Raw genomic sequence first — 121,896 nt, 5'->3', positions numbered from 1 at the left:
ATAAGCTGTTTTTCTATGTTTTCTTGTTGCTAATTCCTTCGTTGAATTCACTTGTTGAATTTTTCCATTGGAAATGACAAAAATTACTGCATTTTCTGAGTAAATTGCGGGCCCCCTAATTTGCGGGCCCTGTGCGATCGCACGGTTCGCACACCTCAAAGACCGGCACTGCCAATCAGCAATGCATTGGTTGAGCGAGCCTTTTCGAGAGTTTCTGCAATCAAAACCAAACTGCGAAATCGTATGGGACTTCAACTTTTGTCAGCGATTTTGAGGATCAGAACTCTGCTGCAACAATTGGAAAAATGCTGTTTGATCCCCGGTCTTCAGTGCTGAAGTATAACAGCTCTATTTATGAAAATGAAGCTTCAGCAGTTGATGATAGAATTTTGTCGGGTCTTGGTTCTTAGTAGTTCGTCTGAGTTGACAGGCTTATGCTATGCGTTAGCATCTACTATAGAACCATTTGTATCTTGAATTTGAAAATAGGAATTTGTAGGAAGTCTGTATAGCATTGTCCCGTCTAAGTTTTTTTCTATTGAACAATGCTTGATTCAATATTGAACATTCTACTTCTTGTATGTTGTAACTGTGTATGCATTTTGTATCTACACAATCAGCATGATGGACAAAGATGTTGCTTTATCCATGACTCTTGGGGGCATGCCCCAAAACCCCCTTAGAAAGCTTGCGCCTTCGTCGCTCGATCGTCGACGTCGCGACGGCAAATTGGGCTACTGTTAAATCGCTTTGGCGCATTTTTGGGCTCTTTTTTTTCAAAAAATCTGGCAACACTGCTGCTCATTAACATCAATCACGCTCAATTTAGGTGAAATGTTTGAGGTGACTTTAAAATATTGGGATTTTTGCTTGGCCTCCACAGTGGTTACTCTTGCGTTTTTGTGCTTGTGGAGTAGTGGGACTGACGGTGAGCAAGATGAGAAAATTTATTTGCCAACACAGAAAAACTAACTCCAGAAATGCACGTTACTAGGGAGCCTATTCTAAGCAGGGGAAAACATTTACTGCAATCACTTCATATCAACTGAGGTCTGGTGAAACAGTTTGTCAAAGCTTTCGATTTTCAGACAAGTTTTTCAAGAAATCGGCTGAATGTTGCTCAGACTATCAGTTGGCCAAATAAAAGGAGGAATATTTGTGGGTTTCCAGATAAGCATAATGCCAGAGCTTGGAAGAAAGAATGAATGAAACAGAAACAGAAGAGTGGCAAGTATCTCAAAGCGTGGTTGACGGAGTTTTGATAAATAAAAGGGACCGAAATACAAAGAGTTGGTGGAAAAATTAGTTTAATGATGCCAGAACATGGGTTGTCTCAATTGTTTCATGTCTGAAAGACTTTTTTATGTTCTCATCTGCATGTTTTTCAAGAGAATTTTGGTGACTTCAGTGAGAAGCATGGTGAGAGATTTCACCAAGATATTGAGTCAATGAATAAACGATATTATAAAAGTTGCTGGGACGATGCAATGCTGGGACGATGCAATGCTGGGACACCACATTTTGTCTTTGATAAAGCCAAACAGGAGCAGTCATACAAGAAAAACTCGCTCAAAAGTAAATTTTTGAATGACACTCACTATTTGCAAAACTATGTTTTTGTTCTATAAACTAAACGGACTTTGATGTCGAGTTGAAATTTACTGCAAGAGTCTAACACAATTTCCTACTTACAGCTACATCAGATGAAACAAAAGTCGAATATTTTAAAAAGTATCGATGGTGTGAACAAAATAACTAGACTTTTGAACTCAGCACCCAAAAATACATAAAGGAGCATCAAAAAAGTAGCTAAACAAAAATTGTGTTTAATAGTGTTACTGACGACAAACACGGTTCTTTCAAAAACTTCTAGTTTGCTTTGGTTGGTAGTTTACTTAAGTGTACTCAGTGCAAAAGAAGATTTCTGTTTCAGCTCATTTTAACATGTTGAAAGAACATTTAGAAAATGTGGACTCGTTGTGTAATTCGGACCACATCAAGCTAAATGGAATAAGTAAATTTTTGATCGTTTTGATTAATTTTTTCAAAACAAAATTTTCCCTGTGTATGCATATTTGTTGTGTTCTCATAAATGCCAAAAAAAGAAATGATTGGACATGTCGTTTTAAAGTTATCAAGTTTTTTTTCTTCAGTGGTTTAAGTTACATAGGTCAACCATGGCCACCTGGAGATGCGGCCTGATTTGTCAGATTTTGATTACAGCTACTGCTAGTGTTTGACTGACATATTCTGAGATTGTTTTACTTTTTGCTGTCTCCTAATGATATACAAGCTTTTTGTTGCCTTGGGGAAGCAGTTAGTAGCAAATGAGAAAAAGTAAGTTGAAAAACGCTGAATCAGACTGTTATTGAGAAATTAACAGTCTGACTGAAATCTTCGAAATCAAATTTTCATTGTTTTTTAACATCTGAGAATGTTAAAACCTATTGTGTCATCTGGGAAAAACAGTAAAGAAAGCGTAAAAATATAATTTTTAGAAAAATTCATTTAAACATTCGCCAAAAGTTAGCAAAATCTAGAAATTTCTGCAAAATGTGACAAATTAGGCCGTATCTTTAGGTAGCCATGGGTCAACCTAGCTTAACATTATAAAATTAACTTTGTCTGTGTCCGCTGTGCAGCCTTGCTTACGTCACAAACAACATCTTTCGGATTTGGTCGTCATCGTATTCACAAATCATTCACTTGTTTGAAATGGTAGTTTTAAGTTAAGCTCGTTTCACATTTGAAAATGTAAATAAAATATTCTATAGCTTCGAATCATGAAACCTTCTATGCAGCTGACTAATTACAACGCCATGCAATTGTAAAAACTATCTGGAATATTTCAAATGTCGGTCACTTCAGCTCAAGACGAAAATATTAAATCCTTCTTGGAAAAACTGAAACTAGCGGATAAATACACGGAAGTATTCGTATCAAACGGATACCTTACTGTTGAGGATTGTTACGGAATTACAGAAGAAACGTTGAAAGGAATTGGCATAACTTTGCCAGGTGATATATTCCAACGATTTAATGATTTGTCATTTTAAATACCTGCATTGGAAGGAAAAAATATTTCTTAATTAAAATCACACACCATTAACTATTAGACACACCACTAAGGTTCTAAGTCTAATATTTAGGGCTGTATTTGCAAGTGAATAAAGTAGCCTAGTTCATAAAAACAATCCACTGTTACTTTTCGTGAATCGTGATAGTTCGAGATTAGTTTTTCAATTTTCTATCTTTTCAGGTCATTACAGACGTATCCTCAGCAAACTTCCAGGATGCAAAGTGAAAAAGCCACCCAGAGCTCAAAGGAACTCCAGCATTGACAACGACGGTTCGGTAGAAACTCTCGTGAAATCTGTAGATCCTCTTCATGTTGACGTCTTCGAAGCTGAAGATGCTTACGCAATTGAGTCTCCTCTTCCGGTAGTTCAGAAGAAGAAAGAGTTTCGAGAAGAGATCGGAGACAATCGTGTTCACAGTGTATCTTCTCAGCAATTTCTCTCTCGAAGTGTCACAAGTACAGAGGCGTTAGTGAAGGCCTCTCGATCCTCTGATTACAACGAAGAGGACAGAATTTCCCCTTCTCTACAAGTTGAGATTACAAACCATTTAGATAAAACTGAGCCTATTGATTATGACGACATAACCAAGGCCATGCCAACGTGTCACTCTCCAAACTCTATCAGCAAAGCATTGAATTTAATTCTCAAAGAATCATCGGGAGTAAGTTCAAGCAACGATGACAGCGAAGTGTATGAAGACGCCTTAGAAAACAACACTTCAATTACATCTGAAATCAGTGCCAAAAACTTACCTCTCCCATCTCCTCCAACTCTTGTTCTTCATGGAAATGATGATGAAGAAGCGTTCCCCTCTCCTCCCCCCCACCCAAGCACAGGATTCTGGGATGATGAACCTTCCGCTGTAGATGTGAGTGACTACGATCGTCTCAGCATCTCGAGAAGTGGAGCGACAAACTTTACAAGCAAGGAGATGTTAAGCAAGACCTCAGCTGCTGACGACCCATATGACACATTGGCCACTTCGTCTTCCCGACAACAGGTTATTCCTCGACGTGAAATTCCCTCTGAAGATCCGTGTCCAAACCTTCAGGTGGCGCCACAGAGAATGCCTGCCTACGAAGAGATCGAACTGGCCTCCCGCAAAGAAGATGTGTATGACGTTCCCACGCATCACAACGCGATTGCAGCAACAACAGACAGCAGCGGTTTTGAGGTGCAGGCGTTGGTGAAAGCTAGTCTGACGTCAGCAGGAAATTTACCCATGGTCATTAAAGCAGCGGATTGTAACACGGTGACGTCACAAACGGATCATGTTAGCTACAAAGTTTCGACACCCCCTGGCGCCAGTGCAAGCACGTCATCAGAAATCTACGATGTAGCAGTGAACGTTGGTAAGCGACGCTTAGCGTATCTATTTGTTACATACTCGCTGAAGCACATTGCTCGTCGCTTTGTGACATGGTGGATAAGCAAAGTAACATGTATTGCATTCAGGGGCGTACGCAAGGAGGGGCATTGCGCCGTGCCTCCTTTAAAAAATATTGTTTTTTAAACATTGTTGTATTTGTGCAGTGCAAACATGTTATTGTTTGAGAGTGGACTAAGGTAGGAGGATGGTATAAACTCCCTCCCGTATCCTCGGGCCGGAGGGAGGGCTGTCTAGGAGCCCACTCATTTCGGTTGGATAAAGGTTTTTTGGCTATTTAAAGTGAAAAAATGGCAGAAGCTCGATTTTCAATTGCAATATTCATTAATACATCACGCAGTAAGGTCGTAGCCTGTTTGCCGCTTCCTGTACCTCCTGTTAGGAGGTCTACCTCTGTTTATGAGCTCACCCATAGGCTATTTATATTTAGCTGGTATAGCGTTTTCAGCTCTTTGAAATAATTAATGTGACAATACTGCTACAAGAACTCGACATTTTATAGCTTAGGTTGCATCAATAGGTTTTTTATTGTTGATCATCATTTGGAATGACTGTTTTAAATCAGCGAAACCAGTAAATCGATACTATTTTGTTGGAGTTTACACAAAAAATGTCTGGTTGGGTTTAAATCTGTTTTCTCGGATTGACAAAGCCTCTGATAGGTTATTCCTGGTAGTTTCGCATACTTGTAGAGCAGGGGTCGGCAAACTTTCTGTACTACTGGGCCAAATCTACAAACTTCCGGTAACGTGCGGGCCGCATAAATTTCAACCTATAAACAATCGCCACATTATCCTTAAAATCATGGCGCACCTGCAACTCTCATTCTGATTTCTGAATAGTGCATTCTGAAAAGTGCTCATCCCAACTGAATACTGTGGAAAGTTACTGCATAAATCAGTTTCGCTTCTCTTACGTCATAATTACCAGAGCCGGATTAACTATAGTAGCAGATGTAGCACCTGCTACGGGACCCGCGCTTCACAAGGCCCCACGCTTCACAAGGCCCCGCGCTTGGTAAGCAAACATCTTTTTAGCAAAAAAACTGTCGAACATGGTTGGTAAGTAATTTTTGGCTTGCAAACTGGAATGGCATGGGAGAATATTATAGTTGTAGGATTAAATTACTTAGTCCCAACGTCTTATCCCTTCCTAATTATTGTAAACTTTAAAAGCCAGTAATTTCCGCTGGAGGCAACTGCCTGATCAAGTGCCACGAGCCCACGATACTAAGATTATTCGACTGTACTGTACAGTGTACACCAGTGAGAAGAGTATCAATCTTGCCGATTGCCTTGGACAAGATCCCTACAGACTTTTAGAGAACAATTCGCTAAGTTTGAGTCAGTGGCGCAGAAGCTGACTCAAGTGCTGGATTACCGACCAACAAGCACAAGAAGAATTCTCCAAAATCGAACGCACGATGAGAATGTAGGCAGTGGCCGGTCAGTTGTAGATGCAATGGATATCAACTAAAGACAGATTCCCGGTGGAAGATTTCCTTGCAGCATTGGACAGCCTACAATCTGCGCTGGAGCCACCTCGCAAGGCATACACCAATTCCTAAAGCACATTGCTATTAATTGCTCCTCTCCAGAACTCAACTAGTTCACTTCGATTGAAGAAAACAATATTGACACCACGTTTTCTAACATTGACAATTTGTTACGCATTTATCTATGTGTGATGGTAAGTTGGTAACTAATTGTAGTGGAGAGAGATCATTTTCATAAATTGAAGTTGATTAAAAGCTAGCCTATCTGCGAAACACGATGGGGCAAGAGCGGCTACACTATAATAAAAAAATATCAAATCTATAAAATATTCAATTACTTCCCAGTCATTATCTGTAGGCTACATCAAATCAATCTGCTACAGGCCGCGCACTTGGTTAATCCGGCACTGATAATTACACATAATCAATGAGTGCTTTCGCTTGCGTCATTCCTCGACAGTGCGGTAGCCTACATAATTTTGAGTAACGTCAGACCATAATTTTGAGAGATTTTGTAGCGTACATGGGAGTTACCGAGTAAATGTCGGGACACATGTTAATAGAGCTTTTTGTTATGATATAAAATAAATTCATGCGTAGATAATGATGAAACTTTAGTTTATGCACTAAAAGTAAGATCGTTCGAGGGCCGCAAAAAGTTTGTCCGCGGGCCGCAGTTTGCCGACCCCTGTTGTAGAGGAATGAACCACTGACGCAGGGACGGTCACCGAGTTTGACAAAGTGAAGTTTGTTTATTGTTCTCGGGGAATTATTATATCTACTAGGTTCCGCTGCATGGAGAGCAGTCCTAAAGTGCGTTGCTCAAGTGCACACCCCGAGAGTCGGGCGCTTCACTGAGTTATTATAACTCAAAATTATAATTCAATCCGTAAATACAGAGTCAGACGCAAAGACCTTTAGAGTTTATATTTGACCAACAGATAGTCTAGGTTGCTTTAAATCTTGGTCAAACTGTAAAGTGGCATTAGGCTACTCTTAATGAATAAATGTTAAATTATATTGAACGCTCCCCACCCCGAGTAACAAAATCCTATGCACGCCACCAAACATACCCGCATCACGAGTGGTTCACTGTGTAAGCTAACTACGTCGTCTACGTAGATCATTGTATGCGACGTCAAGAGTTTTACGTCATATTGTTGGTTTTCAATACAAAATCCATCCAAATTGGTAATCTTGCTGCTAAAAGCTGAACAATTATCGTGAATGTAAGCTGAGTATATTAAGCTAATCTTATACAATATAACTTACTAGCAGAGATGGGCGTGATCTTGATCTTCAAGATCACTTTTTTTTTGGTGACCTTGATCTAAGATCACTTTTTTTGCGTGATTTTGATCTTGAAGAACAATAAGATCAAGATTACTTAAAAATTGAATTTTACTTCCTAGATAGAGGCATTTTTTTAGAACTCGTACTGTACAAAGTAGTTAGTGGCAACTACTAACATTAAGCCACTGTTAATATGATATGTGTCCAACAAAAGACGATTTAAAGTCTCCATCAAATCTGGTCAGTGTTGCCATTTCAAAATTGAAAAAGTTTTCTGTGTTGGTCATAATAAAGAAGTCAACTTCCGTGTACTTTCTGTTGACGTATAATAAAAAATGATTTAACTTTTTTCACAATTTCCATGTGTGAATTTTAAAGAAATGTTTGCTTTCATTGACCCAATTTTAGATGTTTTAAAAGTCTAGAATGGCGGTGTTAAAAAATCTGGACTCTAGCCGACTTTGGTCATGTAAAGTGGTTTATTGCAGCAAATCAACCAGACCAAGACTTGTTTAGGGTCTGAGTATGGAGCGGTTTGTCTGACCGCAAACCTCTGAACTTGTTTGATAGCAGACAACAGTATCAAGATTGCCAGATAGGTAAATGGTGCAATAAACACTGACATAATACAGTGAAAGTTAATACTACTTGATAACACGTATAAAAACTCCCACAGGAACCAGACAAAAATTTGGTAAAAAATGATGCAGTTCAAAGTTTATTTTTATTTATTTATTATAAATAAAAAGTATAAAACTAGTTGCAAATTTTGCGACTTTTTCAGTAGGCCTGTATATACTGTAATTAACCTCAGCCTTGGGTGTGACGTTGCGATTCTACGCAAACTACGTCAGCAATTGATAGGCCTAATAGCAACAGTCACTAACTTATTACAATTCTTAGGCCAGTGATCGAGTAGTTAAAGGTAAAAGTTAGCAATAGGCTACCATCTATATACCTTTACCCAGGTTGCTTATAATAATTATTTTTTGCAACATCATTGATCAAAAACTTTATTTTTTTTCAAGTAGGCCTACACTAAAAGTGATCTTGAAAGTGATCTTGATCTTCAAGATCACGCATTCTTGGTGATCTTGCCCATCTCTGCTTACAAGTAAATTATCATTTGCAAATGGGCGTTTTTTAATTCGTTTCGATTCAAAAAGTATTACGAATTGTGTCCTCCTTGAGAAAATCCTGCGTACGCCGTTGATTGCCTCAATGCTTTTTCATGTTTATTGTTTTAACTGACAATAGCCTAACATGCTTTGTAGAAGCTGCTGTGGATGATTCAGGAGAAAACGTTTATGACGTGTGCACAAACGACGAAAAGGCGGGGAAAGGGTCGGATTGTTCGACTGAAATACTCTCCAATCAACCAAATCTGTCGATTCTGCAACGTTCGTCTGGATCCTTGCCTGGGAACAGCATCAATCCCAGACTGAATCGAACACAAATTCTCGCTCGTCGTCGAGAACGCGATTCTTCGATACAATCGTGCGACTCCAATTTGTCGGATCACTCGTCGGAAGCAGACACTCACGTGACAGGCGACGATCTCGAAGCCAAGGACGAGGTTGTCCAGCAATCCACTAGGCTAGATAATGCCAAGGATATTATGACGGAACAAAGAAATAAGCGAACCAACACAAGCGGCAATTTCATGTTGAAAAAGACCAGATTAAGGCTAGGAGGAAACAAAAAAACGACACGGCCTTTCTCTGCGATTGTGGATAGCTCTAGATTGGGTCTAAACAAGGTAAGTTTTCTTGGTCTGTAACTGAAGCAATAACTCCCCCCCTCCCCCCGATAGCTCAGTTGGTTAGCTCGTGACTTCGTTAAAGTTGCTTCAAGATTAAGCTGGCGCGACTCTCGGGGTGTGCGCTTGAGCAACGCATTCTAAGGACTGCTCTCCATTTAGCGGCACCTAATGGATGGAATATTTTCCAGGCAACAACACTTCAACAATTGGAAACTTCACTTTGTCAATCTCGGTAACCGGCCCTATGTGTCAAGAGCCTCTACATTCTACAAGTATGCGAAACAACCAGGAATAACCTATCAAGGCTTTGTCGGTCCGAGGATATACATTCAAAAACCAAACCATATTTTTGCGAAAGAGAAATGTCTTATTTGTCTTCAAGCACGAAACAGAAATGAGTACAAATACACAAATAGAGTTGCAATTACAGAAAAACTCAACTGGCTAAGCTATGCGCTACCTAAGGTTTAATGTCAGATGGTCTAACGCTAACAATGATTAGGCGCAATACCGCAATACTTATTCAAATAGCGGAAGAATTACACATATATTGCAGGAATAACCTTGCAGTTTACTAGTCTATTGGTGCCGCCTGTTATCGTTACAGCAATATATAATTTTATATCAAATTGAATAATAGTTATCACATCAGTACATTTGGCTGCACGAAATGTGAACATGAGTAAACAAACCGGCACTTAAGTTTTTATGCGACTACATCATCAATCACGCAAACGTCATCATATGTGAAATGACGTCATCATATGATTCCTGTGAAAGTTCACAAATTTCGATAAAAGAAATTAAACAGCTGATTGCTTAGGAGCCTTAGGACTATTTCGCAAACATAGAATCTTGGAGTCATTGTAAATCATCATCATCATTACGTTCCTTCCTCGTATTGAGGGTTGGATACAATGCGTCATTGTTCTCGACCATGAGCTGTTCGTACTGCATTTTCATAAGTTAATTTAGTTTAATTTAGTGACGTTTGATGTCCAAATCATTCTTGGTCTACCTTTGTTTCTTTTACCGTTTATCTTCCCTTCTACTAATGATCTTTGTAACGAGTTTTGCCTTGTGTGTCCAAAATACTTTAATTTTCTTCTTTTGACTATTTGTAAGAGATTTTTGCTTGAATTAAATTTGGATAACACTTCATCATTAGTGATCTTTTGTTTCCATGAAATTTTTAACATTTGCCTGTATGACCAGAGCTCGAAGGCATCGATCCGTTTTTTTATTTTTTGTGATAGGCTACTGTCCAAGTTTCAGAGTTGTATAAAAGAGTTGACCAGACATAGCATTTTAATATTCTTTGACGAATTGATAAATTTAAACTTTGCTTGATTAAAACATTTTTCATTTTTCCAAATATAGTTCTTGCAATTTTTATCCGCCTTAGAATTTTATGTTCACACCTCCCATCTTCAGTTATTAAATGTCTAAGATAAGAAAAAAGATTTAACTTTTTATATATTTTGATTGTCAATTATAATTTGGAGTACTGAAGTGTCTGGTGATTTTGAGATTATCATTAATTTAGTCTTTTTAGCGTTAATTTTCATATTAAATTCTTTTCCAATTGAGTTAACATTGTCCAATATTTCTTGAAGACCTTCTTGTGATTCAGCCAAAAGAACAGTATCATCAGCATAGCGTAAGTTTGTTATGTTCAAGCCGCCAACATATACCCCTTTCATATCATCAATGCGTCGAAAAATTATTTCTGTATACAGATTAAAAAGACATGGAGAGAGTACACATCCTTGGCGTACTCCACGCTTGATATCAATTTCTTTAGACAAATCTTTTTCCATGCAAATAAATGCTTTTTGATTCCAGTATAAATTGATAATAAAACGTAAGTCTTTGCCATTCATACCAATATTGGCCAAACAGTGAATCAGTTTCTCATGGTTAACTCTATCAAATGCTTTCTCATAATCAATGAAACATGCATATTGCATATACATCTTTATTTACTGCATTGTAAATCTCACAAATCGTTCTGAAATTAAGTATACCCTTTCGTGTTCCTTTACCAGTCATAAATCCACTTGGAGTCATGCTAACCTCATTCTCAATAGTTTTACGATTTCTTAACAAAATTATTTTCAACAAAATTTTCAATACATGACTGATCAAACTCAATGTTCTAAAGTCACTGCAGTTCTTTGCTTTGGATTTCTTTGGTAGTCTGACAAAAACAGTTTCATTCATTTCTTCAGGTATAAATCCAGTCATATAAATTTCATTACATAATTTGTGTATACGTTTGACACTTGCGCCATTGAGTGCTTTTAGCATTTTTGGATAAATGTTATCTTTTCCTGCAGCTTTATTCCATTTCAGATCTTGAATGGCTTTCTCAACTTCAGACACCAATATTTCTTCTACTTCATTGTTGGTAATTTCAGGCATACATGTTCTATCATCATCATATAATTCTGTTACATACTCTTCCCATCTACTCTTTATTTCCTCTTCCTCAAATAATAATTTTCCTCCTCTATCCATGATGCAACTGTTTGCTTGTTCAGCTTTCTTCAAACATGTTAGCTGTTTAACTTTGTTGTGTAATTCAAGTGACTTATGAGATGTTTCTAGTTGTTCTATTTCACTGCATTGATTTTCCCACCACCTTTGTTTAGCATCTTTGCATAATTGGGATATTTCCTTATTTAAAGCTTTATATTTCTTGTGATTAACTAATTTGTTTTTCTTTCTCTGTTGCATTAAGTCAAGTATCTTTTCCGTAATCCAAGGCTGCCTAATCGATCACTGGGTAGAGGCAATTATCGTAAAGTTTCTTGCCCAGAGAAACACAGCAAGTGCGGGTGGCTGGAGTCGAACATGCAGGCTCTCGACTGCAAGCCCAACGCGCTAACAACGCCCTAACCAATATTTTTCCTCTTTGATGGTAGAATGTCAGTAGCTGCATCATTTAAGGTTTCTTTAATTTCATTCCAACTTCTATCAATAGTTTCTTGTGTAATTACTGGAGGAATTTCTGTTTGCTGTAATAATTCAAACTTATTGTCTACTGTAATACTGAATTTCTCTCGATATTGTTCATTTTTAAGCATGTTCATGTCCATATGTTCTGACATATTTGTTCTTTTCACTCTTTTTAACTTTATTTGGATTTTCATAACAACTGGATTGTGGTCAGACATTATGTCACATCCTGGATACCTTTTAACTTGTTTTACTGCATTTCTGAACCTCTGGTTAATCATAACATAGTCCAGTCATAGTATCATTGTAAAACCAGTGTTTATATATTGCAGTATATCTTCAAAAATATTCAATGGTTTGTTTAAAATATTTATATGTTGTCTATAAAAATTTTTAAAGCAAGCTTGATCGATTTGCTTCTTACATCTACCATCTATGACTTTGTGTGTTGCATCTTTATTGCCTTGTGTTGCGATATCCTATGACTACCTCTGTCAGCTACATTTGGGCTGATTGTTTGCAACGTCGCATTCTAGCAAACCTGTTAGATGAGCAGTAGCACGCTACTGGCGCCGCTACATTTTTGTAAGAGTAGCAGCGCTACTTTTTGTCAATGTAGCGTTAATGGAGAGGCGCTCCATTTCTTTCAGTCACATTCCCACTACCCGCTACTTTCCAATTAAAGTCACAAAAATGACTCGTTTTTGGAGATTTTTTATGGAAACAATGCGTGAAAAAATCAAAACAGAAATCATCCGACTATTGCGGGAAACATCAAGCCACGTTGATACCGACAAGAGTGACACCAACACCAGTCACGAGTCCGAGGATGAAATTTTTAGTGTGTTGGTGCCATCGCATGAAACGTCGTACGAAAAGTAAGGTCAATCGTGGAGCCTTATTTTTCAGACAGAAGCAAGTCCTTGAGCTGCCGTGATTTGGCAGAACCTAGTATCCGCCGTTTTCGAGATAAACGACTTTTTGTATTTATAGCTGTAAAATTACCAAGGTAAAGCACTCGAAGTTGACTTTTATAAGGCTGGAACGGACAACCAAACAAATTTTTAAGAAGAAAATTTGAGCCAGGTTTTTGTTTGTTTATTAAAACATGGCGTATATTTGGTTTTGCCAGATAACTAGTTATAAAAAAATGTATTAGGTTTGTATGATAAAATCTAATATATACTCTCCAGGTTGACTTTAACCGCCTTATTGGCTTATTTAATGTTATGCTTTTGTATGATAAAACCTAATATAAGCTAAATGTTGGCTTTGTAGCCTAAGCATAAATCAAACCTAAAGTACCGGTAAGCCTCTGGATTTCTCCCAAAACTGTGTATCATTTTTTTTGTATCAACTGTAATCTGTAGATAACTTTGCTGATATCACAGAACCTTGCTAGGTTAAAGGCTATCGCCGATTTAAAATCAGTTGCTGATAGCCTACTTGATAACCATGCCTTCATTTAAGGCTACCGTACTACATTGACTACACAGCTTCTGGTACGGTTGATTAAAAATGACCAAACACACCGAGTAGCGTACTCCCGGGCCTCTGCTTTAAAATCTTAATCGTGTGCAAGCTAAGTTATTTAGCGTATCGTAAAGTCAACTAAGCCATCAGTACACCAGTAGGCTACGAAAAATCAAACTGATCGGCAAGACCTAAATGATACGGCATTTAATGAAAAGAAAAGCTAGTGTGTTCGGACGGACATTTTTAGGCTAGCCTACATAATTAAGCTTACTTAGTGCTTAACAACATTTTAGCCCAGTCTACTTTATCGAACGCTTTTAAATCCGCTTCATGCAACTCAAGAGATGTAAGATGTGGTGAAGTAGCCTGTTGCAATGTTGTTAAAGGCATATTAAATGAAATTTTTAAACAGGAATTAAGCATTAAAATGCGTAAACTGAACATTCAAGAATATATTTCCAAAAAAATTACCGAAAAAAACTTGTTTTCAATGGCACAGGCAAGGCCCAAAGTTCAATGTTTCATTTATTTTTAATTTTTTTCAAAATGATCAAAAAGTGCATACACTGCTCGAGAATACGTCACTATCGACAGCAATAACAAAAGGCACGTTAACACTAACATCAGATCTGATGTTTTGAGCAAACTGTCTGATATTTTGATGTTGAAATCTGATGTTTTGATGTACATACATACATAGCCTACATCAGTTAAATCGCCCGCAGTAATAATTATTGCTCGATCAGCTAATTGCTTGTCCATAGTGACGTAGAATGTACAGTCGCACGCTTCGCTGTTCAAGCCCATTCTCGTTTTGAAAGCTCTGACAAAAGCACGCTCGGAATGCTGATCAGACCGCAATGGGGCAAAATTTTATTGAAAATTGTCAGGTTTTTCCTTTAGTATCCCTTGAAGAATCGAACAACGCAAAACTGCTGAAACAAAACGTTTTAATTGAGTGAAAGAATTTTATGGTAGCATGTTAAACACAAAGAACGTGTATAATCGCCAAGTCAGGTTTTTCCTTTAGTATCCCTTTAAAATTTTGCCTGTCACGTGACGATATCCTGTTACTTGATTGGAGTAGATGAATATATTAGGTTTCAGAAAATTATTCTTGCACAGATTAGAATATGTTAGATTTTACTCACCAATTATTTCGAAAACCATACTACATTGGGGCACAATGTTTTGTCAGGAGATGCATAAAGTCTTCAAAAGTAGAAAAATGCAAAAAAGTCATTTTTGGCAAAATGGCGGATATTAGGTTTACCAAAATCACGGCAGACTGCTTCCCTGGTACGGATTTGTAACGTCGCTTTATTAAATTCAACATCCCAGTCCTTCCAGCACCGCGGTGGAGTGATTTTCTCCGCTGGAAAAGACGAGCTGAAGCTAAAGTGGACAGGACAGCAACTCGCATTTTAAATTGCTCGTGTTGTTGAAAGATGCGTAACAATAAATTTCACCTAGAACGAGTTTTTTTTAGCGACTTTGAAATTGCAGTTTAAACGAATGATATCATTCATTTTGACGTCACAAAGTACTTCCTGTGTCAGCTTAAGTTAAGATAAAAGTAGCCGGAGCAGTAGCGGTAACTTTAGCCCGACGAGTAGCAGTAGAGCAGGGGTTTGGCAGTCACTTTGTTTTTAGCGCGTACCCTTTAAAAAAAATTTTTGTTTGCATGGACCCTCTTTATGGCCTAGTCCGAGAAACTTTTTTGATCAGCATGAATTGGACATAAATTAAAATGAATTGGTAACAAAATTTATTTCTATTTGAATAAGGACCTTCTGATGATCCTCCTTTTACGGTGAAACAAGCTGTCAAGGGTTTAGAGAGTAGTAGGCCTAACTCTATTTGATTTCAGGTAGAAAAATTTATGTTTTATTAAATTTAAGAAATAGCGAATGCAGATTGTTTTTCAATATCTTCGATTTAATTTCATTAATGTGAAGAATGCTTCTGTTTGTCTTCAATAAAAACATGAAATTGTGGCTTCGTCTTTGATAGGGCAACAGTGGCAACACGCTTGTCATCCTTTGCACGAAACCGCTTTTAACTCTTTGTTTTGATAGTTACCATAAGGATGAAAATCCTGACTCACATAAATATGTAGTCGCAAAAGGGATTATAGCAGCCATGGCTCTCTTTACCAAAAGGGGATATGCATAAACCTTTCACAATCCCTAACCTAGCTGACGTCTAGCTTAGCTGCAACTAATAAATTTTTTACAATGTTCAAAAAGCGGCAAAATCAAAAATGTGGAAAGTGACATAGCCTAATAAACGTAGGCTACGTAACAAAAAACAGTAGCCTAGGTCAGTGTTTCTTAAACAGGTGAATGGTTCACCCCAGGGTGAATAAAATTTTTGAAGGGGTGAACCAACCAAAAGGGGTGAATAAGGGTGAACCGTCAGAAATAGATGATAGCTTGCGAACAGGAGAGATATTCCGGGTATTCAACCTGTTCAGTGAACAATTTTCTGCAGTAAATCGACTACTGAACTTGTTTTTTGGTGTGTTTTTGGTTATTGTAAAAGTCAAGTTGGTTTGCATTGAGTGTATAAGTACAAAAATTTGGTGACTGTGTTTTGTAGCTTTATATCTCTGGACTCCAGAAATTGTAGATTTGCAATGGTAAAAGTTAGCTTGAGTTGATTCTAACAAAAATCGAAACAACCTAAGTCATTTTGTGCTGTTAGAGATAGTTTTGTCATATCATGAGACAAGGGTGAATGAAATCTGGAGATAGATGCTAGGGGTGAACAAAACTAAAAACGTTTAAGAAGCACTGGCCTAGGTTACAATGCGATAACAATTATATGGAAACCCCAAACTGGAAATCATCAGCGCTATTTGAACTGAATCTCTTTTCTTTTGAAAAATTTATTCCATTTTTGAAATTATACACTAAGATTTCCATTGGGCCTTCATGGACCCCATAAAACTAGTCCGCGGACCCCTTGGGGATCCACGGACCCCAGTTTAAGAACCCCTGCAGTAGAGGATAGCGCGCTACTTTTATCGATTGGTAGCGGGTAGTGCGCTAATTTTAAAGTAGCGGATGCCCACCTCTGCCTGTCATTCATCTGAGAAGGTGTTCTTGACAAACAGAACAAATGCTTGAGAGTTGGTGGCCAGTTCCTTTTTCTCGGCCGCCCTTCCGTCAGAAAATCCGCCTACTTAATTTATTACACCCTAGATAGAGTTGAACTGTGTTTTTCAACAACTAGAAGCTGAGATTTAAACGAGAATCGTATGATCTTAAATCGCCTTATTCGCTGAGCCCCAGAAAGCAACTATAAGGTCTCAGACTTGAAAGATTATTTTCTCAAAACGTGGATAAATCAATTCCTGCAATGCCTTAACGAGCCCTCATTTTCAGCCAACCATAAAAAAGACGAAAATATACAGTATTTGTGTCGTGTAGGTTGCATGGCGGAACAATCCGTTAGAAGGTTTGTTGTCAACCTGTTTATATTGTTGGCCTGGAGAGTCAAAAATGTTGTAATCCTAGTATTCGTCTGATCATACAAGGTATCAAATGAGTGAAGATATTCACCTCTCAAACCTTTTTGCGACTACAAACAGAGTATTATTCCAAATCGTTAGCGAGCAACGGTTAGCAGCTAACATTACCTTAGGCTACCACCTTAGGCTACCACGTTTTTACTTTTTTATATTACGCTTCCTTGTCTGGAATTTATATATAGTGCAGGCTACACGGTACAGACTGGCCGGTTGTTTAACTCAACTACGTCTTTCAACTGATTCTCATAATTTCGCAAATTTTATAATGCGGAAAGTTTATTTTTATCAACAAAACTATTCTTGTAGCAACTAGGGGACTTTAAGAGTCTGGTAAATTATCTTTGGTTCTTTAGAGACGTTTTCTCTTTATTTCTTGAAAACTTGCTTTTTATGATACAAAATGTTTAAGCTCACAACATCCGGACCATAGCTTGAGATGTTATTGGGAAGGTGGCCAACATTATGACGTGAAAACTTCAACGAAATCGTTAATCGGTTAATTTTCGACGTTTTATCGAAAATTAACAAAACAACCTCACTAAGAGCTTAGATATCACCTTAATACAATCAATTGCACTGACAAACGAAGCCGCATAAGTTAGCCGTGTTGTTGCTTTCGACTTTTATTATAGGCGTGCTGCGATGATGGAATGAATACACAATAAATATTACAGATTCATAGCTCTAGTGAGGAGAGTCTTGAAGCAATTGGCTCTGACGCGTATAAGCATCACAAGAGAGCGACGTCGATCAGTGACAATAAGATCACTAGCAGTGGCTCGTTTGGGTCAGCTGACCTAGTCGACGCACAGCTATTGGATGACCAATCAGTCAGTTCCACCAATGAAATGCAAACACCTTTCAACATAACAACCGTAAGTGCAAAAGTTTGAAATTTGTAGCCTACAGGGTTCGTGATACGGAATATTGAAAATTGTTAAACACCAAGCATTTGTACTTCACGAAGTAGCTTTGTATGTTAGTCAATGTGATGTGAACAATGAACACTTGTTTAGCCGACGTTTGAATAAAGTAACCTTATGACTTTCGAGAAGTGTTTACACAACGAAACGCTTTCTTTAGTTTCTTCGCCGAAACGAATCATTAAGTTTAAAAATCAAGAAAACTCTTTCTTGCTGTTGGCCAAGCCTTCTGTGATTTCAAGTTGGTTTGCAATTTTTTAGAACCCAGGAAAGGTGAATTTGCAGTTTTCAGATGTCAAATAACTGACCAATTACCGACTTGTTGTTCCTGCATGGTGGACTCTGGATGATAGCGCCATAACTTATCTGATTATTTGGTGCATGCATTTTTGTTCCTCATATAATATTCAGGAATAGTGTTTTAATATTTAAGGTGAGATGTCGAGGTCAAGCGATTGAATATTTGACTTTACCCCAATGTCTGTAGATGTTGATTCAACGCAACTTAGAGTTTTGTGCTGCAGAGCAGGTGGAATAACACAGTTTGGGTAAAGAAGTTCCTTTTTCAACAATAAACAATCAAAAGCAAGCAACAACATGGCAATTAACAGGATGAAGGAATAAAATAATGTAAACATTTTCAGCTACACATCTCGTCTTTGTCAAGCGTTAGAAAAACTGATTTGCATTCAGAACTAGGCATGATCTTGATCCAAGATCATTATGTTTTGTGTGATCTTGATCTTGAAGAACAGTAAGATCAAGATCTCTTTAAAATTGAAGTTTACTTACAAGATACTGCAGAGGCATTTTTAGATTAGTGGCATAGTGGTAAATAGTGTCGGGTCCATGTCATTTAGGTGCAGACAGTTGGAAGAATTTACGAACTGAGCATCTAGTTCAGTGTTTCCCAAACTTTTTTTTACTAGCGCCCCCCTGGACAACGAACAGAGCATCAAACGCCCCCTTTGACAAAAAAAAGTCAAACCAAAGTTATTCTCCATTCATTACAACTTAAAGACCAATTCTAATGAGACGGATGAGGTTGGTGCAGATCAGCCTCTTGATATCAGGTTTCACTTTGGATAGGAACAATCTTAAGTCTCCCCGTCTGACTATGCCAAGACGGTTTCTTTTGTTATCCAGAAGCGTTGTTACGGCACTGAAAGCACGCTCCAAGAAGTATGAGCTGGGAAAGGCAATGATAAAAACTTTGACCCGATTCCGCACGTGAGGGTATTTCTCTTTGATTTGGTTCTGTTGCCAGAACGATTGATACGAGATATTGAACTTCGGTTTGAGTGCAAAAACGCTTTGCAATTTTATCAGTTCCTCCTCAAGAATTCCATATTCGGAAATATCACAGAATGGGTCGATTATCCAGTCATGGATTTCTAACTGGAATACATCCTGGAATCGAACTCCCATGCCTTTGTGGACTTCTTCAAGATGATTGCTGTACGTCTCTACATCAACATCGGGTATGCCTTTGTCACTGGTATCAAGTTGATGCAAGCTTGAGCATTGGAAAAATTCTCGTCTGGCTAAATTTCGCTGATACAACACGAGCTTATTTCGTTACCCTGAAGGGATAATTTTGATTCATTAAATTTGGAAAATATGTCTGACAAGTAGGCGATATTATTTCTCACAACCAGGACGTCATTCGCAAGGCCAGGGTCACAACTATTTAGAAATTTCACAATAGTTTCAATCAGGGAATAAAATCGTGCAAGGCAATTTCTCTTGGAAAGCCATCGTACTTCGGTGTGGAGTAGTAAGCGCTCAAAAGCTTCATCGTTCTCATTGCACAATCGTTTGAATAAAGCGTGTATTCACAGCGTGCGCTTTAATTTTATTCACTGATTTGATGACAGTCTTCAAAGATAAATTAAGACGAATGCTAGATCAAAATACTCTCGGAGTGTAAGATCGGATTTGCGTAATCGCAGTGCTTGCAGCGCACTGCAGCGCACTTGCAGCGCAGTGCTTCGCAGTGCTTCAAATTATCATGCGTTATGCGTTACGTTACGACCTCAACTAACTTGTAAGGCAATGCGAAGCGAGGTTGCCCACATAATTACCACAATATTTGCCACGGAGCTCTTATAGTCACCGTCTTCTTTTGTATTTCTTTGAAGCGAAACATGACAAAAATGCTTTGCAATCCTCTTCTTGTAACTGCCCCGATTTACTCTCAGCGCCCCCCAATCGCCCACTTTATAACCAGCGCCCCCTTCATGGTCGCCAACGCCCCCAGGGGGGCGCTGGCGCCCACTTTGGGAACCACTGATCTAGTTCATCAAAGGCCGCATCGGCTATGATAGTGCAGAAAAGAAGTTATAGATGCCTGCCAAATAGGTGAGCGCGCTGAGGAGTCGGGATATTTAGGTGCTGCACACTGTGCAGCCCAGTCATTTAGGTGCTATTCGGGAAATACTAAATTTTTTACCGGCGTTAAGGTAGGCTATGTTTTATCGTTTTTAAACCTATTCCGGGTGTTTGACGAAAGACTAAGTTACTCTTCACTCAAGCTTACCACCCGCTTGAATACACGGTATGTTTTTACTGATGTTTGGCGTAGTTAGGCTATTAGTTAACTTAATAGAAGTAAACTCAGCCATGTTCGGAAGCTTGAATAATTTATTGATAAAGCTTTTGCCGATACAAACCTGAACTAACAACAAATGAATGCAGGATACTCGCATTAACAAAACTACATATTTTTCTGTTCAATATAATGAATAGACTTTACTGGGAATAGCACCTAAATGACCAGGAGCTGCACCTAAATATCTTGACTCCACAGAGTGCCCACCTTATTCGGCAGGGACCTAACTGTCTGCACATAAACGACGTGCTCCACCAATGACCAACATTCCACTGTTAATATAATATGTGTCCAAGAAAAATCGATTCAAAGTTTCAATCTAATTTGGTCAAGGTTGCCTTTTCAAAATTTAAAAAGTTTTCTGTGTTTGTCATAATTAATAAGTCAACTTAATTACGTATATACCTTATGTTGAAGTATGATAAAAAAAACTTTTTTCACAAATATGTTATGTATATTTAAAAAAAATCTTTGTTTTCTTTGATGCAATTTTAGATGTTTAGGCGGTTTTAAAAAATGAACTTTATAGCCGACTTTGGTCATGTAAAGCGGTTTATTGCAGTAAATCAAGCAAAGCAAGAATTGGTTAGGGTCTGAGTAGAAACAAATCTATTCAATGTGAAAACATATGCGGCCTCTTTTCTGTATAGCTTTGTATTTTTGTTTGAAACGGCTTATGTGGCCGCAGAACATTTTAATAATGCAGACAACAGTATCAAGGTTGCCAGATGGGTAAATGGTGCAATAAACATTGATATAATCTGGTGAAAGTTGAAAATACTCAGCAACACAAATAAAAGCTTTCAATATGAACCTGACAAAAATGTGGTGAAAAATGATGCAGTTCAAAGGTGTTTTTTTAAAAACAAAAGTCATAAAACTAATTGCAAATTTTGTGACTTTCAGTACCAGGAGGCCTACTGTAATTACCCTCGGCCTTGGGTGTGACATTGTGATGCTATGCGAACTACGACATAGATTTTTTTGCTATATTGTTGATCAAAAACTTCATTTTTTGAAGTAGGCTACATAAGAGTGATCTTGAAAATGATCTTGATCTTCAAGATCACGTATTCTTGATGATCTTGATCTTCAAGATCACCAAAATCGGTGATCTTGCCCATCTCTGTTAACGTTAAATAAGAAATCCCAGAGAATGTCCGTTTTTTTGGGCAATAATGTATTTTCACTGTCATGTCGTATTTAATCTCAGCCAGTTTTTTAAAGGCTTAGCAAAGGTTAGATATATAGCCGAAAAATGTTTGCAGTTTAAGTTTCTTATCATGTTAAATGCCAAGTTTAAGTTAAATATGGATTTTTGTCAGCTGCAGACAACCGAGGAAGTGTGGCAAAGTTAAACAACTATTTGATAACTGGATAATAGCAAATCTATGAACTTTAGTACATCTCCGTCAAGTCGACAAGATTGTGATAATGTTAGAAATTGCCACGCTGGGTCGTGGGTCAATGAAGCATTTGACTATTCATTGAACCAGTCCAGCGTCTGTGCACAACTGTCCACCCCCACTTCAGCGACGCCTTAAGGAGAACACTCAGTAAAGGTTTGAACAGTTTCTTGGATGAAAACTTGAAGTCACCATTACGGTTAGCTTGCCAAGTTGCTTGACGTCGTCTTACGTATTTTCTGCGTAATTGCGTTGGTCGTCACGTCAGTGCGTCGCACGAAAAGAACCAGGCGAACACTTTTGTGTGAATTCATGCAGAAGAGGAATTGAAGAGAAATATTGTTCCAACATGGAAGTACAAATGTTTTTTGATGTATTTTATAACATTACTTAATTCAACAATAATTCAAGACCTTCCAAGCAGACAGTTGTTGTTTTTGTTTCAGTTTCAGAAGAAGACAAAGCGGGGTTGGCTCCACAAGCAAGGAGGGTGAGTACATGAATGACGTCATGGTGACACAGGGCTGCCACTTTAAACCAAACAAATATAACTCTTCAATAAGTTTCTTCACAAACCATTTCCTGTCGCGCCCAACAAACGCTGAATGCGATAACTTTCCACTATGAGTCACAATCACCGGTTACCTTGTGAAACCATAAAGGTGAATTCTATCAAAACGGGGAAAAGGGAGCAAAATAGCTCCATAACTTTATATTTTTTATTTTGATAAACTAATAATTTTGCCACCACTAAAGCAACTTTGTCAATAATCTTTTCACTTATTAGGCTATCAACAGTTATGGGATTTTTTACTCGGTTGCCTCAACCGTCTATTACAGAAATATACCGCTGAGATTTGTAGAAGTACTTTTTTAATTTCTCTGGGATAGCATAAAAAACTCTCATTTTATTATCTGTTATAGCTTGTGAAATTATGCAATTGGAGAGCATGGTACTTGATTATCTTTGCTTTGGCGAGACTCGAGCAACGTTGTAGTACATTACATGTAGAAGCGGGTTAATGAGCCTCACCTTGTGTGGCGTGGAGTCATTGCACTTTGTCCACCTTTGATACGAAGAGCTTATTTATTTAGACTCCAGAACAGTATATCCTCTTGTTTACCTCAGGGCTCACCCGTAAAGGTGATTCCCATACTTGAATCTAAGTATCGGGGCGATGAGAGATAAGATTCTCATTACACTAAGCCTTCGTCATTAACGAGAGTAGGGTGGCCAGTTCCGTGCACGGACATTTTGCCGAAAGGACATTTTGCCGAAAGACATTTTGCCGAAAGACATTTTGCCGAAAGGACATTTTGCCGAAAGACATTTTGCCGATGGACAAATTGCCGAAAGGACTAAAGTTGTGAACGATAGACTAAAAGTCATTGTGGAGAATATCGATACATATAACACAAAAATGAGTTTCGGCAAAATGTCCATTTAGCAAAATGGCTTTCGGCAAAATGTCCTTTCGGCAAAATGTCTTTCGGCAAAATGTCTTTCGGCAAAATGTCCTTTCGGCAAAATGTCCGGGTACCGGCCAGTTCCTTTCACTCAGCCGCCTTTCCTTTAGCAACTAGGTCCACCCAAATTATTCAACCCTGGGTAGAGGTGAGTGGTGTTTGTCAACAAGCAGCTTAAGCCAGGAGTCGAACCAGGATTGCATAATTGGAAAGCGAGCGCCTTATATCCGCTGCGCCATCTCATGGCTCACTTGTAGACATCTGAAAACGTGGTGGCGCACAGGGAAACAAAGCGAGCGCAAATTGTTTGAGCATCATTCCGATATTTCTCTTAAATTGCAAGTTTTGATGACATAGGCCACATAGCAGCCTTATTAAAGTACTGCATGCTCAATGAAGCCAAAATAGAAAGAAAAAACATTTCTTTCATTGATTTAACGTCTGCGGATGTAAAAAAACAGTTCATTTTCTGTCTGTGCGGTTTTATTTATTGTCGCTCTACAGTCTACAAGAGCTGCTAAGGTCTTTCAGCGACATGGCTCATTTTTAATTTTGTATCAGGTTTACAATGTCATCACATTATTACCCGACTTAGTCTCACTGTGTTATGCAAGAAAGAACACAATCAGTAGCCTACCGTTTTAAAGTCCTCAGTTCGACCCGAACTGGAATCGATCTCAGATCTATCAGTGCCAGAGTCGAAGGGAAACCACTCGGCCACTGAGCTGGTTCAGTCCATCAGTGATAAATCACGTAAATGTGACTTGAAAACGAAATAAGATCGGCTACATACTGAATCCTATTTTTGGATTCGAATTTATTCAAATAATTTAGGATTCGAACCCACTATTCCAAATTGCCCATCTCTAGTCCAACACCAGTCACGACTCCGAGAACGAATTTTTGGTTTGTTGATGCCATCGAGTCAAACTTCGGTGCGGAAAGACAACTCTATTGTGGAGGACGTTTTTCAGACAAACGCAAGCCCTTGAGCTTTCCCTGTGACGATTTAAAACGTAGTTTCATTAAATGCAACTCCCCATTCCCTTCAGTGTTACGGTGGAGATACCTTTCTCTTCAGGACGTGCTGAAGCCCAAGCGGGAAGGGCTCAGCGACTTGCATTTCTAAATGCTCCTGTTTTTGAAATATGCGTAGCAATAAATTTCACCTAGAACGTGTTTTCTATAACACTTTGAAATGGCAGTTTAAACGAATGATATTATTAGCGAGTGCTACTTTGGCCCGAGTAGCGGTTGTGGGTAGCGCGCTACTTTTAATGTAGCGGATGTGCACCTCTAAAAACAGGTTACGCTCAGAATGCACCAAAATGTAAGTTTTATTTTTTCCTGAAGAGGCCCCCCAAAACCTCCACGCTTTCATCGTCTTCAACGAAGCTGCGGCCCCTCTTTCACAACTGACCAGCCGCTAGTAGCCTACATGTTAGTTGTAAGTTAAGGGTTAAAGCATTATGTGGCTCTAAAAATTTAGGCTAATTATCAGGAATTCTTGGTATTTCGAAACAAAAATATTAAATCAACTTTTTTTATGAAAAGATTTCTTTTGTTTTTACCAAATAAAAATGTTTTCTACCAGCACCGTTGTAATCATATCAATACAACAGGCACGAAGGACGGGGGGCGCTTCGCAAGCGTTGGGCGGTGTTCGATGGCGACGAGTTGACTTACTACGAGAGCGACATGAAGGTTGGTGCATCAGTTTATTAACTAGCAAAACACTTTTGATGGGTTGTTGATGGGAAGCATTATTTTCGGTCTGACAAAGTCTATTGTAGTTATTCCTGGCACTTTACTTGTAGAGGCTTTGAACCATTAGCTCGGATAGCTTAGGGTTAACCCATCCGCCCCGATAGCTCAGTGGTTACGCGCCCGGCTCAAAATCACGCGGCGCTGGTTCGACTCTCGGGGTGTGCGCTTGAGCAACGCATTCTAAGGACTGCTGTCCATTCAGCGGCATCTAATGGATGGAATAATTCCCCGGCAACAAGACTTGACAAGATGACAAGAGAAGACTAACTCTGTCAATCTAATCGGCCCTGCGTCAAGAGCCTCTACAAGTATGCGAAACTACCAGGAATAACCAATCAAGGCTTTGTCAGTCCGAGGATAAAAATTCAAAACCAACCAACCACTGACGAAGACTTGGTTATCGAGTTTGACAGAGTGAAATATTCTTTTGTTGAAGTGTTGTTGTTGGGGAATTATTTCATCCATTAGACGCTGCTGGTTAGAGAGCAGCCTGACATGTCACGTTTCCACTCCTTAGTCAAACCCCCGTTGCTTGGTTTTGCCGTTTTTGTTTGGAGAACCGTATACTTATTCTCTGAGATACTGGAGGGATTTTAAAATGTTTTGTTGTTTGTTGAATCGCTCTCTCATTGTGATTCTTCATCACATTCTCATAGATGGAAATCAGCAAAGGAATCATTCCAGTCGACGTCATGCTCCGCATCCAAGTGCTGCAGAGTGACTCCAAGGTCTTCCACATCCAAACCAAAGGAGGGAGGAAGTACATTTTCCACGCGGACAGTTCAGAAGAACAAACTCTCTGGTCGTCTACACTTGTAGCATCAAAGATGATTCACGAGGTTAATTTAATTTAAGTAGAACGAAATTTCCGTTTGGTTAAAGCAAGGTTGCGCAATATCTGGCCAGGCTAGCTAAAGTCACAAAGCTCTGCTTCTTTTTTTGATATTAATACTCAGCTCAAAAAGCAAGAAAGCGGCCGGACATGGGTTCATTCTGTTTTCACCATAAAAACCTTGTGATCTAACAGTAGATCACCACTACCAGCTGCTGAGTCTGTCAAGTCAACCATGCTTTATGCGCATGACCTTAAACAATACTCGTCAACTGACTTGCTTTCTGTGAGAAAACAAAGTAGTGACGTAGTTTCCAAGATAGCGATTTATTCATGATGTCACAAAGGCTCAGTTGCCGAGGCTCAGCACACTGCATCTCCAACACAGCTTTTCTCATGATGTTGATCGTCTGGGTTCGTGCCAGTGTTCCAACGACCGAGAGGAAGCTCGCTGCGCTCTTAGGATCGAAAAAGAGGGCGAGGTTGTTGTTGGTTGCCCAAGCGGCCAGACTTTCTCCGTTGTTGTTGATGATGGAGTTGTAGCCCCAGTCAGTGTGGTGGCAGTTAAAGTCGCCAGCGTAGAGGCTGGGGTGGGGGAACACTAGGATGGCTGTTGATGTAAGATAATCTCGATAATCAATAGCTTAACCAATACAAGACCGTATTTACTGCTTTCCAAACGTTCGACATGGGGCTTACCTCTACCTAGGGACCCACTCATATTTAGTTTGTGCAGCGGTTTTCGACTTGTAATTTTACATTTTTAATAAATTTTCTCGCCGCTTTGCTCGCTCAACCACAATTTGTTCATCTCGGCGATATTGGGCAAGCATAGATGGAGGGAGTGAAAAGTTTTTTGTGTTTAAAAAAAAAAACTAACAAAATGATACAATATGCCGAAGAACACTGCTCACTCAAATAGCCTGGTTTTTTAGTAATTAGATTGATAAATTCTAATGTGAATCGAGATAAGTTATGAAGTGAAAATACTATCGCTAAAGGTCGAGACACCTCATGCAAATTTTCGAAATTCTAGCCTGTTAAAAGGCTACACCACACTAGGCTATACAAACTTTCAAGAAATAAATTATTATTGAATTCCTTCTGTGGCGGTGAATACAATTGTTTTGAAGTGGTAAGCCAATTTAAATTTTAAACAAACCTTTTACCCCTATCCAATTTTAGTTTGATGAATTTGGTTACATACTAAGTGTGCATCTTGATAAAAAATATTACTCCTAAAAATCAAAATGAATAAACGAGATGGTATTCACACGGCCCTGACAACAACAAAATATATTCAGATATTGCACTGAAAAAATTAATATAAACAGAGTTGATTGCTTTGCTGCGACACAATTTTATCTTTTGAGTTTTGTTTCGTGTTTTGTGTGTGTTTGTAAAGCGCAAAAGTGTTCTATGACACAACAATACTGGGCTAAATAGGCTAAATAGGTTAGTAGGCTGGCGCAATATGTTTTTAACAATACGCAGATTTACTCCCGATGTTAGTGATATAATGCATCGCTGATTTGAAGCGATATGTTTGATGCTTGTGCTAAATTTGGCCTTCTTCAATCGCCTCTAGCCTTGCATCAGCCTCAATACATTTTCCTTTTCTTGTTTTTGCGTCATCTTGATCAATTTCAACAATCAAAAGCAATTGATTTTTTTGTCGGCCATAGTAACTGACCATTGCCAGGTCAGTGGCCGAGTAGTTGCGCCTCTGGCTTGGGTGATGGACTGCTGCTCGATCTAAGATCGATTCCTGGTCTGGTCAAACCGAAGACTTTAAAAACGGTACCGATTGCTATATTTCTTTCATATCGCAGTGAGAATAAGTCGGGTGATAATGTGAGTCGAGTACAGTAATACAAGACCTTAGCTGTTGTAGAGCGACAATAAATAAAACCATAACATTATTATTATGGTTTCTAGCACTAGTTGCAACGTTCATCTGATGAAATTGAAAGTAAAATTAACAACAAACTAGATGGTTTATTCAGTGGCGTAACAACGCAATATACCGCCTTTGGATTTTTGCACGAAACGCCGCCCCTACCTCCCCTTGACACCGTTGTAAAAGCTGATTAAAATTCCACACAATAGAAGAATTAAAGAAGTTTTGTTTAATTTTATTGAAAGTTCAAAATAAAACCACTTCTTACACAGGCAGCTGAAGGATTCTTTGTCTTCTTTAATTACTGTAATCGCGGGCTTGAAATTTGAATGGCCCTTCTTTATTTTGAAACCTTTCGGGCCCTAATTTGATCATCTCAACTCTCATGTTATGAGTTAATGTTTCTAGCCAAGTAGCCAGCACATCGTTATGAGAATAATAGATAGCATCTGTTTTATCTTTATCTGACAGTGTTTCATTCACAGGCTGACTTCTTTCAATGATCAGTTTGTTATTGTTTTGTTCGAGGTAGCCTACACTTCTTCTTCCGTCTCAACTTGAGGTAGAGATTTAATGTGCTAATCTCTTCTGTTTTTTTAGCAGAGGCAATTTTTACGAACTTCAAAATGGCTCCTTCATTCTTTTTAGTTCCTCTTCTCTAGCTTTCTTTTTCTTTCTAAAAAATTTTTCGCTTTCTTTTAGTCTCTTCATAGGCAAAAAATAATTTAAAAAAATTGCAGCCTAAATCTTGTTCTGGAATCTGCAGCACATTAGTTAAAAACAATAACCATAATTGCAAATTTGTTGAGTTAAGCTAAGCGATCTATTTCAGACCTGAAACTTTAAACCTTTCACAAACCTAACCGATCTTCACACATGAAGATGGAGGAATCCCGTCTACCACAGACAGATGGTAAAGGTGGCCATTGACTCGATGAACTCACAGTCCATTCCTGTCTCCTCCCGAAAGTGAAATAAACTTAAAACTAATCTGAACTTAACTACCAAAGCTAAATTGATTGAACAATGCTATGGCTTACAAGTTACAACCGAAATTCTATCATTACTTCAACAGCATGAGTATCATTAAACCGTCACAAATACCACATGGTGAGGCACAACCTAAAAAAGTTGCAAATTAGTTTATAGACATAACTTGTTTAATTTTTTTGCTTCACTTAGATCAGTGTTAACTTAGGTCGTTTAAGTCTCTCCGAGAATAAATTAATGCGATTGTCTTTGTTCGTTTAAACTTTAAAACGTTATCATATTTTTCCGCCCTCTAGCAACGTGCCGCCCCTGGATTTATCCACAAGATCCAATGGGTAGTTACGCCACTGGGTTTATTGCTTCACTGACGTTTCGCGCATCATGACAATGCGCATCCTCAGAGCGAATAACATACAATTGTCCTGATGAACACCCAAACTTTTCAGTATTCAATTATTATTGTTATTATGATTGAGCAATCATGGTGCTGCAACAATGAAGCCTACACTACGCGAAAATGACTAAAATAGCGGTTGACAAAATTCAATGAAATAAAAGTCAGAATCAGAAAATGTTTTCTTAAAGTGTCATTACGTGATAACTTGCGAAGCAACTCGTAGTTTTGTGTTTAAAGAACCAAACCTTTTTTCAACGGTTTTTGATTGGTTGTTACTTCATTTGATTGACAGCATGTGGTTACGTCATGATCTTGCCGTTGGCGATTTGGCCAAAGTTTGGCTCAGCAGTGATGTTGACTGCTGAGAGTTTGCCTTGGTGTCGCATAGCTGCGTTGGCTCTGCGTGTTACAACGTAATTGAGATAGAAAGTGCGTGTTTGAAGAAGTGATGTCTTGGAAAAGGGGGGAGGGGGAGATCTTGTGTAATTGTTTTGTAAACTAAGCACAGACAGCAAATATAGTTCTATTTTCCAGAAAAGAATGCTACATCACTGTCGTTCTTGGTGCAGTTGTAGCAATGTTAGTTTGACGTATCGGTGCCTGAGTTGTGAGGAAGTAGCGAGTAGCGAGTTTATAAACAAATTGTATTCACTTTGTCGTTTAATGTTTTGTCGCAGTTGTGTCGCACATGACGTCAACATGAGAGTTCACGCTATCTGCTTCTTAATGCCAACGCAACAGGGCAGCTCTGTCTTGAGTTAAAACCAGTCTTGCTTTGCAAAACGCATCACCAAAATGCTTGTTTTGATTCCTTGTAGTGGTGAGCTCATTTGAGAAGTTTCATTGAAGTAAAACTTTAAGATTTTGAAACCTGGTAAAGATATTTCTCAAACTTAATAGAATTTTTTTATTAAATGGATACCAGTCACCTGTTGCCGGTTGCCTGTTGGCTTCATGGCGACAGCAGTTTACAACGGGTAGTTCCAACTTATTTTCTATACATGTCTCGTTTGCTTTTAAGCCTTGACTACTCAAGGCGGACTTTCTTCCCGTCCACTCAACCCAAACCAAATACCAGTCGCAAGTCCGTATACCACGGGAAAAGAGAAAAAAATAAGAATTTGAAATTTGGTCAAAGAAAGAAAACTTGTTAATGCTTCTTTACAGTTTTATATGACATCATAAAGGGTCGATGAAACAACTTTTCGCTTCTATCAACAGTTAACAAGCATTGTATTTTTGCGTTTGGTTGCACAGTTTGCACGCTAACGAACTGCTCTAATGCTCACATTGCATTCCCAAAGGTTTAATGAGACAGCATTGATTACGTCACAATCGAGAAGCACTGGTTCATGCAGTTGAGGTCAGAAATTTCAATGCTAAAGTTGCCATTGAAATAATTCGTACAATCGTTAGCTCTTACTTGCTAGTTTGCTACACACCGACTACTACAATTTAACTGGTTGCGAATTACATTTTCTTTTTTGAAGGAAGTTTCTTTCTTTTCCAACTAAATGAAGCATTACCTGAGATAAATATGTTTGCCTTGTTTTGTCTTGTTTGCCTTGATGAGATTGTAAGTTGTAGTCTAATCAATCACCTGATGACAGACTGGACACAATTGAGAAAACATAGAAATTCAACAATGAGGCTGAAGATCATTCGCAATTAAACAGTCCTTCCTGCCAGTGCAGGGTACTTGCGGTTGCAGCTCGAAGCTCAATCAGTTGTACAAACATTTTATCTATCTAATGTTTATTACTTTAAATTACTGGTATGGGACGTATTGCCTAGTCGGTCTTTCTCAAGGTTCATTTTCTCGTCGAAACGAAGAATAAGGAGCTTCCCGTATAATTATTTCGTTAAGTACAACAAGGATGTGCCCGAACTGGCGATTATCTGGCTGACGACTCCCAATTCAGTGAAACTTCCATCGGTGTGATTGTTGTTTACATGTGTGTTCATGATGTTGCTAACTGTTACAGTTTCGAGGATTGTTGAAAGTTTTGCAAAGTGTTTGACACTGTTGGTAGTTGCGCGCATCTGCACAATGCAGAGGAAATTCTTTGCCAATACAAAATAGTTAAAGACAATACAAGAACAATGCTGGCGGAAATACGCGAAAGCGCTCCACACACGCTAAACAAGCCTCGAATAGAGCGAAGTAAAACGGTTCCCAGCTTGGGAGTGGAGATACGTCACACAAGGAATGGGTCCTACAATGCTTGTGTAAGTGGAGATACAGCGGTGTAGATAGGATCAAGTTTACAATGCATTGAAGCATGTATGACGTCACAAACGTTTGAGGAAGAAGCTGATCACTTATGAGAGATGGAAATGGCTTGTCTACAACGTTTTGGCAACATCAAATTTCCATCAAAATAGCTCTAAAAGCACAAAAAATGTTTCTTCAGCCCACCCAGTTGCAGCAGATGCAAACATTCGAGTGTTTATTGCATCACAGCAAAGCCTGTAGCAGTAAAAAGCGATGAACAAGTTACTTGCCACCTGAAGTTGCACGTAGAAACAACCGCTTGGAGCAATCTTACTGCAATAGATTATATGCTTAGTGACGTCTAGTGGCTATTTTCTAACGTTGTTTCGGGGACAGTACTTTGCTGATGCTGTCTCAAGTCGTTGTTAGATGAAGAATCAACGCCAGCAAAGTGATGCTGCGCCATCAAGTATCATTGTGCTTCACTTTGCCACATTCCTCAGTCGCACTCAAATGTGTTTTTTTAGATTTTGCAAGAACTTTTTCCATGCGTGTATTGGAATTTGTTTTTCTTGCCATCCTGTTTGTTGTTTCTTCTGCTCCACCCATGCCCCGTCAACACATTGCGATAGGATGGTAGTTTTCACTGCTAAAAGTTATACGCCACCACCTTCTGGTAGACTCTGTGGGAAAAACTTTGCGGACTCAGTTTCAACCTTTTTAAATTACTCGATATGCTCTAAACTATCTTGTATTTTTTGCAGAAACAAGTCCAGGGCCAGTTCAAACCAGGAGGGTCCATGTACATGCCCTACAAAGAAGGGGCGTTGAAGATGGAAGGGATGCGTCAGAAGGCGTACCTTGCCACCAAAGGAGAGCAGCTTGCTTATTACAAGAGTCAGCATGAGTTCAACTTTGGCCAGCCTGTCACAAGGTTGGAGTCCTGTGAATATGATATGCAGACCTTTATAAAAGTGGGATGCATCGTTTATTAAAAAACTATTGTTTATCCAGATATTTGAGATTTGTAGAAAATGCTACTTTTGCGATGATGATGTTTGCACCTCCACTTTTTCAGGCTCTCGATGAAGATCGCCACAGTGAAAGATGTTGACAAGAAGAGATTCCAAGTTATTTTTCCCTTTCGAACTTTCACGTAAGTGTTGCCTCGTTCTACATAAGGCATTTCCCATAGCAGGACTCATCTCGACTCCGTCAAAGCGTTTGAGCTTTTTATTTGTGACGTAGCCGACCTGCTACAATTAGCGTGTAGTGTCAATGTCTAGATGGCTCAGATTGACGTTGTGGTTGAAACGTAATGTGCAATAAATTACGAGCGTAATGTAAAAACGTTTCATGACTTTCCTTGCTCCCTGCTCCCGCACGTAGTCTGATATTACGTCACCAAGCCTTTGCTTTGTTTCGCTAGAATAAAGCTTGTTTGTTTAGCAACAACATCTGCAAAAACACTTTACTTGCATCCGTCACACATGTAGAGCTATATCTACCACATAGCGGATAACTTTATAGCCGATGTTGGATAAGGCAGTCAACTTAATCGGCCATACATAACCGGATGCATGATTACTCAGAAGACCAATTTTGATTGGTTCTAAGTTCGTCTCTCTGACTATTCCCACTTCAAAGATTGTGCATTGTTGCGTCGCCTGTATTTGTTGCATCACGTGATCAGTTAAATTGATTGGAAGGCAAGTAACTTAATTTTCATGTCCATCTTTAAATATGTCAAAGCCACGCACAGTGAAGTGAAGTGACGTCACACTGGAGCCCTCACCTCTGCCACGCAGACGACAGACAAGCTGCTGCATTATTGTGACGTCACATTGTTGTTCAGATTTACCGCGGAGAACGAAGATGAGAAGAGGTCGTGGATCGAAGCGCTCCAGGACGCGGTGGCAGAAGCCCTCTCCGACTATAAGGTGACTCATCACAATTTGTATTTATCTGCAAACGACCTTTTTCCGTCGACACGACTTGGAAACCTGCTTGGAAATCTCACTAATGAAGAGTTTATGGTTGCTTGTCGATGGCCGCCACGGCATGACGTCATAACTGTGAAATGCCACGAGTGGCATTATGTTGCTTCGATTCCTTCACGTTAGAGCAGTTTACTGCCGGTATTCGTACATAAAAAATTAGACTGGTTTGTCAAAATTGTTTCAACCAATCATCTAACAGCAAGCATAGGATTACAATCAACTGGATAGTTTTTGTTTTTCTTTTCACGTACCCCCTTCCGCCAAATGCCAGTGTATTTTTATGCACTGCTATCTTTTTCCTTCCTTTCCCTCGTTTTTAGATCCAGATTTAATGTATCAAACATAGTTAATTATTTATCTAAAAACCTTAACAGGCTGTGTCACCCCTTATTGAGATCATTAAAAGGTTCATTTATAGAATAATTTTATTCGGATATGAACCACCTTCCGATGACCTCAATAACGGTAAACCAGACTTTTAAGATTGTATTAGCTGTATTCGATATAAATTATTTTGCTTGGCGTTTTTGCTTGGCATTGAGCACTGTTTTGTACAGTAGCATGGGTGGGAGGTATTTATTATTTTATGTTTATTGTATAAAACAATGAAAACTATTGATACAACAAAAAGTGCTCAATGCCAACCAGAGCGACTTACATCAAATATAGTTATTACTTTCTAAAACTATATTTTCTAAATCAAATAATATAAAATAATCAAATAATCTATTTGAATACGATCCTTCTGATGATCCTCCAATTAAGGTGAAGCTGTAGGCTAGAGGTTTTAGAAAGTAATAACTATATTTATTGTATATATTAGGGGAAGGGAAGGTAATTTGATACGGAAGGTAATTTGATACACCCCCCCTACAGAAGTGTACAAATAATATTAGTCAAAAATATTGTTATTAGGTGGAAGATCTGAAAATAATGCCTACAAAAATTGCAACATGCAGCTAACTCGTGCTTTTGTGGCATAAAATTGTAAAAGTGTGTTTTTTGAGTATTTTCATAAAATTTTTAACTCATGATTATTTTCGTCTGGAAAATTAAAGAAAAGTTCCTGAAAGATGAAACCAAACTCATTTGACAGTTCATTGATAAGGCTTCAAGGGCATGTCACGTTTTTTCTACAATGTGCATCCGAGCATACAAAAATCAGAATTTTATAACTTTTTTGGAAAAAGGTAAATTGATACATGTGGAGAAGGTAAATTGATACAGTATATTAAATTCTTTTTTGTGACTGTAGTAAATGTTGTCATTGATCTAGTTGATTTTAATAAGTTATTCTTTATTAACAAGACCTGCTACTTTGAGAAACAGCCATTATATAGGCTTTCGTAAGCCTACACGCTGTCTGCTGTCAAAAAATGAGAAAAGCGCAAAGCTCTCCCCTTAAATAAGAACTCTAGCCAATGATCCTTTCCATGTCCATTCCGCTGCAGAAGCTTCGCCGCACACATGGGCCTCAACAGTCGTCCTTGCACCCAAGCACGCCAACCACATATTAAATTTTCATTTATTGCTTTGCTGTCAAAGGGGATTTCTGTATTAGTTTTACTGCATCAAATTACCTTTCCGGTGTATCAATTTACCTTCCGTGGAAGGTAAATTGATACATTTGAATGACGTTTTTAAAATTTCAATTAAAAAAAAAGTAACAAAAATAGAAAAGTGAAAATGTTTTTAAAAAGTGTATAAGGGATCAGACTTTCATTTCAGCTTAAAATCAATAGTTTGTGTCACGTAATTTTCAGTTAACAGGCAAAAATGTTAAAAGTGTATCAAATTACCTTTCCTTCCCCTATTTTGTATATTTTTTGCATATATGTTTTCATGCAAATGTTTGCATCCCATTGAATGCATCTTCAAAAATAAGTCTTTTAAATTCGATCACCAAGACCACAAAAAATACACTTTAATTAAATGTTATCTTTAAAACACGTTTTTAAGTGATTGTTATGATAACGCAAGAAAAAGTGTGAGCGTTGAGACTTATCGTTTGGTCCATTCCTCAGTTTTGTGACGTTATCGCCTTCCCGGTTTGAAATGTGAAGACAGTAAATGTTGCATTGTACTTTTGACCACGTCATGATGACCTGCTACTTGTCTGATACTTACACTGGGTCGTCTTTGTCGCTAACGAAATGGAACGCATTTAGGGAGCGCAGGTACCAAATAGCCTCTTTGAACTTGGTATCCTCAAATTTCCATCATTTGTTGTCGTGTTTAACATAGACTCCTGTCCTATGCTGCTAGCCACCTTATGTTTATGTATTTTTCACAATCAGTTGGAGGCATGTGTTGTGTCGTATAGCTGAAAAGTTGTCTGAAACACGAGACACGACAGACAAAACAAAGTCGAAATAAAGAAACGCAGCTTTGTTTCGCAATTTCAACTTTCGTTTTTAGCAAGTTTTTAGCAGTTTATCAGCGTTGAAAGTCAAGCTAAATGCATTTTGGCCAATGATTTTATTTCTGAATCCATCACTGGGAAGCCCAAGTTTTTAACTTTTAATGAAAAGTTTGGGTTAGCTAACAAACACACCTCATCTGGCATATTCGCAAACTGTGTTCGATCTTCGTCTTATCTTTTTCATTTTGTGTATATCGCTGTAGGTGAAACACTTTTGCATTTGATGAGTAATGCGACTACTAAGGCTACAAAATCATTCAAACATGTAGGCTGCTGTAGTTTGAAGGTGTGTGATTGTTTGCCTATGTAATCTTGTCTTTTGTCTTGAGAAGCCGTAAAGCGCAAAAAAGGTTTAGAACCTGTTCTTGAGCTTTAGTCTTATGTTGTAAGCTCTTTTTTTTTTATCAATCGTTTTAGCCACTTTTTATTTAATTTAAAAATTCTCTCCTTTTCACCTTGTTTGTAATACAGCATACTCATGGCGTAAATGTATCTCGTTTGTGTAAGATCAGCCGATGTAGCTTATTTGCACGCATTTTATGAAACAATAAACCTGCAAACCTCTAATACAAACTAACAGATAAACTACGTCAAGAAATCGTCACCAGGAAATTGTATTTTTTGCTTCATTATTTTGCAAATAACCTTCGAAAAACTTTTTTCACAAATATAAACAAAATTGTGGATTCTTGCAGTAAAAGGCGTAATTGGTGATACTTCTTAACGATTGTGAGGTATTTTGTCGTGAAAAAGTAGACCGTAAATGAATAGTGTGGCACAGTATATGAAGAAATTCATCATTTCAGTTAGGATGCTCAGACACTACCATTTCAAGAACATGACGCAATAATGACTGCGCGCGAAAGAAATTCAAGATTTTCTTTTTTTGTTAATCAGTGGATCTATTTTTTGTCACTAGGTGGTGAACGAGATTTGGACATCACCTGCAAACCGAAAGTGCGCCGATTGTGGGCGGGACAACCCGGACTGGGCCTCCATCAACTTGGCTATCGTCATCTGTAAACACTGCGCTGGGGTGCACAGGGATTTGGGGGTGCATAATAGCAAAGTAAGGTCTCTGAAGATGGACGTGAAAATATGGAACGAAACCATGAAAAGCGTAAGTTTTAAAGTTTTTTTGTCTGTATCGCGAAATGGTTGAAGTGTTTTTGAAAAATTATATTTCCACCAAAAGTTGTTCTCATCTTTTCAAATCATCATCAAAATTTGCGTTGAGATGGTGCTGAGGTTCATGTATCGATCTCACTTTTTGATCGTAGCCTATATGATTGTAGCTATTCAGTTATGTTTAGTCATTAGGACAAGTTAGGGTTTGATAGCTCCGTTATGCTCGGAAAGGCACTATACACGCAAACATGCTTTGTTGGTGGAATAACGTGATGGGAGATTGTAATGGGAGATCATGTAATTGTCTCGGCAGTGACATCAAGATCACTTCCTGCTTGAAGAGCGTAGTCGGATATCGATGCAATCAAGTAGCAACATCATTATGAAATTTTTTGAGGACATGGTTCCTGTCGCATATAACGTACTGACCCAACACAAAACTCAAAATGACGCAACTTGTAACATGGCCCGATATTTAGAGCAATGGTCTAGTTTGCTCGCTATGCTAGCTAAATCAAAAGATGTGACGTCATGGTCTTGACAAGCATGTTCAATCCTGTATCGAATTTGAATCAATGACAACCCCAAAAGTTGACGACATTAAACTTGAACTGATGGAACTGATGTTTTAAACATCTTTGCATCGGGATTGAAAGATAAAAGATGTTTTCTGATTCACAACAGGAACATGACTGGAGACATTCGATGATATTTCCATATGTTTTTTTATTTGCAACACTTGTCTGGGAATCGAACTGCGTCTATTTCGATGAAATTTTAAGGAGCAACTTTAGTTTCTCATACTTTCCAAACCAACCGCACAAAATTCATTACTTTCGAAGCCTGTCACTAACCAGGAGGTCCGAGTGCAACGTCACTTTGAAGTTGTAGGATTGATAGTTTTACATTGAAAATGAACAAAGCTTTTCATGTTTTGTATATGTCGTTTGTAGTTGCTGTTCATTCTCGGAAATTCTGTTGCCAATTCATTCTGGAAAGCAAAGTTAAAATCAAGTGAAGCAATCAACGAAATGGCTGATAAGTAAGTGACATCATTAGTGACATCATTAGTGACGATGTTGGAAACTTTTAAACTTGTCGTCAACTTTGCATGCTACCAACGTTGAGCTGATAATGTGAAATGAAGAAGCAACGTGGTGCAACATGCCGCTATCTCAGAATCTTTGGCCAGCTCTTGTTTTCGCATAACTTAATATCAAAGATTATCTTCAACTTCAGTCTTGTACTTATAGTTCTAGCTACGGAAGTCTTCGTCTCATGCTGCTCGGGTCGCAAGTACGTAGGTGGTCCTGATGTGTAGGTCTGGTCCTGATGTGTAGGTGTGGTCCTGATGTGTAGGTCTGGTCCTGATGTGTAGGTCTGGTCCTGATGTGTAGGTCTGGTCCTGATGTGTAGGTCTGGTCATGATGTGTAGGTCTGGTCCTGATGTGTAGGTCTGGTCCTGGTGTGTAGGTGTGGTCCTGATGTGTAGGTCTGGTCCTGATGTGTAGGTCTGGTCCTGATGTGTAGGTCTGGTCCTGATGTGTAGGTCTGGTCCTGATGTGTAGGTGTGGTCCTGATGTGTAGGTGTGGTCCTGATGTGTAGGTCTGGTCTTGATGTGTAGGTCTGGTCCTGATGTGTAGGACTGGTCCTGATGTGTAGGTCTGGTCCTGATGTGTAGGTCTGGTCCTGATGTGTAGGTCTGGTCCTGATGTGTAGGTCTGGTCCTGATGTGTAAGTCTGGTCCTGATGTGTAGGTCTGGTCCTGATGTGTAGGTCTGGTCTTGATGTGTAGGTCTGGTCCTGATGTGTAGGTCTGGTCCTGATGTGTAGGTCTGGTCCTGATGTGTAGGTCTGGTCCTGATGTGTAAGTCTGGTCCTGATGTGTAGGTCTGGTCCTGATGTGTAGGTCTGGTCTTGATGTGTAGGTCTGGTCCTGATGTGTAGGTCTGGTCCTGATGTGTAGGTCTGGTCCTGATGTGTAGGTGTGGTCCTGATGTGTAGGTCTGGTCCTGATGTACAACTCCGTGCCCTCGCACGTACAACTCCGTGCCCTGATGTACAACTCCGTGGTACAACTCCGTGCCCTCCAGATACCTTCCGGGTATACTATCCTACAATTCAGATACTTTCTGTAGAGTTGGCTGTGAGTGTAATGACTGGCAGATGATTACGTCACTGATCAGACTGCTAGCCGTTTGTATGCTAACCCAAGAAAACATTATGTCGACTTCTTTTTAGTTAACTTTGTTTCAGCATGTTTTAATATTTGAAGTTTCAAGCTGTAGATTTCAGTTAAAGTGTTGCAAAACGGAAAGTTAACAGATTGATGAAAGCTTCAGTGCCTGATAAATATAAATTGATGTTTTCACAATGAGCATTGTAAAGTTGTGTGTTTACATATTTCAAAAGTTTGTTGCTTCAATATTTTCAACTTCAACAAAGTGACATTTTCCCACTTCATTTACGGCTGCTAGCGACCACACAGTCATAGTTCAATACAAAATAAGTTTCCTCATTTAGGACGTCGTGTTGCTGGAAGAGCGATCGAGCAAACAAGCAACCCAAGCCGAAGCTTATATTTATCTGAGTTTACATCAATTGTTGTTTCACTTTGTTATTATTTGATCATTTCTGTTTGCAGAAACCTCCGGTCCTGGCACATCACCAGCAAGTACATCGAGATGCAGTATTCAGATCTTCACAGACATACTGGTAACCAAGACATGCTAAACCAGGTAAACGATGGTGACTTTCTAATTGTCAGCATAGCTTTTCTGCCAACATAAGCATATTTACAGTTGCTTACAGTGAATGCTGCACAGAACTACAGCAACGGACAAGCTGTTCATCCAATATTGCATTGGTGTCACTTTGGTTGTAACTTCAAACCAACATTAATCAATCTTTCAACATGTTTCTGTTCAAGACTTTGTTTCATGGTCAGAGTTTGACTTCATTTCACTCCATCTGCGAAGTTAAGTGCATGGCAAGAACATTGAGGGCGCTGTTGTATTAACCTGTTGCAGTGACACACCATTAAGTACCAAGCTGCATGGCAATACAGTCCACTGTCCCCCCCTACCTGTACCTTCCCGACATATATGATGAAAAGTTTAATTTTCCCAGCACAACCGTCTGCCAATTCTCCAAGAGTATAGGCTTTATAGCGGCTCAGAAACCTTTAACTTCCACGCTTTTTGATCCTTTTTTTAGAATTTAGCTTGAGCAAGACTTTGATTTTGAAATGCTGTATTTTGAGAAGGGTGACTGCCAGAAAAAAATTAAAACATGAAAGTTGTTGCATTTTCAACAGACTTTTGAAATATGTTTACAAATTTTGTGTATTTTGTTTTTGAAAATACCTTAAATGACTAAAATTTCTGACAAAATACAACAATTTTGCATTTCTTGATTTTTTTTTCGTTTTCGTTTAGATATCTAAAAAAAAATCTTCAAACTGCGGTAAATTTCACCGGTAGATGTCAGGCAAGTGTTACGCTTTCCACACAAAGGTTGTCACGAAGATATTGACGCGTTATGCGAAGAAAGAACCACATAAACTTCACTTTGCACAAAAAATAAAAATTCTCTGTAAATGATTGAAAATTGCAGAAAAAATTCAAATAGCCTAGCAGTTTTTTTCAACTTTTAGAAAGTACAAGTCTTCCTCTTTCTAAAAAAGTAACACCCATGCAGTTTGGCAAGCAAAGACCAGAGTTATGGTGATTGCAAACAGTGTGTATTTTTTTTAAGGCTCCGGCTCTTTTAGAGCCCGTGACAGTTAAAGGGCCCAACCGCTCACACACAGCTGTAATCATGACAGCGCCATCCCGAGTACAGCAGTGGTGGGGATAACCTGAGAACGAGGCCTATATTTCTTGTATAACAATCTATTGCAATAAAAAGGAACGAATCGTCTTCATCAGAAAGTAAAATGAAACTGACCGGTCTGACACCAAAACTAAGCCATGAACGGAACGCAGAGCAAAACTGTAGAACAACGACGTCGACACCAGGAACCAAACTTAAAACTTATAATAGCTTAATAATAAAAGTTACACCCTCACCAAGACATAAGCCTACTGGTACATTGATAGTTGGCGCTGATGTTAGGCGCTGGTCGCTTCAGCTTAAGAGAAACCCGTCTTGATCAAAGACGTGCTTCTCAGAGAATGTAGCCACCACACATCGATTGCAATGTGGCATGTGACAAATTGTGCAAATAAAAAGGACGAAAAACTATGCATATGTATCTATGCCCCTATTGCAAGAACGCAACCAAGCATTTTTTGGAATTGAGGAAACGCAGAAATGACCTATAAAGAGCCGGCATGGGATATATACACTTCAAAACAACAATCATTGGAAGCGACGTCAGGGAACGTAAAAACGATATACAGAAAGCTCGCAGAAGCTACAGCTTCAGTCTGCGCAGATAATCTTTCATTTAAATCAACCAGGCAGTTTGCAATCTGGTTGACATAAACAACAAGATATCCAGATCAGACACTCATTAGAATACACAAGTCATTTTCAGCCGACCGAATTGAGGTGGTACCAATTAAACTTGCAAAAAAGTGGAATTTCCTTAAAGCTGATCACAGCAGGTTTACAAATCGTTGACGTCATTACCAATAATGTTTCAAAACTTGCTTTGGATATCTTGGACGCGTCTTACAAATCAATCTGCATTGTTCCCACTAGTGCATCAACTGTAGCTCAACTACTATTCGCGGTTTCTATTACTACATCACCAGATGACAAAATAATGTGACCAATGATACGACAATGCTCTTGAATGCAACAAGTAGTGAAGAAACTTCAATTCAACGAATGCAAAAGAACTTTCCCATCATCTTTTTGTTAGCAAAAATTTTACCTCACTAAAAATAGTTTTGTATGCTCCTGCTGCTGTATATCTGCTTCTACACTAAACATTTTTAAAAACTAAGGGATAGTAAGCTACATTAGCTTCCGCGTTAGCGCAGTGGTTAAGCACCCGACTCAAGCTCAAGTGGCAGTCGTTCGCTTCTCAGGGTGTGCGCTTGAGCAACGCACTTTAGGACTTCTCTTCATTCATAGGCACCTAGTGAATGGACTAATTCCCCGGTAACAATTATTGGAAATTTCACTCTGTCAATCTCGGTGATCGTGCCTGCGTCAATAGTTCAAAGCCTCTACAATTATGCGAAACTACCAGAAATGACCTATCAGAGGCTTTGTCAGTTCTAGGATAAAGGTTCAAAACCAACCAACTTTATTTTAGCTACAACTCTACAGTAGGCTACTTGCACAGTCGCTTTCAAGATAACTGTTTTACATGATTTCCTGTACTTCATCTGTCACTTACAATGTCGCATATCGCTGTGTAAGTGTTTGGCCCTTCAGTGGTTTTTGTTGGTTGTGATGCCGGTTTCGCATGTGCATTGTGCAGTTGTCATCAAAAGGTAAAGGAAAAACCTGACATAAAATAAAAGGCATCTACAGTGATGTCCATTTTCATAACGTTGTTTTTTTATTTCAAGTCTATTTGAAAAATGACGTGTTACCTTCCGCTCTATTCGCTTTCAGACGCTCATCAACGCGATCCGAAACAACGACATGTCGGATGCTTATCGCCTCATCTTCAGTGGGGCCGATCCTAACTGCTCGACGGGGAAAGACTACGCCAAGACACGTAGGCCACGAATCTAGCGATATCCGATTGACGCAATAATTTCGTTCAATTTCAACCCGAGGTCAACTGCCACACTCAGGGCCGTGTTAACCGCCCCCATTTCCCCGGTCGGGAGAAGACTCACAGCCGATTAGGGGCCCACTCATTGTAGTATGTTTAATGTTTTTTGACTGTTTCAAAAATAAAAAATTACCACAAAAGTTCGATATCCAATAGCTTAAATCATGCAAGGCTGTATTTGCTGCTATCCGAACCCCCGCTTGGGTACTACCCCAGCCTAGGGGCCCAGTCATGTTTTGTTCGTGCAGCGTTTTTTGACTTGTAATTTCACATGTACCGATAACATTTAAAATGTTTTTATTTCATTTTCATAAAACTTTTTCACTCGCTCAACCACATTTTATTCACCTTAGCGATGTGGGACGTGCATAGACGGGATTAAAGCAGTTTAGAGTTTTTTATGTCCCAAAAAATTCACAAAATAATGCAATATTCCAAAGTAAACACTGCTCACTCAAATAGCCTAGTTAATTAACAATTAAATTAATAAATTCCAGCTCTAACCGAGATAAGTCATGAAGTGAAAATGCTATCGGTGAAGGTGGGGACTTTTCAGATACACTTCGAGGTTTTAGCCTGCTGAAAGGCGACACCAAACTAGGTTATACAAAATGTCAAGAAATAAATTATTGAAATCCTTCTGTCGCCGTAAATGATTTTGTGTTTTAAATGCAATTTTGGTAGAGAAGTGATTTTTTTTAATAATTTCTTTATAAATTGTGTTTTTCCTAGGCAATAAAGCGTCTTGTGATTTTGCCTCTCCTCTGCCTTGCCATTTCATTCTTATGCGTTTCCTTTTTGGATATTTGTGTATGTAGATCAGTTTTGTTATTTCAATTTATGAAGAACATCAGTCAGTTGGTTACTTGAAAAGGGCTAACATGAGTATGGCCGAAAACGTTTGTAATTTTTAGTTTATTTTCATGTTATTATGTTAAATGCCGCCTGCTTGTTAGGTATTATTTGTCCTTGTTAAAATAGTAGGCTAACATAAATTTTCAACCAAAATCCTAAGCCAGTTTTGATTTGATGATTTTGCTTCCCATATGAAGTGTGCATCTGAAAAAAATAAAAACACACATCGCTTCTAAAACTTGACCAAAACAGAATTGTATTTCTCAAAATTGTCTGGAGGCAAGTTCCCCATACCTTCTTTCAATTTTATTTTTTCAGACATTTAGTTTTGCTTTGCTCATTTATGTTACAAATTTTGCATTTGTTAAAACTCCGGTCCTTCCTCAACTTTTCTCAAGATCCGCCTGTTAACTTCTTTGTTCTAGAAAATTTTTAGAGTTGTTTATTCTTTCCTGAAATGATGAATGTAATTTTTTCCCACACTGAAAAAGTTTATGGCCCTAAATGCTTTCTTGTTTTATTTTTAAGAGCCATCACTAAACATAGGGGCCCACTAGTGGATTTCGAAGGGGGACAAGATGGTGCTCACACGGCCCTGAAAACACTACATAAGTTATGCTGCATAACGTCAATGCGCTGTTCTCCAACAATAGCCGATTTACTTCCACGATCTTGCGCGTTTTAACATGGAAACCAGAAACACTGTGGAAACATTTTCAATTTCCTTTACCATCGTTTAATGTTTTGGCCTTTCAACATGCGTATGGTTTTGTGTTTCAGCTTTCCTGCTGTCCAAGCATCTGAACTACAAAGTCATGGCGGTAAGTTGTTGTTCTGGAATTGATTGATTAAACAATTAACCTTTTTGATATCAACCAGACGTGTGTCTTTCAACGCTTAATTGCTTGTATTTGTTGGAATTTGCATGAAAAGTGGGAATAGTTATAGATAGGTGGTAGGTGAGTCCCTGTACTTGATTCCAAGCATCGGGGGATGAGAAGATAAGCATCACACCAAGCCTTCGGCCTAACGAGAGTAGAGTGGCCAGTTCCTTTCTCTCGCCTCCTTTCCTACAGCAACTAGGCCCTTCCAATTTATTACACCCTGATGGGTAGAGGTGAGCAGTGTTTTTCAACGACCAGCTGAAGCCGAGAGTCGAACCAGGATTGCATGATTGGAAAACGCACGCCTTATCCATTGCGCCATTCCACAAATTATTATAGTTTTTTGAGAAAATCAATTTAAAGTTGCACGACAAACTTTTATTCCAAGATATTGGGCCAATTAATATTCGGCTATTTGGGCGGACCATGAATGGAACTCTCAATAAAAGTCAAACACCACCAGACTCCATTCGTTCATCCCCGATGCCAACACCCGTCCCATCGGCCTGACACTACCAAGATAGGCGTGGGTGCGCCTTAACCGTTTCCGTGCCGGCGTCGGACTTTTCCACTCAACCATGCACCAATGGGGAATGACCTCTTCCTCCTCCTGTGAATGTGGTGCCGAGGAACAGACCGCAGACCACATAATCAACGATTGTACCATCTTCAAGCCACCTATCGGAGTGGAAGGTCTGCGCGTTTTGGATGACGAAACAAAAGACTGGCTGCTCTTAAGTAACCTTTCAGCTCAATCCGGGAACATCGTAAATCTGGGTGGTAAAAGGATAGACCCCCGGCCCCAGAGGCTTACACGACGATGACGACGAGTGGTTATTTGCTATAAAGCCGATATCTCTGTCATAAGTATTGAGAACCATTGTTTGTACTTAAATAGGCTATAGGACTCACAAGAACAAACTCGATAATTTTGTAAAAATTATAGTGATTCACCAGCACAAGTGTTTTTCCCGTTTCTTTTTAACTGAGGGTGCTCGCTAATCAAATCTATATTGAAAAAAAAGATTGTGGCTTCAAAGTCAATCACGTGACAATGATAGAACCTCTTTGGACAGTTTGTCTTGTTTTACCATATACACGCAAAGCCGAGTGACGTAATTAGATGTAACACATTTAGCCCACGTTTATTTTTAACATTTAGATAAAAATGCATTAAAATAAATTTTAAATCGAACGTTTTCGACCCTACATAGTGTCCTCGTCAGGAATAACAATTATACGATAATTTAATTTACATCTGATGAACTAAATACATTTAAGATTAAATTTATCTAAAAGCAAAACCAGCACAGTGATCAACACACCTGACCAGCTCAACAGACAACACCCAACATCATACACAAGAATGCAAAAAAAAAATGCATATAATGGCGTTAACAGATCACATGATTTGGTAGCCTACATCATGCCTATATGCAGACAGGCGAAGTTTGAAAAAAACTTGAAATACACAGCGCAAGAAAGATGAGCAGCGATCATTGTCTGTCTAATGGTGATAACAAACGTCTATCGAGTAACAATCAATCAGCGAAATTCAGTAAACTTTTTTACAAATATAACGTTAGTTTGACACTTACAGAAAGCAAACAGTTGACGCATTTGTAACCTGTGGCTCGCTGGAGCAGATGGGGTGTTTTGACCAGTAGATACTATAACATGGGACAATGTTCTCTATGAACCAGGTGATTGCAGCATTGCGAGCCTTCCAGCGCTCAGCCAGAGTTGATTCTTGCTTTGAACTTTGGTATTTACAGAAAAAAAGTAATGTCAGGAGTGGGAATCAACCCACGTCAATCCTCAATCGCTCAATCCGCTAGGCTGCCCCGCCGACGGCGAAAGACTTACAGTAATTTACTTTCTAACATGCATGAGTCCAATGACTGCAACCAGCTGATTTAAATTTTGCCTTCTGATTGGCTAATGAACCTCATCTGCTGCAACGACCTGCAGGTTACAAAATACACAGCGGTTGTATTATAAGGCGGCACTCAATGGCATGCCAAACGATAAACACAAATGTTGACTTCCTTACCCCCGTCCACTTTATCCAAACCATCAGTAACCAGATGAAAGATACAAAAGTTAAACCTTGAATTACTTTTAGGAATTTCTTTCCCAAAATGGCGGCACTTCCGACGTCAGTCCCGAAGGTCACGTGACCGACAGAGTAAGTGATTCATCTTCTTTATACGTTAGTAGTGTAACCAACATAATATTAAAGTTGACTAAAAATACTCTCCTGTTTCGCTGTAGTAAGTTAAAAGACTAAAATTGGAATTCTTGACCTTTTGCCGTTTTGTTAAAGTCTAAGTTGATTAACGTTATCTAGAAGAGCAGAGGTTGCTTTGGTTTGTCATTTGCCAAATGTGGTCAATGTTTGTTTCATTTGTGAACTACTATGTACAAGATTCTCATAAGGAATATACAAGCATCGGAGGTGCAATTTGGGCTAAAGCGCTCTCACTAGCAGCAGCGGCCGCTCCCCATTTGTACACCCCAGAGCGGAATGTTTCGGACACTGATCAAAACATGTTGGCGTATTCTTTCAGCTTGCTCAGCGGAAGCCCTTTCATCGAAGAAAATCACTGTCTCTTACAGCTCGCGGTAGATTAAGATGCAAATGATTGCTTGAACGAAAAACCATTGGCCTCTCAACCGATAGAAATAAGTTACCGCGCTGACTTTAGTGAAATGATCATTGACCCACGTGGGATCGAGTGAGTGTAGTAGTGTAGTCCTGAAACATTATGAATCTAGGGTGGTAAATGCATAGACCTTCGGCCACAGAATCACATACGAAGAAAAAGATTGCATTTCCTTACGCAGTAGGTTGAAAAGACAACTACAAAGAGCTTCGATTTTTACAAAGCCCCCAGCTTTTGTGAAGTTGACTACCTTGATAATTAAGTTTAGGACTAGCTTCCAAGCTTCACTGGAGGTAAAACTTTGGACGACAAAGCTTTGCGACGAATAATGCAATGAGTAGGCCTACTAATACTAGGTTTTATTCCTTTCTTCGTATCGTGAATCAAAATTTCAGAGCAAGCGCAATAATAACTCTATCGTCCTATCAGCGGTTCCCAACACTTCCCAAAAGTCGAATGGCAAGAATTAGTGCAGCACATTGAAGCCACTGCAAACCGAAAGAAAATATTCAATATCGTTGTATAGCTCGCGCCCCTCATGAGAAGTGGTTGACGACGCTGAAAGGAGCTCGCCTCCGAGGTCAAGAATCCCTGCTTTATTATCAACGTTAAAATTAATTAAACTAAACAACCAGTAATTGTGCGGTAATAATAAGAGATAAGTGGATGTGGTTGACGTTTCAGAGTAATTGTGTGAAGAGGAAGCATTCTCTTCCGAAGACTCGAGTCAAGCCATCTGCGATGTTGAAGAACCATCTATTCAAGTACGGAGGAGATTTTAAGAACGTCAGTGAGGAACGGAAACAAAGCAGGAGTCTTGACTTCATCATTCGAAAGCAAGGAGGTGATCACTTCAGTAGGCTACAGTTTGAACGAATAAATTATCTAAAATACTTAATAAAATCTTATTAGTGTGTATGGCCTGTTTATACCACTGTACCATGTTAGTTTGACAACCACTAAACGTGAAATTATATCAAAAGTCCGCTCTTGATTGATCACATTTTGTGCCATTTTTACTCGTTTTGATAGAAGTTTTGTTTATGCGTTAACCCTATTTCCTGTGGGGGGGGGGGGGGGGTCGGTGGGGACTTGGTACTTTTCAAAGCAATGTCATTAAAGAACTACGCGATCTACAGCTTTGAAATTTCTTGACTTTTCCTAAAAATTATTCAAGTATTTATTCCACTTTAAATGACGTTGCTCTTGTCTATAGTTTAAAAGATATTACATGATTTTCATAACATACTCTGATATTTTAGCTAGCTACTAGCTAGCCCTTTTGTTTTCAAATTATACGGATTAATAGGATTACTGAGCACCGCAGTGCGTGGTCTGCGACGCAGATATCTCATGAGTTGGCTTTGTTGTAAAGCATTCAACCATAATGATTCCGCCTTTTGTTTGCAAACTCGAGTTTTGAGTTGCTTTGATTAATCTTTTAATTACATCTGAGTTTCTTTGAAATTATAAGAGAGCATCCGATAAGCTATGCTGAAAAAAATGTAATTTTACGTTGTTTTCTATGGCCAATACATTTTGTTTATAAATTATAACAAGAAGCAGTAGGAAAATTCTTGACAAAACTCTGTTTATCTCATAAAACAAACAGACCAATGTGGTATATTTCTTGATTTCTTGTCCGAAAGCAAGGAGTGCGTTCTTGACCCGCCAATAAACTTTTGCATGTACCTGCAGACTTATATTCACATGAATATTTATGGATGTTGTGAAAATGTTTTATGAAAACGAGAGATTGATGGATACTGAAAAAAACTTGACACAGACTATCTAAACTGCTTGGCTTTTGTGGAAAAACACGCGCAGCTAAATTATTGTGCTTTGACAAACATTGTGCATATTGTATTAGCACTGAATCTTTACCTAAATGGTAATTTTGCAGTTGCTTGAGAGATTACAAAATTATTTTTCTCTACGAGGATTTAAAAGTTTTGATATATCTCAGCAGAAACACCATGAGGACGAACTCAATAAATTCAAACTTTTCATTCAAATGTTGGTCTTCAAAAGCTTATTTTCACAAAATGGTGTAGGTGCCTATATCTTTTTCTGCATAAATTTGGACGTTTGTGTCATTTGGAGCAAAGTTGTTTGTTGGGTTGAAAAATCTGAAATCAATGCCTCGTTTTTGTAACGTATTGTAACGCAATCTATCAGTCAGCCGCTTTTGTGACTTTTTGTTTTCAAATACATTTCCGTGACAAAAGATTGGCTTTTGTAATAACGCCTTCAACCATAAAGTTGCATTCTCTGACTGCATCCCAAACGCTATACCATACTCAGCAATTTTGCTAAAGCATTGTTACACAAAATGCATATCTGACAAAAGGAAAATATGTTGAATTGAATTATTTTTTATACGGATCGTTTTCCTTGTCCTTGAAAAAAAGAAAGAACGATTTTTATCGTTTGGCATAAAAATATGTATATTGAGGTTCACCTTGGTTTGCATAATGAAAATCACCCCAAAGAAATGCTTGAAGTGATTTTCGCAGCTATTTGATCCTTCGCGATGATATCAATTATAGTTTCTATCAGATGAAACCTGTTCAAACTATTTTTTTTAAAAACTATGGTTCATTCAAGAATATTTTGCTTTGTAAATATAGCTTACTTCATTTTTGTGTTTTTACTTCGATTTTTTCACAAGCAAGACTTTACACAAAACAAGTTATTTGCAACGTGAGTTGATTGACCATAGTAGCCTAAATGGACCAGAAAGCTGTGGCCAAAACTTGATTACTTTTTATCAAAATGTTTGCACATTGGAAACAGCAATCACTTTGTTTCAAACCAGCAAATCACTTTTTGTCATTGGTTCAACGTCTGCAGACGTCTAAACTAATATACGACAAAATTGGTTTTCTGGGTCTTCGGTTCGGAAAAACATCATTATGATGTATTGTGACGTGGTCTATCAGCCAGCAGTAGTTTATGCGTCTTTTGTTTTTGGATGTGTGTCAATTACAAAAGATGGCTTTTGCAGTAACGCCATCAACCGCAAACTGCATCTAAAATGCTATTTCAAAATTTGAACAGAAAGAAATCTTCTAATGCGTAATAAATAACTTGACACAAAATGCATGTCCAACAAATTAGAAAAAAAATGTAAAAAACGTTATTTTGCAAATCTAGTTAACAACATGAAAAAAAACACTTCAATCATTTTGACACAAACGTGCATTTTTAAAATATCAATAACTTTCAATTTTGCCCAAGGAAAAAGTCAACACTTTAGTGATTTTTTGTTTTTTTACGACAATAGCACTTGGCCTAAAAAAGATTTTTTTTCTATATTTTGTATCGTTATGCCACGACTTTGAGTTTGTCACGCAGAACGGGAGTTCCATTTGGCAAACGACCTCTTCTATGGCCTACCAACACGATTTGACTAAACGATTATTATTATCACTACATTTTGTCACAACTGTTTGCAAAATTGTTTCATTCAAAGTGATCATTGTTGGTAAGTATTGAAACATATCACTTTGGAATGCATCGTGACATAGTTTATCAGTCAGGAGTTTTAGACGCTCTTTGTTTTTGGAGTGCATGATGGCCTAAAATGGAACAAGCTCCTATCGAAGCAAGTCGAACCTTTGGATAGGTTGTTGTTCAAATACCACGTGACACCATTAGGCTACCTTACTTTTCTGTATTCAACCGCTACCCAGACAGCAAATCAGACACCTTTTACATCGATTCAACCTCTTTAGACGTTGAAACAATGCGAATAAATAGCTTCCTGAGATGTGCTGTGAAATACAAAGTGTTTCTTGATCATGCATAACCAAATTCGACAATGTGAATGTGAAAAAAAATTTGCTTGATTTAGTTCCAATATCAAGTAATGACAGTACGTTTGAAAAAGTGTAGAATATAAACATGTGGCTCAAAAAGAAGTTGAAATAGTTTTTTTTGCGGTGATTTTGTCTCATTCTCTGCAAATGTTGAAACAAAGCAATTTTTTTTTACAATGCCTCCGGCAAAACAACAAGCAAACGCGAGTCGGACGCCAATTACGATTTCATTGAAGCGTGGACGACGTCTCCGCGTAAGAGATTAAAATCTACACAATGGAATTAACCCGTCACACTCAATTATAAGTTAATTAAGAAGCAATTTCTCAAGTCAAATAAAAATATATGACCAACCATCAAATTATTTGATTTTTCAAGTTGCGCTGTTGAACAAATTGCAAAAGAGTTTCGATGTTATGTTGTCAGATAAATTATCTACACCATGTGAAAATTTTATTGATCTATCTTGCGTAGTTTTTAAGTTACACGAGCTCAAAGTGATAGTGTCGAACCGACCCCCCCGTCCGCAAGTCAACTGGCCAAAATACGTCACAGGAAAAAGGGTTAAGTTTCACAGCAAGTCTGTTGTGTAGACTTCCAAATGATAATATTTTAGACGGTTTTTTGAACATATTTGAAGTATGTAGTGTATCGGTCACTTTATTTGTGTAAAGTTGATGCTGTAAGAAGCTGAAGCATTGCTTGGTGATGAATTGAAACCTAAGCATGTTTATGCTACTTTTAGGTCTTTCTATTTCAAGATTGATTAAATGTCATTATTTCAAACCCAACTGGCAGCTTTTGAAAAAAGCTGGTGATTTCATTAGCGTTCCACCCATAGAGATGGTTCTATACTTGAATTACTTGATGCCAAGCATGAGAGATAGGCTAAGAGAAGATATTTTGAATAAGTAAGAAATATAGCCTACAGCAAACCAATGGTAATATCCAGAATCACGAAATTTTAGATGATTCTGTATACCCAGTAACAGAATTAATTGAATATCCAACTTTCTTTAAGGAAATGCTTGAAATGTGAAATTAAGTGAAAATTTTTTTTGGGAATAGTTATCACTAAATAATACCATTGAGTGCTCCTACACTAAACGAATATCGTCGTCGGGGATAAAGGAACGCAACCTGTTGGTATTGACTTTCATTCAGATTTCTATTTAAAAATATATATAAATCAAATAAATCAAATATAGTTATTACTATCTGAAGCCTTTACAAATTGTTTCACCTAACGGATCATCAGAAGGTCTTATTCAAATAGAATTTCTTATGAAGAATCAGAAGTTCTTATTCAAATAGAATTATGAATAGAATTATCCTTATTCAAAGGTCCAAACACGCCACCCAGTGTTACATCTCCGTGGCAGAACGAAGTAAACTCTGTGCCAAGGCTCCATCATTCGATACGTAGCGTTACAAATGCTATTGCAAGACCAGTTCATTATATGAAACTGTTTATAGTATTATTGTAAAGCATTCAATTTTGGGCTAGTTTTGAGGAGGTAAGCTTTGAGAGACTCGAACACTATAAAACGAGTTTTCAATTTTTTTTGGAAAAAAAGTGTAAACAAAAAACAATAATCGAACGCTTCGGCTATTCATATACAGCCCTTTTCAAGCCTATAAGAAAAGTATTTTAAAATAAATACTAAAGAATCATACAAACCATATACACAAACAACATGGCAACAAATGAAAAACAAACTCAGAAAAAAATGGAAAAACAAAACATCGAAAATTGGAACATGGAACGTTAGAACACTTTACCAAAAAGGAAAACTTGATAATATCATTGAAGAAATGAAGAGATTGAAGATTGGCATTCTTGGTTTGGCTGAAATGCGTTGGAACGATAGTGGGCAAATAAGGGAGAATGGTTACAATGTAATTTACTCAGGAAATCAAAAACACTCTAATGGAGTTGGAATAATACTTCATCCCAAAGTTTGTGCTAATTTGTCTGGGTTCTGGGCAATTTCAGACCGTGTTCTTCTCGTAAAACTAAAGAACTTACAACATGACATTAGTCTAACACAAGTATATGCGCCAACAAGTACTGCTCGTGATGAAGAAATTATCACATTTTACGGCGACATTAAAAGAGCTCTACAAAACTGTAAACACAACGAAATACCAATTATAATGGGTGACTTCAATGCTAAGGTCGGAAATATTGCTCATGGAAAAACAACTGGAAACAACGGTTTAGGATTCATGAATGAAAGAGGCACAACATTGATTGAATGGTGTCACGAACAAAACTTGTACATTGCCAACACCTGGTTTATGAAAAACCCTGAAAAACTTTGGACTTGGAAGAGTCCTGATAATCACACGAGAAATCAAATTGACTATATTCTGACATTTCAAAAATTTCGAAATACTATCACAGATGCTTCCACAATTCCTACAGCCGACTGCGACAGCGATCACAACCTATTGGTTGCCAAGTTTAGACTCAAACTACAAAAAGTTAAGAAACTTAAAAAGAAACAAAAAATTGATTGGAACTTCTGCAAGGATATTAGCCTAAGAAATGAATATCAACAAAAATTCGAAAATGAAATGATCAGCTCAAAAATCAACAACAAAAACGCAACATCAACAGAGGAAGACTTCAACGTGATTAAACATTCTCTAATCAAAACAGCTGAAATTTTTCCTACGGTTGAAGCCTCAAAGCATAAGAACTGGATGAAACCCGAAATTTTAGATATGATCAAAGAGAGAAGAAAATATAAGAACAAGAATGATTTAGAATATAAACGCTTAAACAACAAAATAAAGAAGGCTTGCAATGAATCAAAAGAAGACTTTCTCAATAACGAATGTGCTACTATTGAAAAAATCTACAATTTCACACCAGGTGAAGCACACCAAAAGATTAAAGCAATAACAAGAAAATTCCAATCAGTACACAAATCTGGATGTTTAAAGTCTAAATCAGGTGAAATACTTTTGGAAGAAGACAAGATCCTTAACAGGTGGAAAGAATACATTGAAGAGTTATATGGGGACCCAGAAAGAACAACAAAACCGTTTAAATTCTCTGAGCCACTTTCAGGACCAACCATCTTAAAAAGTGAAATAACATTTGCTTTAAGTAAAACAAAAACAAGCAAAGCATTAGGCCCAGATGAAATAAGCACCGAAATGATAAAAGTACTAGATGACATTGGCATTGACGTACTCCACGCACTCTTCAACTAAATATATGACACTGGTGAAATTCCAACTGATATGACAAAATCTATTTTCATTACAATCCCGAAGAAACCAGGCACAAGAGAATGCGAAGAACATCGCACAATTAGTCTGATGTCCCATATTATTAAACTACTGCTGAGAGTCATCATGAACAGAGTTAGAAACAAATTACACCCAGAAATAAACGAATGCCAATATGGGTTTATGCCTGATAAAGGAACAAGGAATGCGGTCTTCATTCTGAAAAACCTCGCTCAAAGATCAATCGAAATGCAAAAATCCCTGTACTTGTGCTTCATCGACTATAAAAAAGCTTTTGATAGAGTTCAACACAATGAAATGTTATGCATGCTCGATAGAATTGGAATAGAAGACAAAGATCTAAGAATCATTCAAAATTTATATTACGAACAATCAGCGGCTATCAGGATAAATACTGACTGCAGTGACTACACGCCCATTCAGAAAGGAGTAAGACAAGGTTGTGTGCTATCACCTGACCTTTTCTCATTATACAGCGAAATAATTTTAAGACATATTGAAGATGAAAGAGGTATTAGTATTGGAGGAAACAACATTAACCACATACGATATGCTGACGACACCGTTTTGATAGCCGACTCGGACGTAAAACTGCAGAACATATTAGATATTGTGTGTACGAAAAGCAAGATATTTGGCATGGAATTAAATAAAAAGAAAACAGAAACAATGGTCATAACAAAGAAAAAAGCAACCGAAACTCCTATTTGTAATTTATCAGTTAATGGAACAATTCTTAAACAGGTCCAAAAATTCAAATACCTTGGTACTATGGTAAATTGGGATGCAAGAGACGAAACAGAGCTCAACATAAGAACAGCCCAAGCTAAAGAAAGCTTCCAACAAATGAAACCAATTCTTTGCAATAAAAATATCTCTTTCAAAACAAGATCTAGAGTTTTAAAATGCTATATTTATCCTGTTTTTCATTACAACTCTGAAACCTGGAATATTTCAACAAAAATGGCAGAAAAGATTAATGCTTTTGAAATGTGGTGCTTCCGTAGAATACAACGCATTTCATGGCTGGCAAAGAAAACAAATAAAGAAATTCTACACCAAGTGAACCAAACCAGAACTCTGTTAAAAAGTATGAAAACCAGACAATGTAAATTTCTCGGCCATGTAATAAGAAAGCAAAAACTGGAGCATCTCTCTTTAACTGGTAAAATTTTTGGAAAGCGGGCACCTGGCAGACAAAGACAAACACATCTGGAACAATTTAACGACAAAACAGAAACAATTATCCATGCAACATATAATAGGAACATTTGGTCTAATTATTCATCTGAGGCCGTCGATGCCTGGTTCAGGCAAGGCAATTGAAGAAGAAGAAAGAATCATACACTATCACATCAAAAATATGGTCCAATCCATACATTTGCGAACTGCTTATAACTAGCTCACACAAAATGATAGCTGAAAAATTACCCAGCACAGCGGGTCAAGTACTTGAAAGGTAAAATTAATTGTTAAAAAAATAACTCAAGCAAATTACGCAAGATAGACGCACAACAGGAGATACAAAAAAGCAAAAATACGAGAAGCACAAGACGTGACAAATCAATCAAAAACTGTTAAAAGATAGGAAGCTCCGCCAGCAAATAATTGCCTGTTGAGCCCTGAGTTGATTGTTTGCTTTATAATCTTTCAACCCAGGGCTCAACTATGCAGTAATATAATAATACGATTTAAAAAGCAAAATTACCGGTAAGTTGCTCGTAAGATCTACCCAGGCAACCTGGCAACATGTCTTTTGTCGTTCCTTCCGTTACTGCATAATGCTACGTAGTATTAATGCAGCAATGCTCATTATTTCATTTTCAGATTTTCAAAAACGTGTTTGTGTTCTGGAAAACAACGTCTTTAAATATTACGACCCCGAAAAACCAAACGTTGCCAAAGATGAAGTGGAGTGCTCCGAACTTCTTAGCATCGGGGTGTGCCAACCCGAACAGGCGACAAAAGCGGGGTAAGAGACTGGGGAGAGTCGAGAGATTCCTACTTGAAAAGGCCAATAAAGGTTTTACCTCAGATTTCCAGAACGAACGGTCTAAAATTTTGAAAATTTACCACTAAAATTTCTCAACTTGATTGGAGCAGATCCATACGTTCCGTTGCTGCCTTTTGGAATACGACTCCTATATTAACCTAGTTTCACAAACAGGATTATCTGATTTCAAAAATAGTTTTTGGAACCTGATAGGATTGTGGGTTAAGTGTATATTACAGCAGATTGTTTTATGGGGTGGGCTGTAGCACGCTACTTTTGTAACGCCATTACTTTTTTAGTAGTTCTAGCGGCACTACATTTTTGAGTAGCGGCTACAGTAGCGGCGCTACTTCTTTTTTCAAAGTAGCGGCAGGAGAAAGGCACTACATTTCTTTCAGTCACACTCACACTCCTACTACCCGCTACTTTCCAATTTAAAGTTTAAACAATGACTAGTTTTTAGAGATTTTTATGGCAACATAATGCTTGAAAACATCGAGGCAGAAATCATTTGACTACATAGCGGAAAACATCAAGCCACGTTGACACCGACACTAGTCGCGAGTCCGAGGCAGTGGCGTAGCTAGGGAATGTGCCGGAATGTGCCGCCCGGGGCGGATTCAGATTTTGCCGCCCCTTCAAGAAAAAGCATGTGAAAATAGATTGCGTTTTTTTATCAGATTATAATCAAAATCAAAAATCGTAGTCTGAAAGTGCCGCCCCAGACGTGCTGCCCGGGGCGTTCATCCGCCCCCCGCCCCCTACCTACTCAACTGGTCCGAGGGTGAACTTTTTGTTGTGTTGGTGCCATCGCATGAAACGTCGGTACTGAACAAAACGTCAAGTGTGAAGGACTTTTATCAGACAGAAGAAAGTTCTTGAGCTTTCTCAGTGTCGAATTAAAGCGTCTGTTTATTAAATACAACACCCCCATTCACCCTTCCTTCCAGTATTGCGGTGGAAAAACTTGTCCGTTGGAAAAGACGTGCTGAAGCCAAAGCGGGTAGGACTCAGCTACTCGCATTTTGAAATACTCCGTTTTTGAAAGATGCGATAAATTTGACCTAGAACGCGTTTTCTATATCGGCGTTAAAATGGCCGTGTAAACGAATGATAGACTATCATTCGTTTACAAAGTGATTTTGACGTTACAAAGTGCTGTCCGTTTAAGAGAAAAGGAGAGGGAAAAATAGCGGTAGCGCGCGCTACTTTGGCCCTAGTAGCGGTAGCGGGTACCGCGCAACTTTTACAGTAGCGGATGCCCAGTTGCCCACCTCTGATTGTTTTGTAGGACAGCATCTGATTCTCGAATCTGTAATTTCATAACTGTTGTGAGGTAGCAACCAACCGCCTCCATCCTAACCGTCTCCATGTTGCCAGGTTCGTTCATTGCTTCGATGTCAGTCGCACAACTGGACGGACGTATCTGTTCTGTTCGGACCGTCAGGAGATTGCGGCTGCCTGGACCAGGGGACTGATGCAGGCCATTGTCCCACCGCATGTCCAAAATGCGATGAAGCAAGACTTGGACTACGACAGAATCGGAAAGATGTCGATCAAATCACAACACTTGTCCAAGAAGCCCTCGGTAAGAACACGTCCAAGAAACTGTCGTTCGAAAGATGTTTTGTTTATTTTCAAGCAAATGCTGTCTCTCACTTTACAAAGTTACTTCCTTGCTTGTTGTCAAACTGGTAACCATTGAACTTTTTTATCTGAAAGAACGATTTGTTGGACGGAAACGTCGCTTTATGAAATCAACAAACAGGAAAATAATTATGACTCCTTGAACTTCTTGGTTTTCTGAAACAAACACCACATTTATAACCGAATAACCGGCTCAATGACCTGTGGTTTGTGTTTTTTCGAGGCCTCCTAGTGCGCTGTCTTTTATGTGTGTACGTTTTGCTTGTCTGCTGTTTCGTCTACATTGTTGCTGTTTTTGACCACCAAAATAAATTTTATGACTTCATTCGCACGCAAACCATTATTAATCCCTTGTCGTGTTTGTTTCAAGGAATGGAAGCCAACATGGTGCAAACTCAAAGGAAAAAAACTTCATTATTACCATCAGGATTCAATCACAATGGAATGCATCGATTTAAGAAGACTTGTGCAAATCGGTAACAACCTTCAATCTTGAAAGCACGCTATTAAATTAACCACACAATTTACTTGTGGCACCCACTTTGGCTTAGAGTTAGACTACCACGACAAGGCATTGAAAGCTAGCTTACAGTATATGTAGTTGGCCTAGCTGCGGTTCCGTTTCACTACTCGCCACAAAACACGTTGTTTGCATTCTCTCAGACCACTATCGACCGCCACTACCAAGCCACGAGGTATTCGAACTTCTCACATTTCCTCCCCTGCAATGGTTTCGAATCGGTGATGGTAGTTAGCAAATATACGAAATATGTGAATGCTATTAAAATGTATCCTTTACAGGTTTGGACTTAACCCAGGATGGTTCCCCTAATGCGGGAGCAACCACCAAGGACCCTGGTCCCACGTTCATGCTGGTGTTCCGAGAAAAGTAATAGCTATCGTTTCATTTAAAAACCGTGTCAAGCTTGCAGTACTTGTTAGAAATGAGCTGTTTGTATGGATTGGAACAAAAGAAACATACACAAATATTAAAGTCATTTAAGACATAAAATTCCTTGATGGTGTAATACGCACTCTTGTAACTGCTGCGAATCTTTGAAAAGAATTGTGTATGCACTGCCATCAAGGATTGAATGGCGTTAAATATTTTTCCTATTATGTCATAAGCGTTCATTATCCAGAAGCAATAGAAGAAAGCCCGAGGAGAAATGAATAGCTTTTGTGCTTGTGGCTAGATCGTATTATCTCCGAGCGGATACTAAAGCGGATTCGGAATCTTGGTTGTCAGCTGTGAGGAAAGCGGATAGCGAGTACGGATCGGACTTGACTTGCCAGCAGCTCACAGCGGAAGGTGTACCACTAATTCTCGAGAAGTGCACAACTTACATTGAGCAGTTCGGTGAGTTGACCTCACTGGTTGCTTTGATCAGTGCTGTGCCAAGTCTTCCCAATCCATCCGTTTGTATAAAATCTTTTAATTTTTATTTGTTTGTCACAGAGCATTCAAAAATAATATGGCTCTTGATTTATTCTCAGCCGATGATATGGTCGGAAAGTGAAATCGCTTTTCATTTTTACGTCATAAAACATATACTGTATTTGATATCCTATAGGTTTAACCACAAGAGGGATATATAGACTGAATGGGACCCACAGCAAAACATCTCAGTTGCTCAGCGATTTGCAGCAAAACGCGCGTGACACGCCAATGCGGGATGCAGAGTTAAACATTCATGATGTCTCCAGTGCCCTCAAACGGTGGTTCAAGTCCATTCCAGGTTCGCTGTTGACAGTGGAACTTCACGAGGAATGGGTCGATACATCGCGTACGTTGCTGGTGTATGACGTAACTAATAAGTAGTTTGCACCAACATTTTCACAATCCAACTTGATCAAGAACGCACTTCAAGGAAATCTCTTCTGTTAGCGGCACTTACCAAATGAAGTAATTCACAGACAATACTTCCACAAGCGGAAACTTCACTCGGTCGATCTAGGTGACCCGGCTTGCGTCAGTGATTGAAAACCTCCACAAAAATACAAATTCCAGGATTAAGCCTCGAAAGAAGCTTCCACCAGTCCGATAACGAATATTTTCACAACCACTTAAACTCAGTGAGCTCTCGAAGAATTTGTCTGTTTCCGGGACGCAACTTTCCATATTGTATCAGCAAAATTTCTCCTATCCTGAAATTTTACCAATCAGAGCGGCGCTGTTTAGTGGAGCATGATAGGTTGTAGGTAAATCAATGAAGCGTGATTCCGCACTTTATAAACAAAGCTGAGTCCCATACTTTATTCCAAGCATCCGGAGATGAGAGATAAGGTTCTCATCACGCTAAGCCTTCGGCACTAACGAGAGTAGGGTGGCCAGTTCCATTCTCTCGGCCGCCTTCACTTCAGCAATTATGCCCACCCAATTTATTACACCCTGGGTAGGCTAGAGGTGAGCGGTGTTTTTCAACAACCAGCATAAGCCGGGAGTCGAACCAGGATTGCACAATTAGAAAGCGAACGCCTTATTCGCTGCGCCATTCCATCGCTTTTCATAGTTAATCTAAAAAGTGAGAGAAATAGGCTAATGCTGATCACATCGGTAGCATACTGTGGTATCCTAAACCTCAGCGCCGCTTTGATAGGTCACATTTCAGCCTAGGGGAACTGTTAATGATATCGTTTTCAAAGTTGCTTCCAGGACCTTCCTCTGGTATGTCCAGGTCGTGTAACATAAGTTAGTTGAGAGAACGTGTTCAACGATAATCAGCTTAAAAGGCAAATAGCAGAATATCAGTTCAATAGCTTAGCCCCATTTCTTGATATTCCTAATTCAATATCAATCAAAAAATGAAGCAGATCAAACAAGTTTAACCTGAAGAGGCGTCATATATGACATCATAATGTTGATTGTGTTTTGATGCAGAAATTAATCAAGAGCACCACAACAGCAAGATGCAGTGGTACAAACACTTGATTGAGAAATTACCGGAGATCAACAGGAATGCTCTCAAGGTCTTGCTGGCTCACCTTAAAAAGTAAGATAATCTCAAAATAAAAAACTACAACCAAAAAAAAAACATAAGTAAATCATTCTCTTACTTTGACACCCGACAATGCTTGAAGAAAGTATACTGTTGTAGTAAAGTTTAAAATTGTTTTGTTACTTTTCTTGCAGTGTTGCCAGCCACGAAAAGGAAAATGAAATGTCCATTCATAACCTTGCCATTGTATTCGGCCCCACCATTTTACAGCCCCAAGCTGAGGGCGATAAGAAATACGTTGGCGAAACATCACAAGAGATCGGATGCTTGGAGGATCTGCTACAATATTATGATTGGTTGTTTGACGTGAGTTTGGAATTCTTTGGGATAATTGGAATAGCTTTTTCTCCTTTGCCTGTTTTTTTTGTCACAGCATTGAAATTATTTTTATTTAGAACAAACAAGAGTGGTTTATTTTGTGCATTTGTTTGGTTCATAGCTTGTTTGTAGCCTGCCTAATCGTCCCAGTTCTTGTCTTATAACTGTCTTGTGAGTTACTGTTGTTATTATATTGCACTTCGGCTTTCACCAGCTTTCCTAACCACTTGACGTGTTTGAGGGGGTGATTGCCTTATTGTATCTTAACCCTTTGCTTTTCAACGTTTTTTTGGAAGTTAACTGCTCAAGGGGGGGCCGTTTTTGGATCAAATTCAATCAGCTGTTACGTGTTATCCGCTGATGCTATTTGAACAGAAGTTGCACTGGTGTGAAAGCAAATCATTTGTATATAAGTTTGAAAAGTCATTATTTTAAAATTTTATATGTTAAACTTGATATTTCAATTTTTGCAAAGGTACCCAAAAACGACAATTTTGATTTAACTTGCCGCTATTTAATTACCGTGCTAATCCGATTTCATGCAAACTTCTGAATAACAAAGAGCTCGATCGAACGCACGAAGTGTGTGTGCGGTGTGCCGAATCATTGCATTGATTAGAATTTACGACTTGCGAGCAAATCTTATTGTAAGCTACTCACTGATTCTAAAATAGTTACAATCAAAGTAACATTGTTACACGAATTTGAAAAAAAAACAAAACTGCGTTTGTTGTCTTACATTTTTATCCTAAACTAATGCATTCCCAAACTCATGGCTAGCTTCTAGTTTTATGGAACCAAATTTCTCATAAGTAACACCTTAGCCTGCTTGAATAGCTGTTTACATCTTCGTTTGTGTATTTAGGTCTACAATTGAGTTTGTAGTATGAATATTTTTAGTAGAGAGAAGACAGTTGAACAAGTTGTTGAAATTATCTGAAATTTCTAAGTTCAAATTAGGTGCTTTTGAAATTGTGGATTTGTGTCAAGTCGCATCACAAATATCATGCAGGCCACATCATAAGTCATTTCGCTTACGGGTGTTTATAAACATGACTCATAAATTACATCCACAAAAAATACAGCATTTATATCAACAAAGCTAAGTTCGAAGCTCACTTTTTATTGAAGATTGTGTCAATCAATTCGAAATAATGCAACAGCGAATTGCCGCCAGCGTCGAAATAATGCAACAGCGAATTGAGGAACGTGCGTAAACAAAGGAAATGTGAAATAACCCACAGTCAGCAAATCTACATAAATTTAACGTTTACAAATGTTGAATCAATGTAAAAGGACTGGATTGCTGACTGGGTCCTTATTGTTTGAAGCACTAAAAATACGCGTAATATCGACAACATCAGCAAGGCAGTGATTATGTTTCTGGCCAAAAAAAAAAAAATAACTTTTGACTTCAAAGATAAAAATGATTATAACGAAGCTTCAAAGTTTGTCGTAAAACATTTTACAGAGATACAATAAACATAATCATTTTGTGCCAGATTGTGAGAAGACTTCCTAGATTCTTTCCAACCATTTGCATGATTGCAAATTATTTTCTATAACTCTATATTGCTAAAAAATGGCTTCTTTGTTGAAACAACGTGGCTACAATTCTATAAGAAATTCTTAGGCCTACTACATTGAAGTAATGAAATTTTTTTTGTGATTTTGCTGATGACGTTTTACAATATCCGAGAAGTAAAAAATAATAATGATGAATTATTTTATAAAACCGTGGTTTGCAAGTGCTTCACAAAAAATTGTTGAGGGAAAATTTACTATTAGACGTAAAACGTTTGTAAAAGAAAATTGTCGGTTTACGTATTTATAATGTTTATTGCGCTGTTATCGAATTATAAACTGCCTGTATTGTCTACCTTTGTGGTTGCCGGCCAGCTTAGAGCAGCATGCAAACCATGCGTTTTTGGTATTTGCATCGTGTTATGATTCTCGAAAATCTCCCACAAGGTCTTTATTTTTATCGTGATATTTTTGTGCCTTGTCTGTCCTGAACTTGAAGTCATTGTGCAGCACAATCCACACCGGTTTTTAGACTCAGTCTTCATTGAAAATCTTTTGTGTGGTGCATCATTTCAAGTAGTGTCTTCCCCTAAACTGTTACACAAATCGCCCAGAACCAGAACCATCGTGTTATCTTACAGCAGTTGAGAGCCCGTTATTGTATGTGTGGAATTATTACTGTAGATGTCTGACTAAATTCATGCCAAAGTTGAGCAAATTCTGCTTTCGGGATCCTTGCCGTTATTTACGGTATTTTTTGTTGATAAGTTTGGGCAGCATTTTTCCAAGATAAATGAAGACATCGGTATTGTTCGTCACTTAGATTTAGTTTTCTCAGCATTGTTTATTCATTCTTTGATCCACTAGTTTGTCCCACTTTTGGTATAATCGGATCGTTTATAGCCTAAATGGCGGGTCTTCACAATAGCCGGCCTCTTATACATTGGCGCAACGTATTCAGATGTTGAATCAATGATGAAGAAAGCTGATTTGTTGTTTGTCTTATGTGACGCCTAACTTTATGCCTCGTCTACAGTACAAAATATTTTGTAATGTACATTGTGTACATTGTACATTTTGTTTGTAGGCCTACATTACAAAATATTTTGTAATGTAGATGAAGCATTATCATCTTTATTTTGCGCTCTTTGGAACAAAACACAGTGCACTGTGAAACAAAAATACAGGACATAACAACAAGTAGGCGACATAAATCAGTGAAGGGACGCCATCGAGTTAGCTGCTACGTGTAAATGAAGCCTATCTCATAATTTTGAGTATCTCACAATTACTGTTTGCAAAAACGCTATTTCTCCGGCTTCTCCCAAAAGCATTTGCAGTGATACATTTCCTCAATTGCAAGTTTTGTCAATGAGAGCATTTCCATAGAACGTTTATTTCGAAACCAAGTTTTCGTGTCTTTATCCAAGAGAAGATTTCTTATTGTAACGTTTTTTATTCGTCAATGAATATTATCTGCTTGAAACAACTGTTTTGAATAGTTTGTGGCCTCCATAGTCTACTATTTTGATCGTGGATTGCTATTCTTCTTTGTAGAGCTGATAACGCAAAAAACGTTTGCTATTATTGTTTCTAATTAACAGCTTTGCGATCACTGGCTTTTCTTTGTAGCATAAGAAATAACGCGCTTTGTATTATTGAGGTCAAACCAAACAAAAGAAAGCAAGAGAATGCTTCTCTCTGCTCGCGCATATCGATGCACGAAGCAATTATGAGCTTATGGCTTGTCATCGCAATGTAATCCATTTCACGCTTTGCTGGAAGTTAGCTAGAAATAGCAAAAATTCACCAAAATCTTGAATTTACAAGAAAACTACACAACTTTTAGCATCAAATTTAATATCATCAGATCCGCCTGGCAATTTTAGGAAAAGTCAAGAAAAACCAAGTGCATGGCGTTACTGTGCTTCAAATAATTAAAGGAAATATGAGGGGGGGGCCAAATCCGGCCTCCCTTTGAGGAGCAAAGTGTTAAGGATATCGTTGTGGTTTCTGCACAAGTCTAATTACGTCTTTAATCTTGAAAATAATTGGTTTAGGTTCTCTTAGAGAACTAGCTATTTGTTTGCTGTGAGAGAGAAACCAATCATGATCTTGGTTTGCTGCTAAAAACCAAACAACATTTCATACAAATTTCAATTAGCCTCAGTATTTATTTGAGTTTTCTTAGTTCGCTAATTCACTGGAAACATTTTTTTTTCACATTTTTGTCTCTTCACGGGTGTTTCTTTTAACTTTAGATCACTGACGTTGATAGAGAGAAGGAAAGGCTGATGTTGGAGGCCAAGGAGAAAATCAGCATGGCAACTCAGCAACAGGGAATGGTGAGTGTTAGTTTCCACGACTTAAGTTTGTTTGGGATTTTTAAATGATCCTCTTCTTCGAACTTAGTTGTACTCGCATCATGTCTCTGCATTGGACGATAACTCTTATCGTAACCCCAACATCAATGTAGCATCAACAAGCGCAGAAGTAAATACATTGTTCTTCGCATTTTCTCATTTTAAACCTGGTGAGTTGTTGAGTGGTGCATTTGTTCGATCACTATCCAATCACGATGCTCTTTGTGTGCAGCTAACCACTCTAGATTACGACATGATGGTGCCCATCTACATCGGCAACAAAGATGAAAAGTGCGTCAACTACAAGGTAACCACTATAACGTCAAGCAACAAATTTGTTGCTATTTTAAAGTTACTATTCCAAGAATTTGCCGATAAAGTCGCCATTCATGTTGTTTAACATGTCAGTTTTATGTTGTAATGCAAAAAAGATATTTTTTTTATTGTTACGCGGTTTTCAAGTGGACAATTTGTCAAAACTTTTTTTCTAAATTTGGTTCATTATTGAAATAAAACCAACAAAAGTTTGTGTGACGCCACGTCAAGTAGTTATGGTAACAACAAACAACAACAAAACTAATAAACTTCAATTTTACCTGGAAAGTTTATGTAAACTCTACCGCGAGTTCCACCTACTAACCACTAAATCTTGGTTGAATGAATCTTTATCCTCGGACTGGAAAAGCTTCTTGCAGAGCTCCTAGCAGTTTCGCATACTTGTAGAGGCTTTGAATTACTGGTCACCTGGATTGACAGAGTGAAGTTTCCGATTGTTGAAATCTTGTTACCGGGGAATTATTCCATCCATTAGATGCCGCTGAATGGAGAGCAGTCCTTAACGTGCGTTACTCAAGCGCACATCCCGAGAGTCGAACCAGCGCCGCTTGATCTTGAAGCTTCTTCGTTCCAGAAGTCACGCGCTAACCAACTGAGCTATCGGGGCGGATCTTGAAATACTTCCGACTCTGACTTAATGGAAGACTAAATATAATTATGTCAAGCACCTAGCTCTGTCACATTATACAGTACAGTATATTTATCAAGAAGTGAATTACTATGAGCCCAAGGCATTGTTAGAGAATGTTACTTTCAACCGAATGCATCGGCTTTTTCGGATGCACCTTTAATATCTGAGGCTAGGTTTCCATCATCATCATTATCGGCCATGCCTGAATAAGGCGTCGGCTACCGTGAGTCTCCACAACGATCGATTGTCCATAGTTCTTATTAAGTTTACAAAATCTTGGTTTGTCCATGTCGAAAGATTTTTGAAGCTTTCCAAAAGTGGACGAAAGTTGAAAGTGTCATCTGTTTTTAGGTAAACATGACCGCATGTGAACTTATAGCAAGAATATGTATGACCCACGGTTACCCTCGTAAGACCTGGGGGTTATTCGAGGTTATATCAAATGGAGATGCAGAGCGGCCGCTGCACTACTCGGAGCATGTGCTGTCCGTCATAAAGTCATGGGAAATGCCATCAACTAACTACCTGCTGGCCAAACACGATTACGTTAGAGACAAACTCCGTTGGCTGAAGCGAGTAAGTGATTAGAAACCATTCTCTTACAAGAGCAACCACCATGGATTGCATTGTTTTACTGAATCATGTAGGACTGTCAAAAGTGTTCAGTAAAAGTTCAAAAACTTTCCAACTTAAAAGCAAAGAATTGTATTTTCTGTCCCACATCAACGGACACGACTGACCGTATCATGTTCCCAGCCGACAGGTGAAGCTGTGGATGCTTTGTACGAGGGCAACTTGAAGGTGTACGATCCAAAGAAGAAGTGGGTGAGAATGACCAGCATCTTGAAGGTCGTCGATGGCGAATTAACGTTAAGTTACGTCAAGGTAGGTCAAAAGAACATAACTTCAATGTCAATTTTGCTTCATTATCACGATTTGTTCTATGGAGGCAGCCCCTAAATTGATAATAATGCAGAATTTTAAATTTCCTCCAAATTACTTGCATTTATATTACATATTTACATTTTCTTGACTCAAAATATGTCAAATTGCATGGCAACCTTCCACTTACTTGCTGTGGCTATATTTATGCAGACTACGTTGGCTTTCAAGTTGTATTCTGGTAATCATCTTAACGAATGACGGGCACTACCAATGCTGAAATGAAAACATAATGTTACTATAACCACAATCGAATTACTCATTCAATAAATAATGTAGATATTAACAACCTGCATAAACATGCATGTTTAGCTGATTTACAGCAACATGGTCCTGTGTTTTGCCATGCTAGACAGGTAGTCACTACCTGATCTAGCCCTCTGAAGAATTTAGTCGTGTCTGATTGACGAAACATCGGAATAAAAACAGATTATCACCTTATACATCTTGTGATAGTTTAGCTTAATTTGCACCAGTACAACGTAGGCTATCATCTTATTTGAATAATATGAAAAGTTTATTCTGTGGTAAAATTTACCTTTTTAATAATATACGCGTGGTGCTTTGTAAATGTAAAATTATTTGTTTCATAAAAGCAAAGCCATGATCAGTTTGATAAATCGTTGATGTGGCCTAAGCTGTAGGATAGAATTTGACCAATCCAAAAGCAGGATGTCAGGGCCGCTGGGACGATAATGTTGGTCGATACCAATGACAACGCTGGACCTTTAAGATAACATCTTTCAAAAACAAGAAAGCTATGACGGAAATTAAATGCATTACCTGAAAGAATGAAAGATATAGAAAATTGTTAGAAAAATTATCCAGGAAATAGAAGTGAAATCAAAGCAAACCCGATGTAGCTGTGGCAACAAACGGGGCCGTTGCGAGACTAATTTTGGCCTGCTGCCACCAACAACATTCCCCGACTCTTGTAATAAGACAACGATAAAAAATACTTTAAAAAAAAAAAGAGAAATACGAGTAAAATCAATGAAGGGGTCATTTTTTTCCAAACATCTGCAATCCCCAAAATAAAATTGAGTAGGTACGAATGTCTTATAGAAACCAAACTACATTCTAGTACGTGGTACATTCGTGGTACATTCTTCAACTGTTTGAGTCCCGTAAAGTGGCTTAAGACCCTAAAATCATTTTGAGCCCGATTTAAAGGACTCCCTGAACCCACGTGTTTATACTACTGCGAAAGAATATGTGATTTTCTTTTATAATTCTGTTCCTCTAAAAATCCCAAGCATTGAATCTCTTTGTCAACGCCACCGCAAGGTAATCTCTCGAGGATATGTTTCCCCACAAGAAGTTTTTCGTTCGGATTTTCAAATTCTATCTTATGGCACACAGCGACCTACGATTTGCAACGTCGTTAACAAGAACAGGAGAGTTAAAATAGTGGTTGGGTGGGACATTCAATGAGTTGCAGCCTGTTAAAGGGTGGGACGCACTCCTAGACTGTAGTTTCGAAACAATGGTGCGTTGACAATATAGTTTTTGTTATATAAAATTTCATTTGTGACATCGTAGAGTCAAGACAGCCACGCTTCTGTTCGTGACGTGGCGTCTGGTAATTGGCGGAAACGATCTACCAAACTTCATTCAATCAGCAGGAAAATAGGAGGAAATTTTGACGTAATAGTTTTTTCTTTTACCTGCTTATGATTTACTTTTCTTTTGTTTTTTATGTTGCTGGACTTTAATTTTGCATCTTGTGGCGTTGAAACACTTTTTGTCGCTTGAGTGGCTATCGCTTGCAGCTGCACACTAATATTCAATTTTAACCAAAAATTTAAGTGAGAACTTCAGTGAAACCAATGAAAGCGTTCAGTCATAGAAATTGGTAAATGAAGGCACTTGTGATATAAAACAGAAAACATTATCCGCGTGGCAGAACATTCCCGTTAGCGCCTCTGCGCTCTGCAGCCCTGTTTGTTTTATATTGTTTGAAAGCGAGAGTCGTTTCATAAGCAGCCATGCTGGTTTTATTTTACAATTTGCAGCTACGACAAACATCGTACCCTTCATCATGTGCAATGTATCAATTATTTAATTTCTATTCTCAATGTCACACCAATGTCAACCAGCAAACAGTTTTCCTTCAATCTTCAACAAAGTTTGACCTTATTTGACTTCTTATTTTTTTTTACCAAGCGAGAAGTCATTTTTTTTTTCCATTTGACTGCTACTGGTGACATCGCAACCACACTTATGTTTGTTCTAATGTTAGATGATTTGATCCTTGGCAAGTCTGAATAAAAGTACAGAGCCCAAAGTGTAAGGATTTGCTTTCTTCATTTTCAGTTCTGAAGTTTTACTCAGACTGTTTTATGCTCCTACCAGCAGCTATCAAATGGTTCTCTTTTAGTCTTGTTTCGACGTTTCCTGACGATAAAAAAACGTACAAAGAGAACTATTGCTAGTTGGGTTGCCTTTTTTTTGTTGCATTCTTTTTACTTTCTGAACCTGCATGAAATCGAATTCAGGACAGAGTTGGATTATGTAATTTCATTGCTTTGGAACCCCAAAACAAGAGTTGAGTTTTGCATGGATGCGGTCATGACACGAGTACAACAGCAATTTAATTGTGCTGATCGAATCAGTGACGTAGGTAAGAAGAAACTTTTAGGAGGGCCAAAGCAATTGTTATGTGGCGGTAAACATTTTGATATTTGAAATATTTTTTTTTTAAATATAGCCTAGCTACTGAATGCAGCCAAACGTTTGTGAAACGTCAATCAACATGTAATGCAACGCCATTAAAACGTTGTAGTAATATTGAAAAGCAATATTTTAGGAGGGGCAAGGCAATATTTTAGAAGAGCGATTGCTCAGTTACTTCTATGGTGGCACCTGATTGGCTGTTTGCACTTCATCGACTTGGCTCCAGTATGTGACCTTGCACAAACAATGTGCAATCAGCTGACAAGACGATTGGTCGAATATTAAAATCGATGCCAATTGAAGCTCTTTCCAGGTTATTTCAGCCTTTTAGTGTCGTAGAGTTGATTAAAACCAAGCGTAATGAATGACACAAAGCTTTGGCAAAACTAAACTTTATGGGAATAATCGCACCATCAACTCCGTCTGATTGCAGAAAGAAAAGATATGATTTTTTCCAAACAATTTTAGAAATTGCACAGCTTGATATCGAATACTGGTAGTGAGTTGAAGCAACGTATTCGTACAGTTGGGCGGTGTGCCTGCTGTCCGATCAACCAATCGTCCGTCGACTCATTGTACGCAAAATATTCTTGACCTTGAGTGTCAATTAAGCCAGTGCTTCTCAATCGTTCTTAAATTTCCACTGGTTTGCAAGAAAATTTCCAGAGGTACTTGATGTGGATCAATAATAGCCAAAATATTGTTACAAAGGATTGGTTGTATTCGTAGTCCTGCTACGTGAAATCATTGCAGTTTTAAATCACATGTTAACACTCTTCGCATAATCACTTTGAACGAGAGTCAATATATTTAGTTTATTTGATGCCAGCTTCCGATACATGCTCTCGGGAATACTAAATTGGGAAAAGGTGGAGAACCCCTGAATTAAGAAAATAACATTATTCGTAGAATATCGCATGGCATTGCACAAAAAAGCAGTAATGCAATTTCATCCTTGCGACCTTCCTTCTACCTGTGCTGTATGTCGATCGAATCACTTAAAAACTTGCATGACTGGCTTTCAATAAATTCGCTTCCGTTGTTGTCACATCTAGCTGCTTGTCAGTTCCATGCAAAACTATGACAAGACAAAAGTAAACTCATTGTCTTTAGAGACGGCTAGCTATGTCACATTTGTGAGCAATTTCTGACAGGCCAACTTTTGTTTTCTTGATCTTTTCTAAAGTAAAGAGCTGTAGTGTTTGTTGAGGTTACTAACAGTTTGGGAAACTTAATTGTGGTTGTTTTGACTTGATAATACTGCAAACAAAATGGTAAAACTTTATACACAACCAGCACCCATAGAGCACTGCATGCAGCCGGAGCTCCGTGAACTCAAACAAACTTACAACACTATGATACAAAACAGTCAATTTGTCTTGCCGGATTAAACAAAAATTTCAAAAGGTTTAGACGTAAATTTCAAATGTTTTTACCAAAAGTCTTAAAATGTATTTTAGAATGTATTGCTGTATTCTAAAACCAGGGATAAAGTTGTATTTGACAAAAAGCCGATTATCCCCCCCCCCCCCCCCCCACTGTAAGTGCAGATTTATTAAAGATTGGTGTGTTATATAATTCATTAAAGTGATGTAAAATCAAATTTAAATGATATTTAACAAAATTAAAGCAACTACAAGTTTCCCAAACTGTTACTAACCTCAACAAACACTGCGGTTCTTTACATTTGAAAGGATCAAGAAAACAAAAGTAGGCCTTTTGAAAATAGCTCATAAAATGTGACATAGCCAGCCACTGTTTCATGTGTAGTGTGGTGGCCATGTACAACCACGTAAGGTGCTGTAACAATGTTCATGCTTCATTTAGGCCAAGAGCGCTTCACACATTCCACTTACTCTATACAACATCTACATTGGGGTCGACCGTCGAACCAAGCCACCGACTTCTAAGTATGTATCAGTGTTGGTGAAGTGAAACATTGCTTGGTTTCTATTTATTTCAACAACTTTGTGAAAGTCTCATCTAGATGTTATATAGTCATACCTTTATCTTTTCATTTCAACGTAGCCACAACCCACAACTACAACTCAAACCGCTCAGTGGAAGGTTCTATGAGTAAGTCAAATTCACTTCTCTCACACATTTAAATAACTACCTTACCATTACATTTACACAATATTGTAGTTTCAGTGTAGGTGAATGTGATACTGTTTGTTGATTACCCTAACTGTTTCGTGATGTAGTTCATCTACTATTATACTATAGCCCCCGGAATAGCAGCTTTCATCTTATTGTATCACAGTAAAACGTTAATAAATTGCTCTCAAGTGCTACAAAATATTGTACATTGTTAAAACATTTAAAAAACAAGTTATAAAAGTTAGTTATAAAACAATCGCTTTTTTGCTTTAAATTACTAAAATACCGTGGCAAATGAAGCATTTAAAAAGTGGTTCTCTTTTTAACACAAGATGAGGTTTGCAAGAATAACGTGTGTTTGCTGGTGCCAATGCTGTTCCGTCTATGATGGGTTAAAACACACTCTTAGGACGTTTGTGAAAAAGGACAAAAGGAAATTTTACATTTCTTATCTTTTTCATAGAAAAAATTTGGCAGAAACAGAAACGATAAGGAAGACCTGAGTACAGTCGAAAGAAGCTGTGATTAGGTTATAGCTAGTTATATAGGTTTCCCTAGCCTCGATTGTTTTGAGCGTTGTGGCGGGATGGGTCGGGATAGCATGGACTTCTGTTCCGTTCAAACATCTGTTGGCTATCGCAAGACCACGGCTTGGAGAGAGTAATCTATCCACCTACGCAATGAATTGGATGCTTCTAAAATCATCAGATCCAGAAGCTTGTCTGTAGAGTTAGTGACAGAGTGGATTGCTAAATTGCTTTTTCAGCAGATCCTTATTGAATGTGAAGGGCCTGCACCCTGCATGTCAGAAAAAGAAAAATGTCATGATATGATACTATACATGATACTATATGATACTATATGATATGATACTATACATGATACTATACATGATACTATATAGACATGATACTATACTGCAGTAATAATAAGTTTATTAATGTCTGTAGTGAACGTTGCTCGTTAGCATGCCCGCTTCATTGATTCATTCCAACTTAACAAGCTTGACGTTGAACGACAGAACCCAGGCAACAAGAACACCAAATGAAAAACACTGGAATGACTGACAGTCTCATCATCAGAAATTAACACAACGTTCTGTCGTCCTACATGGCCAACTTGACTTCTAAAATTAAGAGTTCTTCTTGAGTGAGTGAGAAAAAGATCAAAAAAATGAGTCAGAAATCATGATTATAGTTACTTAAAAAGGACCCTTGCCTTGGTTGAAAAAACGCCTCTGTAAGCATGGCAATCGCTGTACACAACAACACAATGTAATATAACGGCAAATCTATGTGCGTATAAGCACTAGCCAGAATGCGATTAGGCATTCTTACAAAAATTCAATGCTTACAATCCCTCTAAATTCAATTCCCTAGATTTCTAAGCGAGACGCGGGATTGCGCTAAAAGCCCGCGGTATTTGTACAAATCAAGTGGATTCCAGCGCGTTTGACATCAGACGTCAGAAAGAGTTCTCGGGCGGTACATATCTAACAAATGTTTTTCTACAGAAGCTTTGGGTTCACTTTGGCAAGTCGCAGCTTTCCTCCGCGCTATTTCATTGCCGACAGTGAGGTGCACCTCTACAAGTGGTATGGCCATATTCTTATGAGCAAGGTGATTGCTTACTTGGAATTTACCTCGACTATCAAAACGTATTGATGAATGTTACAATACCTTGTATGTTACAACATGTATGTGTTTCACTGATAGTCAGTGGCGGATCTAAAAACAAATTTTGGTGACAAGCCAACTTGAAGTGTTCATAAACTATTAAAATATTGTTTTCACGAAACTTAGTTGAAAACAAGATCAAGAGAAAATAAATTGTTCTGCAATAAATATGATTCGAAAAAAAAAATAGCGTAGACACACAAAACCTCGAGGGTTACATGTGAGACGTGACTTGGGAAATGTTGATTTGTTCATTTTTTATTTCAGTTTCCCGAAGGGTTCACTCCAACATCTTCACCAGTATTGAGTCCTGACTTTGAAGCCACTCCTAGAATCCTGTCTGACTCGGGGTGAGCTTACATGAAGTCATCGTTTTAGAAAGTAACCTCAATGCAAATACGTAGTTGCATTAAGGTTCACACACAGTGCGTGTGGTTGTCGCTTTTTCTTTTACTAAGAACATATTATATATAACTTCTGGATTAGCTAGTTAGTTTTTAACATCTTTCTTTGCACAACCATCAACCACACATTATTTACAATCAGGTTGCGTGTACTCACATAAAAAGTTGAAAAGACGACTCCAAAGAGCTACAGTTTTTATGAAGCTCCCCGCTTTTGCAAAGTTGACTACGTTGATAATTTAGTTTGGAGCACTAACGTTCAATAGTTAGCCTATTATTTATTTATAACGAAGCCTATTTAACCGGTAGCGTTGATAGGGGTCCGGGGGTGCTTTTGGATCCGGGCCAAAGATAATTTTAGGGACCCTAAACCTTTTCAAGGGGCCCAGATGCACGAAGAAACCACAACGTATTCTTTGAACACAGTGCGTTTTCCTTATAAATATCTTGATTTGGAGCCCAAGGATCTCATTGGTACCGGCCCAAAATGACCTCTCAGCGGCCCTGTATATAACCCTGGCCTACCTGTCCTACCTGCCCTACCTGTCCTACCTGCCCTACTTGCCCTACCTGTCCTACCTGCCCTACCTGTCCTACCTGCCCTACCTGCCCTACCTGTCCTACCTGCCCTACCTGTCCTACCTGTCCTACCTGCCCTACCTGTCTATTCCAGTTTCCAAACAACTGTGAATTGCAAGAAACAGACCAGGATAATGAAGTTACTGCACACCGCAAAAAGATTAAATGTCGTTGTAGAGCTCGCACTCCCATGAGAAATAGTTGACGCTTATATGGGCGCTCCCCGGTTAAGAATCACGGCTCTAAAAAGATTTAAAACTATGACCCGGTATGATCCATATCTTACAAAAGGGGACAAATTTTGTGCACATTTTGTACATAAAGTGTGAGGTTGACTCTGCTTGAAGGATGATGTCACCACCTACATTTTAGCCATAACTGTATTGTCTTTGTTTTGTAGAGCGACGAAACGATTTGCTTTTCCGGGCATTTCTCAGGGTGACCTCGGTGAGGCTGCCAAGGCGGTCGCCCTGCAGAGAGCTTCATCATCAAGCAGCACCGAGCCGACAACGCAAGATGTCGCTTACGAAACATTTGTGGAGGATGCGGTAGGTGGGAGGAGAGTGTGGCAATACAGTCAATTGTGAAACGATTTTCCGCCAAGCAGAGTATGTTGAAAGTAGTGGAGCTGCCAACCGGATCAGCTGATAAACTCATTTCTCAAATTTTGCTTTAAGTTTCAACCTTTTACTTGCTTTGGTGTACTCCTACTAACAACTGCGCTATACTAATGGATCACTTCATGATCTTAATTCATTGCTCTTCCATGTGGCGTTAAAAGATATTTTTATTTTTGTGCTGTTGAGCCGGATGCACCTGCAGCTGACATGAATGAACAATGCAAGCTTCAACAATCACAGAAACTTTTTGATCTCGTTTTAGTGCGATTCCGACATTTCTGTTATGTTGTTAATAACCTCGTGGCCTCTCTTGTCTTATAATAAACAAACGAATGACGTTTGTATTACTTGTGGAGATATTCACTTACTATCCGTCACGTGACTCTTTGCAAAGCATCCTTAAGACTGCTCGCGTTTCTAAGATGTCTCATTGTTGTGGTTTGTGACGTCGAAAAGCGAAGGGTGAGAATTTCAGGAGAACATTTGCACGCTTACCACTAGATGTCAGCACACAAAAATCTGACTTTCACTGCCTTGCTGTGGGGAGGCACTGGATAATATTTGTGGACATTGTCTGTGATCGACAATGAAGGGAGAGCATGCCAACAAAACAATCAACAAACTTGCCTCGTTGCTTGCTTGACAATCACCGGAAGTTACCATGGTGACCGATTGGCATGCCCTGCTTTGACGTACGAACTTGGTCTCGTTTATTATTTTCATCTTTTTTGTTTGTTTCATAAAATCAACGACAATCACTCTTCAGTTGATGCACCTGGGCGCTGATTGTTCCACTTCAGCGGCACAACCAGCACGTAGATGCAAAATAAATTGAGTCTTGTGATTTTACTGTATGAGTCCAGCGCAAATAACTCAGGTCATGACACGTCACAATAAATAATACCTCACAATTCATTGTCTTAATCGTGACGTCATACAGCCAAGCGACTCCACGACTTCAGTCACCAGGGAGCAGTCGCATAGTGAACGGTCGAACAGCAATCCGGAAGACCGACGGACTTCTTCCTTCTCCATCTCCCCGGTGGACCAGAACGTAAGCTTCATGTTCATATCGGTTGCGAAAAGTGTTGCCCCAAGTCATAGCCTCCAACGTATTAGTCACTGCGGAGTATCAAACTAAGATTTATAATAAACCAAAAAAAAAAAACGCTTCAAGTTTGCCCCAATATTCTTTCGCGTTGATGAATTGTTTTTTGAACGAGCTCTAAACATCAAAGCGCGTGTGATAAGTTGTGCAACGCAGGACGCCGGTGGGTAGCTGACCATCTCCGCTTGCGACATTCTGTGATATTGCATTTCATCTTTTCATATTTTATTTCATCTCGTGTTATCGCGCTGCCATCTCAAAAACAACTTGCACATTTCAGCGAGCGAGCGGCTTCTTCGGCCTGAAGCTGCAGTCGGAGTTGTCATCAGTGTTGCGGAAACGATCAGAGCAATGAACCGCCGATGAAGGTAGTTGTCTGTGGATGTTTGTTCGTTGCCATTTTGTGTTCCTTGGTTTGAAATACGTATTTTTGAGTTGCGAAATTACTTCCCATGACAACACAGCAAAGATTTTCTAGAGATTTTTAAAAAGTGAAATAATGATTGAACTTCTACATCACCTGAGATAGTGCTATTCAGATAATTCTCAATGACGTCGATTGCTTCACACAAAATAGTCTTTAAAACGATAAACGTTTTACAAGCGCACGGTTGGATGTATGCTTGGCATTTCGTTTAGAAATAGTTCACGTTGAATATTTTAAAAAGCTTGATCATGTCTTGTATGATCAGATTTGCACCGATGCCTCCGGTTATACTGGACTTGCCTCATCTTGCCAACATTGTCTTTCGGCATTATAGGGAACCATTATGCCGATCTAACTCGTGAGGAAGCATCGTGTATACTTTGCTAGATGACCACCGGCTGTTGTCGGCTGCTTCTAGATCTACCATGGCATCGTCAACAATGATGCTCTTACTAACTTACATTTCGTTCTAGAAACTTCGCCACAGGAAATCTATCGACTTGATGTCTTTTACCCTACGAGACTTCGAGCGGCTATCAGTCATGCAGCGATGCAGTTGCTGTTGATGTATTACGTCATCAAATCATGACGTCGTTGGTTGATGACGTGCCAAACTCTTCTATAGATGTTGATTTTTATGCACCTGTTTGATTTGAGATGAACAAGGCCGAGATGGTGCTTTCGACCTTGCTCTATGGCGCTTTGTGTGGTTAAGCCAAATTTGATTCTCTCAGAGCGCATGCATCAATTCATATTAATCTCCTCGTACCAGCTTGACCTCTTCGCAAGGATGGTTTCAACGAGTGGTTGGCGTTTGGTTTGTCTTACACAAGTTGACTTGTCGAAGCCTCGAAGGGTTGTGATGAATGTTTTGATTTCTCTGTTATGCGTTTTCCATTTAATTTTATGTTGCATCCCTGCATGATCACGTGACTCATTCTGGTATTCATCCGCGACACGTTTGTTTGTGGAGTACCATCACTCAGTCGCACCGGAAGCAGGTGATCATTCATCTATCGTGTACTGAGGATGAACAAAGATAATCCGCTGTTGCGCCATAATTTAATGACGCGTATTAAAGAATGTTTACATTTTGTTGTTGTTAGGACGATATGTATGCAACGCTTGGGCAAAAAAATTATTGCAAGTTTTATTCATTTATCAAACTTTTCTTTGTTTCTATTTAGCAACATTTGTAAATGTATTAAATCATTAATTTTTTCTTTGTTTACAATAATTGTACCCTAACTAGTTGCTGAAGGTGATACTTTGTTAGCGCATTAAGAAGTGAAGATGTTCAAACTTCAGCCATCGCGTATTGTTATTGCTTCCTCTGCGGTTGTGAAACAACGAGAGGATAAATTGTTTATCGCAAGAAGTCGTTAATCTGAGTTGTGGGCCGATAGAATTGTGAGCTCATCTGAGCGCCACTGGCAGTGACTGCAATCACAGGCTTGCAGGGGTTAGCTTTGAGATTGTGTTGCCATGTCGACATTGCGTTGTAAGATAACACCTGCACAGGCGCTCTAGAGGTGGATAGCCACCACTTAAAGAGGTCCCAGTATGATCCCAATGACAGCAATAACACCGCCAACCAATCAGAACATGTCTAAGTCATTGCTACTCTTCTAGCACTCAGCCAGAGAGTTGATCCTTGCTTTGAACTTTGCTAACTAGAGAAGGAAAAAGGGGTTAGGATCGAACCCACGTCATCGAATTACTCTTTCCCTAACCCTCTAGGCCACGCTGTCGACGGCGAAACGTTCACTTTTCGCTTTTTTTGTTTGTTTTGCCTGTAGCTTCTGATTGGTTCGATGCTTCATTGCTCGTACAGAACGTTTCATGTTCAAGTGCCTAGCCCACCCCTGAAATGATTGCAAGGTGCTGATGGAAGTTATTCTACGTTTTTCAGCTTTATTTGCGACAAAAATCCAAACGGATTTTTGTTTCTCAGCAAGCAACTTTTCTGGTGAAAACGCGGAATTTAATTTACAGTAGAACTCGGTTAATCCGGATTCGATTTGACCGGCGATTCCATCCGGATTAGGCGAAGATCCGGATTAACCGACGACGGTTCTATCAAGCCTGACGTTACCTAGATAGAAGGGTATCGGTAAAAATCACCGAAATTGAACGCATTAGTGTGGTCATCTGCCAATTCCGAGACGCGCGATCACCACATTAGCGATAGAATTCTTTTGAAATGCATGTAAAACGAATGTATTTGTAGACTCTGCGTCTAACGCAAGAACACACTGGCAAAAGTTGTATCTTCAGACATGCGTGTCGGAATAATCTGTAGTCACTCAAAACTTTTGAAAACAGTTACAGAAGACGGGTTTCTATGGAAAACTTTCAAAAAATCACGGTCAAACAAAGTCTTCTATTGGAAAAACGTCACCGACATACCGCCGAAAATTCCACCGACATCTTTTCAAGTTACAGTACGAGTTTGGGCATTTGCGCACGAATTTTGCGTTAGGAGGGATTACTGTTCATGAAAGGAAGAAATCCGAAATAATTTATTGCGTCACATTAACGGAACAATAGATAAGAAATTTCTCGCAATGAGCCACGTCACGTTTTAGCATAGAATGGCAAAACTGTCGGGCAAATCCGGATAAAGCGATAGAGAAAGCGCAACTTTTGTCCGGAATAGGCGAAGATCCGGATTAAATAATCCGGATAATCCGAAGTTGTTTCTCAAGAAAAAGATTACAAATCATTTGTACTACCAGCTTTACCCGGATTAACCGAGTTCTACTGTACATTGATCAGTAGCGCACCCAGAAAAAAATTTAGGGGGGGGCTAATTCAGAAATGTCGGCCGATTGATTTGCGATAATAGTGACAGTAGGCCAATGCCCATCAGTGCCGGTCTTTGGGGTGTGCAAACCGTGCGATCGCACAGGGTCCGCAAATTAGGGGGCCCGCAATCTACTCAGAAAATGCAGTAATTTTGTTATTTCCAATGGAAAAGTTCAACAAATGAATTCAACAAAGGAATTAACAACAAGAAAACATAGAGACTCAACGGGTGCAACCTATTTCATCCCCTGAACATTTCGTATCCTGAAAAGATCGAGAAAAAAAACAACAGAGCCGAAGTCGCTGATCGGAGTTGCCGCAAACATTTCAAAACTTCTCTTGATCTTTTCAAGGGACGAATTAAGTCGAAATTTGATTTTGTTACTCCGATTTCAGGGTACGGAATCGGGGTAAGAATTTTTTAGGGGACGAAATAGGTTGCATCCAAATCAACATAGAGATATAGCTTTATATTTCCGAAAAATGCTGAGGAAAGCATGATCTTATTCTTTTGCTATGCCACCGGACAGCACCATTTTACAATAATATTCATACCCAAATTTTTGTTGAACATGCTCTCAGAATGCCCCAAATTCAAAGTAATTTTTCAAAATTGTCTAGGGGAGGACCCCCAGACCCTCCGCCACAGGGTGGCCTTCGGCGATGACGCCGTCAGGATTCGCCCGCCGACCGTAAGACCACCCCCCTCCCTTTTCAAAATATCTAGCTTCGCTACTGAATTGGATCATTGTCATTGGGGCCAGCAAAGTATATTCCGCACAGGGTCCGAAAGTAGTAGGGAAAGAGGAGATCGATATCCGCTGGCAGTGCTAAAAGCAGTGTTCCGGCAGTGCTCCGGCAGTGCTCTGGCACTGACCTGGCAGATTCAAAAAGCAGTTCTGGCAGAGCCAAAAGCAGTGCTCTGGCACTGTTCTAGTCTGGTTTAGGAGAAATTTATGTCTTGTTTATGTAAAGTTGATATTATTTCTTGTTTGTTTATTTTAGGAGAAAAGCACTGTCCTGATCTTGTTTAGGAGAAATGTCTTGTTTATAAAGGTGTCTTGTACAAAGCTTACCACGATGTCACAACCATTGCATCAGATTTTTTTTTTTTTTTTGATATTATTGCACCATTCTTTTTTTTTTTTTTCTGAGTTGAAGGTTATATATACAGCAGTGGAGTATCATTTGTCCTTAGTTGATGTGATGGAAGTGGAAAGAAACTTTGGTTCTTCAAGTGTTGCAAAAACAAATGAATATGTGGCACTCTCAGGTGGTTTATCTTCCATTGTTTGTCCAGAATCAGCTCCTTCTGCTCCTCATTTGGTGGAAAAAAGAGCTAGAATGACTACCTTTCAAGAGAATAAGGAATATAAAAAGTATTTTTCAAGTTCTCTCCATTATCCTGAGGACATGGCGGACAGTGGTTTCTATTATTATGGTGACAAAGACCGTGTCCGTTGTTTTTGTTGTGGGGGAGGATTAAATCATTGGGCATCCACTGACGTTCCCTGTGTAGAGCACGCGAAGTATTTCCCTCATTGTAAGTTTATCCAAGAAAAAATGGGGTTCGATTTTGTGTTAGATGTCGTGAGGAAGTATCCCTATTTGAATAGACCAGCATCTTTTCGAGTAGGTGGATTCTTACCTGCTGGACTCTTACTTCAAAGAGGTTTAATTTCACCTCGATCACCCTCAACTCAATCACAAACTGTCACAATGGAAAAGTGGAGACATCGGGTTGTGTCGTTTGTTTACGCACCTTCAGATCTGTTTCATGAGAAAGCCTCTCTTGCCAGAGCAGGGTTATGCTACACTGGAGAAGGGAGAAAGGTTGTTTGTTTTTGGTGCGACACCTCCTTTTTCATGGCGGGTTTTCAATGTCCTTGGACAGAACACGCGAAAGTAAATGATCAATGTAACTATATGAAGATGAATAGAACAATCTCTAATCGTAGTGATGAAACGTCTTTATTGCATGAAACGAAAGATACGACGGAAGCAATTACAGATTGTGAAACGTTACAATGTAAAGTGTGCTTGGATTGTACGATCGATGTGGTAATCATTCCTTGTGGGCATTTATGTGCTTGCAGTGGATGTGTAGTACATTTAGAAAATTGTCCTGTATGTCGACATGTGATTGGAACTCTTCAAAAAGTTTACATAACATAAATATTCTACTTTATTCATTCTACTTTGATCGTTGAACATGTGTTTGATATTTATATGTTGTCTTTTCACGAAATAAAAGGGTATGCTATCAATATCGAATGTCATTTTGTGTCTTGTCGAGTAAGATGGATGTTCGTTTTCAGCATCCATTTACTTGTGTTATTGCTGGCCCAACTGGAAGCGGTAAAACTGAGTTTGTGGTCAGGTTTTTAGAACACATTAAAGAGATGATGTCCCCTATCCCGGATAGGGTGTTGTGGTGTTATGGAGAGTGGCAAGAAAGGTTTAAGACGATCGCCAATGTCGAGTTCCTGCAAGGTTTACCATCAAGCGACACTTTCAACTCTTCAGAAAAAACATTGGTTGTTATTGACGATTTAATGAGTGAGACAAACCGCAGTGTGACCGATCTTTTTACTAAAGGCAGTCACCATAAAAACATCAGTGTCATGTATATTGTTCAAAACCTTTTTCACAAAGGCAAGGAACATCGAACGATTAGTCTCAATGCTCATTATCTGGTGGTGTTTAAAAACCCCAGAGACAACTCTCAAATACTCCATTTAGCAAAGCAAGCTTACCCGAGACGTTCTAGCGTCCTCCAGCAAGCATTTACAGACGCGACTGCCAAGCCCTTCGGTTATTTACTCTTGGACTTTAAGCAAAACACCCCGGAAAAGTTTCGTCTGCGGACCGACGTCTTTCCTGGAGAAATAAATTCTGTGTACGTTCCAGTCTTTTAAAATGACTGCTCGTTTGCAACGTCATATCGATACTCTGAAACTTCTTTCTAAAGCGACTCCCAATGTCGCCAAGGGGGTTATAAAATCAGCAGACAACGACTTGATTAAATGTGTTTGTGATTGTTGTTACAACGTACTGAAGGGTAACGTTCCTATTTCTTCAACACACAAAGCAAGATTATATAAGCATAAGAAGTCTTTACGCGAGCTAGCAAAAAAGAAGACTAGTCTCACAAAGAAACGACGACTTATCCAACGTGGTGGTTTTCTAGGAGCACTTTTATCCGCAGTCATTCCGGCGATCGCTGGATTAATTGGTACTCTCACCTCAAAATAAGAAATGGAAAGTGTCAAAAAGATGAGTCTAGTGGAACCGCGTCTTTTAGAAGCAATTCGGGAAAAAAGTATTCAAAAGCCACTGCTAGTAAACGCGATGAGTGACTTGGACTCGAAAATGAATGAAATCCTCAACCGACCCGACCTGCCCACAAGCGAAAAAGTAAGGCTTTACGATCAAGTCCTGCAACAGTACATTGTGTATCGTGACAAATATGCCAACATCCCGACCAAAGTTGTTGTGGAAGAGAAAAAACAATTTACCGAAGACGATATTTTGGTTGGAGTAGCAAAGAGTTACCTTGGAAAAAGTCGCGGTCTCATTGACTTGATAAAAAAGAATTCATCCTTGGGCTGGAACAATTCTGGTGAGATCACAATTCACGGACAGGTGATTCCCAATTCCAATATAAAGCATCTGATATCAGCCGTTGTTCACAAATCCAAAAGCTCCCAACCAGTGGGGTTAACAGAGTTTCAACAAGTTTTGCAAGAGCTCCGCCCTTCTGCGAGCGTTAAAAAGGTGACATGGCGTCAGCATCACTGAGCTACTACGATCCGGGAAATCCTGCAAGTTTTGGAGGTGCTGAAAGACTGCAAAAAGTTGTCAAAAAACCAGTGAAATCATGGCTCATGTCTCAAGATGTCTATACCCTTCACAAACCAGTGCGTCATCAATTTCCGCGTCGTCGTGTGGTGGTCGGCGGTATAGGAGAACAATTTCAAGCTGACTTGGTTGATGTGTCTGCTCTGAAAAAAGAAAACCGCAATTTTAAATATCTCTTGACGTGTATTGATGTGTTTTCGAAATTTGCGTGGGTTGTGCCATTAAAAGATAAAACCGGTAAAACTTTGATCAAGGCTTTCTCTAAAATTATCCGAAAGTCAATACCCAGGACTCTGCAAACAGACAAAGGTACAGAGTTTACAAACAAAATATTTCAAGCATGGTTGAAAAATCATGGTATTCATTTCTTTACAACTCATAACAAGGAGACAAAAGCCAGTATTGTAGAGCGGTTTAATCGCACCTTGAAAAGTCGTATGTGGCGTTATTTCACATACAAGAAAGCGAGACGGTACATTGATATTTTACCCAAGTTGGTTCAATCCTACAATCACTCGTATCACCGAAGCATCAAACGCACTCCGGCTTCTGTGAATCCTGAAAATCAAGAGATTGTTTGGCAAACGCTTTACGGAGGTGTTTCTTTACCTAAAAAACCCAAAGTCGAAGTTGGTTCGTTGGTTCGCATTAGCAAACACAGACGCAATTTTCAAAAAGGATATTTACCAAACTGGACAGAGGAGTTGTTTCTTGTCGACAAAGCTTTACCCGGAGACCCGCAGGTTTATATTTTAAAAGATTTAGACGGGGAAACACTGCAAGGTACCTTTTACGAACAAGAAATTCAAAAAGTTTTTAAAACAAACGACATCTATAAGGTAGAAGCGATTTTGGGAAGGAGGAAAAAAGGTCGAAAGAAACAAATCTTTGTAAAGTGGCTCGGTTACCCGGACAAGTTTAATTGCTGGATTGACGAAGCGAGTGTTGTGCGTTATGGCTGAGTGGAAAATGTGTGGAAAGAACGTTCCCAGAAGTGAAATAGTCTATTTTTTTCAGATGACTGTTATTCTGATTGTGATCTCGTTCAGTTTATACAACCTGATTTTAACGGAGGACCCCCACAGACTTTGGATCGTGTTGCTGTCCAACTGTTTAGGATTGGTTATGCCCCAACCTAAAATAAAATATCCAAAGCGAAATGTTTTACCTAACCCTTCCGAGTAACAGCTCTATGAAGTTCTTCCCAACCAACACATTGACGGATTATGTGGTCAGACTACCAAAAGAAATCAATTTAGAAGGGGAATGGGAGGTTGGCGTCGCCGAAGTTCAATACCCTCACTCCTGGAGAAATGTTAAGAATTCAGTCAATCATTGGGTGCAGTATATTAATGGGACTAATGTGATAATCGTGGTCTTGGATCCTGGTCACTACCCCAGTCCTCAAAGTATCCTTAAAGTTATAGAAACAAAATTGAAGCTCCGATTGGGAAATGAATATTCTTCTCGAATGTATTTCGACCCTTACACGAGGCTTGTGAATTTTACAATTGACAGCGGTGTCCGTCTTATTCTGGGTGTAGGGCTAGCTGAAATGTTAGGATTTAACAGGAAACGTTTTAAAACTGGGGAGTATCAATCGAAACACCGCGTGGATCTACGTCAGGGTTTTTACTCTATCTATTTGTATTGTGACGTGGTCGAACCACGCGTAGTCGGTGACACTTTAGCTCCCTTGTTGGGTGTCATACCGGTGGAGGGGAAGACTGGTGATTACATTTATCGAAGAAGTGAAAAAGTGCACTATCATCTTGTGCAACGAAAAAACTTTAGTACCATACATATATCACTGCGAGACGATCAAGGCAATCCAGTTCTATTTGAAACAGGAAAGGTAGTGGTGACTCTTCATTTTCGAAAAAGACTTCTTCACCAGCTATAATGCCCTACAAGCCAGCGTTTTGTTGCAATGCAAAAGCTTATGAAAATTATTATGTCTCACAAGTTGGGCATGGAACTCCAGGCTTTTTTACCGGCGCTCAATATCAAAACGGTTATGGGTTGGGGAGTATTTTTTTCCAGTCTAGGCAAAGCGGTTTTACCTCTCTTTAAATCAGGAGCCAAAATGGTTGGCAAAGAAGTTTTAAAGACTGGTGCACAGTTCGCCTCTGATGTATTGGGAGGGAAAAGTGTCAAAGATGCGGCCATACAACGGTCTAAACAGGCCGGTATGAACTTGTTAAAAAGAGCTGTAACCCCAACCAAAAGAACTTTCCAACCCCCGCCACAAGAAGCCTTCTTCTCATCTCCTTCAGCTAAAAGACCGAGAAAAAGCAAAAAGTCTACTAGTTTGAAAAAACGCAAACGAAAAGCAGTCGCTCCTAAGGACATCTTCAATGGGTAGTTTGATTCATGAAAAGTCCTGTGAGGGATTGAAAACCGAACTAGATTTGTTTTCTGTTCCGCCAACACAAACCAGTTTAGAACAAGGACATTATGTCGAACATCGTTCCCAATCTACTCTTACCGACAGTGGGCCTGTTGAGTTTTTACTTGTGGAAGAAGGCGACTACTATATTGATTTGGCCAACACCCTACTTTACGTTCGAGCCAAAGTGGTCAAGAACGATGGGGCAAATTTGGATGCAGATCAAGCCGTGGCTCCGGTTTGCAATTGGCTGCATAGCCTATGGTCTCAAGTCGACTTGAGCCTCAACAACACCCAGATTTCTCAGTCTAATCACACGTATCCGTTCCGTGCCTATTTAGAGACACTTCTCAGTTTTGGAAGCCTAGCAAAGACGTCACAGCTATCGGCCAATCTGTGGTACAAAGATTCCCACGGAAAGTTTGATACGCTCGCCGCTACAAATAGCGGCTTTAACCAACGTAGACTATTGACAGCGGAAAGCCGATCATTGGACATGATGGGAAAACTACATCTGGATGTAGCCTTTCAGAATAGGTATTTACTCAACGGAGTTGAGATGAAGCTCAAGCTGACTAGAGCCTCCGACGCGTTTTGTCTCATGGGAGAAGGAAAGGTCAAACTGGAAGAAGTGGTTCTTTTCTGCAGAAAGGTTAAGCCAAGCGATGCAGTCAGGATCGCCCACATCAAGGCCCTCCAATCTGGAACAGCCAAGTATCCGATACGCCGTGTTGAAACAAAGGCCTTTACTGTACCTCAAGGGAATCTTTCTGTCACCAAAGAAAACTTGTTTTTGGGACAGTTACCGAGGAGAGTTGTCATTGGTATGGTGGATAATGCGTCTTTCAATGGTACGGCCACTAGGAATCCTTTCGATTTCAAGCACAACTCTACCAACTTTTTAGCTTTGTACCGCGATGGTAAACAGATCCCGTCACGACCTTTACAACCCGATTTCGCAAATGGAAAGTTTATCCGCAGCTATCTTTCCCTGTTTACTGGGACTAGCCAATATTATGCGGATGAAGGAAATGACATTTCTAGATCGGGTTGTAAAGGTCGTGACGGGATCTGTTTACCATCGCGGTACAAAGCTAAAAAGTTGGTAGAGTTGTGCTTGAAATCGAAAGGATTCCTAGTGGCCGTACCATTGAAAGACGCATTATCCACCATACCAATGACAACTCTCCTCGGTAACTGTCCCAAAAACAAGTTTTCTTTGGTGACAGAAAGATTCCCTTGAGGTACAGTAAAGGCCTTTGTTTCAACACGGCGTATCGGATACTTGGCTGTTCCAGATTGGAGGGCCTTGATGTGGGCGATCCTGACTGCATCGCTTGGCTTAACCTTTCTGCAGAAAAGAACCACTTCTTCCAGTTTGACCTTTCCTTCTCCCATGAGACAAAACGCGTCGGAGGCTCTAGTCAGCTTGAGCTTCATCTCAACTCCGTTGAGCAAATACCTATTCTGAAAGGCTACATCCAGATGTAGTTTTCCCATCATGTCCAATGATCGGCTTTCCGCTGTCAATAGTCTACGTTGGTTAAAGCCGCTATTTGTAGCGGCGAGCGTATCAAACTTTCCGTGGGAATCTTTGTACCACAGATTGGCCGATAGCTGTGACGTCTTTGCTGGGCTTCCAAAACTGAGAAGTGTCTCTAAATAGGCACGGAACGGATACGTGTGATTAGACTGAGAAATCTGGGTGTTGTTGAGGCTCAAGTCGACTTGAGACCATAGGCTATGCAGCCAATTGCAAACCGGAGCCACGGCTTGATCTGCATCCAAATTTGCCCCATCGTTCTTGACCACTTTGGCTCGAACGTAAAGTAGGGTGTTGGCCAAATCAATATAGTAGTCGCCTTCTTCCACAAGTAAAAACTCAACAGGCCCACTGTCGGTAAGAGTAGATTGGGGACGATGTTCGACATAATGTCCTTGTTCTAAACTGGTTTGTGTTGGCGGAACAGAAAACAAATCTAGTTCGGTTTTCAATCCCTCACAGGACTTTTCATGAATCAAACTACCCATTGAAGATGTCCTTAGGAGCGACTGCTTTTCGTTTGCGTTTTTTCAAACTAGTAGACTTTTTGCTTTTTCTCGGTCTTTTAGCTGAAGGAGATGAGAAGAAGGCTTCTTGTGGCGGGGGTTGGAAAGTTCTTTTGGTTGGGGTTACAGCTCTTTTTAACAAGTTCATACCGGCCTGTTTAGACCGTTGTATGGCCGCATCTTTGACACTTTTCCCTCCCAATACATCAGAGGCGAACTGTGCACCAGTCTTTAAAACTTCTTTGCCAACCATTTTGGCTCCTGATTTAAAGAGAGGTAAAACCGCTTTGCCTAGACTGGAAAAAATACTCCCCAACCCATAACCGTTTTGATATTGAGCGCCGGTAAAAAAGCCTGGAGTTCCATGCCCAACTTGTGAGACATAATAATTTTCATAAGCTTTTGCATTGCAACAAAACGCTGGCTTGTAGGGCATTATAGCTGGTGAAGAAGTCTTTTTCGAAAATGAAGAGTCACCACTACCTTTCCTGTTTCAAATAGAACTGGATTGCCTTGATCGTCTCGCAGTGATATATGTATGGTACTAAAGTTTTTTCGTTGCACAAGATGATAGTGCACTTTTTCACTTCTTCGATAAATGTAATCACCAGTCTTCCCCTCCACCGGTATGACACCCAACAAGGGAGCTAAAGTGTCACCGACTACGCGTGGTTCGACCACGTCACAATACAAATAGATAGAGTAAAAACCCTGACGTAGATCCACGCGGTGTTTCGATTGATACTCCCCAGTTTTAAAACGTTTCCTGTTAAATCCTAACATTTCAGCTAGCCCTACACCCAGAATAAGACGGACACCGCTGTCAATTGTAAAATTCACAAGCCTCGTGTAAGGGTCGAAATACATTCGAGAAGAATATTCATTTCCCAATCGGAGCTTCAATTTTGTTTCTATAACTTTAAGGATACTTTGAGGACTGGGGTAGTGACCAGGATCCAAGACCACGATTATCACATTAGTCCCATTAATATACTGCACCCAATGATTGACTGAATTCTTAACATTTCTCCAGGAGTGAGGGTATTGAACTTCGGCGACGCCAACCTCCCATTCCCCTTCTAAATTGATTTCTTTTGGTAGTCTGACCACATAATCCGTCAATGTGTTGGTTGGGAAGAACTTCATAGAGCTGTTACTCGGAAGGGTTAGGTAAAACATTTCGCTTTGGATATTTTATTTTAGGTTGGGGCATAACCAATCCTAAACAGTTGGACAGCAACACGATCCAAAGTCTGTGGGGGTCCTCCGTTAAAATCAGGTTGTATAAACTGAACGAGATCACAATCAGAATAACAGTCATCTGAAAAAAATAGACTATTTCACTTCTGGGAACGTTCTTTCCACACATTTTCCACTCAGCCATAACGCACAACACTCGCTTCGTCAATCCAGCAATTAAACTTGTCCGGGTAACCGAGCCACTTTACAAAGATTTGTTTCTTTCGACCTTTTTTCCTCCTTCCCAAAATCGCTTCTACCTTATAGATGTCGTTTGTTTTAAAAACTTTTTGAATTTCTTGTTCGTAAAAGGTACCTTGCAGTGTTTCCCCGTCTAAATCTTTTAAAATATAAACCTGCGGGTCTCCGGGTAAAGCTTTGTCGACAAGAAACAACTCCTCTGTCCAGTTTGGTAAATATCCTTTTTGAAAATTGCGTCTGTGTTTGCTAATGCGAACCAACGAACCAACTTCGACTTTGGGTTTTTTAGGTAAAGAAACACCTCCGTAAAGCGTTTGCCAAACAATCTCTTGATTTTCAGGATTCACAGAAGCCGGAGTGCGTTTGATGCTTCGGTGATACGAGTGATTGTAGGATTGAACCAACTTGGGTAAAATATCAATGTACCGTCTCGCTTTCTTGTATGTGAAATAACGCCACATACGACTTTTCAAGGTGCGATTAAACCGCTCTACAATACTGGCTTTTGTCTCCTTGTTATGAGTTGTAAAGAAATGAATACCATGATTTTTCAACCATGCTTGAAATATTTTGTTTGTAAACTCTGTACCTTTGTCTGTTTGCAGAGTCCTGGGTATTGACTTTCGGATAATTTTAGAGAAAGCCTTGATCAAAGTTTTACCGGTTTTATCTTTTAATGGCACAACCCACGCAAATTTCGAAAACACATCAATACACGTCAAGAGATATTTAAAATTGCGGTTTTCTTTTTTCAGAGCAGACACATCAACCAAGTCAGCTTGAAATTGTTCTCCTATACCGCCGACCACCACACGACGACGCGGAAATTGATGACGCACTGGTTTGTGAAGGGTATAGACATCTTGAGACATGAGCCATGATTTCACTGGTTTTTTGACAACTTTTTGCAGTCTTTCAGCACCTCCAAAACTTGCAGGATTTCCCGGATCGTAGTAGCTCAGTGATGCTGACGCCATGTCACCTTTTTAACGCTCGCAGAAGGGCGGAGCTCTTGCAAAACTTGTTGAAACTCTGTTAACCCCACTGGTTGGGAGCTTTTGGATTTGTGAACAACGGCTGATATCAGATGCTTTATATTGGAATTGGGAATCACCTGTCCGTGAATTGTGATCTCACCAGAATTGTTCCAGCCCAAGGATGAATTCTTTTTTATCAAGTCAATGAGACCGCGACTTTTTCCAAGGTAACTCTTTGCTACTCCAACCAAAATATCGTCTTCGGTAAATTGTTTTTTCTCTTCCACAACAACTTTGGTCGGGATGTTGGCATATTTGTCACGATACACAATGTACTGTTGCAGGACTTGATCGTAAAGCCTTACTTTTTCGCTTGTGGGCAGGTCGGGTCGGTTGAGGATTTCATTCATTTTCGAGTCCAAGTCACTCATCGCGTTTACTAGCAGTGGCTTTTGAATACTTTTTTCCCGAATTGCTTCTAAAAGACGCGGTTCCACTAGACTCATCTTTTTGACACTTTCCATTTCTTATTTTGAGGTGAGAGTACCAATTAATCCAGCGATCGCCGGAATGACTGCGGATAAAAGTGCTCCTAGAAAACCACCACGTTGGATAAGTCGTCGTTTCTTTGTGAGACTAGTCTTCTTTTTTGCTAGCTCGCGTAAAGACTTCTTATGCTTATATAATCTTGCTTTGTGTGTTGAAGAAATAGGAACGTTACCCTTCAGTACGTTGTAACAACAATCACAAACACATTTAATCAAGTCGTTGTCTGCTGATTTTATAACCCCCTTGGCGACATTGGGAGTCGCTTTAGAAAGAAGTTTCAGAGTATCGATATGACGTTGCAAACGAGCAGTCATTTTAAAAGACTGGAACGTACACAGAATTTATTTCTCCAGGAAAGACGTCGGTCCGCAGACGAAACTTTTCCGGGGTGTTTTGCTTAAAGTCCAAGAGTAAATAACCGAAGGGCTTGGCAGTCGCGTCTGTAAATGCTTGCTGGAGGACGCTAGAACGTCTCGGGTAAGCTTGCTTTGCTAAATGGAGTATTTGAGAGTTGTCTCTGGGGTTTTTAAACACCACCAGATAATGAGCATTGAGACTAATCGTTCGATGTTCCTTGCCTTTGTGAAAAAGGTTTTGAACAATATACATGACACTGATGTTTTTATGGTGACTGCCTTTAGTAAAAAGATCGGTCACACTGCGGTTTGTCTCACTCATTAAATCGTCAATAACAACCAATGTTTTTTCTGAAGAGTTGAAAGTGTCGCTTGATGGTAAACCTTGCAGGAACTCGACATTGGCGATCGTCTTAAACCTTTCTTGCCACTCTCCATAACACCACAACACCCTATCCGGGATAGGGGACATCATCTCTTTAATGTGTTCTAAAAACCTGACCACAAACTCAGTTTTACCGCTTCCAGTTGGGCCAGCAATAACACAAGTAAATGGATGCTGAAAACGAACATCCATCTTACTCGACAAGACACAAAATGACATTCGATATTGATAGCATACCCTTTTATTTCGTGAAAAGACAACATATAAATATCAAACACATGTTCAACGATCAAAGTAGAATGAATAAAGTAGAATATTTATGTTATGTAAACTTTTTGAAGAGTTCCAATCACATGTCGACATACAGGACAATTTTCTAAATGTACTACACATCCACTGCAAGCACATAAATGCCCACAAGGAATGATTACCACATCGATCGTACAATCCAAGCACACTTTACATTGTAACGTTTCACAATCTGTAATTGCTTCCGTCGTATCTTTCGTTTCATGCAATAAAGACGTTTCATCACTACGATTAGAGATTGTTCTATTCATCTTCATATAGTTACATTGATCATTTACTTTCGCGTGTTCTGTCCAAGGACATTGAAAACCCGCCATGAAAAAGGAGGTGTCGCACCAAAAACAAACAACCTTTCTCCCTTCTCCAGTGTAGCATAACCCTGCTCTGGCAAGAGAGGCTTTCTCATGAAACAGATCTGAAGGTGCGTAAACAAACGACACAACCCGATGTCTCCACTTTTCCATTGTGACAGTTTGTGATTGAGTTGAGGGTGATCGAGGTGAAATTAAACCTCTTTGAAGTAAGAGTCCAGCAGGTAAGAATCCACCTACTCGAAAAGATGCTGGTCTATTCAAATAGGGATACTTCCTCACGACATCTAACACAAAATCGAACCCCATTTTTTCTTGGATAAACTTACAATGAGGGAAATACTTCGCGTGCTCTACACAGGGAACGTCAGTGGATGCCCAATGATTTAATCCTCCCCCACAACAAAAACAACGGACACGGTCTTTGTCACCATAATAATAGAAACCACTGTCCGCCATGTCCTCAGGATAATGGAGAGAACTTGAAAAATACTTTTTATATTCCTTATTCTCTTGAAAGGTAGTCATTCTAGCTCTTTTTTCCACCAAATGAGGAGCAGAAGGAGCTGATTCTGGACAAACAATGGAAGATAAACCACCTGAGAGTGCCACATATTCATTTGTTTTTGCAACACTTGAAGAACCAAAGTTTCTTTCCACTTCCATCACATCAACTAAGGACAAATGATACTCCACTGCTGTATATATAACCTTCAACTCAGAAAAAAAAAAAAAAGAATGGTGCAATAATATCAAAAAAAAAAAAAAAATCTGATGCAATGGTTGTGACATCGTGGTAAGCTTTGTACAAGACACCTTTATAAACAAGACATTTCTCCTAAACAAGATCAGGACAGTGCTTTTCTCCTAAAATAAACAAACAAGAAATAATATCAACTTTACATAAACAAGACATAAATTTCTCCTAAACCAGACTAGAACAGTGCCAGAGCACTGCTTTTGGCTCTGCCAGAACTGCTTTTTGAATCTGCCAGGTCAGTGCCAGAGCACTGCCGGAGCACTGCCGGAACACTGCTTTTAGCACTGCCAGCGGATATCGATCTCCTCTTTCCCTACTACTTCCGAAATACCCTAAGACCGGCACTGTGCCCATCCCTTTGATTAATATTTAAAGGCACTCACGGCCCACTACCCACAGGTTTGCCGATACATCAGGATTCGTTCTCTCAAATCAGATTAGAAGTTGGCCTAGTGAACCCCACGCTATTAGAACCATCAACACTCTCATCCCTACGTCCACTCTCGCAATCTTCTATAGATCTCGACTTTTCGTCATCTAGGCCTATGACAAGATAAAATTAGCTTTCCGTTTGCCAACACAGATAAGTGCGAAACCAACAACTAGCACGAAAACAGTTTGAAACAAAACACTAATTTTGTAAACAGTAAATTTGATGTGGACGTTTTTCCTATTTACAAAACATTCAAAATTAGTTCGTATTTTCAATTAAAGTCCAAAACGCCTTCGTCTCTATGCTCAAATATCGTAGGCTTATACAGTTTTATATGTCCGTGTGATTCGGCATTGACGTATGACGCTATGGTACATCGGTATGTCCAGTTGTCCACCAGACATTAGACCACGAGAGTACGGGAGCATCTGAGCTTTAGGGAGTTAAAGAAAGGTGTCATCAAAGACCATAAAAAAAAAGTGACATTCACTCGACAAATCACTCGGCCGACATATCATGGAGTGTTCTTTTTGTACAGATCAAAAATTCTCTGCTGACTTATTTATAATTTTACGCAAAGGGAAATCCCAATTTGACACCAAAATTCAGGAAGCACTGTTAACGCTATACGCTACAACCCAAATTTAAACAAACAATTATTTGCTGGAGGCGCGTCCATTCTCCTCAACATTTACTTGATATATCACGTTCCCTGTGGTGCACATGTTTTTGTAGTTATTTATGTAGTTGCCTTTTCCTAATGTAAATTTAAATTCAAGAAGTTGAAATTTATTGCATTTATTAATTATTTTCTGATTCTTGATTAGGGCTTAAAATTAAGCCGAAAACGTTCGACTGTTAAAACTATTTGTACGGTAATTATGTAAAATATATTGTTATAATGCTCGGGCCTGTTGTATTGTTGTGTCTTATTTATATCTAACCTGTAAGCAAAAGGTATAGCCTAGCCTACATAGGGAACATACAAAAACTCTATTTTTTTGTGGCGAGTTTGGGGGGGGCTTGAGCCCCCTTAGCCCCATGCTGGGTGCGCTACTGACATTGATTCCTCTCTGACTCCGGTGCAGCTATGTATTGGATTCAATTTATGCAACACAAAGTAAACACAGATTGCACAATTTTTACACAATTAGAGATATCGTTTGGATGGTTAAAATAGATAAATTGATTGGTTTGGTTTTGAATCTTTATCCTCCGACTGACAAAGCCTTGATAGGTTATTCCTGGGAGTTTCACATAGACTACTTGTAGAGGCTTTTGACGCAGGGCCGGTTACCGAGATTGGCAGAGTAAATTTTTTTCTCTTGTTGTTGAAATGTTGTTATCATGAACTATTCCATCCACCAAGTGCCGCTGAATGGAAAGCAGTCCTGAAATGCGTTGCTCAATTAAGCGCACACTCCGAGAGCCCAATCAGCGCCGCTTGATCTTAAATCACTGAGCTAACGGGTTAGGGACATCTTGAGTCTGGCGCTAAACACTGAGCCAGCCGGGCGGACAACTTGTTACCCCCAAGGTTGTAGCCTACTATAAACACATCACCATCTTTTGATTTAACATCTTGGTAGCCTATGTACACTATCTATGTGCTCCAAAGTTGTTTGCAGATTTTGAAGCTCATTTTAATCTTTCAGCAAGTAGGACAACTTTTTGTTGCAATAAAAAAAGTAAAAGATGCGCTTTTTTCAACTAAATTTTCAGATATTTTTCTGCATCGGCCTCGTTTATTTTGGAATTTGCTCGAAGCTGTTAAAAAGTTGTCTTAGTGATAAGACATTAGACTTAAGTTGCTCAAGGTTTCACTGCAAACCATGCGGCCAGCTCAGTGGCCGAGCGGTTTTGCCTTCAGCTCAGGGGCTGCTAGATCTGACATCGATTCCTGGTCGGGTCAAACCGGAAATTTTAAAAGCGGTACCGATTGTGTTCTTTCTTGCATAACGCAGTGAGAATAAGTCGGGTAATAATGTGATGACATCGTAAACTTGATAAACTCAAAATGAGCCATGTCGCTAAAAGATCTTAGCTGTTGTAAAGCGGTAGCAAATAAACCATAACATTATTGTGTACCGTAGCCACCTTTAGGTTATGTAGCCTATACTGCACTAATAGTTTTAAAATCAGTAAAAGTAATGACATAAAAGTTAATATAATAATCAAGTTACAAAAACTGCCGCTCATATCACTTGTGCTTCTTAAATGAGCGGCGGTAGTCTCCAAGTATATAGCTTAGGCCAGGAAGTATGCAACTTGCGACCCGCAGGCGGAATCCGCCCCGTCAACGAATATCGTCTGGCCGGAACCCTTTTAAAAATTAAAATATTACATGGCCCGCGTAGTGATATATTATTTTATAATCGAATGTAAGGACAAGTCTTTTTTTGATTAATTATGTTGGTAGTTCCACGTCTTTGATTTGCAGCGTTTTTGTTTCTGTAAACATTAAGCAGTTCAACATAAAGCGCCATTATGACATAAAACATACTATTTTTTTCCAAGGCAATGAATCAAACAAGGAAAGACGAACTTAATCTACTCAAAATAAGTAGCTTAAAAATAGCAAAGTTCTTTGTTACAAAGGAACGGAAAATCAATGAATCAGAAAATGATACTTTTTCAAGCTACAAGGTAGCACAAACAATAGCAAAAGACAAGAGACATTTACTCATGGTGAATTTACGAAAAGATGCACGATGGATGTTATTGAAACCATTGTCCAGAGAAAAAATACTTTTTTTCAGATATCAATCTTTCAGCAAAAACCGTAACTCGACGAATATATTACATAAATATAATATCTGAGAACATAAAATCTAGCAAAAATTATATCTTTGAAGATCTACAGTCCTCGATAACGATTGATCAGAGAGACATGACCGACACAGCCTAGCTGGCAGCAGGGCCGATGAAAGGACAATTCGGGCCTGGTACAAATGAGACCCTCGGGCCTCAAATCGAGACACTTTTAAGAAAAACGCAACATATATAAAAAATGCACAGTAGTTTCTTCAAGCTCCCGGACCCCTAAGAAAGTTTACGGGCGCCTAAAATTATGCCGGGCCAAGGTCCAAAAATACCCCCTGGACCCCCTTATCAACGCTACTGGGTGGCAGTATTTGCACTTGGAGCACACAATGATTTTGATGTTGAAGAATTTGTTCAGCTGACTCCTGTCAAGGGTATTATTGCAGAAGCCGATTTTCTGAAGGCATTACGTCAACGCCCCGGTCGGCTGCATAGCCGAGTGGTGAGAGCCCTGGAACGACGTTCGAAAGGGCGCCGGTTCGACACCGCTCAAGAGTATGCAGCTGTGTCTTTGGCAGGACACTTAAAGGCATGCCTGAAGGTGGACACGAAGATTGGCTTCCTTGCCTTCCAGTCCACTTAATCTAAATCTTCAACCACCAGGTGTAAGCCTGGATACGACAAACAACGCCCCGATAGCTCAGTTGTTTAGCGCGTGTAACGATGAAGCTTCAAGATCACGCGACGTTGGTTCGACTCTCGGGGTGTGTGCTTGAGCAACTCATCCTTAGGACTGCTCTCCATTCAGTCGCACCAAGGCCTATAAAAGAGGGGTACTGAGGGTACGGCGTACCCTTGAGGGCCCAGGCCTGTGATTGTTGGGGGGCCCGAAATTGTGATTTTATAATTTACGCCCAAAAATCTTTGGTTAACACCATCCTAAGCGACTAAATTCAAGCATAAAAGTTGTTATTCGTTAGTCCTTGGAGGGGCCTGTAACGTAGAAAAAGGGCTCGGAAAGAAATTAGGGGCCCAGAGTGGATATTTAATGCTTTACGTGCAAAAATGCTCTGTTAAAAGCACCCTAAATTAAATCATAGAAGTTGGTAATTCTCCTGTCCTGGGGAGGGGCATAGTGCAGCAAATGCAAGGTTGAGAAAAACCTAGGCTTTTTTTTAAAAAGCCCTTGTGTTTTTGGGCTTTTTTGTGTTTTTTTAAAAACTATTTGAGAAAGATAGTTTCACGCTTATTCCCTTTCAAAATGAATTTCGGAGTTGGAGCAGGAGCCTGAGTCAATACTTTCGGAGCAGGAGAGGCAGGGGCGCCGGAACGGTTTTTGACTGGGGGGGCAGGATTATGAAAAAAGGGCACTTTTGTTGTTGAAAGGCTAATTTTTTTAAAGTTTTAAGATAAGATATAGCAACAGCCGACAATGCTCATCCACCAGCTCATCATAGAATAATGATACAAGTGTCTGGTAACTGATACAAAGAACAATGGCACGGAAGGACATCATGCTATGTTATAATGATGTAGGCTACCCTACTGTGATACAGAATTTTGTGTCGTGAATATTAATTTGAGGCAGAAATGAAAGATTATAATTAGGCTAAAAGCGAATAGCTGAAATTGTTATATCGCATTGCAAAATGTGCAGTAGCTTATATGACCTTATTAAAAGGGCAGCATTTCCCCTCCTGCCCCCCCATCCACAGAAAAATTGAGGGCAGGGGGGGCATTCGCCCCCCTGCCCCCCGCTTCCGGCGCCCCTGAGGAGAGGAGCCGGAATCAGAAAAAGTGGCTTCGTTCACCTCTTCTAGGCATGTGGAGTATGCAAAAGTTAATGAAGAAAAGTTATTGGTCAGATGATTAATTTGATTATGTTTTAACAAGATGTTATGTTTGAGCCTTGGTAGAGAGCTTGACTTGTACCAGATACATACAACACTTAGTAGCCTAACGTTAACGGATTTAACGTTTTTTTATTAAACACACAGAAAAAAACAAGAAAGTAACTACAAAATCCAACATTTTCGACACCACATAGTGTCATACTCATCAGGAATAACTATAGGATATATTTAAAAGAAATATGTCCAATTTTGCAGTAAAGTGTTCAATCAATCATTTTATTTTTCGTCATTAACACGTCTGGGACGAAAAAGATACTAGTGTTGTATGGTGTGCAACAAGGGCGCGGGAAGTAGGGGTGCTCAAGGGGCTGCAGCCCCCCCTAGAGAAAATTCAGCCCCCCCTGGAATTTTTAATAATTGCTTCAGCCCCCCCTAGAAAATTCTGACAATTTAAGGTATAGGCCTACATAACATAAATTCAGAAATTTTTTTGAACACTAATTGTTACGATGAATCGAGTTCCTGTTACGTGTCGCGCTCATCAATTGCAAGAGTCGTCAATCACAGGGAGCTATACCTCTCAGTGGCGGTGCTAGCCACCTTCCCTACTAACACGGCGGTACATCGTTTATTAGACATCATTCTGCACTATTTAGCCTACGTTTCATGCGTAGGCTCTTTCTGGACATTACAATAATACATGATAATGCTTGTCAAGTCTGACCGACATGACAGAAGATATCGTAGTGCAATGAGAGGAGACGCACGTGCAAACATATTCGGCTTGGTAAAACAAGCACGCACGACGCGGCTTTATTTTGCGATTACCTGCAGCGGGGAAGTTTTTCAGTCTGCAGAAGCCGTCGCAAGACAGCTCCAAAGATTTTTGCTTCTTCAGCTTTGGAATCAATCACCACTCTCCGCGAACGGATCAAAAATCTCAGAAAAGATGAATCCGTTTCCAAGCTTATGGAAGCAGCGAACGTCTTTGCGTCTGTCAATAACCTAAAGACGCCAAAGGATTTCCAAGTGGGAAAAACTCCAGCAAGATTTCGAAACACAGAGGAATCGGATGCTTTGTCGTCTGCGGGAGACGGAGCGTATAGTAGAAACGGCAATACATCGAAGCCCTTGATTGGTTCAAGCTGAGCTTGATCGAAGATTCGACCAGGCGGATCTGCTTACAGCAGCCAACAGAGAGAAGGTCCTTTTGATCTGTGCAAACGGTGAGAAAAGATCTGATACTGAGATCAGCTTACCCAATGCCATCAGAAAAGATCGCCTAAAAACGGAACTTAGCCTACTTTGCTCAGCGATGTTGTAAGTGGAAAAACCGCAAACTCCGTTCAAAAGGTTGCTGAGATACTATTGCAACTAAACCCTCAAACACTGAATCTTTTCAAAGAAACGCAAAAATTCGTGGAGCTCTGCTTTTGCCTCTAGGTTTCGGTTGCATTATCACAACGTTCTTTTTCTGCTCTAAGACGCCTGAAAACGTGGTTGAGAAGCTCAATGACACAAAAACGAGTTACGGTACTCATCTTGCGTTGATGCTTGTCCACCAAAACATTTTGGACACTGTGGATGTCAAAGAACTTATGACACAGTTTATAGAGAAAACACCTGAGCGAAAATCAATCTTCGGAAGCGTGTGAGAGCTCATTTCTACAAACTGTCGTTTTTATATAACTTTCTAATTTGTTCGTTTTCATTTTAATTTCCTGAACAGCTGCTTTGCTGTTTGCCGTTCTTCATTTGTTACAATTTGCAATATGTGTGTTTTAGCGTCGTTTTTTTTTTACACAGGAGACCGCATGCCCAGTACCAGTTGTAAATGTTCCCCCATGTAAGGGGGGTCTGGGGGACAAAGCCCCCCAGAAGCTGACAACACTACGACAGCTTCAGCCCCCCCCCTAGAGAAAAATAGTTCCCGCGCCACTGGTGTGCAATACTTCTAAGCAAACATCACGCGTTTTACCCTAGATGAAGGGGGCCCAGAGTGAGAGGAGGCCCGGAATGACTCTTGGTACCCCTAGTGAAAATTTCTCTCAGAGGCCCTGAGTGGCACCTAATGGATGGAATAATTTCCCAGCAACAACACTTCAACAATCGGAAAACTTCACTCTGTCAATCTCGGTAACCAGCCCTGCCTCAAGAGCCTCTATATAAGTAGGCTATGCGAAACTACCAGGAATAACTTATCAAGGCTTTGTCAGTCCGAGGATAAAGATTCAAAACCAACCAACCAAACGCTTTGAAGTCATGAACCTAAATCTATCAAACTGGTATTAGTGGACCACGGCCAGCCAAGGCCATGTAACGTTTGATTTTGGCTTATTGATAGCAAAAGGTTACAGACCCATGGTTTAGGCTATGTTACAACGCATGCTCTATTGTTACAACGCATGCTCTATTGTTATTGTGCACACATTTATGATTTTTATATCAGATAATTTTAAGTGAACACAGTGGAAGTGTGCAGTAAGATGCAAATACCTGCACCCACTCTGTTTTCAATAGTTATGCTACCATGAAGTCGACAGTTTGTTGCTTTTGTACTACTGTTGTGGATATAAGATATATAACAATAAATGCTACTAATACTGCAAAACGTGCTCAATGTCAAGCAAAATGCCAAGCAGAGAAGATTACATCAAATTCAGTTACTATTCATAAAAAAACACCTTAACAGCTTGTTTCACCATGTTAGGATCATCAGAAAGAATTTATTCAAATATATATTATTTTCAAATGTTTAACTTACGTTTCAGTTAAATGGTATATAGGAGTGGGTCGATGATCAAGCATTTACGCAGTTAATTGTCCGCTATTTATAGCCCATATAGCCCACTGTAACAAAGAAAGAGAATATGCTCTCTTCTACTGTAAACTAATTTGACACTTTGTTGGTTGAGCTTACGATTGCAACATTTACATCATCAGGCTTTCGCGGCACACTTGCGACCCTCTCGCGGCACACAGTTTAGGAGTCTCTGATTTGGACGGTTTCTTGAGAATGCAGATATGCAACTTTTGTCAAAGTCTTTGCGAAGGCAAAGTTTGGGCCACTTTGCTTATTTTCCTAAAAATTTGTTTTCTCCTGCGGCTATGCTGCACCTTGCTGTTGCATTGCTTAATGCTGGTACAATTCGAGCACTTCAACAAAGTAGGTGAAAGCCTCAAACAAATGTGGCCATTACGCTAGCATTGGTAACGCGACGGTCTTCCCCAATTACGTTTATCTGACTTAACTGAAAACCCAACTGATGAGACTTTGAGGTCAAACGATGACGCCCAGGTGTTTTATGAATGACATACTTCCTTCGTGTTGCAGGCCACAAGAAAACTGGCACATGCTATTCTAGCCGACCAATCCTGTATGCGACCAATCTTCATGCTACCTTCATTTACATCTTTTGTGTTAATGAGAAAGGAAATGAAACAAAACTAGTAAAATCAAACGATTCATAAAAATTTTATTGTCAGCGCACAGCTCCATGCCATTCTGATGTCATAATTTACGATTGTGTGTCGAATTATATTACTTGTAGCTTCTGCTACAATGTCTCTGTGATGTCGGCTGTACGCGGTTTTACGTTTGATGTCATGAATGCAAATAAAACCCGAAACAAACAGCGATTAGAATCGCAATAGCTGAAAGTTTGTTCAAATAATTTGCAGTCTTCGAATTAGCGATATTAGACAACATATCGGAAGAAACATTAAAATTTGTTTCGTCGAAAGAAAGTAAATAATTATCTTTGATTCAAGTTTGTGCATTCATAGGAAGACCTCAGGGAACGAATTTGAATTGAATTTTGCATTAATCTAAGATCCTTTCGTGGAAAATTAAGGTGATTCTTTAATTTGTACACACCTTGATTGCTCTTAAACAAACATTTCGCCAGGCGTGTACCTCGGTTGGCAGAACAAAGCAACGACTTCGGAAAGAAAACAAACATCGATCCAGTAACAATGTAGGGAATCGTGTCGACTTCTATTTGATGAGCAAGCAGTGAGCTTGACTACTGTGACGCCGCACCCACGTAATCACTTGCATGCCAGCCTCATCATCGTCATAGTCATGACGTCACTCCGGCCAACATGCTCCGTTCAGTCACGAGCTAATTTCTATTCTATTTCCGTGCACTGCAAGAGCAGGCGGTGCTAATGACTTTATCTCCTGCAGGGCTATTCTAATGGGCTGCAAAACACAAACAAGAAAAGCTGAAGTATCATTTTTATTCAAAAATGATCGAAACCGTTTACCAGATCAACGATGAAAACTAATGGCAGATGACAACAGCCAGCAAGCCTCGTATGTAACGTCGGGACTTGCTATATTCTTGTTCATCTTTCTTTGAATTTGACTGTTTAGATATCTCAAAGTACATATCGGAGAATGTCGTAGATATCGAACAAACAACATGCTAAAACAAACAATCAGTTTAAAAATGTCTATACCCTACTACGCTGGGAAATCTTCACAGGGAAACAGATCGACCTTATGTACGTGAGAATGAAAATGCTTAGAAGATTTATGTTCACTTTTTGTAAATCGGAGTCGACTTTTACGAATATCATTGCAGCCGGTGAGTGCTCGGCAGCCAGCAAACGAATACTGATCAACTTTTCAGAGACGAAACAGACATGATTGCTGTGTTTTCGCCAGAGGAAAGGTAAACAATCAAACTAGTTTCGTGGAGGAGTAACTAAAGTTTCTACTCAATGCTTTACTGAATCTAAATCTTCAACCACAAAGCAAAAGTCAGGACACGATTCCACCATTGCTGTTGGAGTCAAATCGGGAGGATAATATAGAACAACCGACACATCTTTGATGAGACCAACGTATGAAACGAAAGACGAATATAGACAAGACAGAGGAAGCGAAATGCTGCAAGATGCGATAATGCAGTGTTTTTCAACCTTTGATGAACCGGGGAATACTTTGCATGAAAATAACCACAGAACAACAATTTATTCACTCAGTTTTTCTCAGTGAGATGTCTGGGCCTGTTTGGATGAGCACAAAGTTGATATTTTGGCAGGAATTGTAAAAAGACAAAAGCTAAGCTCTTATGATGTTCGACCGGTGTTCCATGAAACACTAGTCAAGCTAATAAATGTATTTAGGAACACCTGACGATCTTTCACGAACACTAAAGTTGCGCGAAAGGCCGATTGAAAATCACCAGTATACAGTTATAGAAAAACAAAAATGTTTATGTGTCCAAAACGCCCTTGAGACCTTCGATGACACCTGCCGATTGTGAGGGCCTTGTCTGGTGCAATTGGTGTAAGGACTTTACTCGTGCCGGTTCTATTTCTGGTGACAACCAAAAATATGTTGCATTCTTGTTGAACATAAGGTAGATGGAAGGTAAAAATGGTATAGGCCGACATAAAACACCTAAAATTGAATGAAATGCAAAATACAAAATAACAAAGTTTACCAAATAAAAGAAGAGGTGACTCTGAATGCTGTGACACGTAATCCACGAAGGTCGTGAGGTTAATTGTTACATCATGTATTTCATGTTATCAATGCAACATAATGAGGTTCTTATTAAAATATTAAAAATAAAATGCGATTGCAAAGGCGACAATTTACGGCTTTCAATGAACGTTGAATTGGTTCTAGTCGGTAGCCTACACAATGAGGGAGCATTGAGCCACTCCATCTTCAAAGTTTTTGTAAAACGATTAAATTTTAAACAAACTATTTGACTGGTTTTTGAATACCTATCAACAGTTGAAAACACCCCACAGCCTCACGAGAAACATATTAAAATCTGAAGTCATGGCCCGGAATAGCTGGCCCAAATTATTCTTTCAAGGCTCTTCCAATAGCAATCCATTGTGGTCAGCATTTATTTTATCGTACAAACAAGGAAAGAAACGCTGAAGAAGTTTTCTTGACTTAAATCTAACGTAACTCCTTCGATACTGTTATGAGTATGGCAGCAAACAATGTGACGACTTGAGATCCGATGATGTTCTGCATATCACCATTCCCTAGATGATGACGTCATTTAATCGCCACCGCGCCATCCCTATAAATTATGAATATCTATGAAGTGACAGAGCATTTAAACAGCTCCAATAACTAATAAGTGTAGTACTGCAATGCATTGCAGAATATAATCTTGTGAAATTTTATTTTGTATGTTATTCGCTTTGAGGATGCGCATTGTCATGGTGCGCGAAACGTCAGTGAAGCAATAAACCATCTTGTTTGTTGTTACTTTTACATTCAATTTCATCAGATGAATGTTGCAACTAGAATCTCTTGGAGTCTAGGTAAAGTGACTCTTAAAGACAAAATACTCAAAAATTGAGCAACAACCTTCGACCGCATAAGATATAGATTTGATTATTTCCAGATCTCCTCATAAGCTTTACATCTTGCGTGATCTTTTTATTCGTGCGAGGTTTGCAGGATTTGGAATCAAATAACCTCGACCTTTGGGAGTAGATTTTTCCGGAAAACCAAACCTATACTCTGCGCATGCGCTGACAGGTTTTGAAACAAGACGTTCATCTTCCGCAAATGGCAAATTATTATTATACAATTTTGGAACAGAGGTTGCTTTTTTACTCACGTCATGCAAACTCAAGCAAGTACAAAATATTTATTCTCATGCCAAATGTTAAACTTATCGATTTTGAACAAAACATGCCTTTAAAGATCATTTATTAAAATGGGTACGTTTTTTCTTAACATTAAAACTTTGAAATGTTTTGAGATCTCAAGAAAGTATTTCCCGGTAGGACACAATAATTCACAAAGCCCTGTTCTTTACAAACTTCAAATGACAATTTGCAAGGCTCTTAGTTGTTGGACATATCCATCAATTCCTTGATATAGCGTGAGCAACATTTTTAATTCTTTCGCACATTCATCACTTTGATTATATGGGATTGTTTGCTTTCAGCTTAAGTGAAGATAATCGAGTAGACTTATTCTTAACTTTTCCCAATCATTGCCCATTTCTGTTCAGACCAAACTTCCATTTTCCAAATTGCTCAGTATCAAAAGCCTATACAGGAAATATTTATGATTTTTCTTGGGAGTTGAACCATTTATTCAAACAGCAACAGCCCTCTCAATAAAACGTTCTTCCAACAAAAAATTAAATTGAAAGAACAACTCAACAAAATATAGTTATCCTCCGTTCTCACTACTAAAATTTTTCTGTATCACACTACTCGAGCCCACACCACGCGTCCACACCACGAGTCCACACCACGAGTCCACACAACTCCACTAATAATAACTTCAATAATAACTACTAAAGACAATGCAGTCAATCTGGCGCGCTGCCGCAGCTGAACAATTATGACAAATTGAGTTAGTCTCTAACAGGTGTGAAAATATCTTGCTTTTGTAAACACGTAAAACCTACGACATAGATGAGGAAAAAATAAGTTTTATAATGAAAATATTAATAAAGAATAAACAACAACAATCAAAAACAATGAAAACTATTAATACTACAAAAAAGTGCTCAATGCTAAACAAAAAGGCAAAGCAGAGCGAATTAAATCAAATATAGTTATTACTATCTGAAGCCTTTACAAATTGTTTCACCTAACGGATCATCAGAAGGTCTGAAAAACATGCAAAAAGTAATGAATCGATAATTCCTGAAAAGATATTAAATATTACAACTGTAATTTACTCTGCAAAAAAACCCTTTAAACCTGTAATTCCTAAAAAGATATTAAATATTATAACCGTAATTCAATCTGCAGAAAAAAACCTCAGAATTACTAAGGGCTACCTCTATCCATTACTACAAAGTTTTAATTAATTTGTCCAACTAGAAACCAAGCAACTTGATGGCAACATCTATGACATCACAAAAAAGCAAAATGCAGTTGTGATGATCAAAGCAACCTGTAGTAACCTGAACAAAATAAATGAAAATTGTTTTTTAAAAAAAAACTGTAAAAATTAAATGAAATTTATAACATGTAAAAATCAAATGAAATTTAATTTTTTCAAAATCATAACTTGTGAAAATCACAAGGAATTGTGATGATGTAACCTGTAATGACCTGAACAAATGAAATGAAATCTGTTTTTAAAACCTGTAAAAATTAAATGAGATTTATAACCTGTAAAAATCAAATGAAATTAAAAAAAAAATAACCTGTAAAAATCAAAAGAAATTTATTTTATTTTGAAGTACTTGAGTTTAAATTTGTTTCTATGACGACATTTACCCACCAGTTCGGAACGCTTGTTCAAAAGGTGGCCACTATCAGCCTTCAGAATGGCCAGCTTTTCAGCCAAACATAGGCCACAATTATTACGACCACCTCCACTATAAGGCCGAGCACAGCTGTGGATAGACCAAGTTATTTTAGGATCAACACCCTTGTCCTTAAGGTCCCAAACTGCCTTAGATAGTTCGGTGCTGTTTCGTTTAGACCTATCCATGAAGGAACATTTATGGTTGGAAAAACGTTTTTTAAAAGTAGTTTCACAACAACCAATATAATTAAGAACTTTCGGGCCGTTATCAATGGTGGCTTTGTAAACAACGGCCTTCTGCAAGCATTGAACAATCATATATAAACAACTCTACTAAGATTATTGAGCTGGCGTCGGCGGCGGTCATTCATTGATGAGCTCAATCTAAAGCGAAGATCAGCCGGGGCGTTATTTGTTGCATGTGTTAAGTTATCCTAAATATTCAGTTTCAGCTAATTACCCACCTGCTGCTCTGCTACCTTACTTACCTACATTTTTACCCACAGTTTCATAACCACTAATCTAGGAGAACAAAATCGATTTGACTCGATGAGATTGCAGTGACTCTACAGAAAATGAAGTTATTTATATTACGAGGTATGAAACCAAGCCGTGCATATCAAGCATTGTTGTGGGATCGACTCAGGTCCCTTTTGTTGATACTCCTCGAAAACATTTGAATATTATTTCATTTTAAAATGAAGCCTTAAAATGCCAAAATACAGATGTAATAATCAGCAAGATAAAATTCATCATTTAATCGGAAGTCTAAAAAATGTGGTACAACTGGGCTTGCCAAAGAAAAGGCAATTTGTGGCAAACACGAATGTTGACGTCATGTGGGAGTGGCTGTGGTTTGATCCATAAGCCGTGGTTTGATCCATGGGCCGTGGTTTGATCGCCACTTATTTCTTTGCACTTTGTTTCACAACAGAATTGAAGTTGTCGCAAAAGTTTGCACAAAAATTGATATTGTTGTAACTGATTGGGTGTCTCAAAGTCGTTTTATGCGAACCGGTAGTTATGTGTCTTTGGCTACTGCTTTCCATATCTCCTGTCGGAGTTTCCACCGTAAATAGTAAAATTGAAAGAAAATTTCTTCTATTCTTTTTGCCGCAATGACGAAAAAGAAAACGTATGCAACATTTTCCCACCTGCTGGCTGCCACGTCGAGGGACTTGAGAATTCATGACGTGATGTTCTTTAACTGCCCTCATAAATCTTCCGCTCGTAAAGTTGCCTCTTGTGGTGGAATATCTTTCTTCTCTGCTATGGTGTCACAATGGCGTGAAATGCCACAAGCACATAGGAGACGTCACCGCAACGTTGGAATACAATCAAATAACATTTAACCCGACAATTTGTTGGAAGAGATTAAGTGAATATAGTTTGAAGCATTCTTCGTTGGAAAATCTATTTATTTTAAATAAAATTCCTTTGAAAATGTTGGACATTTTCCTCCAACAAGGGAGGTTCCACTAATCGAAGACAATCCTTTGAATAAATTACTTATTTACTTCCAAATATCCAAGGTTACTCTGGGAAACAATCCTAATTGTGTTTAAGGACATCATGCTTGTTTATCCATGGAATGTTAACTTCATCAGACCATGGATCAGAGAAATATTTGCAAAACTGCTGGCTGACTTCATGTTTTTTGAGATTTCAAAAACATGTGAAACTGTTTTACATTTAACGTTCTGTCTATTTAAAGAGTGTTTTGATGTTCAATTAAAACAAAAAGTCACTTCTTCTTTTAATATAGCTTTTGTTCGCTTATAATGTAAACAATTGGTGACAACATAAACAATTCCCTTTGTTTTGACGCAATCAATGGTCGTTATTACGGGAAAAGGTCATGCAAGCAATCATTGATCAGAGGCTTGAAACTTCAAAGAACAACAGTTTGCATTAGAGATCAGCTGTTCTTGAGCCCCGCATGTGATTGCAATGAAGTAACCCCATTAAACAAGCTGGTTAACCAATCAGCTGATTCCACGTCACTTCATCTTCTCTCTTTTTATATTACAGTGACGTAAGTTAAAATTACTATACCCTAATCACATTGCAGATATGGTCAAGTCATAAACTCTTTTCGTGTGCAGCCATGCGTGAATGATATCAAAACAAACTGGGTTAGAATGCTGGTTTACTGCGCTGAGTTATTGCGGTCAATAGTCACATATTCATCAAGTTAATTAATTAGAATGATTTTTGTACGATTTTAGACATTTCTTAACAAAAATTTAGGCTGATTTGCTGAGCACGGCATACCGCTTCAAACTGCAGCGGATAAACAGATCCGGTGACCAAATGTTTGTGATCAGAAACCAGAGGTCGGGTCCTCTTGCCTCAACTATTTGCAATTCATGGTTGAACATTTTCAAGGACTGTTTGAAGGATTTTCTTGGAAATGAATCATTTATCGCATCTCCGTCGCAATTATTTTTGACTAGATGACACTTTGTCTTGACTTTCCACCGGACTTTGCTTGATCGATGACGTACCTTGCTGGTTTTTTTCAACTAATTATGAAGTCATCAGGTACGCGTATTTGCGTCACAATTAAGCTGTTGTTACGTCACTTCTACAGATCAATACTTTCTCACGACTGAGCGCTTCCTACAAGATGGTCTTTGTTTCGTTTCTGATGACATCACAGCAGTTGGCGTTTCCTGGTTCAAGAATCATTCCTTTATATCCTTTGTTGCATCGTGGTATCGTTCTGTAGGTCGCGAGATCAAAGCTCGCCGCACATGACATTGTTTCAAAATAATCTCACGAGTTGCTTCTCCTGTGATTATTCTGCAACAATGCGTGATGGATGTAGCACAATCATTTCCATCTACGTTCCATCGATCCAACGCAATCCCTATGGGAACAACCCGGGGGGCACAGATAGGAGATCGTAAAAAAAGGAAACGCCCAGGCATATTCATGAAGATGTGGCGTCATCACTAAATCCAACCTATTCCGGAGAAAGCGTCATCTTCTGTTAGGATGAAGAAGTTTAATCCAAACGCGCAGAAGCAAGAATTGTGCAAAGCAAAAAGATCAAAGTAAGTTGCTGTTGACCAATCAAATACGTTTCACTTTTGATGAATATTGTAATGGAAACAAAACATTTCCATTGCAAGGGTTATCACGTGACTTTCACCTCAAACTTTCCCAAGCCCTCACTTCGCATGCGATGACATCACACCTACGTCATGACAAGTGTGGAATATGGAAGTGTCCGTAGCCGAGTGACAATTCGATATTTGTTGTGAAAAGCTGCCATTCGGTGCAGCTTCTACTGCGGTGTTTAAGTTGTTCACGATATGGCAGTTGTTATGGTTAGCGCAGTTTATCAAAATGAGGTTGCAGGTTTTGTGGAAGATCGATATTTTAATAATTGCATACACTTAATACACAGCAAAAGGCCGAGAATCTTGAAAACTTTTCAAACAAGGGGCAGTCAATGCTTGAAATCACGTACAACAGTGAAAGAAGAAGTAGCTGATACATTTGCAGACTGCAGCGATTCAAGGTATGGCACGGGATAGTTTATACGCCAGGTCAGAAAGACGTCAGTTTTCGTTAACAAGTGTGTCTCTTCGAAGTTTCCGAATGGAAGGCTATTCTCACCGAAATATGATAAAAAATTGATATTGGATGAAATTTTGTTTGAGCCTAAATTTTCTTTGCCTTGCTTTCGTTTCTTGCCTCAATGAAGAATTTTATTTTGTTTTGCAAAAGATTTTCTTAACACCCATATCTTAAAGTGACGTTGAAAGACTAAGTGAGTTCTGGCAGTTTCTTTATTTTTAGTTATGTTCAATTTTATTCCCCGTTCTTCGAAAAATCTTGACTTTATATTTTTCCAAAATGTTTTGTTAAAACTGCAATTTGCAACTTTTAATAAATTCATAGCGTCAAAAAAGCAAACAGGCTCACTGGCCCATCATAAAGATGGCTCAGGCAATCTCTATTCCACCCGGCCCCTGACAACAACGATACGGCCAAGAAACTATTTTCATGCAAAATTACTGCAAGACGTTGGTATCGGTCATGTGATTAATGAGTGTGTGACATCACACTCGTCATTGTTTCTTTGTTTTAGAATTGTGAGATCAAAGCGGCTTTCCAAGGAACAAGGCGATCAGTAGAAAGTGTGTACATATCAATGTTGACTTAACCTTCCAGTTGTTGAGACTGTGCCCTGTTGAGCTTCACCAACAATTTTGTGGTTTGTCCCATCCAGCAGGCAGCTAGGTCAGGATAGCCTGGGTGTGATAATAATCGCAACCCACCTTTTTCCGAGACTAGTTTGAAAGATTTGAGGCAGAAGCTTCATTCGGAGACAGCAAAGTGACATGTCAAATACAAAAATTACTTGAAACGTTTGGAATGGGCTATTTAAAGGCAAATAGCGACTAATCGATTAAAGATGACGCCATAAAAAGTTAATAATTGCTATCACGTAAACGCGATTTTTTTCTCAGCTACTTAGAACCTAACCAGGTAGTGATTCGGTGATTGGTAGATCTGAAACTCTCGCCACTTAAATAATAAGCTGTTTTGCATAGATTCTATTAAAATGATATAATAGAAGCAACATTTCTTTGTTAGAAAACATGACCAAAAAAGATTGCTGAGTGGACATGCAGAGTGAGGTCCGGCGAGGACTGTATGTGAATGACTTGATACTTTTGTGAGATATTTCCAAGTCCAGGCAGAAGCAGGAGACGTTCCATCGGTCTCATTGTTCCCGACTGCTGACAGCCTTCCGCCATTTTATTACGGATCTCCACAACGAAGCGTCGGGTTACCGAAGTCCTTCAATGCGAGCGGCCAAAGACGAGTAACAACGAAATACGAAGCGATTGTCACAAAGTTACACAATTTGTCAGTACATCAATGCAACGCTCATGGATGGTCGACTGCAGGAAAATGTGACGCAAAAATAATTTTTTCGTTGAACTTTCGAAAAACAGAAATATTTTCACATATTTAGTTTATTGTAGTGTGGAAGCATCATAGCAATTGTGAGGTCACAGAGACGATGATTTAGTGACGCGGCTCGCTCTGGGAAGGTGCACGGAGACGTGTAGTAATTGCAGCTAGGTGTGTATTCGGCCAATTACCAAAGATTTATCGCTGTCAGAACGCTATCGTGGGGGTCAGCGATAGAGAGAACCCATTAAAATAATCTCGCCAAAGTGCACGGGGACAAATCGCTTGAGGTTCGACATCGTTGTATATATCATAGGCAGTTCAGTTAGACGATTTTGACTCAGATAGGAGGAAAGTGATTTAAATCAGAATCATTGAGAGCAAACCAAATATAAGAGTTTACTTCCTTATAATAAATGTTGACAACTTGCAGTTCTTTGCCATATTTGTTGCAAGCCCAAATGAATTGTATAAAGCTTTAATGGATTGTGGTGTAACTATTATAGAAAAATAATGTTGGAAACCTTTGATATTATTTTGAGTTACTTCATGACGTCAATGAAAGCAATCTTTTATCAAGAGTTGATCACAAATAAACAAAATCTTTATTTTTATGTTTGCAAACAACCAGGCTTATGTTGAACTGTGCGATTGTGGAGACTTCATTGAACACAGAACGTAGAAGGCTTAACTAACTTAAAATGAATTTTTAATAAATATTTTTTTCTAAATAAAACTAATTCAGATTTCTTAATTATTTTATGCGTCTCAGTTGATTTTATAAAGATCGTGTCGTCATAAGCAACAAAAGTTAGATGCCTGATAACGTATCTTTAAATGTTTAGCTTTAATAACAAAAACAGATTTGAGAATAATTTGAACTTTATTTTCAACTCTTGAACCGAAAAAATGTTTTGCAAGTGGTAACTTTCATTTTAAGTTGAACTCGCGCGGCGACGCTAATATGTGGAAATATCTTTCAACAAACTGGAGTCATTTTCGAAGTTTATCATGAAGGTTTTGTATGATTTTTTTTTTTTTTTTTTGCATGGAAGTGGCTGTTTTATTGTAAAGGATTCCTCCCAAGTTATAAAATGTCACTAAAATTGACTAAAAAACTTAAAGCCGAAAGGATCAGACCTACATGCGCTTGCTTGAAATGAGTTGTTCCAAACTTTCTTTTGGGATCCTTCATAGTCATGAATGTTTCTAGTTGGTACATGGCAGAGATACTTGATCCTTCACGCTGATATTGCTTGAGGTATTCTCTAACAAAAAGATGCTTGATTCAAGTGATGTTTTGACAAAAAATTGCTGTTATATTGCGCATTTGTCAGGTAAACCTCGCCACAAGGAAAGTCTGAGTTTATAGTAACAACGACCATTAATTCTGCATTCCTGTCGGATATGTAGCGTCTATGCATGGACTTCTAAATAGTAGAATCTGGACTGGAAATGCAGTGGGCAACAATAGGCCAAACAATTGGTACAACAGTTGGCCAACAATGGGCCAACAGCCAAGTAACTAACCCTGTTGGCCCACTGTTGGCCAACTGTTGTACCAACTGTTTGGCCTACTGTTGCCCACTGCGTTTCCAGTCCAGATTTTACTATTTAGAAGTCCATGGTCTATGCCACTGCAAGCAACCAAGTTAGCCGAGATGTTAAAACTTATCGATCCTTTACAAGTTCAAAGAGCGCTCCAAGTTTCCTCTTGGAATCATAAATAAAAGTATTTACTGTATGATATGATGTAGTAGTCAAGTACAGTAGCCTGCTTTAAAAATTGCTATTTTACGTTTTGCAACAACGAGAGAATCGACGTAGCGCAACATTTTGACGTGAACGTTCCGGCAGAGCCCAAATGGGTGTGATCATGATTAGAACACCAGCGGCAGTAATAGCGTTAACAGGACACCCAAAAGAGGTTTGGGAGTCCAGAAATGCTGAATACGCTGCGTTTTTGTTCAAGTCCTAATGCGGTTGGTGACATACAACTCACTACCATGTACAGTTTTCTTAATGGACTTGCTAGTGGTTTCCAGTTTGTTTAGAAATGACTTGTTTTTATTTTTTATTGCAAGTGTCTTGTTTTGGGGCTCAGCCCTCACATTGTTGTGGGCCCAAATTATCCCCACAACAACCCTGGTGACAAGATTACTGTTCTAGGTGGCGACAACTTTTGTAGCGCATGGCATCACAGTGTATTGAACGAGATAGAAAGCAGACCTGGTAAAGAAGTGGCATAGTTTGTTTCAAAGAACGTTAAAACATGTAAACAATTTCACAGGTCTAAAGAGTGCAGAGCCGAGCACGTTCAAATGAAGGGAAAGTTTCCCCTGCAAATACAACTAACGATCGGTTTCTAAAAGTTTGCGTGGTCTATTTGCACTTTATTCTGGTTTCACAACCAGAGTTGTTTGAAGAAAGTTTTTTTTAGTTAATACAGAACAAAATTCTTAAATTTTGTTTCGAAAAGAAACATTTCAAAGTTTTTCTTTGTAAGAAACAACCCATTTATGTAGCCTACTCTAGATTGGAGTGTGAAACAAAAAAGTTTTGACTATTCAGCGTAAATGTTTGCTTTAGTTTAATTATAAAAAACGTCACTTGTCGACTCCAAGCAAATACGAAAGCCACAAAATCTCCACAAATAGAAAACATGTAGCGAATAAAATCGCTACACTCGGCTACAGAGAAATGCAATGTTACTTTGTGCCACGTTTTCGAAGGTTTGCCTAATTCAGCCTAACAACACACGAAATCAAAAAGTATTAAACTGTTTTTCTAAAAAAGCAGTTTTATTTTATTTTAAGAGCTTTTTTATGGAGTAAAATGTTTGTTCGTTTTATCAAAAAAATGTTTTCACTATCTTGTGTTGGAGTTGCTCTCTATTCAAACTGCCATTCCTCACTTTGTACAGCCCACCCTGGTTTGCTATTGCTTGAATAAATGTTTGTATTTTGTTAAGTTATTGAGTTATTGCTTATTTAATCTTGTTGAGTATGTCCTTCACCAGTCAATGAACAAAATCCACTTTCGCTCAAAATGGCTACTATAGTGCGTTATTCACAATACCTGTTTGCCAGTTGGTTGTCTATGTTTATAAAGGAAACAGAAAACTTGCATGTGCTCAAAATTCGCTTGAAAACATTAAATTTTGCTTAACATCATTGAATGAGTTGTTTTCTCATCATGGTCGCATAATCTGCATTGTGGATGTGGCGCTATATAAATGTTGTCACCACTGAAAGGTTGGCGACAATATCAGCCTGCTAGTCTCTTCAAAGTGGTTGCATCGAAATACTGCTAACTTCAAGTCTTGCTTGTTGAATACTACTTTCGGTTAAATAGTTATAAATATTTGGCCATGTAGGCTACATGTATAAAAATTGAGGTGTTCAGGTCCTTGTGTGTGAAGTCATAAAAAAGTTTTTGTTGATCACAAGCAAATAGTTTGTTTATTTTATGAGGATCAAACTATTTTTAAAAATTGAAAAATGCAACCTGTGTGCGTTATGAAAAATTGTGAAATATTTTCTTTAAAGAATCAAAAACTTTGCAATGTAAGTCCGCAAATGTTTATTGAAGCTAGATTGTTGCAGTAAAACAAATGTACACCAAACAATCAATCACAAACTGTTGTTTTCATGCGAGGATTTGAAGTCGTTGTTGTAACGCCTTTGCATTATATTTCAGAGTAGGGTTAATTTTCTTACTACAATTGTGTATAAGTAATAATCAAAACCCTCGTTCACACCTGGCCAGAGACACGGGCCTCCCATCAGCCGAGCATCCTCCCCACCATGTTATGCTGCACTGTTGATGAACAAAGTATTGGCCATCCCTTATCCACGTCATCGATGTACAGAAACCTTCACTCGGACCCCGATCAGTCCTCTTCCTCCAGCGGATTCTTCCAATCCGGTTATCAGCACAAGATCCCACCAGCTCCATCTTATCAAACTGGGGACATCGGCATGCCGCAGACCCCAAATACTAGTGAAGCATCATACTCGCGATCTGGACTGGGACACGAATATTCATCACAGTTCTTTGTGTCGGGCGTCAACCCCCACTGCCATTCTGAACCAGGAAGTTCACAACCAAGTTGGGCAAGTCCGACCATTTATTCCGGTAACCCTCTCCCCCCCGTCCTAAGCAATGCATGGGAACCAATCAATCAACAATATCCCGGCCATCACAGTGCAGGTCCCCTTTCTACACCTTCTTCCTACCCCCTTTCAAGCCACGTTGGTCGGCCTTCGCTGGTCAGTCGTCCGGTCAGTCCGGTTTCAAGCCAAGGCCCACTATCCGGGATAGAATGTTTCACAGGTGGCCCGGATGTGAACGTACCGGGATCGCTACAGCTTCCCTCGATGCACCCTGTGCCAATGTCGACTCAACGTCGACCCTATGAATGGATCAACAAAAACGCCTACCAAAACCCCCAAGCCCCTCAAGGTAAGCTTTGTTCGTTTGTAGTAGATTGAGTTTAAATAATTTTGTTTGTTCGCTAAAACTGGTATACTTCACCTTTGTAGGACCGTCGGCGCTACTTAAGCATGACCAGCATAGCTGCTGCCATTTTCTGTGTCATCATCTCCAATATTGCGATAAATGATGATTTTTTAACTTACTGGGAACAAATTAATACGTTTATTGTATTTATAGCCTGTTCGTCAACTGCTGCAGAAAAGTTTATTTTATGATTTTATATTTTTCATGTCAATTCCGCCATTTTGGGTTTTAGCTCAAAACAAAACTTCCGATGGCTTTAAAGCTTTAAAATATTCTTTTCATTCTGATAGATTTTATTCTCAGCATAGCCATGGTACAATTCATCCAACATATGATACGGTGAAACGTCTAAACCCAGTTAGGAAGTTTCCAACCAAGATTTTTTTAGCAGCCTACACCGTGCGTACAAGAGAATATAATTTTTGTTTTTCTTCTCTAGTTTGTAATTACATAAATAATATTTAAGACCAAATAAGATGGAAAAATGTTTGGTACAGAATACACAGTAGCGCGGAGTAGACAAGTTTTTTTTACCCTCCGAGCCGTAGGCTAATTCACGAGGGATAGGAAAACTTTTAAGGACAGCATACTTGTTTTTTTTTCTGTATCAAACCAAACTTTCCACTATCAAACCAGGTGATACTTTTCATTGTCACAACGTTTCGTCACAATCACCATCACTGCTTCATACTTGTATCCATGGGGCCGAACGTAATATTGTAATTAACAAAAACATTTGTAATTAACAAGACTTGCCGACTCTATGGATGATGTGCTGGGTGAACGTTTTTGATCAAGTTCCTACTCGATTCACATCGAATAGGGCGATAATCTGAGTAAGCTCAAGTTTTCCGTTCTCATTTCAGTTACGTATGTTCTTATGCTTTTGTATTGTCCAGATTAATTTACTTGTATTCACATTTTATTATTTTATTGTGATTTTGCTGCGATAATTCACATCGACAGAGGGCGCAATTGCAAGTCGAATGTGAGTCTTGTAATAGGACGGATTGATAAGCACTGGAGTAGACCATTCCAGGGAATATCACTATTACACTGTTTCTGAGTTAAGTAGCCTACGTAGGTCATTTGAATAAGGCAGAACACCAGCACGGTGTCTTATTGATTTCTTTGTACTTAAAAAAAAAACAGAACCCATAGCCTCATGGACGAAACACCTTTCTCTGTCTACCGCTATCAACTCTTGCTACAATCGGCTGCCGAGAAAAATGTATCATTATGCTTTGATGTGTTTTTACGTAGCGCTGTATCCAACCTAGAAATGCATTGCTCTAAGCCAGTGGTTCCCAAACTATGGGTCGCGACCCAAACATGGGTCGCGAAAGGTCAGAAAATGGGTCGTGCAGAGACGATCTGCCAAAATCGGACTGTTGTAAATTAGTTTATAAATAAACTTTTTTTTCTTCTATTGAGCATCACACGCTTTTATTCGGCTTCTCTTATCAAAATCAATTATGGTAAGCAGTTTTACCGCCATTCAAGTCACTTCCTTCAATAAATCACAGTACACGTAAATTATTCTTTAAGTTGACAAATTAAGATTTCTCAACTATTTTTTTAAATTTAAAGTTCATTTTTATCTGCGACCCAGGTAGCCTACTGCTGGCAAGCCGCTATGTAGGCTGTTGTAAAATGTTGTCAAACGAATCCTTAAAGAAGAACAAGTTGAAGAGACATCCGACGCATGAAAAAAAAATGAGCGTATTTTTAAGCACCGAGAAGAGGCACTGGAGCCAAGCCGGTTTGACTCAGCAACAAATCTAGCACTTTTACTTAGACTCTGAGCAAGAGGAGCTACAGTAGACCACCCTTCAACTGGTTGTCTGTGTCTTGATTATAACAGGCAAAGATTGAAAAAACAGTGGGGTGGTAAATATGTTTATACAGGTTGCCTGTGTCTTGGGTCGTGAGATGTTCAACAAACTCAGATTTGGGTCGCGCTCAAAAAAGTTTGGGAACCACTGCTCTAAGCGCTTCACAAAGCAAACGTTTATTCAAGAAGATGTTTGTTTTTGCTGCCGTTTTAAAATTGTTTATAAAACTGTCATGCTACCGACTTGAACTATTTCTACAGCAAAAGTTCGTCTATCTCGGTTGCATCTTAGTGCCACCACTTGCTAATAAAGTGAAATATTCCATTGACTTGGTAGTTATGTTTTCTGGTTAATTGGAATTTTGTTAAGGAGCGAAAATGAGTGCACACGTTATCAACGAGGTGGCGCCTTCTCGTTCAAGAACTACTCTATCAACGGTTTAAAATCTTTGTGCGCTGTAGTCTTTTAGTTTGGTGGTCAAGCATCTTTCCGTGTTCAACGTCGTTTGGTAATTGATTGGTTTTGTCAAACTATCTCGGATCGATAAAATAATTTGCTTGTTTGAAATAACGTTTCATCCCAGCTTTTCTTATGCGACTTGGGTCTCACCAATTGGTCAACATTTATTTGCAACAACTTTGTTTACTTTGTAGTATGGAGCTCACATTCATGTGTAACTTTGTGACTTAATGAAAGTTGTTGGCATGAACGTCTCTGCTTCATAATTTATCCAATAAATATCACGATCACTGAGAAAATTGTCGCAGCCGAGAGCTTTATTTTCACATTGATTCGGCCATTTGCATTAACTTCCACAAACAAAGGGAAGGTATGAAAAATCTCAATCCAATACGCTTACTAATCATCGGAATATAACCGACGGCCTTCATGCGCTCTATCGCGTACGTTTACGCGGCAGGGTCTTTCATCTTTATGACGTAATCCTTGTATTTGTTTTTTCCCACTTGGTAAGTAATTAACATTTGTTTTCGGCTGAAAGTGACAAGCATCTAACATTTGATGCCAGCGATTAATTAGAGACGAATATCATGGATTGACGTCTAGAAAATGAAATGCGATGTTAAAATACGAAAAAGCAATCACAATACCGTGGATTCTTATGTCCAAGGAACGCTAAATACCTACGGTAGGTCAAATATACTGGCGGTTTGCTGGTGATCAATGACATTCAATTTGGGTACATGGGGTACTTTTTACCCAGCCTGGGATGATTTTTAAGTCCCAGAATCTCTCCAGAAAATCCGGAAACTAGACGAACTTATAGCATATTCTTTTGATTTCTGTCATCATACCGACTTATATGCACCAAACTCGATTCTTTTAGATTTTAGAAACAGTTGATTTTTGAAGGAAAACCACGTCCTTTGATGGTAAACTCACAAGTATTCAATGATTATACTGTAGTTCTTCACATAGATCAGAATCATCGTCTGAGGTGAATTGTGCATTTGATGATGTGATTAGCAGTTTGTTCCTCCATGTACACTCGCCGATAGCTGAAGGTATATGACCTATGGTTCCTACGTGTACATAGCATTGTGTCTATAGCTGAACTGTGTAATCCGATGCTGGAGTGTTGGCGAGTGAGATGTACTTAGAGATTCCTTGACAAAAGAAACTTGCAATGTTGTTGTGAAAATGTCGTCTGTAAAACAACAGACTTGTGTCGATTGTACTTGTTGCATGCTCTCTCGATGACTTCTATGCAGGGCCGTTGACAGGATTTCTCGGGCCCGGTACCCATTTGTTTTCCGGCCCCCTTCATCGACAATGTTATGAATATAATAGTATCAGGTGTAGAAACGTTTGTTGATGTGCTGTTAAAATGAGGATGACACATGCCGTTCAAAGTAGAAAATTAAGAGGAATATCATTTATATATTCTCAAAGATTTGTTGTACCCACGAACTTCCCCAACTGTGCAGCCAATTACGCATTAGGGATTTCTCCATAAACCGCAAAATCCTTGCTCTCAATCACGATCTTCGTCAGTATGTTTAAACTTGTTGAAGTTTTCCGCTAAAATTAATTTTTTGTAAAGTAGAGTAGCCGCAGAAGAGTAAAACATTGGGGGGGGGGGGGGGGGGGGGCGAACATAATTTGCCCAAATTTTGTCTTTGCGTATATATTTTCAAAAATACTAAATTACTCACAATCTCTGAGAGTCATCAACTTGGCCGTGTACGAAACACATACAAAAAAAAATGTATATACAGCAGCAAAACAAGGCTGAACTTACTTTAATCTACTTTCATAGACCCGTCTGTGTCCCATTTAAATAAACCATCAAATTATAACATTCTTGTGTATCATAAAAAAATATTCAGTATATTAAGCCTAACTGGATTCAAAAAAATTTGAACTGAAACTTCACCAATAACTGGATAACAATAATTGCTGAATATTCATGTCACCAGATTATATGAAAATCTCCAGCCCAACTTCAATAAAAGGCTTGACCAAAAGTAGCTCAATCTTTTCAATTCAAAAATAGTCCAAAGATTCAATATTGGTACATTTGCATTGAAAAAAACTAAAATGACAATCCGTTTACTTATCAAACCAGTAACATTACTTAATCCATGCTGCTTCAATTCCTACAGCCTGAAAAGAATTGGACAGTTCACCATTAACCCCCCCCCCCCCCCACTGACCGCTACGCCACTCAATAATATGTGCATCAAACTTCCACTTTCGAACAAAACTAATTTTGATACCAAAAATATTGATATTATATTACAATGAAATAGTTATAGTCAATGGTCAATGTTTTTTCAGAAGATCATTACAAAGATAATCTTACTTCACAATGAAGCAGCTAAGCCTACTCAAATCACAAGCACTGAAGAAAAATCACTCCCAGATAATAACTTCAAACTCAATCGTTGTCACAAAATACAGACATTACCAAAACATGACACAAAAATAGCACTGTTTACATTGCCTGATATATTAACTGCATGAATTGGATGACAAAATAACATAACATGTGTCTTTATATTTGATTGTTGTTGCTCTAATACTGTGTCATAGATAGTAAATAGCTGAGCATATCAACCTTGGGACTGGCAAAGACAAACAGCAGTTTATACAAAAAAATTCAATGCTGAAAACAGTTAAACCATAGCTCACAAAAACATGAAATTAAATACAGGAAAATTCACAAGTTGTTTTCATTTAATATACTTTTTCACTTTGTACATAACTATAGTTAGTGGCCGGGATCAATGCTCACAAAAGTGGTGTATATGTGGCCTCACAACTGTTGATTATTAAAGTTTATAACAAATGCTTATTTTGTTAGACTATATCTAAAACTGATAAGCTATCTTTGTAGTATTTAAGTTAAGTTTTGCGAGCATAGCATAACTCATGGTAAAATTGACTTATCCAATAAATGGATATTTTTACCCAAATATTTTTACAAACAACTACATTACTGGAATATAGAGAAAAAACAAAAACTGCATAAGCTCACCAGAACCCAGCAAGGTTTCAAAATTCTACTAATGAAGAAATGTAGGCTGGTGTGATGATATTCTAATGAACCGCCCCGATAGCTCAATTGGTTAGCGCGTCACTTCTGGAACGAAGAAGCTTCAAGATCAAGCGGCGCTGGTTCGACTCTCGGGGTGTGCGCTTGAGCAACGCACGTTAAGGACTGCTCTCCATTCAGCGGCATCTAATGGATGGAATAGTTCCCCAGCAACAAGACTTCAACAATCGGAAACTTCACTCTGTCAATCTCGGTGACCGGGCCTGCGTCAGTGATTTAAAGCCTCTACAAGTATGCGAAACTGCCAGGATTAAGCTCTGCAAGAAGCTTTCCCAGTCCGAGGATAAAGATTCAATCAATCAATCAAAAACATCTGTAATAAGCTTATCTCAGCTTGTCGAAGCATTATTTTCTGCAAATACTGAATCGAAACTTAACATTCTGCCCAAATTTACCAAATAGCCTATAAAAGTTTTCAAAATTATCGATACTCTGTTTTACATTCAAAGCAAAATGTTTTTTTATACAAAATGCAACACTATAAAGTTACTAAACTGGTAGAATGTTGAAAACTTATGGTAAGAATTGATTTGTCCAAATAACTAGACATTTTTGCCCAAATGATTTTTATAATCAACTACATTAGTAGGATATTGAGAAAAAACAAAAAATTGCATAAAGTTACCAGTAACCAGTAGGCTTTTAAATCTTACCCATGAAGAAATGCAGCCTACATGTTAGTGAATATCAGTAATAAGCTTACCTCTGTTTCCCAACTGTGCTTTTTACAGTTCTATTTTGCAGTTGTCGAATCAAAACTTATCATTCTGCCCAGATTGCAATACCACATGCAACAGTTTTCAAAGTCGGTGATAATACATTTACATTCATAAATATAAATGAAAATATAAATGTATCTCATAAATTTCAACAATTATGTAAAGTTTCTAAACAGGTGAGG

At 38.9% G+C, this 121,896-nt stretch overlaps 3 protein-coding genes across 3 annotated transcripts in view; 2 read left to right on the top strand and 1 right to left on the bottom strand.

Moving 5' to 3' along the window:
• The first annotated feature begins 2,852 nt into the window (after nt 1–2,852).
• On the top strand, nt 2,853–75,428 carry LOC145780355 (arf-GAP with Rho-GAP domain, ANK repeat and PH domain-containing protein 1-like). Its single transcript, XM_082592056.1, has 34 exons — nt 2,853–3,018; nt 3,260–4,432; nt 8,530–9,014; nt 17,664–17,864; nt 22,376–22,419; nt 25,019–25,100; nt 25,820–26,002; nt 32,262–32,431; nt 32,576–32,653; nt 33,353–33,437; nt 36,839–37,039; nt 38,001–38,089; nt 39,693–39,786; nt 42,623–42,728; nt 44,424–44,464; nt 46,653–46,715; nt 47,878–48,037; nt 56,106–56,250; nt 57,652–57,859; nt 58,289–58,394; nt 58,720–58,807; nt 59,115–59,278; nt 59,493–59,705; nt 60,800–60,911; nt 61,052–61,223; nt 65,021–65,104; nt 65,355–65,429; nt 66,441–66,665; nt 66,846–66,974; nt 68,574–68,678; nt 71,535–71,617; nt 73,321–73,426; nt 73,751–73,833; nt 74,867–75,428. Exons 1-34 carry the CDS (start codon nt 2,853–2,855, stop codon nt 75,051–75,053), a joined length of 5,706 nt encoding a protein of 1,901 aa, XP_082448182.1. The 3' UTR covers nt 75,054–75,428.
• Nucleotides 75,429–86,693: 11,265 nt separating this feature from the next.
• On the bottom strand, nt 86,694–87,710 carry LOC145780354 (uncharacterized protein F54H12.2-like). The gene has a single exon (XM_082592055.1). It carries the CDS (start codon nt 87,708–87,710, stop codon nt 86,694–86,696), a length of 1,017 nt encoding a protein of 338 aa, XP_082448181.1.
• A 27,105-nt stretch (nt 87,711–114,815) lies between these two features.
• Nucleotides 114,816–121,896, top strand: part of LOC145780353 (homeobox protein Hox-A5-like) — a 13,973-nt gene continuing 6,892 nt past the window's right edge. The window contains exon 1 of the mRNA XM_082592053.1: nt 114,816–115,526. Coding sequence (XP_082448179.1) covers nt 114,869–115,526 — 658 coding nt within the window. The 5' untranslated portion in view covers nt 114,816–114,868. The remainder of the gene's footprint in view (nt 115,527–121,896) is intronic.

Source organism: Aplidium turbinatum, chromosome 11, assembly GCF_918807975.1.
Source record: "Aplidium turbinatum chromosome 11, kaAplTurb1.1, whole genome shotgun sequence".
Lineage (NCBI taxonomy): Eukaryota > Metazoa > Chordata > Ascidiacea > Aplousobranchia > Polyclinidae > Aplidium > Aplidium turbinatum.
This window is presented reverse-complemented; position numbering and strand designations above follow the sequence as displayed.

Excerpts from the sequence above, each read along its gene's own strand:
- LOC145780355 (XM_082592056.1), top strand. The coding sequence starts at position 2,853 with ATGTCGGTCACTTCAGCTCAAGACGAAAATATTAAATCCTTCTTGGAA. Across the intron at positions 57,860-58,288 it reads ACTTGTCCAAGAAGCCCTCG|GAATGGAAGCCAACATGGTG; the intron begins GTAAGAACACGT and ends GTTTGTTTCAAG. Across the intron at positions 66,975-68,573 it reads TAACGTTAAGTTACGTCAAG|AGTCAAGACAGCCACGCTTC; the intron begins GTAGGTCAAAAG and ends GTGACATCGTAG.
- LOC145780354 (XM_082592055.1), bottom strand. The coding sequence starts at position 87,710 with ATGGGTAGTTTGATTCATGAAAAGTCCTGTGAGGGATTGAAAACCGAA.